This window comes from Oncorhynchus tshawytscha, linkage group LG21 (assembly GCF_018296145.1).
Source record: "Oncorhynchus tshawytscha isolate Ot180627B linkage group LG21, Otsh_v2.0, whole genome shotgun sequence".
Lineage (NCBI taxonomy): Eukaryota > Metazoa > Chordata > Actinopteri > Salmoniformes > Salmonidae > Oncorhynchus > Oncorhynchus tshawytscha.
The window spans coordinates 5,134,064-5,278,242 of record NC_056449.1 but is presented as its reverse complement, the minus strand read 5'-3'; the positions used below and the strand labels follow the sequence as shown (position 1 = coordinate 5,278,242).

The window sequence follows — 144,179 nt, the reverse complement described above, 5'->3', positions numbered from 1 at the left end:
AGTCAATACATGTTAGAAGCACCTTTGGCAGCGATTACAGCTGTGAGTCTTTTGGGGTACGTCTCAACGAGCTTTGCACACCTACTGTAGATTTAAAAAATAATTGGCAAATATTGTACAAACTCTTCCAGCTCTGTCAAGTTGGTTGTTAGTCATTGCTAGACAGCCTTTTTTATGTCTTGCCATAGATTTTCAAGACGATTTTAAGTCAAAACTGTAACTAGGCCTCTCGGGAACATTCAATGTCGCCTTGGTGAGACATTCCAGTGTATATTTGGGCTTGAGATTTAGGTCATTGTTATGCTGAAAGGAGAAATTGTCCTCCAGTGTATGTTGGAAAGCAGACAGAACCAGGTTTTCCTCTAGGATTTTACATGTGCTTAGCTCTATCCCATTTATTTTCATTCCCCCAAAAAACTCCCTTGCCAATGACGAACATTTTGCAGCCACCACCATTCTTAAAAATATGAAGAGTGGTTGTCCGTGATGTGTTGTGTTGGATTTGACCCAAACATAATGCTTTGTATTCAGGACAAAAACTGAATTTCTTTGCCCAATTTTTTTGTAGTATTACTTTAGTGCCATATTGCAAACAGGATGCATGTTTAGACATTTTTTCCCCTTCTTTTCACTCTGTCATTTAGGTTAGTATTGTGGAGTAACTACAATGTTGTAGATCCAACATCATCCTTGAGATGTTTTAATTGTTTTATTTATTTATTTATTTCACCTTTATTTAACCAGGTAGGCTAGTTGAGAACAAGTTCTCATTTGCAACTGCGACCTGGCCAAGATAAAGTATAGCAATTCGACACATACAACAACACAGAGTTGCACTTGGAATTAACAAAACATAGTCAATAATACAGTAGAACAAAAGAAAACAAAAAGTCTATATACAGTGTGTGCAAATGAGGTAAGATAAGGGAGGTAAATCAATAAATAGGCCATGGTGGCGAAGTAATTAAAATATAGCAATTAAACACTGGAATGGTAGATGTGCAGAATATGAATGTGCAAGAAGAGATACTGGGGTGCAAAGGAGCAAGATAAATAAATAAATACAGCATTGGGATGAGGTAGATGGGCTGTTTACAGATGGGCTATATACATGTGCAGTGATCTGTGAGCTGCTCTGACAGCTGGTGCTTAAAGGTAGTGAGGGAGATATGAGTCTCCAGCTTCAGAGATTTTTGCAGTTCATTCCAGTCATTGGCAGCAGAGAATTGGAAGGAAGGACGACCAAAGGAAGAATTGGCTTTGGGGGTGACCAGTGAGATATACCTGCTGGAGTGCGTACTACGAGTGTGTGCTGCTATGGTGACCAGTGAGCTGAGATAAGGCGGGGCTTTACCTAGCAGAGACTTGTAGATAACCTGTAGCCAGTGGGTTTGGCGACGAGTATGAAGCGAGGGCCAACCAACGAGAGCGTACAGGTCGCAATGGTGGGTAGAATATGGGGCTTTGGTGACCAAACGGATGGCACTGTGATAGACTGCATCCAGTTTGTTGAGTAGAGTGTTGGAGGCTATTTTATAGATGACATCACCAAAGTCGAGGATCGGTAGGATGGTCAGTTTTACGAGGGTATGTTTGGCAGCATGAGTGAAGGATGCTTTGTTGCGATATAGGAAGCCAATTCTAGATTTAACTTTGGATTGGAGATGCTTAATGAGAGTCTGGAAGGAGATTTTCCAGTCTAACCAGACACCTAGGTATTTGTAGTTGTCCACGTATTCTAAGTCAGAGCCGTCCAGAGTAGTCGTCTGCGTAGAAGTGGATCAGAGAATCACCAGCAGCAAGAGCAACATCATTGATGTATACAGAGAAGAGTCGGCCCAAGGATTGAACCCTGTAGCACCCCCATAGAGACTGCCAGAGGTCCGGACAACAGGCCCTCCGATTTGACACACTGAACTCTATCAGAGAAGTAGTTGGTAAACCAGGCGAGGCAATCATTTGAGAAACCAAGGCTGTCGAGTCTGCCAATAAGAATGTGGTGATTGACAGAGTCGAAAGCCTTGGCCATGTCGATGAATACGGCTGCACAGTAATGTCTCTTATCGATGGCGGTTATGATGTCGTTTAGGACCTTGAGCGTGGCTGAGGTGCACCCATGACCAGCTCTGAAACCAGATTGCATAGCGGAGAAGGTACGGTGGGATTCGAAGTGGTCGGCAATCTGTTTGATATCTTGGCTTTCGAAGACATTATAAAGACAGGGTAGGATAGATATAGGTCTGTAGCAGTTTGCGTCTAGAGTGTCACCCCCTTTGAAGAGGGTGATGACCGCGGCAGCTTTCCAATCTTTAGGAATCTCAGACGATATGAAAGAGAGGTTGAACAGGCTAGTATTAGGGGTTGCAACAATTTCTAAAACTTTCTCTAAAACATGTCATAAATTCAATTGATTGGACAATATTTGGAAAGGTACTCACCTGTCTATATATGGTCCCACAGTTGAGAGTGCATGTCAGAGCAAAAACCAAGCCATGAGGTCAAAGGAATTGGCTGTAGAGCCCCGAAAGAGGATTGTTTTGAGGAACAGACCTGGGGTAGGGTACCAAAACATTTCTGCAGCATTGAAGGTTGACGAGAACACAGTGGCCTCCATCATTCTTAAATGGAAGAAGTTTGGAACCATCAAGACTCTTTCAAGAGCTGGCAGCACGGCCAAACTAAGCACTCGGGGGAGAAGGTCATTGGTAAGTGAGGTGACAAAGAACCCGATGGTCACTATGACAGAGCTCCAGAGTTCCTATGTGGAAAAGGGACAACCTTCCAGAAGGACACGCATCTCTGCAGCACTCCACCAATCAGGCCTTTATGGTAGAGCGGCCAGACGGGAGCCACTCCTCAGTAAAAGGCACATGACAGCCCGCTTGGAGCTTGCCTAAAGGCACCTAAAAGGACTCCCAGACTATGAGAAACAAGATTCTCTGGTCTGATTGAAACTAAAATTTAACTTTTTGGCCTGAATGCCGAGGGTCACATCTGGAGGAAACCTGGCACCATCCCTACGGTGAAGCATGGTCTGGGCAGGATCATAATGTGGGGTTGTTTTTCAGTGGCAGGGACAGGGAGACTAGTCAGGATCGAGGGAAAGATGAACGGAGTAAAGTACAGAGAGATCCTTGATGAAAACCTGCTCCAGAGCGTTCAGGACCTCAGACTGGAGCAAAGGTTCAACTTCCAACAGGACAACAACCCTAAGCACACAGCCAAGACAACGCAGGAGTGGCTTGGGGCCAAGTCTCTTAATGACCTTGAGTGGCCCAGCCAAAGCCTGAGACTTGAACCCGATCGAACATCTCTAGAGAGACCTGAAAATAGCTGTGCAGCGACACTGCCCATCCAACCTGACAGAGAAACTCCCCAAATACAGGTGTGCCAAGCTTGTAGCGTCATACCCAAGAAGACTCAGGGCTGTAATCGCTGCCAAAGGTGCTTCAACAAAGTACTGAGTAAAGGTTCTGAATCCTTATGTAAATGTCATATTTTTTTTATTTTATACATTTGCAAAAATGTCTAAAAACAAGTTTTTGCTTTGTCATTATGGGGTATTGTGTGTAGCTTGATGAGATCAAACATTTTTTTTAACCTATTTGTAATGGTCTGGGTGTAGCTGGTGCAGAGGAGTCAGGCGCAGGAAAGCAAGGATGAGTACCACAAGTATCTTTACTCAAATATTCCAATAACATGTCGTAATACCGAGCCCACAATAATGGACCGAACATACATTGAAACTAGGTGTGTAAAACAAAGACAAAACAAATGGAAAATGAAAAGCGGATCGGCGATGGCTAGAAGGCTGGTGATGTCGACCGCCGAACGCCGGAGAACAAGGAGTGGGACCGATTTCGGCGAAGTCGTGACACCATTACTGAATATAGCTGTAAAGGAAGAAAATGTGGAAAAGGTTTAGGGGTCTGAATACTTTCTGAATGCACTGTATTGGGTATACAGATGGGGTAATCATTAAAAAAAATCGTGTTAACCACAATTATTTCTTAAATAGTGAGTCCATTCTACTGTTTACTCTTGAACTTATTTAAGGCTGCCATAACAAAGGAGTTGAATACTCATTGACTCAAGACATTTCAGCTTCAATTTCTTATTAAATTGAAAAAAAAAACATTCCACTTTGACATTGTGGGGTATTGTGTGTAGATCAATGGCACAAAATATGAATTTAATCCCCCAAAAAATTAAATCGAAAAAGTCAAGGGGTGTGAATAGTTTCTGAAGGCACTTTAATTAGTCCCAATGAAAGAATATGCAATAAAAAAAATGGTAAGCCCACCTAAAGTCTCTTTATCGCAATTACAACTGATCAAGTTTACACACGTGATGTGAGCCAGATTTATTAATTTGTATAACCTTTATTTAACAAAGAAAGTCAGTTAATTAAGAACAAATTCATATTTACAATGACGGCCTACACAGGCCAACGCTGGGCCAATTGTGCACTGCCCTATGGGACTCCCAATCACAGCCAGTTGTGATACAGCCTGGAATCGAATCAGGGTCTGTAGTGATGCCTCTAGCACTGAAATGCAGTGCCTTAGACCGCTGCACCACTCAGGAGCCCTAGAGACAAAACTCAGTTTGTCAATGACCACATAACTCAGCAAATGTACAGTTGGTGGAAAAATGTGTGACACGTGTTTTTTTTGATGGGGAACAGAAAGGTGAGAATTATATAAAGCTTCTTACACTGGAAATATTAGAGGAGGTTCATCTGCAGAGATACTACATGTGTTAATGATGTGTGATGAGAGCAGTTCGGCAAAGACTCACTTCGCAATGGAACGGTCTGAAACCCCTTAATACTTACCCTCCTCCGTCACATAAAGATGCAGGCACACAACAAACACAACACAGTTTAACCCCCACATCTCTGAAACAATTGTTTGATGTATGACATTAAAAATAGGGGATTAAATTATATTTCTATCCATTATTTCAGTTCCTGATTTATTCGATTCAGTTCCTACTAAACAGATTAAATTAACATAACATAGCAATAGGCCTACTGAGGTGAAAAATAATTTTCCACAGAGAATTTGAAATAATAATGAATAATATTATTTAAAGGCATATACATATTTTCCAGATACTCGGATTAGGGAGATTAACCACATCACATAAAGGGATTTTGATAATTCCTCTGACCTATAGAAATTGTATTTATGTCACCATTCCTCTGACTAAACAATTTATTTAACTAGAATTTTAAAACAGTGACTCAAAGCCAATTGAAAAACTATAAATATTGAAAAGCCAGATGTATTATAAGCCACACTAAAATGTAATAATTAAGTGAGGTTGCAGAGTAAAAGAGTGGGTAGATAAGAGCGGGGGGCATTTTCTTGTGGTTGCTAGTTAGTTTCAGTTTCCATCATAAAGGGACATTTCTTATGATCACTGGAAAGATAAAGGCTGTGTATATAAGGGGCCCCCTTCTCTCAACTACTCATAGTACCTCTCTCTCTCTCGTCTCATCTCATATATCTCTTTACACACTCAGATCTTATTTCCAGTCCTCCATCTCTTCACACCAGACAGACTCATCTCGACCAACAGCTGTACCCGCAGGGAACACCACACCTTGAAAACATGACCATGATCACCAGAATACTCCTGCTCCTTGCTGTCACCATCTGTATCACAGTCGCCCAGCGTGAGTCTACCTTTTTTTTACCATAATTATTATCACTATGGTATGGGACGTTTATTACATGCCAATATGATGTTTACATTTTTTGAGCCTGGTTAATTGTTTTTGTATTGCGATTTAGTCATTCCAAGTAGCTCGATTGTACTCAATTCATTGTCCACTGATTCTCTGTATAGGTTCTGTGAGCCAGCGATGTTTGTGTCGGAAGGTGCGGAACAGCTTTGGCGCTCCAAACACTGTTGAGGACATCCAGATCTATCCTCCAACTCCCTCCTGTGACAGGCTGGAGTTCATGTGAGTATATATCATCTCATCAGTTATGATGAGGATGATGATAATATGATGACATCAATTAAAATGAAAATCATTGCGAAGAAAATACCAATTTAATCATTTTATATCTTGATAGTGTTAGCCTTAAGAATGGAGTGCAGTACTGCCTGGACCCCAGTATGAAGAAAGTGCAGAGACTTCTCACTCGCCTGATGTGAGTCATGTAAACCCATTTATTTTCTGTTTAGGAGTGTCATAATTTACTGTACAAAAGATTAAATCATTCTTTAAAGAACTAACATTGTTGATTTCATTTGTTTATTATTTAGTACAACAGTTTGTTGAGGACATATGAGTGAAAGGTGCATGGGCTTGTCTCACCATTGTGTCCAATTGCTTAATTCACAGGAAGAAGTCCTCTCCCCCAACTGTCCCCACTCCAATTGAGGCCATCTCTAATGAGAGAAGCATTGACTCTGCTGATATCTGATTCCCTGTCTCAGACTCCCTCTATGACTCCATTTTGCAGGGTTTCCCAAACTCGGTACTGGGGCCCCCACTTGCTGCACGTTTTGATTTTTGCCTGAGCACTCACTACACAGCTGATTCAAATAACCATAAATAGTCAAGCTATGATGATTTGATTAATCTGTGTAGTGCTAGGGCAAAAACAAAAATGTGCACGGCGGGACAAATATGTTGTTATCCTATAAGGTCTGACATCCCATCACTCTGAATGTTTAAGACCAAGTCAATGTCAAAGCAGTTTAATGCAGAAGCTTCTTGTTCTAATTAACTTTATACTTCTATTTTGTACTTTTTTTATATTTCAATTTCATATGTCTGTGTTGGGATGTTATGCTTTTGTGTTCTGTTTTGCACAGTTGTTGTCTCAAGTGATTTAAAATACTTTAATAAATGTATTTTCTCATGATTTTTTATGCGTTTCACTGGATAATTTTCTTATAAAGCAAAATGTATCAAATGAGAAGGAACATTGTTAATGGTTCTGAACCTGGTATCTTGTAAATAGTGCCATCTTGTGGCTGCAAAAGAGCAGAGCACTCCACGTAAATAGAGATGCCTGAGACAGGTCTAGTTTACAGAAGGAAAGCTTGCACTCTCATGCCACATTGCAGGTACACTGTACCAAAAAATGGTAGCCTATACTACGGATGTCCTTTCCAGCTTCTAATAAATCTATGTGTTCTCTACGTCTTGCATAAACTCCTGTTGGATTTGTTTCATGTTATTAATTATGTGTTCCCGGTCCAAAATGACCGCCCCATTATATCTGAATATAAATAACAATAACAATACATATATTATCACCTAATGTTGTGTTAGATATTTTTATCAATTTAAGTTCTTGTGAACATTCCAAGTTGTGAACTTCAATTGGCTATTTATGGCCTGTAGGCCTCATTGACCTGAGCTCATACAACTCGTTTTTGAGTAAAAAAAAGCACAATGTATGGATTATTTTGTCTATAACCAATACTCAGATGAAACATATTGTGCTATTTATCACAGACTACTACTTCACAGTCAGTTTTTTGGCCTCTCTCCTCCTCACCAAGTGTCATGATCAAAGATTTGATCAAGAGCCTCATATACATATATACATATATCGATTGGTCATTGTGCTGCCACAGAATTGATTGTCGGCAGAATAAAAAAGCTTTATATACCAGAGCTGTGAGAAAAGTTCTATATATTATTGAAACAATGTTGAAACAATTAAAGAACTGCCTGTTCCACATTTGAGTGCTATTTGTGCTGTGCATGTTGCCAGGCAACACAGTTAAATGAGAGGAGCCCACGTTTTCATAAAACAGCCAATCAGAACACCTGTAACAAAGGGAGAATGAGGCCATTTTTAGGTTCGTAGCTGCAATACACATTGTACCTCCGTGCTGTATTTGTTTATTACACTTGAAAAACAACGAATAATGGATAAAATGAGAGAGTGGATTGGCCTGGAGAGTCAAAGAAATCTTCCCATGAAAAGGTATTTGATCAGAGCCATATCTTGCTATTTGTCAAGGCATAACAGTTGAATAGTTAACCGACCTTTACGTAACGTCAACGTAGCTAATTTAGCTAGCACAAAGTGTACCTCTTTACGTGTATTCTGCCGATATCGTATCAGGACAGCAAAGTAACGTTCGTTATTTTTGTAATCATTGTGTGTTAAATAACGCTAATATCGTTAGTTTAAGCTTTTTTAGTTAGCCGACGTTTACCGCTGCTCAGGCTCTAGCCAATTTGGTCCATGCAATATTCGCGTTTTCACTGGGCTAGCTAACGCGTTAGCTACTAGCTAGCTGTGTTTGTCGTCAAAGAAACATCACACTAACGTTATGGGTAACTTTAAAGAGTTTACTTGGTGGCAGGTTAGTTAGCTAGCTAGCTAAGTTGTTGTTTAGTTAGCCAACTCAAAAGATTTGTCAAGCCACATGGTTGGTTGTCATTTCGAGCTAAACAAATAAGCCTATGTATGCTATGTTTCAGAAATGGCCCATTGGCGCACCTCTTAGACCTGGTTTCCCAAACTCGGCCCTTGTTGCACGTTTTGTTTTTTGCCGTAGCACTACACAGCTGATTCAAATAGCCAACTCGTCAAGCTTTGATTATTTGAATCAGCTGTGTAGTAGTGCTAGGGCAAACACCAAGACGTGGCCTCCATGACCGAGTTTGGGAAACCCTGGCTGCTTTCCAAACACTTAAAAGACATCCTATCCCCTCAGCCCTCAAATTAAGTGGACACCTCTGATGATGTCTGACTTGCGGGACAAGGGAGGAAGGAAATATATATATTTCGTTGTGTGTGTGTGTGTGTGTGTGTGTGTGTGTATTAGAGGTCGACTGATTATGATTTTTCAACGCCAATACCGATTATTGGAGGACCAAAAAAGCAGATACAGATTAATCGGCCTATTTTATTTGTAATAATGACAATTACAACAATACTGAATGAACACTTATTTTAACTTAATCAATAAAATCAATTTAGCCTCAAGTAAATAATGAAACATTTTCAATTTGGTTTAAATAATGCAAAAACAAAGTGTTGAAGAAAGTAAAAGTGCAATATGTGCCATGTAAGAAAGCTAACATTTAAGTTCCTTGCTCAGAACATGAGAACATATGAAAGCTGGTGGTTCCTTTTAACATGAGTCTTCAATATTCCCAGGTAAGTTTTAGGTTGTAGTTATTATAGGACCATTTCCCTCTATACCATTTGCATTTCATTAACCTTTGACTATTGGATGTTCTTATAGGCACTTTAGTATTGCCAGTGTAACAGTATAGCTTCCGTCCCTCTCCTCGCTCCTCCCTGGGCTCGAACCAGCAACACAACGACAACGACAGCCACCCTCGAAGCATTGTTTCCCATCGCTCCACAAAATCCGCGGCCCTTGCAGAGCAACTACTCCAAGTCTCAGAGCGAGTGACGTTTGAAACGCTATTAGCGCGCACCCCGCTAACTAGTTAGCCATTTCACATCGTTTACACCAGCCTAATCTCGGGAGTTGATAGACTTGAAGTCATAAACAGCACAATGCTTGAAGCATTGCGAAGAGCTGCTGGCAAAAAGCACGAAAGTGCTGTTTGACTGAATGCTTACGAGCATGCTGGTGCCTACCATTTCTCAGTCAGACTGCTCTATCAAATCATAGACTTAATTATAACATAATAACACTCAGAAATACGAACCTTAGGTCAATGATATGGTCGAATCTGGAAACAATCATCTCGAAAACAAAATGTTTATTCTTTCAGTGAAATACGAAACTGTTCCGTATTTTATCTAACGGGTGGCATCCATAAGTCTAAATATTCCTGTTACATTGCACAACCTTCAATGTTATGTCATAATTACGTAAAATTCTGGCAAATTAGTTCTCAACAAGCCAAACGGCCAAAACTGTTGCATATACCCTGACTCAAAGTGACACAATTTCACCTGGTTAATATTGCCTGCAAACCTGGATTTCTTTTAGCTAAATATGCAGGTTTAAAAATATATACTTCTGTGTATTGATTTTTAAAAAGGCATTGATGTTTATGGTTAGGTACAGTCGTGCAACGATTGTGCTTTTTTCGCAAATGCGCTTTTGTTAAATCATCCCCCGTTTGGCGAAGTTGGCTGTCTTTGTTAGGAAGAAATAGTCTTCACACAGTTCGCAAGGAGCCAGGCGGCCCAAATTGCTGCATATACCCTGACTCTGTTGCAAGAGAAGTGACACATTTTCCCTAGTTAAAAGAAATTCAAGTTACCGGGCAATATTAACTAAATATGCAGGTTTAAAAAATATATACTTGTGTATTGATTTTAAGAAAGGCATTGATGTTTATGGTTAGGTACACGTTTGAGCAACGACAGTCCTTTTTCGCGACTGCGCACCACATCGATTATATGCAGGACACGCGAGATAACTACACATGGTTGATGATATTATTGGTTAACTAGTGATTATGATTGATTGATTTTTTTTATTTTTTATAAGATAAGTTTAATGCTAGCCAGCAACATACCTTGGCTTCTTACTGCATTCGCGTAACAGGCAGGCTCCTCGTGGAGTGTAATGTAAAGCAGGTGGTTAGAGCGTTGGACTAGTTAACCGTAAGGTTGCAAGATTGAATCCCCGAGCTGACAAGGTAAAAATCTGTCGTTCTGCCCCTGAACAAGGCAGTTAACCCACCGTTCCTAGGCAGTCATTGAAAATAAGAATGTGTTCTTAACCGACTTGCCTAGTTCCGATTGTTATGAAGACTTGAAATCGGCCCTAATTCATCGGCCATTCCGATTTAATCAGTCGACCTCTAGTGTTGACCCTTCTTTTTCAAGACCTCTGCAATCCACCCTGGCATGCTGTCAATTAACTTCTGGGCCACATCCTGACTGATGGCAGCCCATTCTTGCATAATCAATACTTGAAGTTTGTCAGAATTTGTGGCTTTTTGTATGTCCACACGCCTCTTGAGGATTGACCACAAGTTCTCAATGGGATTAAGGTCTGGGGAGTTTCCTGGCCATGGACCCAAAATATCGATGTTTTGTTCCCCGAGCCACTTAGTTGTCACTTTTGCCTTATGGCAAGGAGGCTCCATCATGCTGGAAAAGGCATTGTTCATCACCAAACTGTTCCTGGATGGTTGGGAGAAGTTGCTCTCGGAGGATGTGTTGCTACCATTCTTTATTCATGGCTGTGTTCTTAGGCAAAATTGTGAGTGAGCCCACACCCTTGGCTGAGAAGCAACCCCACACATGAATGGTCTCAGGATGCTTTACTGTTGGCATGACACAGGACTGATGGTAGCGCTCACCCTGTCTTCTCTGGACAAGCTTTTTACCGGATGCCCCAAACAATCGGAAAGGGGATTCATCAGAGAAAATGACTTTACCCCAGTCCTCAGCAGTTCAATCCCTGTACCTTTTTGCAGAATATCAGTCTGTCCCTGATGTTTTTCCTGGAGAGAAGTGGCTTCTTTGCTGCCCTTCTTGACACCAGGCCATCCTCCAAAAGTCTTCACCTCACTGTGCGTGTAGATGCACTCACACCTGCCTGCTGCCTTTCCTGAGCAAGCTCTGTACTGGTGGTGCCCCGATCCCGCAGCTGAATCAACTTTAGGAGATGGTCCTGGTGCTTGCTGGACTTTCTTGGGCGCAATTGGACCACTCTCCTTGAAGTTCTTGATGATCTGATAAATGGTTGATTTAGGTTCAATCTTACTGGCAGCAATATCCTTGCCTGTGAAGCCCTTTTTGTGCAAAGCAATGACGACGGCATGTGTTCCCTTGCAGGTAACCATGGCTGACAGAGGAAGAACAATGATTCCAAGCACCACCCTCCTTTTGAAGCTTCCAGTCTGTTATTCAAACTCAATCGGTATGACAGAGTGATCTCCAGCCTTGTCCTCATCAACACTCACACCTGTGTTAACGAGAGAATCACTGACATGTCAGCTGGTTCCTTTTGCGGCAGGGCTGAAATGCAGTGGAAATGTTTTTTGGGGATTCAGTACATTTGCAATGCAAAGAGGGACTCTGCAATGAATTGCAATTAATCTGATCACTTTTCATAACATTCTGGAGTATATGCAAATTGCCATCATACAAACTGAGACATTGTGAAAATTAATATTTGTGTCATTCTCAAAACTTTTGGCCACGACTGTAGTAATCAATAATTTAGCTACATTTCTTTCAAATGACATTTCTCTGAACTGTCTTGTGTAAGTTTTAAATTGACACAAAACCTGTTAGCAAAGGTGTCAGCTAGAGATGACCTGCAGGGATTTGTAGAATTGCACGTAATCTGAGAGTAAGTGGAGACATAAATGTATAAAAGTCACCTTGTCCGAGATAGATTTACATAGTTATTACAATTTCACGCCAGGGTAAGCCTACACAAAACACAGACGAAACACACACCTCATTTTAATTGTTTCTAAAATTCCCTATGGAAAATTAATGGTGGGATAACGATTGGAACCATTTACCTGTTTGACTGCTAGGTTTTATGGGTATTATGAAACCTCCACTGTGGGGCTCTATTACCATTACTCTTGAAGGTCCAAGGACCTTATGTTATTTTCAGAGGTAGACTGGCTCTGAGAGCCAAATACTCCATTGAAACGTGAATCGATTCTCAATTGCAAAACGGTTCTGGGAACATAAAGCCCTTTACTTTCATTTTACATCAAAATAATTTCATAAATGCTAAATGCACACTTACTGTCCACTGTTTTAACCAGCTTCATCACAGTTGCAGCAAAAGTATTTTTCAGTGACAACACGTTTTTGGCAGCCGTTTTTCGTTACACACAGGCAATGTTCCCTCATTTTTTGGCACTGAGCAAATTTCATCCAACTTGAATGTTGTGAAAATTCTGTGTAACTTCCGGCGCGTGTTTACTGGGAACGCTGAGGCTGTACCCGCTTTAAGTAAGTTTTAACAGTGGTCAAGTAGGCTACCGTGGCTTTTTGTTGCCTATAATGTAGGCCTACCAGAGTGGCCTTTCATCAAAAACAATGGAGAAAATTAATCCCATAACATTTTAACATGGAATTAGCTGTTCTATCGTTCAGCCTACATTAGCAGCCAATGTGTGGTGTTCAATATAGGCTTACATTTCATTAGACTTTTGAAAAAAACATACAGTTAATACACTTGTCCTTCAGATAAGGAGGTGAATGAAAATGTTGTTGTTTGATGCAAGATGCCACTTTATAAAATGTATTATTATTCCCATACCACTATTACAGAGAATCAGGCAAATTATGCTTCCTTCTGCCTATTGGCTACCTAGCTTATTCAAGCCTGTCTCAAAATACAACACTGCCCATTTAAGACAAACAAAGGTTATTTACCCGATTTGCTTTTCAAGTGTCTAGAAATGCCAATGTTTTGTGCTCATGTAGGAAGCAACTCGCCCCCAATGCTGACTACAAATTATTTATAACTAGGCTATTACCTCACTAACAAAGGATATGTACAAATGTGCACACGTTGCTATGTGTAGCTTTCCCTTTGATCTCAAAACAAGCATGACCGCTCATGCTGTAAAAAGTCCAGTTTAAGTGAATGGCACAGATCCATATAATGGCAATGGTCTATTTGTATATAGGCCTACTGCATCTCTGCTTGTTATGGCACACCGGTCTGTGTAGAGTACGGGCCTGAGTGGTGTCTGTCAATGCAATAGAATCCTACTGTGATGCGTTCTGCCCACAACAAAATGTACTGCATCTCTGTGGCAACGGTCTGTGTAGAGTACGGGCCTGAGTGGTGTCTGTCAATGCAATAGAATCCTACTGTGATGCGTTCTGCCCACAACAAAATCAAAGTTTTGTTTTGGTATGTTGCATTGAAAGTGGCTAATATTGCATTGATTCGATCACAATTACCACAGTGAAGGGAAACATTGAGAGTTTTAATTAATGGGGGAAACTTTAGAAAGTTGAGTGAAAGTTAAATCTCATGCTTCTCTGCGATATTTCTTCTGCACGGTAGTCACAGTGGAGCTGCGAGCCCGCATGCCGCTTAGAGGGAACATTGCACACAGGTGTTCGGAGCATGCTAGATAGCTAATTATCGGTCTTCTGGAAACAAGTGCTGTAACATGGATGTGTGGGAACTAACCCTAACCTTATAAAGTATGGATGCACCGATATGACATTTTTGTCGTTACTGATATCCAAACTTTTCCTTACCAAAAAACCTGATACAGATACCGATAACCAATATTTACAATTTTAGTGTTTTTTTTAAAGCATTCTAGTATAGTTGAAACAAAGTAACATATGTTCAGTTAGGAACAGATTTTTTAAATAACTTGTAAATCCATGAATGTATTTTATCGCACAACAGACATTCATGACACAAATATTTTAGCTGCACCGCATTACAAAGATGATCAACTTGTTGGTGGCTCTTCTTACTATCCAATCTTGAATGTATGGAGAAACGTAAAAATTATTTGAAAAAAATATTGGTTTTAACTAAAAATGCAGTTAATCATTTTAGCTTCAACTGCTTGAAAACATTTCTGTCTCTAGGCTGTCAAACTGCTATGAATGGCACAACTTAAAAATTTGAGAATTTACAACACCGCTCATCTTTCATTTAGAAAATAAACAAAAGAACAAAACTGCTTTGTTTAAAATTAAATTAAAATCTTGACCTATACCGGCCATGAATAAACAACAGAACAGCCATTGGGCTTAGTCATTTTTTCCCTAGTGACTCTAGATGGCTGGGTTACAATATGACTGCACATTTACAATTTTAACATTTGGGGGAGGTGTTTCTTCACAAAGAGGACCTGCTAGGATTTGTCACGAGAGTCTGTTTCTTTTTTTGTCTACAATGTGTGAAGCTGCACTGAAAAGCCGCTCACTGTCCACATTAGTACAGAGATCACCAAGATATTTGCGCGCAGCTTTAGCTAGGATGGGGAAACGGTGCTTGTTACTTCGCCAGTATCCAAGTGAATCTTCATTCCTGGGAATAGAAGGTTGTGTCAGGTATGCTAGTATCTGGAAATAAATGGAATGGGGGGGGGGTTAGTACGTGTAATACAACAGGTTGCATTATTCTTGCATTCCAAAGTATCATTAGGCACAGGTCTACATTTACAAATGTTGGCCGATGTAGTAACAGAAAATGAAAATACAACGCGTATCTCTCTCTGAGACACACAGACACTGGCATAAAAGTTTTGTTGGCATTTCCGTACAGTTGAAGTCGAAGTTTACATACATCTTTGTCAAATACATTTAAACTCAGTTTTTCACAATTCCTGATATTTGATCCTAGGAAAAATTCCCCGTCTTAGGTCAGTTAGGATCACCATTTTATTTTAAGAATGTGAAATGTCAGAATAATAGTAGAGAGAATGATTGATTCATTTCAGCTTTTATTTATTTCATCACATTCACAGTGGGTCAGACGTTTACATACACTCAATTAGTATTTGTTACCATTGCCTTTAAATTGTTTAACTTGGGTCAAACGTTACGGGTAGCCTTCCACAAGCTTCACACAATAAGTTGGGTGAATTTTGTCCCATTTGTCCTGACAGAGCTGGTGTAACTGTCAGGTTTGTAGGCCTCCTTGCTCGCACACGCTTTTTCAGTTCTGCCCACAAATTATCTATAGGATTGAGGTCAGGGCTTTGTGATGGTCACTCCAATACCTTGGCTTTGTTGTTCTTAAGCCATTTTGCCACAACTTTGGAAGTATGTTTGGGGTCATTGTCCATATGGATGACCCATTTGTGACCAAGCTTTAACTTCCTGACTGTCTTGAGATGTTGCTACAATATATCCACATAATTTTCCTGCCTCATGATGCCATCTATTTTGTGAAGTGCACCAGTCCCTCCTGCAGCAAAGCACCCCACAACATGATGCTGCCACCTCTGTGCTTCACGGTTGGGTCGGTGTTCTTCGGCTTGCAAGCCTCCCCCTTTTTCCTCCAAACATAATGATCAAATCAAATTTATTCATACAGCCCTTCGTACATCAGCTGATATCTCAAAGTGCTGTACAGAAACCCAGCCTAAAACCACAAACAGCAAGCAATGCAGGTGTAGAAGCACGGTGGCTAGGAAAAACTCCCTAGAAAGGCCAAAACCTAGGAAGAAACCTAGAGAGGAACCAGGCTATGAAGGGTGGCCAGTCCTCGTCTGAAAAGAACATGGCCAAGATGTTCAAATGTTCATAAATGACCAGCATGGTCAAATAATAATAATCACAGGCAGAACAGTTTAAACTGGAGCAGCAGCACGGCCAGGTGGACTGGGGACAGCAAGGAGTTATCATGCCAGGTAGTCCTGAGGCATGGTCCTAGGGCTCAGGTCCTCCGAGAAAGAGAGAATTAGAGAGAGCATACTTAAATTCACACAGGACACCGGAGAAGTACTCCAGATATAACAAACTGACCCTAGCCCCCCGACACAAACTACTGCAGCATAAATCCTGGAGGCTGAGACAGGAGGGGGTCAGGAGACACTGTGGCCCCTTCCGACGATACCCCCAGACCCCCAACCCACTTTGCCAAACACAGCCCCCACACCACTAGAGGGATACCTTCAACCACCAACTTACCATCCTGAGACCAGGCTGAGTTTAGCCCACAAAGATCTCCGCCACGGCACAACCAAAGGGGGGGCGCCAACCCAGACATGAAGATCACATCAGTGACTCAACCCACTCAAGTGACGCACCCCTCCTAGGGACGGCATGAAAGAGCACCAGTAAGCCAGTGACTCAGCCCCTGTAATAGGGTTAGAGGCAGAGAATCCCAGTGGAAACAGAACCGGCCAGGCAGAGACAGCAAGGGCGGTTCGTTGCTCCAGAGCCGTATTTTTCCTGAAGTTTAGTTTCACCTTCACACCCCTGGGCCAGACAAAGTTTCTGATTTACACTTGAAACAGTCTTGAATGTTCTTCATATGAACCACTGAAGAGTTAATGCCATCTTTGTAAATAATAATTTGTCCTTAACTGACTTGCCTAGTTAAATGAAGGTAAAATGTGTGTTCGTCAAAAGAGAGATCCGAGAGATCCGGGTCCAGAGTAACGCTGAGGTCCTTCAGTTTTATTTGAGACGACTGTACAACCATTAAGATTAATTGTCAGATTCAACAGAAAATCTCTGTTTCTTGGGACCTAGAACAAGCATCTCTGTTTTGTCCGAATTTAAAAGTAGAACGTTTGCAGCCATCCACTTCCTTATGTCTGAAACACAGGCTTCTAGCGTGGGCAATTTTTGGGCTTCACCATGTTTCATTGAAATGTACAGCTGTGTGTCATCGGCATTGCAGTGAAAGTTAACATTATGTTTTCGAATGACATCCCCAAGAGGTAAAATATATATAGTGAAAACAATAGTGGTCCTAAAATGGAACCTTGAGGAACACCGAAATTTACAGTTGATTTGTCAGAGGACAAAACATTCACAGAGGCAAACTGATATCTTTCCGACAGATGGTCATTATGGCCAAACAGTTCTATTTTTGTTTCATCAGACCAGAGGACATTTCTCCAAAAAGTAAGATCTTTGTCCCCACGTAGTCTGGCTTTTTTATGGCGGTTTTGGAGCAGTGGCTTCTTCCTTGCTGAGCGGTCTTTCAGGTTATGTCGATATAGGACTCGTTTTACTGTTTATATAGATACTTTTGTACCTGTTTCCTCCAGCATCTTCACAAGGTCCTTTGCTGTTGTTCTGGGATTGATTTGCACTTTTCGCACCAAAGTACGTTCATCTCTAGTAGACAGAACACGTCTCCTTCCTGAGCGGTAATGATGGCTGCGTGGTCCCATGGTGTTTATACTTGCGTACTATTGTTTGTACAGATGAACGTGGTACCTTCAGGTGTTTGGAAATTGCTCTGAAGGATGAAGCAGACTTGTGGAGGTCTACAATCTTTTTTCTGAGGTCTTGGCTGATTTCTTTTGATTTTCCCATGATGACAAGCAAAGAGATACTCAGTTTGAAGGTAGGCCTTGAAATACATCCACAGACAAGTTTTAATGACTCCAACCTGTGTATGTAAACTTCCGACTTCAACTGTATGTCCCCATTACCAGTGAAACATTATCAAAACCTATTTATTTCACTTACTTGCTGTGCTGTTTCATTAATTTGTTAAGTCATTTCATTCTCAACCAGGATTTCATCATACATGTCAAACAGTGAAGTTTCAGCTCTGTCTGTCCCTGGCCTCTTCTGTCATGGTTCCTCTTCCTCGGTGCGCACTGTCCGTTTCCATCTTGTCCAGCTGCGTCTAACATTTCACGTAAACCCTGTTTCTTGTCTGTATCGAAGTAGCAATCCTTGTACTTAGCGTCAAGCATGGTGGCAACACAGTAAAGAGGCTCAGAGAGAATGCCACCGAATTGCTTGTTCACAGCCTCTAGTAGAGTACTTTTGCAATATGTGTCGGCAGTTTTGTTGAGCAGGTGTTTCAATGCCATAAGAGGGTACCACGTCTGCTGCAGACGCAGTTTATGAGCTTATTTCTCGAGTCAGTTGTTTGAATGGAGCTAGGAGTGTGTTCATGTTTTCAATGAGAGTCCACAGGTTTGTACTGATTATTGCAGATCGTCGGCTGCATACCCGCCAAGCACTCATTTCTGTTCCAGCAGGTTCTCCATCATGTAAAAAGTACTGTTCCATTGGGAGGAAACGTCTTGCTTAAGCCTTTTTGTTTTCACTCCAAGCTGCTCCTGTATTGCTTGCAGGCGGCGGCTGTATGCGAGCTGTGAGTGTTTAAAATGACCCACTATCTTCCTACCTGTTGCCACTGTCAGATATGCTGCATTGGGCCAAAACACCTTTGTTCGCAGCCATTTGCAGCGTGTGTGCCATGCATGGCAAACTGGCGACTCCGCATTCTTCCGAAGCCTTTGTCATGTTACGTGCATTATCACGTAGCACAGCATGTACTTTGTTCTTGGGGATTTTCCAAGTTTCAAACATGTTCTCAAATGCTATTGAAATGGCAGCAGCGGTATGAGAACCAGCATATTCTTGAGCATGTATGAAATCCTTGTCTACCCATTGTGCTGTCAGACTCCGCATGCTCATGGGGCTGACATCGCTGGTCCAAATGTCAGTTGTGAAGCTAATAGCAGTGACGCCCATAGCAAGTAGCTCATGGATGTGCGTTTCAACAATACTTTGTTGAACGTCTGGGGGTGATGCACTTTCAAATGAGTAATTAGGTTTGTGGTATTAAAAGATTTCACTTTCTCCGGTCCTTGGGAAATAATAGCAGCACAAACGTTGCATATGGTCTTTTTGTTATCTTCCTTGGAAACTTCAAAATAGACCCACACAAGCAGACATTGTGGGCTAGGTTAGGAAGGCTGTATTTTTCGTGGCGTCATTACCTCATCTACCTACATTATACAGGTATGCACGTCAGCTTTGACATCGGTTTTGCACATTGGTGTAAAACTATACATAGAGCCGATGCGATATTGGCATTTTTGCTAATATCTGCCGATTCCGATATGCTTTCCGATATGCTTACCGACTCTATCGTGCATCCCTACTATAAAGGTGTGTGTGTCATTTCAACGTTCTGTTTATTTGTAAATTGTTTCTCACTGATATGAAAGATAAGGTCCTTTATGCTTCCCAAACCGTACCGCAAGCGATGCATGTTACTTTTCAGACGGAGTGTCTGGGCTCTGAAACTCCCCCATACAGAAGACGCCTTCTTCACCATGATTCTTCTGTAATGTAATGGAACTGAGAGTCATGAGGGCTAAGTGGTTGTATGACATCAAAATGTGGTCCCCAACCGGCTTGTGCTGTGCTGAACACCGGATTTGGTTTCGAAAGGGCAGGGTTCCAAAGATGTTTGGGTCTTGTGCTGACACCCTAGAAGAAACCTCTAGATAGTTTTCTCTGCTCCTAACAGTCTAAGAGGGAACGGTGTATACGCTGCATTCGAATGATGAGCACTACAGTGATCAGAACTCGAAAGGAAAGGATTGCAACAGTGAGGACAAACCGAGAATGCAGGAGCATAGTACACACAGAAGTATGGGATATTCCTCCCAACATTCCCAGAAGGAATGTAGAATGATGGAACATAGAGAATATCATTCTAGAGATTCTTGATTTTGGTTAATACTGACTCAAAAAGGTAAGATTGGAGCTTGGGTAGCATGCTTTTTCATTAGCCTATCATGGTTCTATGGATTTCATTAGCTGGGAAACTCTCTAGATAGGAGACTAGGCTGAGTCTTCTGGGAATATTGATACCTACCTGGGAAACCTTATTTGACTCTGGGTACCCTGCTATGGATTATATAGGGAATAGGGGTTGTTTGGTGACAGGTCTTGACTTGTGCTGGTGGGTGCAGGACAGTTGTGGTCTGCCTGTTTTATTATTTGGCCTGGGGAAAACACTCCCTGGCTTGATGCCTCTGAGTTATATGCGTGTGTATAATGAAAATATGTGGCATGCAGTGATCATATAATTTTGGACTGAGGAGCAGTGGTGGAAGAATTACAGAATTTTCATACTTGAGTTAAAGTAAAGATATCTTATTAGAAAAAGTAAAACTCACCCAGTAAAATACTACTTGAGTAAGTCTAAAAGTATTTGGGTTCAAATATACTTAAGTATCAAATGTAAATGTATTTGCTAAAATATACTAAAAGTATAAATCATTTCTAACTCCTTATAAAGAACATTTTGTTTATTTTATTTTTACGAATAGCCAGGGGCATGCTCCAACACTGACATCATTTACAAACAAAGCATGTGTTTAGTGAGTCCGTCAGATCAGAGGCAGTAGGGATGACCAGGGATGTACTCTTGATAAGTATGTGAATTAGACCATTTTCCTGTCCTGCTAAGCATTCAAAAGGGCAGTACTTTTGGGTGTCAGGGAAAATGTATAAAGTACATTATTTTCTTTATGAATGTAAGTGAAATAAAAGTAAAAGTTGTCAACAATATAAATAGTAAAGTACAGACACCCTAAAAAAGTACTTAAGTAGTACTTTCAAGTATTAATATTTTTTTACTTCAGTACTCTTTACCACTGCTGACAAGAATGTTATTCCTGCATAGAGAGGGGTCTTAGAAGATCATTAGTCTGGGCAACAGTCAAATGGACATTGTGTAGCCTGGTGGGCTGCTAGATAATCTTCTGTTTAGTGGCCCCCTTAGGGTAATCACTCATCTCTCGCACTGACTGCGGTCAACAGTTTCCAAATATCCTTAGTTTGATGCAAAAACAAATGTTGATGGGGGAAAACATGCCAAACTGGTCTTTGGTTTGTGTGTTTACGTGGCCCACCATCATTTGACCTGCCTCAATGTCACAATCTTGCTCTTGGGTCTCGTCATTTGGGTAGTTGTCTGTGTATGCGTGTCTTTACCATGCAAAACGCATGCCTCTTGCTCCTTCATGGGCTGCAGACAAGAGTGCTACTGAACAACATCTCTAAGCTGCATCTTTCTACCTCTTTGTCTCTGCAGAAGCTGAGAATGCCAAGCGGGGACTTCAAGGAGGACAGGCTTACGACATCAGCTCAATCCACCCCTTGTGGCACCCCTTCCAGCACCCCCTGTGTTACCCCCAGCATCAGCCCCCACTCCTCACCGATACTCAACCGCAGGTATGTATCAAATGGCTATTTTGGAAGAGTTCCTGTAGTAGAATAGACGTCCACTCCCCTCTGAATGAGCACTAGATTCAAATCTGAGTAATATTTTCCGATGGCACATTAGGTTCAATTGTTCTATGTCTCTAACAGCTTTGTTGTGTGTGGGCATACAGGAGCTGGTTCAACAGCCAGAGTCTTGCACCATTTCTTGCTGCCCCAGAGCTCAGTAGTCCTAACCTCAGCCCTGAAATGGGAGGCAACGAGGGAGGAGGTGGAGCGGGAGGGGAGAGGTGGAGCTTATTTGGAACTTCTCGCCCAGTAGTACAGAAGTCCACTACTGACCCCGGTTCAGAAACCAACACAGGTGAGAAATCAGTCCCTCAGGAGTTTCAATTATCAGGACTGTTGGCAGAGCTTTCTTTGTATAATTTTTTTTATTTTTTATAAGTGAGAAGGGTCTAAGAATAGACTTTGTGTTCCCAAGAGAGAATGTGTGAATTATAGTTTTCTATAGTCATGGTCAAGTCAGCATTTCGGTTTCTAAAAAATAACTTGAAATGTAATGGATGTTGCAGTTTTTTTGCTTTGATGATGCCATACCTTTTTGTCAGGTGCGTTAACAACCTTGTCTCCTCTGCTCTTCCTCAGGCTTCACACTAAAGTCATACTTTGGCGTGCAGAAGTCTAGCACCATGGAGGGCATCAAGACCCAGGTCAACCTCATGGTGGATGACCCTGCCAAGTTCAACCCCCCCAAGATTGAGATCAACAGCATCGAGGGCAACAGACCCCTCCAGACCCGCCCACACAAACTCAAACCCCGGGACATGAACGTCCTGACACCATCTGGATTCTGATACCCTTGCCTCCCTGTTGGCCAATAGCAGGTCTACTACCCTCCCCTGTCTCCTAAGCCTCCTCAGCTTCTGTGGAACACCAAGATGGAAACCATGGAGGACGAGCTACAGAACTATATCCCCATATTCCCTGAACCCTGATGTTTTATATGACCCTATTCTGCTCCCCCCACTTCTCCTCAATTAAAGCACCAAACGGAGCATTTCCATCCACCTCGCCTCAAGAGGGTCACTTTTTTGGAGGGGTGCTTTGTCATACAATGCCCTGTTGTCGTCTGCTTCTCAGTGATGTCATGAGATAGAAATTGTGGTTTTGATGTCTCATGAGTCCCCTGCTTTGGATGAAAACCCCCAAGCTCATTGTATTTAACTCACTTTCACTTAAAGCACTGTACAGTACCCAGCCAATGTCACTATACTCAATCGCCTCTGACGCTTTATTATTTTTTTTAAATCACAAATTTAACAGTGAGTGTGGTTTTACTGACGTTGTGCCTAAGCTTGCTTCTGGCATCTTGGTCACATCAGTTGACCTTTTTTTTCGTTTTTTGAAAGATGAGTGGCTACTGCTAACCAGGATTATTTGTATTTGTTTTTCTTCATAACATCCAGATATTGTTTGTTAGTATTTGTGTCATGAAATTTGTCATACCAGTCTGTAATGCTTTAAGAATATATTGAAATGGTCATTTTAAAAGCTTTTTTTTTATATGGACTATTATTTTAGAATGAATACTGTTCTTTGTTTTTGCAAGATGTTCCAAGATGAATTCCAATAACTATAGCTTGGTCCACCAATTTGAGCTGTAAATAATTTCAACACTAAACAAAAGTATTCCAACGTTTCTGGTTAATTATTTATCTTAATTGCTAACTTTAAAGGGCCGGCTCCCCCATATGAAAGCCACTTACATTTTTGACTGGTACTCTGTGTTTATGATCCAGCTTTCGTCTAAGAATTAAATGGTGTTTTGGGATAGGGTTACTAGCTAGTGTATTTTACGTTGCACACGAGTATAACATCCCACATTAGATTTTTTTATTGTCACATACACCAGAGAGGTGCAGGTAAATGTGTGGTTTTACAGGGTCAGCCATAGTACGTTACCCCAGGAGCAAGTTAGGTTTAAGTGCCTTGCTCAAGGGCACATTGGCAGATTTTTCACCTTGTCAGTTCGGCTATTCGAATCAGCGACCTTTCGGTTAATGGCCCAACCGCTAGGATACCTGCCCCCATTAGAAAATACTGTTGGTTTAAAAATAAAAGTTGTGAAAATGTTGCTGATTTGACCATTACATCTTATGGACACTAGATGGCACAAGAAGCTCTGAGGGTGAAATAAAGAGGACTCAAAAGATATTATTGTTGGTGAGTCTCATACATTTTTTACATTCAGTGTTTTTAACTGTTCGAGAGGATCAAAACTCTTATGTATCATGGGTAAATTGTGATCGATTGACGGATCTACAAATAATGAGTAGTGATTTCCCCATGATCCATCAAGGTTTTGATGCTGTCGAACACGGCCAGTGAATTCGTTACAATAGTTAAAACGGATTCTGTATTGCCAGCACATTCTAAAGGCAAAATCAACAATCGCACTCAACCAACGTTCCCTCTAAAAAAAAATTGTCTCTTTGCAAATGTCAGGTCTGCTGAGTGCAAACTTGAATATTGTAAAAATTCTGTGCAACTTACAGTGTGCGTTTACTGTGAACACTGGCTGTACCTGCTTTAAGTTACAGTTTTAACAGCGACTATGTAGGCTACTGTGTCTATTTGATCATAATGTAGGCCAGCCAAACTCAACTGGTGGTCTGAGTCTGGACCCAGAGAAGGACAACATCGCACTTTTTTATATAAAGGTCAAATTATTTTTAGACAGCTTTTAAAAAATCTACCGGGTGCAGCAGATACAAATGTCTTTCTCTCTCGATGCAACGCCCACCTGTACTAGTGCCCCTTCTAATCCAATCACGTGGATATATGCAAATACAAGAGGTGGTGTCTTACACAATCACAATCAATCCAAATATCCTATGCGGAACCTTGCAAATGTTTTTATTTTATTTTTTATACATATTTTTTTATAAAAACAAATCAATACAGGAAGTACATGTGGGAACACAAGCATATATAAATAATATACAAAGGACAATTGGGCTAGGGGGTACAGTATCACATTACACAAGGACCTTAAGGGACATACATACACTTGTTATTATACAGCTTTTTTGTTAGAATATTGTCTTAAAATACAGTTCAATACATTTTTGTAAGGTAAGAAAATGTGGTGTTTTGTTTGTAAATTTACATGTGTGAATATGAAATTTGGCCAAAAGAATAATTAAATTAAATACATAAAAATGTTTCATCTTATTTCTATCGTAGGTAAAGAATCCAAGCAGTACATCTCCACAATAGTGTAAGATCTTCATAAATGTGTTCGATTATAAATCTACTGATGTCTTGCCACAGTTTTCTTACATGAATACAATTCCAAAAAATATGCAACACTGTTTCTGGGTGGTCATTACAAAAGGAACAATTTGAGTTGATGTTTTCCTTAAACTTCTTCATATAGTGGTTGGCAGAATAATATTTATGAATAATTTTAATGGAAACTTCCTTAATTTTGTTAACAAGTAGGTATGTGTGTGGCAACATCCAAACTTTTTTCCAACAGATATCAATAAATCCATTCCAATAAGGCATGACATAAGTTATAGATACAACATCCTGCTGAAACAAGGTTCGTTTCGCTCTGTTGTTGAATGGACCAAAAGAGAAACAAATCTTTCCTACTGATGAGTCAACAGGGTCAATTGAAGGTAGGCTCTGAAGGTCAGGTCTTGACACGTTTCTGAATAATAAAGCAACTAATGGCATCTAAAACAATTACGAAATCTTTAGGTGTTACAGGGACCTTGTAAAGTGATAAGAATTCCTTATAACTGAGTAAACGACCCTCTGCATTTACCAGTTGGCTGACCAATAGGATATTATTTTGGAACCAATATTCTAAAAACAAAGAAGTATTTTTATACAATATATCCTGATTGTATAAAAATACTAATTTGTTTTTAGAATTTTGGTTCCGAAATAATATCCTATTGGTCAGGTGTCACCACAGACCCTGGTTTGATGCCAGGCTGTATCACAACTGGCCGTGATTGGGAGTCCCATAGGGCGGCGCACAATTGTCCCAGCATTGTCCGGGTTAGGGTTTCGATGGGGTATAAAATACGTCAATGGAAATAAAATAAAAGACCTATATCTATCCTGCCCTGCCTTTCTAAAGTCTTCGAAAGCCAAGTTAACAAACAGATCCCCCGACCATTTCGAATCCCACCGTACCTTCTCCGCTTAGCAATCTGGTTTGCTAGCTGGTCATGGGTGCTCCTCAGCCATGCTCAAGGTCCTAAACGATATCATAACCGCCATCAATAAAAGACAGTACTGTGCAGCCGTCTTCATCAACCTGGCCAATGCTTTCGACTCTGTCAATCATCACATTCTTATCAGCAGACTCACAGCCTTGGTTTCTCAAATGACTCGCCTGGTTCACCAACTACTTCTCAGATAGAGTTCAGTGTGTCAAATTGGAGGGCCTGTTGTCCGGACCTCTGGCAGTCTCTATGGGGGTGCCACAGGGTTCAATTCTCTGGCCGACTCTTTTCTCTGTATATATCAATGATGTTGCTGCTGGTGATTCTCTGATCCACCTCTACACAGATGACACCATTCTGTATACTTCTGGACCTTCTTTGGGCACTGTGTTAAACCTCCAGACGAGCTTCAATGCCATACAACACTCCTTCCGTGGCCTCCAACTGCTCTTAAATGCTAGTAAAACTAAATGCATTCTCTTCAACCGATCTTCAACCATCTAGCATCACTACTCTGGACGGTTCTGACTTAGAATATGTGGATAACTACAAATACCTAGGTGTCTGGGTAGACTGTAAACTCTCCTTCCAGACTCACATTAAGCATCTCCCTATCCGCTCCCTATTTCACAACAAAGCCTCCATCATTCTTGCTGCTTAACATACCCTTGTAAAACTGACTATCCTTCCGATCATTGGATGTAGTCTATCAAGGATGTAGTCTATCACAGTGCCATCTGTTTTGTCACCAAATCCCCATATACTACCCACCACTGCGACCTGTATGCTCTCGTTGGCTGGCCCTCGCTTCATATTCGTCACAAACCCACTGGCTCCAGGTCATCTATAAGTCTATGCTAGGTAAAGCCCTGCATTCTCAGCTCACTGGTCACCATAGCAACACCCACCCGTAGCATGCGTTCCAGCAGGTATATTTCACTGGTCATCCCCAAAGCCAACTCCTGCTTTGGCTGCCTTTCCTTGCAGTTCTCTGCTGCCAATGACTGGAACGAATTGCAAAAATCACTGAAGCTGGAGATTTACAGTTGAAGTCGGAAGTTTACATACACTTAGTTTGGAGTCATTAAAACACGTTTTTCAACCACTTCAAAATGTTCTTGTTAACAAACTATAGTTTTGACAAGTTGGTTAGGACATCTACCTTGTGCATGACACACATAATTTTTCCAACAATTGTTTACAGACTACAATTCCTGTGGATCAGACGTTTACATACACTAAGTTGACTGTGCCTTTAAACAGCTTGGAAAATTCCAGCAAATGATGTCATGGCTTCTGAAAGCTTCTGATAGGCTAATTGACATCATTTGAGTCAATTGGAGGTTTTCCTGTGGATGTATTTCAAGGCCTGCCTTCAAACTCAGTGCCTGAGTTCAAATCCACAGTAAAACGAGTCCTATATTGGCATAACTTGAAAGGCCACTCAGCAAGGAAGAAACCACTGCTCCAAAACCGCCATAAAAAAAGTGACTACGGTTTGCAACTGCACATGGGGACAAAGATTGTACTTTTTGGAGAAATGTCCTCTGGTCTGATGAAACAAAAATAGAAAAGGCCTGTAACAACATTTGAAAAGGTTTCAAAACAAATGTCCTTGTTAAACATTGACACAAAGTAGTCTGTGATAAATAGCACAATATGTTTCATTTGAGTATTTGTTATAGTCAAAATAATCCATACATTATGCTTTTTTCACTCAAAAACGAGTTGTATGAGCTCAGGTCAATGAGACCATAAATAGCAAATAGAAGTTCAAACCTTGTAATGTTCACAATAACTTATGTTGTTAAAAAGATCTAACCCAACATTAGGTGATAATATATGTATTATTATGATTTATAATAAGCTATAATGGGGCGGTGATTTTGGACCAGGAATACAGAATGAATTAACATGAAACGAACACAACAGGTGGGTTAAGTATTTATGTAAATTGTTATGGCTGTATTGTTTTAAAAACCCAAGAATGTTGTGGGTCCATCAGACCCGCGAACATTGAGTGAATAACAAAAACTTGAACACCACACAAGGGTTAAATGTATGCTCACTCAGCTGTGCCTCACAAGTAATACAATAAAGGCTCTATTACTGGTGTGATCATACAGCCTACCCCACATTTTGAAATATATATATTTTTAAACGTCCTGAACAACAATGCATTGGCAGGGCAATTCAAGCAAAGACAAAATGTGGTGATAATGTATTGGGCCTATAGCTTACTGCACAAACCTCATTTCTACAGTAATGTTTTTAATTGGTTCATGTTATATTGGCTATTGTTAAAGGTCATGTTAAAAAAGACATCTGAGCGGTAGATCTCAGCTAGCATTTTGACTGAGAAAATTATCTTAACTTAGAAAAGGTTGGTGACCACTGTTCTAGAGTTTTCCCTGTTAACACTATCAACTTTTCCCTGTGGCAATTGTGATCGAATCAACGCAATATTAGCCACTTCCAATGCAACATACTGAAACAAATGAACTATGCAAGACAGGTTTTGTTGTAGGCAGAACGCATTGGAGTAGGATTCTGTTGCATTGACAAGCTCTACTCAGTCTGTACTCTACACAGACCAGTGCGGCATAACCAATCAGAGCTGCAGTAGGCCTATATGCAAATAGATGGATATATGCATCTGTGCAATTTACTTTGAACTGGACTATGTTTAATAGCATGAGCGGTCATGAGTAGAAGCGCTTGTTCTGAATTTAAGGCAAGAGCTGCACGTTTTGTTAATATCCTTTGTAAGTTAGTGAGATAATAGCCCAGTTATAGATCATTTGAAGTCAGCAGTAGGGTAGTGATTGCTTCCTACAAGAGCACAAAACGTATACATTTCTAGACATCTTTGAAAAGCGAGTCAGGAAAATCACTTTTTTTTTGTCTTAAAGGGGCAGTGTTGTATTTTGAGACAGTGGATAAAGTGGATAAACAGGTATAAAGTGGATAAACAGGTTAATGTCAATCCCTGCATGTTTTTTTCAAAAGTCTCATGGAATATAGACCTACATTGAACACCACACATTGGCTGCTACTGTAGGTTGAATGATAGAACAGCTAATTCCATGATAAAATGTTATGGGATATACACTGCTCAAAAGAATAAAGGAAACACTAAAATAACACGTCCTAGATCTGAATGAATGAAATATTCTTATTAAATACTTTTTTCTTTACATAGTTGAATGTGCTGACAACAAAATCACACAAAAATTATCAATGGAAATCAAATTTATCAACCCATGGAAGTCTGACTTTGGAGTCACACTCAAAATTAAAGTGGAAAACCACACTACAGGCTGATCCAACTTTGATGTAATGTCCTTAAAACAAGTCAAAATGAGGTAGTGTGTGTGGCCTCCACGTGCCCGTATGACCTCCCTACAACGCCTGGGCATGCTCCTGATGAGGTGGCGGATGGTCTCCTGAGGGATCTCATCCCAGACCTGGACTAAAGCATCCGCCAACTCCTGGACAGTCTGTGGTGCAACGTGGCGTTGGTGGATGGAGTGAGACATGATGTCCCAGATGTGCTCAATTGGATTCAGGTCTGGGGAACAGGCGGGCCAGTCCATAGCATCAATGCCTTCCTCTTGCAGGAACTGCTGACACACTCCAGCCACTTGAGGTCTAGCATTGTCTTGCATTAGGAGGAACCCAGGGTCAACCGCACCAGCATATGGTCTCACAAGGGGTCTGAGGATCTCATCTCGGTACCTAATGGCAGTCAGGATACCTCTGGCGAGCACATGGAGGGCTGTGCGGCCCCCCCAAAGAAATACCACCCCACACCATGACTGACCCACTGCCAAACCGGTCATGCTGGAGGATGTTGCAGGCAGCAGAACGTTCTCCACGGCGTCTCCAGACTCTGTCACGTCTGTCACATGTGCTCAGTGTGAACCTGCTTTCATCTGTGAAGAGCACAGGGCACCAGTGGCGAATTTGCCAATCTTGGTGTTCTCTGGCAAATGCCAAATGTCCTGCACGGTTTGGGCTGTAAGCACAACCCCCACCTGTGGAAGTCGGGCCCGCATACCACCCTCATGGAGTCTGTTTCTGACCGTTTGAGCAGACACATGCACATTTGTGGCCTGCTGGAGGTCATTTTGCAGGGCTCTGGCAGTGCTCCTCCTGCTCCTCCTTGCACAAAGGCGGAGGTAGCGGTCCTGCTGCTGGGTTGTTGCCGTGCTAGCTTAGCTTGGCATAAATTGAGGACCAGGAGAGACGATAGAGTAACTGAGAGAGAGAGAGAGTGAAGTGAGCACAGGAGGAGACCTAACCTCGTACAACCATCCGGAAACTTTGCAAGCTTTCATTCTGTTTCGCTATGCGCATTCGCAGCGGTAATCAGTTCGGTAATATGTGGCTCGAGGAGAGCAGCAGGCGAGGGGGATATAATGTTGGTGTTATGTGGCCAAGTAGACGACTGCACGCACACATGCATACACACTTTCACACGCACATACACTGAGTATACCAAACATTAGGAACACCTTCCTTATATTAAGTTGCAACCCCTCTTTTGCCCTCAGAACAGCCTGAATCCGTCGGGGCATGGACTCTACAAGGTGTCGAAAGCGTTCCACAGGGATGCTGGCCCATGTTGGCTCCAATGCTTCCCACAGTTGTGTCAAGTTGGCTGGATGTCCTTTGGATGGTGGACCATTCTTGATACACACGGGACACTGTTGAGCGTGAAAAACCCAGCAGCATTGGCGTTCTTGACATACCCACTTAAATCTTTGGTCTTGCCCATTCAACTTCTGAATGGCACACATACACAATCCATGTCTCAATTGTCTCACGGCTTCAAAATCATTCTTTAATTAACTCTCCAACCTTCATCTACACGGATTGAAGTGGATTTAACAAGTGACATCAATAAGGGATCATAGCTTTCACCTGTATTCATCTGGTGAAATCCAGGGCATCTATGTCAAGGAAAGATCAGGTCTTCTTAATGTTTTGTATACTCAGTATACTTACAAGCACACACACATATTGTACGTCCCATACCATAGGGTATGTGATGGAGCTGAAAGTTGGAAGCTTTAGGCCTATCCTGTCACTCGTCAGGTTATTGTGGGGAACAGGCGGATGCCACAACACTGGAGGAAAACAAAATCCATCCAGCTGTGAATTAGCTGTGGCCTCAGCCCATAACCACAGCTGGATTCCCCTAGTTACGTCAGCCCAGTCAAGTGGGGTGCAAACTTGACTCTGTCTAACATTAAACACACACTTCCAGCACGCTAAGGCAAAGAAACAAGCAGAAAAGAGATGGAGGGAGACAAACAGAGACAGACAGAGAGACAGAGAGAGAAAAGGGTGGAGTCCCAGTCCAGGACAACCATTACATAATACCCTTTTTTCCCTCTAACATTACGTTCTGCCTATCACACACATCTGGGTCCACACGAGATGTTTAGATCATTCACAGATGTATGAAGGCCAGCACCACCCAGGCCAGCACCATAAGGCAGCCTAACTCAGACAACACTACATGGATGACACGTCTCAGCTATGCACCATTCAATAGATGGAATAACTTGTCTAACCAAATGTGTGTGCTCAAGGAGCTAAAGAGTAATGTCTCTATGGGTATCCATGCCGTATAGGAGAGGGCTGGAGGTGTTACCTGGTTACCCAGGCAGGTGGAGATGAGAGTAGGTTTAGGTCAATAACCAGTAGTCTTTGTCCTAGTCCAGTAGCCTGTGATTAGTGTCTTCACTCCAGGACTTGGTGATAAACAGATAGGACATAAACTACATAAACCAGGCATCAATACTAGGGTCGTTCCACAAAAAGAGTGCCTTTTGCGCAGTGTTGTAAAGTACTTGTGTAAAAATACAATTTGTGGGGTCTGTACTGTACTCTGCTGTACTCTACAATCTGTACTCTGCTTTACTATTCATATTTTTGGCAACTTTCACTGTTACTTCACTACATTCCTGAAGAAAATGATGTGCTTTTTACGCCATACACTTTCCCTGACACCCACAGGTACTGTCACGGCTTTTATTCTCTATTTTGGTTAGGCCAGGGTGTGACTAGCGTGGGCATTCTATGTTCATTTTCTATGTTTTGTTTTCTTTGTTGTTGTGTCTGCACCAGACAGAACTGTTTCGGTTGTTCTTTTGCATTTTAGTGTTCAGTTTCGAATAAATAATATGAACATGTACAACGCTGCACCTTGGTCCTCACCATCTTCCACCAATGGCCGTTACAGATACTCGTTACATTATGAATGCTGTTCCCCTGGCTATCCTTAAATATAAACATGTTTTAATAAATGGTGCCCTCTGGTTTGCTTAATATAAGGAATTTGAAATGATTTATACTTTTACTTTTGATACTTAAGTATATTTCAAACCAAATTTACTGAGTAACTTTCAATACCTCACCTTGCGAGGATAATGGCACTGAGCCTTTTTCTAAAATGTTTTATGAGTTGGAGAACACATTGGGAGGGATCTTAAACCATTCCTCCATACAGAATCCTTCCAGTTCCTTGATATCCTTCATCTGCACTTATGGACTGCCCTCTTCAATTCAAACCACAGGGTTTCAATGGGGTTTTAAGCCAATTATCCATTTCTTGTAGATTGTGCTTGGGGCTATTGTCTTGCTGGAAGATCCACTTGCGGTCAAGTTTCAGCCTCCTTGCAGAAGCAACCAGGTTTTTGGCTAAGATGCCCTGGTACTAGTTAAATAAAGGTTAAAAAAATATATATTAAAAAAATAAGCTGGGCAAAGTCCATGATGCTGTTAACAAAGGCCAGTGGAAGCAAAATAGCCCCATAACATCAAAGATCCACCACCATATTTTACTGTAAGTATGGGGTTCTTTTCTACTCATGCATTCTCATTTCGACGCAAAACCCACCACTGGTCTGTGTGGTCAAAGAACTCTATTTTCATGTCATCCAAGAAATGTAAATCCCTGGAATTTGCTAAACGGCATTGGCACTTGGATTGGAACCAATGCTTTGGTCAGATGACATGGAAATAAAGCTCTTTGATTAACTTCATAGATGCCAGGTGGCTCAGTCAGGATTGCTAGCTGACGTGAAAACAATGGAACAGTGATGTGGAACTGACTTGAAAACAGTATTTATTTAACTGCTCTGACTTTCAGGTACCTGATGGTATGTCAGCTACGATGAGACTAGAGATTGTGCCATAGGTAATGTCTGGGCCTCGTTTCCCAATTGCAATGTAACGTAAGCATTACGATGACAGTACTAGATCCATCGGTATTTACGAGCCAACTTTTTTAGTATTTCCCAAACAAGCACGTAGAGAGAACGTTCGCTAAGTGCATTGTTAGAACATGTGTCGATACTGATAGGATCAAAAGAAAAGCAGCCCTGCTCTCAGATCAGCTTTCTCCATTCAAATCTTACCTTAACATAATTATTCTACAATACTGAAAACGGATCAGCTCCTAGAGAGATAGTACCACCTATGGGTGCAAATAGGCTATTGAGGCGGCTTATTATGCTTACCCAATAATAATGCACTAAATCGGGCACATCATTGTACACATGTTGTCACACATCATGAAACACATTGATGCAAAAAATTACAGACAGTAGCCTAGTCTCAAATTAGAACAACATTTTTTTTAAACATTATGTCATGACTGTCCACGAGAATCCAAACAGGTCAGTTCAGGTTTGCAATGATTAACTTCAATCAGACCCCCTCTCACCCGTAGGTGGGGGAAGGAAAGAACTAGTGTGGATTAACAACTCACGTCCTGTTGAAAATCAAGGGAGAAGATCCAGGCCTGCACTCTCCAAATTCACTAAAGGAATGTGCTTTCTCTCAACAAACCTTTTTCCCGCTGAAACTAACATGTTCAAATGCGAATACTGGAACAATTTTTCCAACGTAGAAAGTGGGGAATGGTCAGAGGCGATCTGTAGGACACTAATGTAATTTTGTTTGTTATTTTGTGATGTCATTAAAAATGTTAGAAAGGAAATACTGCAACTTGGAAAATATACCCACTACATACAGTGCCTTGCGAAAGTATTCGGCCCCCTTGAACTTTGCGACCTTTTGCCACATTTCAGGCTTCAAACATAAAGATATAAAACTGTATTTTTTTGTGAAGAATCAACAACAAGTGGGACACAATCATGAAGTGGAATGACATTTATTGGATATTTCAAACCTTTTTAACAAATCAAAAACTGAAAAATTGGGTGTGCAAAATTTTACACTTTTCTTCAGGAGATGGTAACTCTTTAAAGACCTGCTCGTGGTGTCCCAGATCCTAATGAGTTAATTGTTACATAATTAATTTAAATCGGGAAACAATTAAACCTAGTTTGTTAATTAGATACATAAGTCTTCAAATTAATGTTAAAGTCAAGTCACAACAATTACATTTATTTCAATATTATTGAAATAGCTATACGAGGCAGTGTCAGAGAAAGGCCCAGAGGAATGCCTTAAAATTGTCAAAGACTCCAGCCATCCAAGTCATAGACTCTTGTAACTGCTACCTTATGGCAAGCGATAGCGGAGTGCCAAGTCTGGGTTCAAAAGGTTACTTAAAAGCTTCTACCCCCAAGCCATAAGACTGCTAAAAAGCCACTAAAATGGCTACCCGGACTATTTGCATTTACTCTGTTTTTTTACGCAGCTGCTACTCATTGTTAATTATCTACTGTGCATTCTGAAAATGTTCAAACCCCTTGACTTTTTTCACATTTTGATACGTTACAGCCTTGTTCTAAAATTGATTCAATTGTTTTTTTCCTCATCAATCTATACACAAACCTCATAATGACAAAGCATAAAAAAAATTTAAACTAATTTTAACAAATGTATTAAAAAAATGTAAAAGTAAATATCACATTTATATGAGCATTCAGACCCTTTACTCAGTACTTTGTTGAAGCACCTTTGAGTCTTCCTGGGTATAACGCTACAAGCTTGGCACACCTGTATTTGGGGAGTTTCTCCCATTCTTGTCTGCAGATCCTCTCAAGCTCTGTCAGGTTATTTTTAGTTCTCTCCAGAGATGTTTGATCAGGTTCAAGTCCAGGCTCAGGCTGGCCCACTCAAGGACATTCAGAGACTTGTCCCGAAGCCACCCCTGCATTGTCTTGGATGGTTGCTTAGGGTCATGTTCTGTTGGAAGGTGAACCTTTGCCCCAGTCTGAGGTTCTGAGCGCTCTGGAGCAGGTTTTCATCAAGGTTCTCTCTGTAGTTTCCTCTGTTAATCTATGTATAGATCCTAACTAGTCTTCCAGTCCTTGCCACTGAAAACCATCCCCACAGCATGATGCTGCCACCGCCATGCTTCACTGTAGGGATGGTGCCAGGTTTCCTCCAGACGTGACGCTTGGAATTAAGGCCAAAGAGTTCAATCTTGGTTTCATCAGACCAAAGCATCTTGTTTCTCATGGTCAGAGAGTCCTTTAGGTGCCTTTTGGCAAACTACAAGTGGGCTGTCATGTGCCTTTTACTGAGGAGTGTTTTCCATCTGCCCACTCTACCATAAAGGCCTGATTGGTGGAGTGCTGCAGAGATGGTTGTCTTTCTGGAAGGTTCTCCCATCTCCACAGAGGAACTCTGGAGCTCTGTCAGAGTGACCATTGGGTTCTTGGTCACCTCCCTGACCAAGACCCTTCTCCCCCAATTTCTCAGTTTGGCCAGCTCTAGGAAGAGTCTTGGTGGTTCCAAACATCTTCCATTTAAGAATAATGGAGGCCACTGTGTTCTTGGGGACCTTTACTGCTGCAGACATGTTTTGGTAACCTTCCCCAGATCTGTGCCTCATCACAATCCTGTCTCAGAGCTCTACAATTCCTTCGACCTAGTGGTTTGGTTTTTGCTCTGACATGCACTCTCATTTGTGGGACCTGCCTTTCCAAATCATGTCCAATCAATTGAATTTATCATAGGTGGATGCCAATCAAGTTGTATAAACATCTCAAGGATGATCGATGGAAACAGGATGCACGTTTGCTCAATTTTGGGGTCTCATAGCAAAGGGTCTGAATACTTATGTAAATAAGCTATGTCTGTTCTTTTAATACATTTGCAAAACTGTCTAAAAACCTGTTTTCGCTTTGTCATTATGGGGTACTGTGTGTAGATTGATGAGAAAAAGTCAAGGGGTCTGAATACTTTCCGATTGCACTGTATCAGTGGAGGCTGCAAAATGGAGAACGGCTCATAATAATGGCTGGAACAGAGCAAATGGAATGGCATCAAACCATGTGTTTCCAGCCATTACCACTAGCCTGTCCTCCACAATTAAGGTGCCACCAACCTCATGCGCACTGTATGAATAGTCACTTTACCCCTACCTACATGTACATATTACCTTGACTAACCTGTACCCCCACACATTGACTCAGTACTGGTACCCCCTGTATAGTGCCTCTTTATTGTTATTTTACTGTGTTACTTAAACAAAACAAAAAAAAGTTAATTATTACTATAAAAAAATATACAATAATATTTTTTTTACTAACATAGGCTAATGTGATTAGCATGAGTTTGTAAGTAACAAGAACATTTCCCAGGACATAGACATATCTGATATGGGCAGAAAGCTACAATTCTTGTTAATCTAACTGCACCCTCCAATTTACAGTAGATATTACAGTGAAAGAATACCATGCTAGGGTGTACAGTTCTGAACATGAAAAGTGTCACGGTGTGTATAAAGGCGAAGTCAGGTGCAGGAGAGAAGAGTATGATAAATAAAGCTCACTTTATTATGGTTCCAAACCGGGAGCACAACAAAACAAACGTGTTCAAAAAAACAGAACAATAAAGTAAAGCGCTAAGGAGAGGTAGCGGGTAACTGTACCCCACCGTGACTTGATTGAGACCTCGATAGTCAATGCACGGGCGTAACCCTCCATCCTTCTTCTAAACAAAAAAGAAACTCGAGGAGGCAGGTAAAGTAGAGGGCCGAATGTACCCCTGATGCAGGGATTCAGAGACATATGTATCCATAGCCACCGTCTCTGCTTGCGACGGGATACACGTGCCTCCTGGGAAGCCAGGAGATTTTTTGCACAATCCCCCAGTCAATGAGGTGGTAATTGAGTCCCGTCTTTTTACAGAAGGCGAGAGGCAAATTGGCATATTCTGGGGGGATGTGCAGAGCCAACCAGGGAAGGCCTAGTACCACAGGAAATGCAGGTGAGTCAATGAGAAAGAGACTGATTCTCTCCTCATGATTCCCCTGCATAACCATGGCCAAGGAGATGGTGGCCTCCCTGATTAGCCCCGACCCTAATCGTCGACTATCTAGAGCGTGTACCGGGAAAGGTCTAACTATAGGAAAAATGGGGATCCCTAACCGAATGGCTAATGCTCTGTCGATAAAATTCCCAGCTGCGCCTGAATCGACAAGCTCCTTATGCTGGGAATGTGAGGAAAACTTAGAGAAACAAACAAGCACACACAGTTGATCAACAGAGGACTCTGGATGAGGGGGGGGTGGAAAGGGTGGAGACATCTCCGGTTGTGGTGGTCGAGGCACTGGAGACCTCCTGTCTCTCCCAGCGGTCCATGGTCTGGACAACGCGATCCATCATGGCACCAAGATGATGTAGCATGGCCGAATGTTCCTGGACGCGTTCCTCGACTCCTCTAACCGGGATACCTGTTCCTGCTGACTCCATATTCTCGATGTGTAATTCTGTCAAGGTGCGTATGAAGTCGAATTCAGGCAGGAGAGAAGAGTATGATAAATAAAGCACACTTTATTATAGTTCCAAACCGGGAGCACAACAAAACAAACGCGGTCAAAAACAACGGAACAATAAAGTAAAGCGCTAAAGAACATCGCTTGACATGAAAACAATTACACACAAAACATGATGGGAAACAGGGTTAAATACAATTAGATTGATTGGGGAAATGAAAACCAGGTGTGTATGAAAACAAGACAAGACAAGTGGATATATAAAAATGGAGCCGCGATGACGTCGATCGCCGAACGAAGCCCGATCAAGGAGAAGAGCCGACTTCGGTGGAAGTCGTGACAAAAAAGGTTATGGTACATTGAGGGGAGCGCTGAGTAAGTTGTCCTCTTTAACTGTGAAATTAAAACCTTTTTGACACCAGATCCTCCAGTCCTTAAATCTGTTAAATCTGTCAAGCGTGCATGTTTGTGAATGTAGGTTTACACATCTTACCTATCCATAAGTGTCTGGCTCAGGGCTCTAAATTAATATTTTTCATTGGTTGCACTGGTGCTCCCAATTTAAAAAAGTTAGCAGCACAACCTAAAATCTAGAAGCACCAGAAGATGTACACTACCAGTCAAATGTTTGGACACACCTACTCATTCAAGGGATTTTCTTTATATTTGACTATTTTCTACATTGTAGAATAATAGTGAAGACATCAAAATTATGAAATAACACACATGGAATCATGTATTAACCAAAAACGTTTTAAACAAATGAAAATATATTTTATATTTGAGATTCTTCAAAGTAGAAACCCTTTGCCTTGATGACAGCTTTTCACACTCTTTAGCATTCTCTCAACCACCTTCAACTGGAATGCTTTCCCAACAGTCTTGAAGGAGTTCCCACATATGCTGAGCACTTGTTGGCTGCTTTCCTTTACTCTGCGGTCCAACTCATCCCAAACCATCTCAATTGGGTTAAGGTCAGGTAATTGTGGAGGCCAGGTCATCTGATGCAGCACTCCATCACTCTCCTTCTTGGTCAAATAGCCCTTACACATAGTCCCACTAAGCGCAAACCAGATGGGATGCTGACTTACTGCAGAATAAGAACTACTCCAAGACTGTTGGAAAAGCATTCCAGGTGAAGGTGGTGGAGAGAATGCCAAGAGTGTGCAAAGCTGTCATCAAGGCAAAGGGCTGCTACTTTGAAGAATCTCAAATATAAATAAAAATAATTCACAGTGGCCTATGTGTTTTTCCAACTTGAGACCCAAGGGAGGATGAATAATCTGTCAAACTACAGCAATCTTATACTTGTTTGAGACTAAAACGCACAGACACAGAGACAACAACTCAATAAGAAAGTGGTCAGACTGTTTTTCTAGCACAGACTGGAATATGTTCAGGGATTCTTCTGATGGCATTGAGGAGTACATCACATCAGTCACTGGCTTCATCAATAAGTGCATTGATGATGTCGTCCCCACAGTGACTGTACGTACATACCCCAGCCAGAAGCCATGGATTACAGGCAACATCCACACTGAGCTAAAGGTTAGAGCTTCCACTTTCAAGGACGGCACTCTAACCCGGAAGCTAAAAAGAAATCCTGCTATGCCCTCCGACAAACCATCAAACAGGCAAAGTGTCAATGCAGGACTAAGATCGAGTCGTGCTACACCAGCTCCAACGCTCGTCGGACGTGCAGGGCTTGCAAACTATTATAGACTACAAAGTGAAGCACAGCCGCGAGCTGCCCAGTGACACGAGCCTACAAGACAAGCTAAATTACATCTATGCTCGCTTCAAGGCAAGTAACACTGAAACATGCATGAAAGCATCAGCTGTTCCGGACGACTGTGTGATCATGCTCTTCGTAGACGATGAAGACCTTTAAACAGGTCAACATTCACAAGGCAGCAGGGCCAGACGGATTATCATGACGTGTACTCCGAGCATGCGCTGACCAACTGGCAAGTGTCTTCACTGAGATGTTCAACCTCTCCCTGTCTGAGTCTGTAATACCAACATGTTTCAAGCAGACCACCATAGTCCCTGTGCCCAAGAACACTAAGGTAACCTGCCAAAATGACTACCGACCCATAGCACTCACCTCTGTAGCCATGAAATGCTTTGAAAGGCTGGTCATGGCTCACATCACCACCATTATCCCAGAAACCCTAGGACCTACTCCAATTTGCATTCCGACCCAACAGATCCACAGATGATGCAATCTCTATTGCACTCCATACTGCCCTTTCACACCTGGACAAAGGGAACACCTATGTGAGAATGCTATTCATTGATTACACCTCCCTCTGTAACTGGATCCTGGACTACCTGACGGGCCGCCTCCAGGTGGTAAGGGTAGTTTACAACACATCCGCCAGGCTGATCCTCAACACGGGGGCCCCTCAGTGGTGCATGCTCAGTCCCCTCCTGGACTCCCTGTTCACTCATCACTGCATGGCCAGACATACCATCATTAAGTTTACTGATGACACAACAGTGGTAGGCATGACGAGACAGCCTATAGGGAGGGGATCAGAAACCTAGCCGTGTGGTGCCAACCTCTCCCTCAAAGTGATCAAGACAAAGGACATGATTGTGGACTACAGGAAAAGGAGGACCGAGCACGCCCCCATTCTCATAGATGGGGCTGTAGTTGAGCAGGTTGAGAGTTTCAAGTTCCTTGGTGTCCACATCATCAACACACTAACATGGTCCAAACACACCAAGACAGTCATGTGGAGGGCACGACAAAACCTATTCCCCCGCAGGAGACTGAAAAGATTTCGCATGGGTCCTCAGATCCTCAAAAGATTATACAGCCGCACCATCGAGAGCATCCTGACTGGTTGCATCACTGCCTGGAATGGCAACTGCTCGACCTCCGATCGCAAGCCATCCAGGACCTCTATACCAGCCGGTGTCAGGAAGGCCATATAAATTGTCAAAGACTCCAGCCACCCTAGTCATAGACTTTTCTCTCTGCTACCGCATGGCAAGCGGTACCAGAGCGCTAAGTCTAGGTCCAAGAGGCTTCTAAACAGCTTCTACCCCCAAGCCATAAGACTCCTGACCATCTAATCAAATGGCTACCCAGACTATTTGCATGGCCCCCCCTTTCACGCTGCTGCAACTCTGTTTATTATCTATGCATAGACACTTTAATAACTCTACCTACATGTACATATTACCTCAATTACCTCGACTAACCGGTGCCCCCGCACACTGACTCTGTACCAGTACCCCCTGTATATAGCCTCGCTATTGTTATTTTACTGCTGCTCTTTAATTATTTGTTACATTTGTTTCTTTTTTTTGTAGGTATTTTTCTTAAAACTGCATTGTTGCTTAAGGGCTTGTAAGTATGCATTCGGGGCCTGTGACAAACACAATTTGATTTGAACAACTGCAATTGGACAATAGAATAAATAGGGCTGAGCTTGCTCTATGCAGGGTGCATTGTCTCGCAAACACCAGTAATTAAAACGTTATTCACACAGTGTATGTCATCAATATGTTGATCGGTTCATTTCAGTCAATAATTCAGAATGAAAATGTCTAGGTAGCCTAGCCAGGCAGGTTATTTGAGGCACACCTCGTATGTCAGTGGCGGACCGCTGGCTTGGTTCTCTGAGCTTTTCCTTTGTCTGTTTTCATCCACAACACCCTCTTGCAGGTACTACCTTCTTCATCTTATTTTTGTCTCTCTCTCTCTCTCTCTCTCTCTCTCTGGCACTAAGAAGTTATCCTTTATCAACAGTATAATTTGTTAGCATTGAGAAATTATACAAAATGGCGATGGTCCCTGGTAAAGTATGCAGTCGACATAGGCTATATAATCTATAGTATAGTGTAAGTGATGCCTTCCGGGTATGGCTCCCCGTGTTTAACTCTAACTGTCACTCAAATAATGTTGCCTGATACTACTTTTGAACATCATATGCTCATATATAGTTATCTAATCTTCTTTCACCAAAGAATTCAGTTCTCCAAGCTTGCTGAAACTCTCCCGAAAGGCAGGTTTTCATTTTGAGCCCTGACCCCTACAGATACAGTGAGGGAAAAAAGTATTTGATCCTCTGCTGATTTTGTACGTTTGCCCACTGACAAAGACATGATCAGTCTATAATTTTAATGGTAGGTTTATTTGAACAGTGAGAGACAGAATAACAACAAAAATCCAGAAAAACGCATTTCAAAAATGTTATAAATTGATTTGCATTTTAATGAGGGAAATAAGTATTTGACCCCCTCTCAATCAGAAAGATTTCTGGCTCCCAGGTGTCTTTTATACAGGTAACGAGCTGAGATTAGGAGCACACTCTTAAAGGGAGTGCTCCTAATCTCAGTTTGTTACCTGTATAAAAGATACCTGTCTACAGAAGCAATCAATCAATCAGATTCCAAACTCTCCACCATGGCCAAGACCAAAGAGCTCTCCAAGGATGTCAGGGACAAGATTGTAGACCTACACAAGGCTGGAATGGGCTACAAGACAGTTGACAGTTGGTGCGATTATTCGCAAATGGAAGAAACACAAAAGAACTGTCAATCTCCCTCGGCCTGGGGCTCCATGCAAGATCTCACCTTAGAACTAGCTAGATAACAGGTCTATTAGGTTTTTCTCCAAAGTCCATTGGCAAGACCGCCAACACCGCCTTCCCTCACACAAAGGCTTGAAAAGCTTCAAGTTGCTACTATTTTAATTTGATCCCTAAATTGGTCGTTTCTATGTGGCAGTGTTGTTGCTTTATCTCCTTTTCAGAAAGCTCCATCACTGAGTTTTCTCCCCACAGTTTTAGGCAGCTAGCCTAACTTTAGCTTGGTTTGATGAGGAAGTGTGGGGGGCGTTGAGCATGCAAATAGCATGCATATAACAACGAATCAAAAAGTTGTTCAAAGTTGCTCAGAATTTACAAGCCGAAGTTTCCAGACCAGTGAGTCACAGCTTGCTGTGTCGTCATGTGGGTTGCGCATCATCCACTGATTATACCCTTCCACCTATCTGCTTCATGTTTCAGGTAGCCCACAAAAGCCAGCATGGATAGAATGAAAGAATTGACCAATTTTGCCACATTCTAATCATTCTCATGTGCCAACATATGGCCACGGTCCATGCCATGGTGAGACTTGCACTCCTGTAGATCTGAAATAGTCGGATGGTGAAATTTGCATCCAGCCAACCAGAAAAGCGAGGCGAAGCAATTCAGGCCTTCTTGAAATTCAAGACAATCCCAGTACTGCAAATAAACATTGTTTGTATTTTTATAATTTTTTACCCCTTTTTCTCCCCAATCGGTGGTATCCAATTGGTAGTTACAGTCTTGTCCGATCGTTGCAACTCCCGTACAGACTTGGGAGAGGCGAAGGTCGAGAGCCGTGCGTCCTCCGAAACACAACCCAGCCAAGCCGCACTGCTTCTCTTGACACACTGCTCGCCTAATCTGGAAGCCAGCCGCACCAATGTGTTGGAGGAAGCACCGTACACCTGGCGACCATGTCAGCATGCATTGTGCCCGGCCCGCCACAGGAGTCGCTAGTGCGCGATGGGACAAGAACATCCCTGCCAGCCAAACTCTCCCCTAATCCGAACGACGCTGGGCCAATTGAACGCCGCCCTAAGGGTCGCCCCAAGGACCTCTATGAAACATTATTTTTATAGTTAAAAAATATATTTAGTAAGCAGAAGAAATGTAGAATTAAATGTGGAGTGGTGCTTTATAGTTATGTGATGACATCTGTTGCCCCGCGTAAATTATTCAGCAATCATCATTTACTGTAAAAAAAAAAAAAAAACTGTGTTTCCATTATCATTTGTCACAATAAAGTTCGACAAAAGAAGTATTCACCAATGTCGAACGGATAAAAACACTGTCAATCTTTAGAAAATGTATCCTATACAGTGGCTTGCGAAAGTATTCACCCCCCTTGGCATTTTTCCTATTTTGTTGCCTTACAACCTGGAATTAAAATGGATTTTGGGGGGTTTGTATCATTTAATTTACACAACATGCCTACCACTTTGAAGATGCAAAATAGTTTTTATTGTGAAACAAACAAGAAATAAGACCAAAAAACAGAAAACTTGAGCATGCATAACCATTCACCCCCCAAAGTCAAAGCTTTGTAGAGCCACCTTTTGCAGCAATTACAGCTGCAAGTCTCTTGGCGTATGTCTCTATAAGCTTGGCACATCTAGCCACTGGGATTTTTGCCCATTCTTCAAGGCAAAACTTATCCAGCTCCTTCAAGTTGGATGGGTTCAGCAATCTTTAAGTCATACCACAGATTCTCAATTGGATTGAGGTCTGGGTTTTGACTAGGCCATTCCAAGACATTTCAATGTTTCCCCTTAAACCACTCAAGTGTTGCTTTAGCAGTATGCTTAGGGTCATTGTCCTGCTGGAAGGTGGACCTTCATCCCAGTCTGAAATCTTTGGAAGACTGAAACAGGTTTCTTTCAAGAATTTCCCTGTATTTGGCACCATCCGTCATTCCTTCAATTCTGACCAGTTTCCCAGTAACTGCCGATTAAAAACATCCCCACAGCATGATGCTGCCACCACCATGCTTCACTGTAGGGATGGAGTTCTCGGGGTGATGAGGTGTTGGGTTTGCGCCAGACATAGGGTTTTCCTTGATGGCCAAAAAGCTCAGTTTTAGTCTCATCTGACCAGAGTACCTTCTTCCATATGTTTGGAGAGTCTCCGACATGTATTTTGGCAAACACCAAACATGTTTGCTTAATTTTTCTGGACACTCTTCCATAAAGTCCAGCTCTGGAGTGTACGGCTTAAAGTGATCCTATGGACAGATACTCCAATCTCCGCTGTGGAGCTTTGCATTTCCTTCAGGGTTGTCTTTGGTCTCTTTGTTGCCTCTCTGATTAATGCCCTCCTTGCCTCGTCTGTGAGTTTTGGTGGGCGGTCCACTCTTGGCAGGTTTGTTGTGGTGCCATATTCTTTCCATTTTTCAATAATGGATTTAATGGTGCTCCGTGGTATGTTCAAAGTTTCTAATATTTTTTTTGTAACCCAACCCGGATCTGTACTGTACAACTTTGTCCCTGACCTGTTTGGAGTGATCCTTCGTCTTCATGGTGCCGCTTGCTTGGTGGTGCCCATTGCTTAGTGGTGTTGCAGACTCTGGGGCCTTTCAGAACAGGTGTATATATACTGAGATCATGTGACAGATCATGTGACACTTAGATTGCACACAGGTAGACTTTTTAAAAACGAATTATGTAACTTCTGAAGGTAATTGGTTGCACCAGATCTTATTTAGGGGCTTCATAGCAAAGGGGTGAATACAATATGCACGTACCACTTTTTCGATTCTTATTCTTTTGAATTTTTTGAAACAAGTACTTTTTTTCATTTCACTTTACCAATTTGGGTTATTTTGTGTATGTACATTACATGAAATCCAAATTATGGGTTGTATGCAACAAAATAGGAAAAATGCCAAAGTGGGTGAATACTTTTACAAGGCACTGTAGCTGCCGTTTCCATTACACATGACGCAATGTTTTTTGTTGTTGTGTATTCTACTATTCTAAGTCTCAACAATAAGTTGAGAACCCAACTGAGTTCCTGGGGGGGTCGGGGGCCCTCTAGTGGCCGGGGGCCCTAAGCTACTGATTTTGTCACTTATGCCTGGAGCTGGCCCTGGTTTTATGGAAAGTCTTTAAAAATGACTGTTTCGCATCGCTAACTGGCTACACAAAGTGGTAGACACCTGAATTACCATGCAGTTACGTCTTCAGAAAGTTGAAAGAAATACAAATCGCTGATGCGTTTACTAATATTCTTTACATGTAGGCTTTGGATGGAACGAATCTGCGCTCACGTTTTTCACTAGGTCATTCGGAAACAACTGCACAGTGAAGCCTATCAATACAATTATTTTTTGGGTGATTTTTTCCCTGGTCGCACTGGTTCTCCCAAAATAAAATATCAGGTCGCACAGCAAAATATCTAGGAGCATATGACCAAAATTGTCACACTTTAGAGCCTTGGTCAGACTGCCCTGCCTGGATCTCTGATTATGTGGTCTGTCTTTAGGGGAGGAGTGCAGTTGAGAAGCTCTCCCACTGAGAAGCTGAGTCCATCAGGTCCGGTCCTCCTGCCCCCAACCTCCAGGCCTAACACGAAGCAGATGGTGAGAGGAGATCCCCAGCAGTAAAGGACAGGCTGAGGCCTCTGCTGGAGGTACAACAAGAACTAGAACCTCATTTGGAAGTGGAATCTAACATAGGCACAATGGACCTGGAGCTATTGAAGTGTAGAGCTGTAGAGGTGGAGTTATGATATGTCACTATCTATGGGACCTTTGAGATAAGAGAGAGAGAGTTAGAAGAGGATGAGAGGAAAAGAAAGATGGAAGAGTGAGGAACAAATTATGGTCAGATTATGGTCAGAAAGACAAACCTACTTTGTTGAGGTGAGTTGAGTTTTGATTATAACTGACAACCTCATCCTGATTAATAATTTGTTCATCCATATTTACAATGCTAACATAGAGTTATCAATGTTTGAGGAACTACAAAATAGGTTCAGAGTTCAAGTTAATGGCTCCATACACACAGAAACAAACAAACACACAGACACACACACACACCATCCCTAATATAAAAGCTAAATATGTTCTTGACAAAAGGCTTAAAAATTAAGATGAAGAAGAATGTTTAAGCAAACCCTCCCTGTCTCATTGATATGGGTGAGTGCACAACGGACACCCATCATTTCACATCACCATAGCGATGAGGAAACCTTTGATCTTTGGGGTGGATGTGACAGGATGATGAGGCAACAAGCTCTCACAGTCTCAATGCAGAATTAGACATTCATCCACGTTCTCCAAACGTAACATTTCAAAATTGCTCCAAACATCACATTTCTAAGTTAAGGGTTAAGTTTAGGCACTCATTCCGAATGGTTAAAGTTTGGGATAGTGTTAAAATAATAAATAAATAAAAAAACAGTGTCCACGAATGGAATTGAACACACAACCTCCAGAGTCATAGGATTACTTTAGAGCCCTGCCTGGACCTCTGATTCTGTGGTGTGTCTTTAGAGGAGGGTTGCAGTTGAAAGGCTCTCCCATGGAGAAGAGAGTCCACCAGGCCAGGTCCTCCAGCCCCCAGCCTCCAGGCCTAACACGAAGCAGATGGTGAGGGGAGATCCCCAGCAGTAAAGGACGGGCTGAGGCCTCTGCTGGAGGTACAACAAGAACTAGAACCTCATTTGGAAGTGGAATCCTAACATAGGAACAATGGACCTGCACACTGATATACATAAAATGTTTGTGTGAATTTCCAGGCAGACTAGATGCTGTGCTGCGTATTACTGCATTTCACAAGGTCTATTGCAAATTTGTCACAAAAAAAGTGAAAATGAGAAGGTAATTTTTTTAGATTGCACAACCATCTAACCCTGCACCTTATACACTATCCCCAAAATCCATCACCCTATCCCACAACTTTGTCCCTAAACAATCCTACACCAGGCCGTCTGCCAACTTGCGTCTTCATCTTCCAACAACGATAACCCCTCTAAACAGGAGTGGGAGGGACCAGAGTCAAAATGTCCTTTTGGGCACACTTATTGGCTGACAGGAAGGACCTTTTGTTACAGTCTCTCTCATTCTTACACTCTCTGCCCACTCTCTCTTTCTTTGTCTCTCTAAATCAGTGGTCCTCAAACTTTTCTGAGTCGAGATCACTTTCTGAGTCAAAATGAAGGCAGAGATCTACCACTCAGAGTTTTTTATAAACAGGACTTAAAAGACGTAAGCCTATGCAACATGAACCTATTAAAAACAATTATGTAGCAATGATGTTTGTAGTCGGCTATATGCCCAAAACATTATCACTGCATATTGGCTAAGCTTGAATTGCCCTGCCAATGTTATTCTTCTCAGACCATTTTAAAATTATATTTCAAAACTGAAGGTATATGATCACACTGGTAATAAATCATCATTTGTTGTATTACTTGTGAGGCACAGCTGAGAGAGCATAAATTCAAATAATATGCTTTCTTTATTTTACTGGACTGATTATGCTTGCAATCTGATGATCAGTCTCAGTGGAGGGAGAGCATTAGAGGGTCTGCCTCTCAACATAGTACCATCTCTCAGTACCATCTCTCAGTATCATCTCTCAGTATCATCTCTCAGCTATCCCCCCTCTGCCAAGACTGACCAAAATACATATTACAACCTATGTGTTGTGATAATTGTGTTGTTTGCTCTATAACCTTTTAGTTCATATCCCTTGAAACCGTGATACAGTGCCTTGCGAAAGTATTCGGCCCCCTTGAACTTTGCGACCTTTTGCCACATTTCAGCCTTCAAACATAAAGATATAAAACTGTATTTTTTGGTGAAGAATCAACAACAAGTGGGACACAATCATGAAGTGGAACGACATTTATTGGATATTTCAAACTTTTTTAACAAATCAAAAACTGAAAAATTGGGCGTGCAAAATTTTTCAGCCCCTTAAGTTAATACTTTGTAGCGCCACCTTTTGCTGCGATTACAGCTGTAAGTTGCTTGGGGTATGTCTCTATCAGTTTTGCACATCGAGAGACTGCAATTTTTTCCCATTCCTCCTTGCAAAACAGCTCGAGCTCAGTGAGGTTGGATGGAGAGCATTTGTGAACAGCAGTTTTCAGTTCTTTCCACAGATTCTCGACTGGATTCAGGTCTGGACTTTGACCTGGCCATTCTAACACCTGGATATGTTTATTTTTGAACCATTCCATTGTAGATTTTGCTTTATGTTTTGGATCATTGTCTTGTTGGAAGACAAATCTCCGTCCCAGTCTCAGGTCTTTTGCAGACTCCATCAGGTTTTCTTCCAGAATGGTCCTGTATTTGGCTCCATCCATCTTCCCATCAATTTTAACCATCTTCCCTGTCCCTGCTGAAGAAAAGCAGGCCCAAACCATGATGCTGCCACCACCATGTTTGACAGTGGGGATGATGTGTTCAGGGTGATGAGCTGTGTTGCTTTTACGCCAAACATAACGTTTTGCATTGTTGCCAAAAAGTTCAATTTTGGTTTCATCTGACCAGAGCACCTTCTTCCACATGTTTGGTGTGTCTCCCCGGTGGCTTGTGGCAAACTTTAAACTACACTTTTTATGGATATCTTTAAGAAATGGCTTTCTTCTTGCCACTCTTCCATAAAGGCCAGATTTGTGCAATATACGACTGATTGTTGTCCTATGGACAGAGTCTCCCACCTCAGCTGTAGATCTCTGCAGTTCATCCAGTTTGATCATGGGCCTCTTGGCTGCATCTCTGATCAGTCTTCTCCTTGTATGAGCTGAAAGTTTAGAGGGACGGCCAGGTCTTGGTAGATTTGCAGTGGTCTGACACTCCTTCCATTTCAATATTATCGCTTGCACAGTGCTCCTTAGGATGTTTAAAGCTTGGGAAATCTTTTTGTATCCAAATCCGGCTTTAAACTTCTTCACAACAGTATCTCGGACCTGCCTGGTGTGTTCCTTGTTCTTCATGATGCTCTCTGCGCTTTTAACGGACCTCTGAGACTATCACAGTGCAGGTGCATTTATACGGAGACTTGATAACACAGGTGGATTGTATTTATCATCATTAGTCATTTAGGTCAACATTGGATCATTCAGAGATCCTCACTGAACTTCTGGAGAGAGTTTGCTGCACTGAAAGTAAAGGGGCTGAATAATTTTGCACGCCCAATTTTTTAGTTTTTGATTTGTTAAAAAAGTTTGAAATATCCAATAAATGTCGTTCCACTTCATGATTGTGTCCCACTTGTTGTTGATTCTCCAAAAAATACAGTTTTATATCTTTATGTTTGAAGCCTGAAATGTGGCAAAAGGTTGCAAAGTTCAAGGGGGCCGAATACTTTCGCACAAGGCACTGTATATAGACCGAAGGCAAAGACAATAAGAAGACAGAGTAGCAAAATACATTTAACCACACCTTTGTATCATCACAGAACCGGAGAGCAACATCTGTCTGGTGAAGTCAACAAAACATATTGCATGTAGCAAACAGTTACATGACCTACAGCATGGTCAAGCAAGGTAATGTTTCTGACATTTTCGGACTCCTAAACAGCTATTGATTAAGAACCACGGAGAGTCGATAGACAGAACAGGAGCTGCCTCCACTAATCCAGCAACATTTGTGTGTGTGTGTGTGTGTGTGTGTGTGTGTGTGTGTGCAAGTAGAAAAAAACATGTTGACTCACACCCATGCTATCCTCCTCTTCATGTTGCCTAAATGGTCTATGGCTGTCATTTATTTTTTTATTTTATTTCACCTTTATTTAACCAGGTAGGCTAGTTGAGAACAAGTTCTCATTTACAACTGCGACCTGGCCAAGATAAAGCATAGCAGTGTGAGCAGACAACACAGAGTTACACATGGAATAAACAAATTAACAAGTCAATAACACAGTAGAAAACAAAGGGGGAGTCTATATACAATGTACAATGTGTGCAAAAGGCATGAGGAGGTAGACGAATAGTTACAATTTTGCAGATTAACACTGGAGTGATATATGATCAGATGGTCATGTACAGGTAGAGATATTGGTGTGCAAAAGAGCAGAAAAGTAAATAAATAAAAACAGTATGGGGATGAGGTAGGTGAAAATGGGTGGGCTATTTACCAATAGACTATGTACAGCTGCAGCGATCGGTTAGCTGCTCAGATAGCTGATGTTTGAAGTTGGTGAGGAGATAAAAGTCTCCAACTTCAGCGATTTTTGCAATTCGTTCCAGTCACAGGCAGCAGAGTACTGGAACGAAAGGCGGCCAAATGAGGTGTTGGCTTTAGGGATGATCAGTGAGATACACCTGCTGGAGCGCGTGCTACGGATGGGTGTTGCCATCGTGACCAGTGAACTGAGATAAGGCGGAGCTTTACCTAGCATGGACTTGTAGATGACCTGGAGCCAGTGGGTCTGGCGACGAATATGTAGCGAGGGCCAGCCGACTAGAGCATACAAGTCGCAGTGGTGGGTGGTATAAGGTGCTTTAGTGACAAAACGGATGGCACTGTGATATACTGCATCCAGTTTGCTGAGTAGAGTGTTGGAAGCCATTTTGTAGATGACATCGCCGAAGTCGAGGATTGGTAGGATAGTCAGTTTTACTAGGGTAAGCTTGGCGGCGTGAGTGAAGGAGGCTTTGTTGCGGAATAGAAAGCCGACTCTTGATTTGATTTTTGATTGGAGGTGTTTGATATGAGTCTGGAAGGAGAGTTTGCAGTCTAGCCAGACACCTAGGTACTTATAGATGTCCACATATTCAAGGTCGGAACCATCCAGGGTGGTGATGCTAGTCGGGCATGCGGGTGCAGGCAGCGATCGGTTGAAAAGCATGCATTTGGTTTTACTAGCGTTTAAGAGGAGTTGGAGGCCACGGAAGGAGTGTTGTATGGCATTGAAGCTTGTTTGGAGGTTAGATAGCACAGTGTCCAATGACAGGCCGAAAGTATATAGAATGGTGTCGTCTGCGTAGAGGTGGATCAGGGAATCGCCCGCAGCAAGAGCAACATCATTGATATACACAGAGAAAAGAGTCGGCCCGAGAATTGAACCCTGTGGTACCCCCATAGAGACTGCCAGAGGACCGGACAGCATGCCCTCCGATTTGACACACTGAACTCTGTCTGCAAAGTAATTGGTGAACCAGGCAAGGCAGTCATCCGAAAAACCGAGGCTACTGAGTCTGCCGATGAGAATATGGTGATTGACAGAGTCGAAAGCCTTGGCAAGGTCGATGAAGACGGCTGCACAGTACTGTCTTTTATCGATGGCGGTTATGATATCGTTTAGTACCTTGAGTGTGGCTGAGGTGCACCCGTGACCGGCTCGGAAGCCAGATTGCACAGCGGAGAAGGTACGGTGGGATTCGAGATGGTCAGTGACCTGTTTGTTGACTTGGCTTTCGAAGACCTTAGATAGGCAGGGCAGGATGGATATAGGTCTGTAACAGTTTGGGTCCAGGGTGTCTCCCCCTTTGAAGAGGGGGATGACTGCGGCAGCTTTCCAATCCTTGGGGATCTCAGACGATATGAAAGAGAGGTTGAACAGGCTGGTAATAGGGGTTGCGACAATGGCGGCGGATAGTTTCAGAAATAGGGGGTCCAGATTGTCAAGCCCAGCTGATTTGTACGGGTCCAGGTTTTGCAGCTCTTTCAGAACATCTGCTATCTGGATTTGGGTAAAGGAGAACTTGGAGAGGCTTGGGCGAGGAGCTGCCGGGGGAGGAGCTGTTGGCCGAGGTTGGAGTAGCCAGGCGGAAGGCATGGCCAGCCGTTGAGAAATGCTTATTGAAGTTTTCGATAATCATGGATTTATCGGTGGTGACCGTGTTACCTAGCCTCAGTGCAGTGGGCAGCTGGGAGGAGGTGCTCTTGTTCTCCATGGACTTCACAGTGTCCCAGAACTTTTTGGAGTTGGAGCTACAGGATGCAAACTTCTGCCTGAAGAAGCTGGCCTTAGCTTTCCTGACTGACTGCGTGTATTGGTTCCGGACTTCCCTGAACAGTTGCATATCACGGGGACTATTCGATGCTATTGCAGTCCGCCACAGGATGTTTTTGTGCTGGTCGAGGGCAGTCAGGTCTGGGGTGAACCAAGGACTGTATCTGTTCTTAGTTCTGCATTTTTGAACGGAGCATGCTTATCTAAAATGGTGAGGAAGTTACTTTTAAAGAATGACCAGGCATCCTCAACTGACGGGATGAGGTCGATGTCCTTCCAGGATACACGGGCCAGGTCGATTAGAAAGGCCTGCTCACAGAAGTGCAGTACACACTTTAAGTTTTTGTTATCCTATGCTACCTGGTAAAATGCTTTTTTCGCTAGCCTAACTACCTTTCATGGGCAACTTAACATTAGCATACTACTTCTAGCTACATGTTCAACTTCCATCCTCTCAGGACAGGGGCACAATGTATGAATTTATGGTTGGATCCGTTATAATCATTGGCCAGTACTGAGAATTAAGTAAAACTACAAGTCCAAATCCCTATCTCCATCCATGGCTAATTTAGGACAGGGCTGATTTTAGCTAGCTATCTAGCCACCGGAGGACAACAACAACGAGATGCAACAATGCAAGTTGTTTTGTTGTCAATAATGACGTTTGTGATGTGATTGTTCGGAAGCAAAATCCAAATCCAAATCCAAACTATGCTTGCATGGTGAGTGATCTGACCTGAGACCTGAAGACCCGAGCCTTTAGCTCCATGGACTAACATGGTCTTGAGGTGTATTGACAACCCAGGTTTGACTCCCAGGTGGTCATCCAGACTGCTAGGGTTGCCAAGTAAAACAGGCAGTTGAGCTAAACTATATCTATATGCAAGGACATTGAATAATAATGATGATGCTGCTGATGATGAGGGTGATAAGGATGTTTAAAGACTTTCCATATGAAATTAAATTTCACAGTTCTTCACAAGTTGCATTTCCTGATTCTTCATAACCATCACTGATGATGTAAAATATGCTTCCAGGAAACAGGCCTTTGGCTCTTTTTGATAATTATTATTAGTTCCATACAATGCACATTATTATGGTGATGGAAGTCCCTGAAATATGTAAGGACAGGTTAACAGTAAAACGAGAGTTCAAGGAAGTAGTTTCATATCAACAATAGGCTATAAAGTTGGTGTAGGTTAAAGACAGTGAAGGGGTGGTTTCTTTAGTTGCCTTGGAGACGGGGGTGGGGCCGCCGCTCGCGGAAACTGCATTTAAATATGTCGTTGGAGTGAGAGGTTTTACAGTCTCATTTGGATTTTACACTGAACTAGGCTACATAGTATAGTACCAGGGAAAACAACCAGGTACCGACCGTCGCCCTGAACACTATCCAGTTAGGACAAGATAATCAGAACTATGTGTGGTAAGAACGGATAGCCTACATCTAATCTAGATAATCGTGAGACAAATTACGCATTACGCATAACAAGCAATAGCCTACAGTAGGCTCGTCTAGTAGAGACTATTGGAATAGTACAATAGTATTATCTATGTTGTTATTGTAATTTAAAACCAGTCCGTTGGGAGCCGTACCAAGGCAAACAGTTTTTGTGTGTGTGTGTCTCTGACACTGTGTCAATGTGGTGCCATCCTTGTAGGCAATTTACATGTCACCGTTGGCCAATTACTTAAATATAAACCTAGATTATATATGAATATAACTTGTATTATTTATAGTAATAACAAAATAGGTTATCAGTGTTCAGCAGGAGTCCATATATTGGTTGGACGACAATCCTTCCGCTTTAGACAATTAACATGCCAGTCTCATGGCATGTTCTGAGCTGCTACGTGTCAATGTAGCTCCTTGGGGTATTAATGACAGGTCTGGCAACGTTGTAGGCTATGACAGGTCGGGCAACATTGTAGGCTATGACAGGTCGGGCAACTTTGTATTATGTTCAGATTATGATGATGATGGGCTACATCAATAGGATACCATCAGCCCATCAGAGCGTCATTCTCAAATATTACATTTAAGAAATGTAGGCTATGCTTAAAGATATGTACTCTCATCCGAGTCGTTGGACTCTAGGCCTATGCACTATGCACATTTATGTTGCTTAAATATGATTTTGCATTATCAAAAAATATATGATTGTATGCTATTTAAATGCTTTAGGGTTCTAATAGTAACTATTTGCCCCGAAGTGAAGCAATCCAAGCAAAGCTTTGCAGCCAACTGTAAATGTAAGTCGGCCAGTTTCTCCCTGGCATCTCCCACTGTAAGTAAATCTAGGTCTGTTAGTTTCCTCCCAGGAACTCCCCCGGATTTGGCCTAAAGTTTGCCTACCTGGTTGAGGCGAACACTGCGCTCAATGTGCTCCTCTCAATGGCCACCTGTGTTGCTCTGAATCCAAACCCCCTCCAGCGTGCTGCACATACTGGGACCTTTAATTGCAGACGTCACGACCATTTGAGGCGCTCTCCAGAGCATTATGTGTCATTCGCGTTTGATCAGAAACCTATGTAGGCTACACTGTATTGGATATTTAATTAAATCCTCGGTAAGGTTGCTCATTGAGACAGGCCCTTTATATCCCAATCAGACAGCCCCAAATGTTCTGTAAACAACAGCGGGAGATGCTGGTAGGAAATCAAAACAAAAAGGCAGTGGCTTTGTCAGCTGCTACAGAGACAGTGTTCACAGAATGTCCTTCATACAATACAACAGTGAATAATCAGTGTGTCCTTTGGCATCAATCACTATCATTTGATATGAGAATAACTAATTACAAGTTTATTGACCATCAACCCACACCTTGAGTGCCACAAAAACTTAAATATGCTAAACATTGTGTCGAAAAACACTAAACCTATTTTCAGCATCACACTCATGCATCATCAAGAGGGATGATTCATTTGCACCACTATGAGTCTCCCATGAAGTGGCTTTTTTTATTTCCAAAGCTGCGATTATATGATTCCATTACTTCTCCAGTTGGACAGGGATTAGCTTGTTGATATACACTTTTAATTATATATTTTGATTTCCATTCATGTCTTAGCTGTCTCAGTTGGCCATGTCAGTAACTTATATGTGTATGCCACTGTCTCCATGTTCACCACACATTATAGAGGATCATATTCCCAAACACAGGAATAGAGAATTATGAACAACAGAAAAATGTTGGGATACTGACTGTGTTGTTACGTTCTGACCTTAGTTCCTTTGTTTTGTCTTTGTTTATATGGTCAGGGCGTGAGTTGGGGTGGGCAGTCTGTTTGTTTTTCTATGTTTGGTTTCTGTGTTCGGCCTAGTATGGTTCTCAATCAGAGGCAGGTGTCGTTAGTTGTCTCTGATTGAGAATCATACTTAGGTAGCCTGGGTTTCAGTTTTGGGTTGTGGGTGTTTGTCTTCCGTGTCAGTGTTTGTCGCCACACGGGACTGTTTCGTTCATTTCACGTTTATTGTTTTGTATTTCGTAGTGTTCAGTTTATGTTTTAAAATAAACATTATGGACACTTACCACGCTGTGTTTTGGTCCTCCGATCCTTCTCGCTTCTCCTCCTCAGAAGAGGAGGACGAGATCCCTTACAGAAACACCCACCACAAGAGGACCAAGCAGCGTGGTAACGGGCAGCAGCAGCGGCCGAAAACACAAGACTCCTGGACTTGGGAGGAGATTTTGGACGGCAAGGGACCCTGGGCACAAGCAGGGGAATATCGCCACCCTAAAGCAGAGCTGGAGGCAGCGAAAGCGGAGAGGCGCCGGTATGAGGAGGCAGCAGGCAGCGCGGCTGGAAGCCCGAGAGGCAGCCCCAAAAATGTCTCGGGAGGGGGCCACACGGGAGTGTGGCTAAGTCAGGTAGGAGACCTGAGCCAACTCCCCGTGCTTACCGGAGAGCGAGAGGGACCGGGCAGGCACCGTGTTATGCGGTGGAGCGCACGGTGTCCCCGGTGTGTGTGCAAAGCCCAGTGCGGAACATTCCAGCTCCTCGTATCGGCTGGGCTAGAGTGGGCATCGAGCCAGGTGCCATGAAGCCGGCTCTACGCATCTGGTCTCCAGTGCGTCTCCTCGGGCCGGCGTTCATGGCACCAGCCTTACGCATGGTGTCCCCGGTTCGCCAGCACAGCCCAGTGCGGGCTATTCCACCTCACCGCACTGGCCTGGCTACGGGGAGCATTCAACCAGGTAAGGTTGGGCAGGCTCGGTGCTCAAGAGCTCCAGTGCGCCTGCACGGTCCGGTTTATCCGGTGCCACCTCCACGCAACAGCCCTCCGGTGGCAGCCCCCCACACCAGGCTCTCTCTCCGTCTTCTCCCTACAGGTGCTCCCACCTGTCCAGCACTGCCAGAACCTTCCTTCTGCCCAGCACCGCCAGAGTCTCCCGTCTGTCCTGAGCCGCCAGAGTCTCCCGTCTGTCCTGAGCCGCCAGAGTCTCCCGTCTGTCCTGAGCCGCCAGAGTCTGTCCTCAGAGTCTCCCGTCTGTCCTGAGCCGCCAGAGTCTCCCCAGAGTCTGTCCTGAGCCGCCAGAGTCTCCCGTCTGTCCTGAGCCGCCAGAGTCTCCCGTCTGTCCTGAGCCGCCAGAGTCTCCCGTCTGTCCCTGTCCTGAGCCGCCAGAGTCCAGAGTCTCCCGTCGCCAGAGTCTCCCGTCTGTCCTCAGAGTCTCCCGTCCAGAGCCTCCCGTCTGTCCTGAGCCGCCAGAGCCTCCCGTCTGTCCTGAGCCGCCAGAGCCTCCCGTCTGTCCTGAGTCTCCCGTCTGTCCTGAGCCGCCAGAGTCTCCCGTCTGTCCTGAGCCGCCAGAGTCTCCCGTCTGTCCTGAGTCTCCCGTCTGTCCTGAGCCCCGTCTGTCCAGAGTCTCCCGTCTGTCCTGAGCCGCCAGTCCTGAGCCGCCAGAGTCTCCGTCTGTCCCCCGTCTGTCCTGAGCCGCCAGAGTCTCCCGTCTGTCCTGAGCCGCCAGAGTCTCCCGTCTGTCCTGAGCCGCCAGAGTCTCCCGTCTGTCCTGAGCCGCCAGAGTCTCCCCTGTCCCCAGAGTCTCCCGTCTGTCCTGAGCCGCCAGAGCCGCCAGTCTGTCCTGAGCCGCCAGAGCCACCAGTCTGTCCTGAGCCGCCAGTCAGCCAGGAGCTGCCAGAGCCGTCAGTCAGCCAGGAGCTGCCAGAGCCGTCAGTCAGCCAGGAGCTGCCAGAGCCGTCAGTCAGCCAGGACCTGCCAGAGCCGTCAGTCAGCCAGGAGCTGCCAGAGCCGTCAGTCAGCTAGGAGCTTCCGGAATTGCCCTTCACTCCGGAGCTGCCGGAGTCTCCCGCCTGTCCGGCGCTGCCGGAATCTCCCGTCCATACGGGACTCATGGCTAGGATTCTCAGTCGGAGGCGAGGGTCGCCGCTCGTAAGAGGCCATGGGGCGGTTGAGGAGGCGGACAAAAACTGTGGTGAAGTGGGGTCACGTCCAGCGCCAGAGCCACCACCGCAGACAGACGCCCACCCAGACTCACCCCTATAGGTTCAGGTTTTATGGCCGGAGTCCGCACCTTTGGGGGTGGGGGGGGTACTGTCACGTTCTAATCTTAGTTCCTTTGTTTTGTCTTTGTTTATATGGTCAGGGTGTGAGTTGGGGTGGGCAGTCTATGTTTGTTTTTCTATGTTTGGTTTCTGTGATCGGCCTAGTATGGTTCTCAACCAGAGGCAGGTGTCTAGGCAGGTGTCTCTGATTGAGAATCATACTTAGGTAGCCTGGGTTTCAGTTTTGGGTTGTGGGTGTTTGTCTTCCGTGTCAGTGTTTGTCGCCACACGGAACTGTTTCGTTCATTTCACGTTTATTGTTTTGTATTTCGTAGTGTTCAGTTTATGTTTTAAAATAAACATTATGGACACTTACCACGCTGCGTTTTGGTCCTCCGATCCTTCTCGCTTCTCCTCCTCAGAAGAGGAGGACGATATCCCTTACAGCAGTACAGTACTTGCCGCCTCAAACTGTTTTCTAAACCATAGTCTAGTACTGGATGGATAGTCTACATTAAAACTACACACTGCTCAAGTCTTTCAGTGAAAGTGCTCATAAAACAGCTTGAGTTGACTGTAACGATAGACCGAAAGAGAGGGTGAAATAAGTAAATAGTCTCTCACGTTCTCTCTCCCCTCCCTCACCCCTTTATCCCCTCTTTTTTGACCTCATTGCAGGGATCTTTGCCTACCTGAATTACTGTGTGTCTCGCACCAGAAAGGAAATATTTGAGACATTGGTGAAGGGACTGCAGAGGTTGGAGTACAGAGGCTACGATTCAGCAGGTAAGGCCCTGAGTATCACCCTGAACACACACAACAGCTCCTTCACACTAAAGCCCACAGAGCACTACTCCCACAACTGCATCTCACTATGTTTTATCCAGTCTTACTTTGGAACTGCACAGCGGGTATATGGCTTCAAGCACAGTTATGACAAACATTAGTAAAACCACTGTCATTGCACTGTAAAACCCCAAAAATGAGTTATTCCTTCACTATGTGCTTCAGGGCGGTTAAGCAGTGAGAATATTGATACAGAGACTCTGTGGTGGTACTGAAGGTATGATATCTAATCACTTACAGTTGAGTGCGGCCGGTTACTGTCAGTTATCATGCCGATGAGTGCATTGTCCTCCTATGTTGACATGCAGGGTACTGTTGAAGCAGGTTGGTACGTGCCTCCTAAAGGAGGCAGGTCCAGGAATCAGGAGCAGGAGAGCAAGGAAGTCCCAGTGGCACAATAGTTTATTGAGCAGTCCCAACTCAACTACAACATGGGACTGAAACACGCCCAAACGAGGTTGACACTCACACAGGGAAATAAACGCTACACACGGAGGAGAAACCTCTACTCCTAAACTCATACCAAACGGCACAACTGCCATGAGAAAAGAAAACCCTGTGGTGCAGACACGCACCCCTAACAACGTAACCACAGAAAACAATCCCACACAAAGACTAGCAGGCAGTGGAGGTACATATACCCACCGAAAACAACTAATAAGACACAGGTGTAAACACCAAGACAGACACAAACGAAAAGGAAAATTGATCGGTGGCAGCAAGTAGGCCGGCGACGCCGAGCAACGCCCGAACAGGGAGAGGAGCCACCTTCGGTGGAATCCGTGACACAGGTGTACACATGTGATCACATGGTCCATTTGAAACTGGGTGTGGACATGCCTTCTAGGTGGTGTACCAGTGGGCAAAAGGTAGCTCTAATATCTTATTACTTCCACCCATCTGATCCATTGGGTAGTAGGATCTCGGCTATAGCTCCAGTGGTTCCTCCTTTAAAAGTTGCTAGCTTACACCGCGGGTTTCAGAGGTACCCAACGTCACGGCTTCATTGTTCCGGACCACTGCAAGGGGGAGTTAGAGCACTCGTTATGCATTTGGGTCCCAAGGTTTTTATATGACCAATCATATTGCGTGGTTCCAATGACGAATTTGACACGAGCCACCTGACTCTGGTGACTTTCTCCAGCAAAGATGGCTGACAAAACACTACGGTGGAAGCTAATTTAAGTAATTATAACGTCATAACGAGTTATGGAAAAAATTGACAATTGAGAGAAATATGTTAGTGAATGTAGAGGTCTACAAAAAAATTCTGAGGTCTTGGCTGATTTATTTTGATTTTCCCATGATGTCAAGCAAAGATGTACTGAGTTTGAAGGTAGGCCTTGAAATACATCCACAGGTGCACCTCCAATTGACCCAAATGATGTCAATTAGCCTATAAGAAGCTTCTAAAGCCAAGACATAATTTTCTGGAATATTCCAAGCTGTTTAAAGACACAGTAAACATAGTGTATGTAAACTTCTGACCCAACGGAATTGTGATACAGTGAATTGTAAGTGAAATAATCTGACTGTAAACAAATGTCCTAACTGACTTGCCAAAACTATAGTTTGTGAAAAATAAATTTGTGGGGTGGTTGAAAAACAAGTTTTAATGACTCCAACCTAAGTCTGTGTATATATACAGTTGTGATATTTCAGGTTTTTATTTTTAATAATTTCCAAAAATGTTTAAACCTGTTTTTGCTTTTTCATTCTGGGGTATTGTGTGTCGATTGATGAGAGGGGAAAAAAAAGCAATTTAATCAATTTTAGAATAAGGCCACAAAATGTGGAAAAACTAAAGAGGTCTGAATACTTTCAGAATGAACTGTACACAGTTGAAGTCGGAAGTTTACATACACTTAGGTTGAAGTCATTAAAACACGCACGTTTCTTCAACTGTCTTCTGACTGTAATTAGAGCGATGTTGATGTCGTGTAGTGATGCCAGCCGATTACAGATTGCCTATGCTGATTGCTCATCATCTTCATGAATATAAGCAAGTTTCACCAGAAATAAATAATTTGAAATAACACACTGGCCAAAATATTGTTACTTTTTAAACAAAGCGATTTATTATTATTATTATTATTAAAAATGAATTTAGAATGATTTAAAAGCCCCATAGATATTCTCAGATATTCTCACAGATCCTAACGGAAAAGTCCTCCAATCCTCTAAATGTAATTATTGGTGGAGATTCACGTCATTGCAAAAAAATATATTTTGATTTACTGTAGGCCTACCAAAGGCGAAATGAGTCTCACTAGTGTTGAGTAATGTGTTGTTAAAAATGGTGTAGGTCTTATTTATTTCAAGAGCATATTGAAGTTAGAAGCAAAAGCCTACAACTATTTTAGCACTGTTTCTCGCTGCTCTGAGGCAAGCATGGGGACTAGTCTTGATAAATCACTGATATTATTATTTTCACTTCATCTCCGTATTTGTTAGACAAGATGTAGAAAATTAAGGTGCAGAAATGTTATGATCTTAGTGTAACCTTTTTTTAACTAGGCAAGTCTGTTAAGAACAAATTCTTATTTCCAATGACAGCCTACTCCTTCCTCCCGTTGTACAGCTCCATATTTTCCAATCCATCCCAATGGAAACCCTGAGGGTTTAGTTTTTCTCTGAATAGAAACACCTTAATATTAATCAAATTAATTAAGTGAAATTTCTTAAACTCAATCCATATACTATGTTATTACAAAAAGGTTTTAAATTATCTGTTAATGCCAATACGGAAGACTATCAAACGCTTCTCAAAGATGCCCTCTGGTGGTCAAACTAGCAATAACTTGCACTAACAGAAAAAATGGCTGACAAATAAACTCAGCAAAAAAAGAAACGTCCTCTCACTTTCAACTGCGTTTATTTTCAGGAAACTTAACATGTGTAAATATTTGTATGAACATAACATGATTCAACAACTGAGACATAAACTGAACAAGTTCCACAGACATGTGACTAACAAAAATTTAATAATGTGTCCCTGAACAAAGTGGGTGGTGAAAATTAAAAGTAACACTCAGTATCTGCTGTGGCCACCAGCTGCATTAAGTACTGCAGTGCATCTGCTGCTCATGGACTGCACCAGATTTGCCAGTTCTTGCTGTGAGATGTTACCCCACTCTTCCACCAAGGCACCTGCAAGTTCCCGGACATTTCTGGGGGGAATGACCCTAGCCCTCACCCTCCTATCCAACAGGTCCCAGGTGTGGTTAATGGGATTGAGATCTGGGTTCTTCACTGGCCATGGCAGAACACTGACATTCTTGTCTTGCGGGAAATCACACACAGAACGAGCAGTATGGCTGGTGGCATTGTCATGCAGGAGGGTCATGTCAGGATGAGCCTGCAGGAAGGGTACCACATGAGGGAGAAGGAGGTCTTCCCTGTAACGCACAGCGTTGAGATTGCCTGCAATGACAACAAATTCAGTCCGATGATGCTGTGACACACTGCCTCAGACCATGATGGACCCTCCACCTCCAAATTGATCCCACTCCAGAGTACAGGCCTCGGTGTAACACTTTCCTTCGATGATAAACGTGAATCCGACCATCACCCCTGGTCAGACAAAACCGTGACTCGTCAGTGAAGAGCACTTTTTGCCAGTCCTGTCTGTCGCTGGACGGTGGGCTTGTGCCAATAGGTGACATTGCTGCCGGTGAAGTCTGATGAGGACCTGCCTTACAACAGGCCTACAAGCTGTCAGTCCAGCCTCTCTCAGCCTATTGCGGACAGTCGGAGCACTGATGGAGGGATTGTATGTTCCTGGTGTGACTCGGGCAGTTGCTGTTGCCATTCTGTAGCTGTCCCACAGGTGTGATGTTCGGATGTACCGATCCTGTACAGGTGTTGTTTCACGTGGTATGCCACTGCGAGGATGATCAGCTGTCCATAGCGCTACAGGGAGACAGTATCTTAGGCATCTCCTAGTGGTAGCCTAATGGTTAGAGCATTGGACTAGTAACCGAAAGGTAGCAAGTTCAAATCCCTGAGCTGACAAGGTACAAATCTGTCGTTCTGCCCCTGAACAGGCAGTTAACCCACTATTCCTAGGCCATCATTGAAAATAAGAATTTGTTCTTAACTGACTTGCCTAGTAAAATAAAGGTTAAAAAAAATAATAATAAAAAAACAGTACGGACATTGCAATTTATTGCCCTGGCCACATCTGCAGTCCTCATGCCTCCTTGCAGCATGACTAAGGCATGTTCACGCAGATGAGCAGGGACCCTGGGCATATTTCTTTTGTTGTTTTTCAGAGTCAGTAGAAAGGCCTCTTTAGTGTCCTAAGTTTTAAGAACTGTGACCTTAATCGCCTACCGTCTATAAGCTGTTAGTGTCTTAACGACTGTTCCACAGGTGTATGTTCATTAATTATTTATGGTTCATTGAACGAGCATGGGAAACAGTGTTTAAACCCTTTACAATGAAGATCTGTGAGGTTTTTTGGATTTTTCGAATTATCTTTGAACGACAGGGTCCTGAAAAAGGGACTTTTTTGTTGTTGCTGAGTTTAGATAACGTGCCACAGAATGCTGCAGCAGCCCACAAGGCGTGCCGCAGTATGACGCAACTTTTAAAGGAGGAACCACTGTAGGGGTTGATTTTGGGACAGGGCATCGGTCAACAGTGTTCAGATAAATGAGATGAGGTGAACCCACAAAGCAAAGAATGCAGTGGTAGAGAGTCCTGAACATGTGAGGAGAGAATCTGTTGCCCCTATTCCTGTTCTGAGCCTCACCATACACGAATGATATCTGCCTCACTGGTATCTAGTATTGCTTTGGCACATGTTTAACATGATTTTTAAATGACTACCACATCTCTGTACCCCACACAAATAATTTTCTGTAAGGTCCCTAAGTCAATTGAATTTCAAGCACAGATCCAACCACAATGATGTTTGTTAATGGCACCTATTGGTAGAAGGGTAACAAACAAAAAAGCTGACATTTAATATCCTTTGAGCATTGTGCAGTTATACATTTTACACTGTGGATGGTGTATCAATACACCCAGTCATGACAAAGGTACAGGTGCCCTTCCTGAATCAGTTGCCGGCTTAGCAATACCACATTGAATGTTCCTCGTTACAGTTGTCCTAGTTACAGTTTTGACTTAAATCGGCTTGGAAAATGTATAGCAAAACCTGTAAATGGCTGTCTAGCAATGATCAACAACCAACTTGACAGAGCTTGACCTTTTTTTAAAGAATGGGCAAACATTGTACAGTCCAGGTGTGCAAAGCTGTTAGAGACTTACCGAGAAAGACTCACAGCTGAAATCGCTGCCAAAGGTGATTCTAACATGTGTTCGTTGACACACACACACACACACACACACACACACACACACACACGTGACCTACGTGAGCTGGTTGATATTCACAAGAGATTCCACAATAATCAGCTCTTTCCTCAGATAGGTCCGTTATAAAGGTTTTGTATTATTTCAGGCAGTAGTTTTGAAAGTAGTGCTAACGAGCCACAACAGGTCCCCGGAAATGGTGTACTATGACATCCATTTTGTATGATATGTGACGTCCTGCAAAAAAAATGTTTATATATATTTAGCAATTCGTATGATATTGTTGCAAATCCAATTTGTACAAAATGTTATGAATTTGTTGTTCTTCAGATCTCGTTCAATCTCTTTAATTGAGTCTTTCAAACAAGTTTTCAAATCGGACAGGAACACTGCCTCAGTTGAAGTTGAACTGATTCATTGACAAGCCTTGCAGCCAACTAGCCAGCAGGTTTAGCCTTCATTGACCATGATTGGCTTAGGGTTGGTATTGCTCTACATTTGCCTCAGTAGTTTTTCTCTCATGTCTCAGGCATCGCTGTGGATGGTGACAAAAACACGACGACAGATGGCATCAACAACAACATCATCGTTCTCATTAAGAAGAATGGCAAAGTCAAGGCCCTGGATGAAGAGCTCTACAGTAGGTCTTATGGATACATTTCTCTCATTCCCTCATCACATTCCTCTCCTCTGGCGTCACATATATGATTCCAAAGACTCCTATGGCCTGTACCTCTTTCTTCAGGGTAACTTATTTTCTGCCTCACGACCCTTCTAGTGCATTTCTCTCCCTCTTCTATCTCTCCTCACGCTTTCCCTTCTGCTCTGTCCTAACCAAATACCTCTTTAATGAAAGAGGGTACAGTGTAGGGTTATGGTAAGACATTGAGCTCGGCTGAATTACCAGACAAACATAGTCAGTCCTCTGTCAGCTTCACCCTATCAATGTACCCATTATTGACTGACGTTAAGTCGTATCATGTTACTGGTCAATAATTGATAGAATACCTTTGTTCGTATTGTTGATCAGTGCTTGATGTGTTTTGTGATCAGAGAAAGACTGCATGGATCTGGAGGTGGAGTTGGACACACACTTTGGCATGGCTCACACACGCTGGGCCACACACGGAGAACCCAGCGCCCTCAACAGCCACCCCCACCGCTCCGACAAGAACAATGGTAACACACACTCACCTGTGTACACATACACACACACACACACAGTTCATATCTACACACAACATACAGTGCAGACATACACACCAACCCACTGCTCTGTCATGGCTTTGACAAAGTTCTCTGGAACGGCGGTGTCAGTCAGTCAGGCGAGCTAGTTTTTTTCTGGTTACTGATTGGCCAGAGATATCAATATGTAAAACACACCTTACATACTGTGATCAGGCCTGGCCTCCCCGCAGCTCTCTCTTATTGGGAGAGTTCTAGGGGAGTGTGGGAGGCCTCAGTGAAAGGAGTATTTACACACTTCCAAATGTAGAACATGAGATGGACAGAGAGAATCAGCCTTTCATAGAGGACAGCCAGACAGACAGGGTCTTGTTCAGTTGACTTTAAACACAGCCATATCCTTCCTCAGGCACACCTTTCATATGTGTTCTTTGTGCTAAAAATAACTATGTTCCGTGTCATTTTAGTTCTAGTTCTGACCGCCACATGCAAAGGTGTGTGTGCATATGTCAGCACTCAGGATACACTCCTTAACTATGCAGTCAGGCAGGAATTACAGGAATTGCTGTTAAGATACCTTTGGTCGTGTAGTGTATGTGGACACCTGCTTGTCGAACATCTCATTCCAAAATCATGGGCATTAATATGGAGTTGGTCCCCCATTTGCTTCAAAAACAGCTTCCACTCTTCTGGGAAGGCTTTCCACTAGATGTTGGAACATTGCTGCGCGGACTTGCTTCCATTCAGCCACGAGCATTAGTGATGTCAGGCGCTGATGTTGGGCGATTTGGCCTGGCTCGCAGTGTTCCAATTCATCCCAAAGGTGTCCGATTAGGTTGAGGTCAGGGCTCTGTGCAGGCCAGTCAAGTCCTTCCTCACCGATCTCGTCAAACCATTTGTGTACGGACCTCTTTTTGTGCACAGGAGCATTGTCATGCTGAAACAGGAAAGGGCCTTCCCCAAACTGTTGTCATAAAGTTGGAACCACAGACCATCTAGAATGTCATTGTATGCTGTAGTGTTAAGATTTTCCTTTACTGGAACTAAGGAGCCCGAACCATGAAAAACATGCCCAGACCATTATTCCTCCTTCACCAAACTTTACAGTTGACACTATGCATTTGGGCAGGTAGGGTACTCCTAGGATCCGCCAAACCCGGATTCATCTGTTGGGCTGCCACATGGTGAGGCATGATTCATCACTCCAGAGAAGGCATTTCCACTGCTCCAGATCCAATGGCGGCGAGCTTTACACCACTCCAGCCGACGCCTGGCATTGTGCATGGTGATTTTAGGCTTGTGTGCGGCTGCTCGGCCATGAAAACCCATTTCATGAAGCTCCCGACTAACAGTTCTTGTGCTGACGTTGCTTCCAGAGGCAGTTTGAAACTCGGTAGTGAGTGTTTCAACCAAGGACAGACGATTTTTACACGCAAAGTGCTTCAGCTGAGCCGTTGTTGCTCTTAAACATTTTGCTCTTAAACATTTCCACTTCACAATATCAGCGCTTACAGTTGACCGGGGCAGCTCTAGCAGGGCAGAAATTTGACTAACTGACTTGTTGTAAAGGTGGCATCCTATGACGGTGCCACATTGAAAGTCACTGAGCGCTTCAGTAAAGGCCATTCCACTGCCAATGTTTCTATGGAGATTGCATGGCTGTGTGCTCGGTTTTATACACCTATCAGCAATGGGTGTGGCTGAAATCGCTGATTCCACTCATTTGAAGGGGTGTCCACATGCTTTTGCCCATGTAGTGTATGATAAGAGGAGTTCCTAACGGATTTCTCACTGTCTCAATTTCTTGACTGATTTCTTGCTGTCTCTATTTTCCCTCAGAGTTTGTTGTCATCCACAATGGCATCATCACCAACTACAAAGAGTTAAAGAAGTACCTGGTAAGAACAAGTCCTACTCTACCCCTCCACTCCGCTGTCTGTATTTCTATTGTTCTACTCTATTTAAGTATAAATTACTCCACTGTAAAGTTCAGCTTGTTTTGGGTCACACCCTTGGTAATGGACCGAGATATGATCAGAAGGGTTATAGGATTTCAAGTCCTCTGTCATCTATTGTCTTTGACGATCTTCGTTCTGGGTCCTTTGTTTTGGACTTTTTGACCGATGACTCTTGCACTGTTCTACACAAATGCAAGTGAATTGAAATGGCATTAACAAAGTAGCAATGATCAATGTTGGCTTAAGCTAACATGGAAACCATACAGTGTATCTTTTATCTTCTGAGTCAGCTTGCCTTTTGTCTGTCTTGTTTTGTCAGTCCAGTTTTGCTGGTTCTGCCCAGCCAGCACATAATGAATAATATTCTGAGAACCATATGTTTCTTAGAGCTTGGTGAGAGTGTGGTTGTCCTATGGTTATTTTGCATACAACCTTCCCACAACCTTCTGGGAATGGTGCATGATAGTTGCTTGGCTTTGGAACATTCTATTTTCTTGGTATTTCATTATTTTAATAGAATATTTTCTAAAAGTTCAAATTTCAATTTTGGTAATGTTTTAGGAATGTTCTCCAACTGGTTTGACATTAGGAATGATCTAAAATATTTCAGAGACTGTTAAGAAACAACATTATTCTGTGGGAATTTCAGTACTTCAGCATAATGTTTCCTACACATTTCCTCATGTGCTATTTCAAATTTTGTTCTCAAATTGTCCGAGAACATTAAGAAACAACGTTTACAGCAAAATGGCACCGACAGACATGGCAGCTCTGATTCTAGCTCCTAAGCAACTTTGCAGTATTTGTTTTTTTGTGTGTTATTTCTAACACTATTATTTAGCCCAGAACATTTTTTAGTGTTATTACATTCAGCCGGAAATAACTTTTGGATATCAGAGCAACGTTAACTAACCAGCACTACGACCAGGAATACGACTTTCCCGAATTGGATCCTTTGTTCGCACCCCCCAAGGCAATTGAACTTATCCCAGAGGCTGCTTCAAGATGCCGCCAGCGGAGAAAAGGTATTCGGAGTGGACTTCTAGTCCGACTCAGGAGGCGGGCACACCATCCACCGCTTCCGAGTATATTACTCGCTAATGTTCAGTCTCTGGACAATAAATGATAACGTACAGAAACCTTTTGCAAGGAAAAATACATATCTCAGACTGGCTAATTAAAATAAAAGATTAAGATGGGCAAAAGAACACAGACAATAGGCAGAGGAACTCTGCCTAGAAGGCCAGCATCCCGGAGTCGCCTCTTCACTGTTGACGTTGAGACTGGGATTTTGCGGGGACTATTTAATGAAGTTGCCAGTTGAAGACTTGTCTGTTTCTCAAACTAGACACTCTAATGTACTTGTCCTCTTGTTCAGTTGTGCACCAGGGCCTTCCACTACTCTCTATTCTGGCTAGAGCCAGTTTGTGCTGTTCTGTGAAGGGAGTAGTACCCAGCATTGAACAAGATCTTCAGTTTCTTGGCAATTTCTCGCATGGAATAGCTTTCATTTCTCAGAACAATAATAGACTGATGAGTTTCAGAAGAAAGTTCTTTGTTTCTGGCCATTTTGAGCCTGTAATCAAACCCACAAATGCTGATGCTCCAGATACTCAACTAGTCTAAAGAAGGCCAGTGTTATTGCTTCTTTAATCAGGACAATAGTTTTCAGCTGTGCTAACATAATTGCAAAATGGTTTTCTAATAATCAATTCGCCTTTTAAAATGATAAACTAGGATAAGCTAACACAACGTGCCATTGGAACACAGGAGTGATGGTTGATGATAATGGGCCTCTGTATGCCTATGTAGATATTCCATAAAGAATCAGCCGTTTCCAGCTACAATAATCATTTACAACATTAACAATGTCTTCACTGTATTTCAGATCAATTTTTATGTTATTTTAATGGACAATAAAATAGCTTTTCTTTCAAAAACAAGGACATTTCTAAGTGACCCCAAACTTTTGAATGGAAGTGTATATACTGTACTCCCTATTCTACTGTATTTTAGTCAATGCTATTCTGACATTGCTCGTCCTAATATTTATATATTTCTTAATTCCATTATTTAACTTTTAGATTTGTGTGTATTGTGAATTGTTAGATATTACTGCACTGTTGGAGCTAGGAACACAAGCTTTTAACTACACCCGCAATAACATCTGCTAAATGTGTGTATGTGACCAATACAATTTGATTTGATTTCTGTGTGAATTTCAGTACTTCCACAGAACATTTCACACAAGTTCCCGTGTGGTTCTATTTCATGTCCTATTTTACTATATTCTGGGAAAGTTATAAAAATGGTGTGACTTTAGCGATGTCCTTAGAACGTTCAGATAACGTATGGTTCTCTTTTGGCAATATTCTGGGAATGTAAAAAAAAAAGGAAATTGTACACATTAACATCAATAAACTCTACATTATTTTCTCAGAACATTAAGAAGACTTTCCATTAAAAAAACACAAGAAAAATGTTGTAACATTCAGAGAACGTTCTAAAAATGTTATTTAAAAACATACATTTGGTTCTCAGCATCAAACAAAATCTCTCTATCCTCAATCATCTTAAGTGTGTTTAGGTTTGTCGGCGCACCAACTATTTGGTCACACCTGATCTTAATGAGTTCTTGTTTCCTTTGAAAGGGGGTGTGTTTGAGTAGACAAAAATAAACAGCTTCGTATGCGTAAAATAACATGGCATGCTATCTCCATCCTGGTGGTGCAGTGGACTTCCATGGGTAGAGAACAGAAGATCATAGGTTTGAATCTTACTGATGCCGTGTCACATTAAAAAATAAATGTGTTCACATGATTATTGCCAAAGGAAATGAATGTATCCTATCTGTGCGTGTTACAAAAAGTTTACCCCAAATAAGCTAGCAGTGTTAGTAAAAGACTTAAGTTTTTCAAAACCTACCAAATAACCTATAATTTCCATTCTCAAAGCATTAATCAATCCTCCCAGGAAAACTTTGAAAGGAACCAGAGTAAAATGTTCTCTGAACCTCCCTGCTACTTAAAAATGAACTTTCCCAGAACCGGCAAGATGTTCACTTTTGTTCTAAGAACGTTTAAAAAATGTTCTGTTTTACTGGTCAGGAAACGTATGGCTTTGATCCCACAACCAAAGTGAAACCAAAAACATTAGTTCCCACAACTTCCAAGGAACCAAATGTGCTAGCTGGGTACCTTCTCCTCAGCTATAATGGGTATAAATTCATGCAAGCAGGAGACACTGAATAGTAACTGATAGCTACCTCTACTGGTTTTGCTAGTTATCACTCATAATTCTTAGGGTATAAAATGTTGTTCTTACCCATCCTAGCAGATATCCATCCCAAGGCAATTATATCCTAGCAGACAGTAAAAAAAAGTTACAATAAATCATGTTTTGTGAACCATGCTGACTGTACTTACCTCCCCTTAGATCTGTTTGTGCTGAAGCCAACTCCTCTGACTATTGGTGTTATGCTAGCGGAGTTATTACTATGCTAGCTAATGCACATTTAACCTTTATTTTGGCAGGGAGTCCAATTGAGACCAAGGGAGCCTTGCATTAAAAACCCAGCAATTACACGATAAAAGTTAGAGGCATATCCGGGAGTGCTGCTTTCAGTAAGCTTGTAACATTCATTCTGATCCCCACCCTCTTTCAGAACTCCAAGGGCTATGAGTTTGAGTCAGAGACGGACACAGAGGTCATCCCTAAACTGATCAAATACGTTTACGACAACCGAGAAAGAGAAGACCTGTCCTTCTCTACCCTAGTGGAGAGGGTCATTCAACAGCTGGTGAGTACTGGGACACCTCAATCAGTCAATACAATTTATTAAGCCCTTTTTACATCAGCAGATGTCACAAAGTGCTTATTCAGAAATCAAGCCTTAAACCCCAAACAGCAAGCAATGCAAGTTAGGGTTCCATTGCCACAGGCAAAACAGCAGAAACTGGTTCAGCAGCACGACTAGGTGGACTAGGGACGGGGATAGCCAGGAGTCATCAGGCCAGGTAGTCCTGAGGCATTGTCCTAGGGCTCAGGTTCTCCGGGAGTAGAGAGATAGAGAGAGAGATACGAGAATTAGAGGGAGCATACTTAAGTTCGCACAGGAAACCAGATAAGACACGAGAAATACACCAAATAGGACAGTCTGACCCTAGCCCCCCGGCACATAGACTATTGCAGCATAGATACTGGAAGCTGAGACGGGGGAGTAGGGGCTCACTGCGGCCCCGCCCAATGATACCCCTGGACAGGGCCAACCACGCAGGATATAACCCCATCCACTTTGCCAATACAGCGGATGTGAAACAACTGGCTTAGTTAGCGGTGGTGTGCGCTAAATAGCGTTTCAATCGGTGACGTCACTTGCTCTGAGACCTTGAAGTAGTTGTTCCCCTTGCTCTGCAAGGGCCGCGGCTTTTGTGGAGCGATGGGTAACGATGCTTCGTTGTTGATGTGTGCAGAGCATCCCTGGTTCGCGCCCAGGTCGGGGCGAGGGGACGGACGTAAAGTCTATACTGTTACATTGATGCTGTTGACCCGGATCACTGGTTGCTGCGGAAATGGAGGAGGTCAAAAGGGGGGAGTGTAGCGGATGTGAAACGGCTGGCTTAGTTAGCGGTGGTGCGCGCTAAATAGCGTTTCAATCGGTGACGTCACTTGCTCTGAGACCTTGAAGTAGTTGTTCCCCTTGTTGATGTGTGCAGAGGGTCCCTGGTTCGTGCCCGGGTATGGGCGAGGGGACGGTCTAAAGTTATACTGTTACACCAACACCTACTCTACTACTATGTTATTACTATAGTACTCCTGCTGCTACTACTACTACTACATTTTTTAATTTGAGTAATTTAACAGAAACTCTTATCCAGAGCGACTGAGAGTTAGTGCATACATATTAAGATAGCTGGGCGGGACAACACATCACAATCGTTTCAAGTACATTTTCCCTCAACAAAGTATTTATCAAAAAAGTCAGTGCTAGTGGGAAAATAAGTGTTTTATTTTCTGTTTGGGGGAGGGGTGTCGGAGGCGACGTGAGATTTATTTAAAGTATTCTTAAAAAACTACTATGATGACGACGACTACTACTGCGGCTGCTTCTCCTACTACTACGAAACAAAAATGAACTGCTTAACAAAAATGACAAAACATCCCCTCAGATCTCATCGGGCCCTTTGATGAATTCCATCTCTGAAACAGCATGGTAAGGGAGTGTTTTCAACAACAGAGCAACAATCTCCCCCAGTTCCCCTTGATGATGTCATCATCACACTGTCCAGTCTGGCCTCAAATTTGGCCGTCCCATTAATAGTGTTACGTCATCACCAAAACTGTCACCATGGCAAGCACCCCAACAACATCTTTAGTGACATCGCAATCTGTATCTGGTGAACAGGAGCGAGACACTTTTTCAATCCCTTTTGCACCAACTAGATTGCTCAGTCATTTTCTCTCTTTTTCTCTCTGTCTCGCTCAGTTCTTCACACACTCTTGTTGTTGAGTTTGGTCTTATTGGAGCCAGTCCTATCTCAGCCACATCTTCCCTCTCCTTGGCTCACTGTAAAAGGTCTGAGAAGAACACAGAGGATAAAATGTACAGCTTCAGTGGGTTTGGGCTAATAGGAACCAGACCAGAACAGACCCCTTGCATCCTAATGACCACTGCTCCTCCCCCTCCTCTCCTCCATCTCTCTCCCACCCTTGGTGAGAGTGCTGGCAGTGTGTTGGAAACAGAGCTGGTTTTATACAATAGAGGTCTTATTCCTCCTAACTTTCCTGAACATCGACCCCCCCCCATCCCTTCCACACATCCCCACTACTACCCCCACGAGGGGAAACAGATGGAAAGACTGTCTCCAAAAATAAATAGGAAATTTGAATGTTGTTTTGTAATGTCACTGTTGGTCTGTTCGACTGAAACTGTCCTCTACATTTTCCTTCGCTGTATTTTTTCTTTTTACAATTCCTTCTCATTTTTAACCTTCTCCTCTTCCTCGTCATCATCATCATCTTGGAACCTAACAGACATGTTTGTATTCTCTCCTCTTTGTCATCCTGTCTTAGGAGGGGGCCTTCGCTCTGATGTTTAAAAGCAGTCATTTCCCCAGAGAGGCGGTTGCCACCAGGTCAGTATCCATGTCCACTCACATGTCTCTGTCTGTCTGGCCTATGCCATGACCTCACATAAGTCTGTCTATATATACATACAGTATATATTTATATTGCTCATTCTAATATTTCTATATTTCTTAATTCATTTATTTGTATTGGTTTTACGTCTATCGTTTTGTATTGTTAGGTATCAATGCACGGTTGGGAACATAAGCATTTGCTACACCCCGCGATAACATCTGCGAAGTTTGTGTGCAAAATTTGATTTGAAAGGATCAACACCCATTGGCATTGACTAGTCGTCTCAGCTATCGCCACAATAAAGCAATAACAGCTTGTCTCTATATAGCCCTATATTGATCTTCAGACTGTGTCTCTACCAAGCTTCTATTCCATCTAATTAATGTGTCATGTATGATGACATCACTCTTCCAAACGCTACAGCTCCCTGCCCAGCGTAAAGAACTGTCAGAGAAGAGAAGGATACAGTAAACAGAGGGAGAGAAAAGAGCGTAATTGAGAAACGTGCCTGTTTTCTTTAAGCCTCAGGTGGGAATTACCCCAGCCAGGTGTAAGCTGTCAAACACAATGACTTAGAGATTTACGATTGTCATTTTTTTGATGGGAGTGTTATGTATGTCTGAGTACTTTTATCAGGTGCTTTGTGTACACACTGTCATAGGTCCTATTTGACACTATAGGAATAAAGGCTTGAGCTATATTCATGTTATTTTTGACACACCCTCTCCCCCCACCTGCAGTGGACACTAGTTCCCTACTTTCAAGGCCCATAATGCAATTCTTCAGAAAGTGTGCGTGGCTTCACAACGTTTTCAGAGTTTAAGAAAATGGCCGAAATATGCGGCCGAAGTCCAACGAGAGCGGATACAAATTAATTTCTTAAACTAATTTTGACAAATGTTAAGAAAATGTCACACCCATCTGCACCTGCATCAGCCAATCAGAGAAGCACACATAGAGTAATGGAGATGAGAAGGCTAGAAACATGAGCAGGAACTGAACTCATCCAACTGTAGGGGAGAGGGTGGAAAAGGAGCAAGAAAGTGCTAGAGAAGAAGAGAGACAGCAAAGCTGTGTTCGAATACCCATACTAACATACTATTAGGTCATTTTAGTATACTGTAAACTAACTGTATAATTTCAGTTGAGCATCCTAGAGCTACGCTTGTCTATTGGAAATTGATGCTCTTGCTAGCTTGTTAGCGTAACAAATGACTAGCTAGACATTTTATGACAAGTGTGTTATTAAATTTAATCTGGAGGGCCAGAGGACGATCTGGGTTTACCGGTAAACCCAGATCGTTGTCAGATTGCCAGTTCATAAATTCAGAGCGTTTTGCTCTCTCTCAGCACACTGGACGCTAGTGATGGGCATTCTGGCTCTTTTCAGTGAGCTGGCTCCTTCGGCTCAGCTCACCAAAAAGAGCCGGCTCTTTTGGCTCCCAAACGGCTCTTTAAAAAAAGATGTTTTGTATAAGTCAAACAGTTTGCAATAGTTTGACTATGAATGGTGTTAAAACAAATCTAATTAAATAATTTTATAAAATCATACTCTACCTTAACCACAATGTATTTCAAATGCATTGGTTTGTTATGAAAAAGAATGCTATTAAACATTTGCATTTAAAGCATAACTTTTTAATGTATATAAACAAAGTGCTTAGAATTAGTTAAATATATTCATTGAAATCTTTTGATTATTCATATCTTATTTTCTAAATATTTGTATAGATTCGGCTCTTCTGACATGCGAGCTGGGTCTTAAGCCGACTCGGTAAGGAATGGCGCTGGAGAATATTAGCTGGTATTGGGAGTTGACATTTAATTAGGAATGGACATGCAACAGGACAGGAACAGCGTCAGAACTGGGAAACACAAAGACAGACGACAAACAATGCAACAGGGGGGAACAGAGCTGGGGAAACGATAAATATAGGGGAGGTAATAAACAGGTGATTGAGTGAGTCCAGGTGAGTCCAATATCGCTGAAACGCGTGACGAGGGAAGGCAAGTGCGTAAATGATGGATGCAGGAGTGCGTAATGCAGGGCAGCCCGGGGAAGTGCGGGAGCAGGCGTGACACGACCCATCACTACTTAATTAGCCAAAATACGAAGTGTACATGCAGGGGACACTATTTCCCTACTTTCAAAGTCCATAATGCAATTCTTCAGAAAGTGTGCCTGGCTTCACAAAGTTTTTCAGAGTTTAAGAAAATGGTGGAAATATGCGGCCGAAGTCCGACGAGAGCGGATACCTCTACTCCTCCGCCAGAGCGTCCAGTAGTGATGGGTCGTTCGCGAACGAGTCGGCTCTAAGGCTCTTGTAGGTGAACGTTGGGACCCGGCTTGCACATCAGAGGAGCCGAATCTATTTCTAAAAATATTTAAAAATTAATATATGAATAATCAAAAGATAGCTAGTATTTGTTGCCCAAAGCTAAGGTCATAAGGCTCCCGAGTGGCGCATCGGTCTAAGGCACTGCATTTAAGTGTTAGAGGTGTCACTACCGACCCTGGTTCGATTCCAGGCTGTATCACAAACGGCCGTAATTGGGAGTCCCATAGGGCGGTGCACAATTGGCCCAGCGTCGTCCGGGTTATGGTTTGGCCGGGGTAGGCCGTCATTGTAAATAAGAATTTGTTATTGATTGACTTGCCTAGTTAAATTAAATAAGCAGTGAGGTTTGACCCGACTGGGTTATGTGTTGTGAAGCTAGCCACAATAGTGGAAATGGCGACTGGCCTTCAAAATAAAAGTCCCTATTTGAAAGACGAAATATTTAGACAACATAATGTTAAAACAAGGTTGGAGTGTTGTAATTTGGAGCAATGAAATTGGGTATCAGTCTACTCAGTGACACCCACAGAACACAACTGTGAAGAGTTTATGTAAATATTAGCATCGTAGCTCTTATCAGGGACTTTGAGGGAAATCACCTCCCAAGTCTATTGTGCGCACTGACAATCATATTCCACTGTATACTATTATATTCATCAAGAAATCTATCTATTCATCTACCGCTCCTGCTGTCTCTAGAGAGTTGAAAACAGCAGGTCTGGGACAGGTAGCACGTCCGGTGAACAGGTCAGGGTTCCACAGCCGCAGCCAGAACAGTTCGATATTCATCAAAATTCTCACTGGAAGTCATCTTCCAGGTTCCAACGAATGCCTCGACCATGTTGTAAATTTGAGCTAATCAACACCACAAACCACAGCCTTATTTAATGATTGGGGATTAATTAAATGTCTATCAGTCTACTCAGTACTCAGTACTACTCAGTACCCTAGTGCTTTTTTCCCAACGTCCTCAGAGTTCTCAGACTCCAAAACATCCACGTTGTATTGTTTTTCCTCTGGAGTAGTGTTCAATACACATAGTAGGTTGACTGGTACCATAAATGTGGCTCAATTCAGTGGTTTCATAGTCCCGCAATAAGAGCTATGATGCTAATGTTCTCTGGGTGTCACTGAGTGGACTGATACCCCATGTCATTGATCCACAATCCATATGCAATTCTAAAGTCTAATACAGCCATTGTGATTACAACAGATTCTTGTCAAATTATTGTCTTTTGTTGAATTTCTATAACATTCCAACCTAGTTTGGCATGTCCTATTCAATTATGGCATAATTCCACTATGCGTATTAATTTGCATCACTGTCAATGACAGACCTTTATTTTGATGGCGAACCGCACGTTCCACTATTGTGGCTGATCTTCACATAGGTGGGTCCGACCATTAATCAAATAAAATCTGTCTTATAAATGAGGGGTATTTTAGATGATGACACCTAGCTAGAATAGTTAGCTAGCATACTGTAGCTACTGAAAGAGATTATGTCGTTTTGGTATATTTTTTGGGGAAGAACATTGTTTGCATCCATCAGCTAGCTAGCTTTCTTTTATGACCAGCACTGTCTAGAGCATGGGGAAGTGTCTGCGCTCGTACGCAGCGGCAAGTGCGCGAGACAAAACTTTACCAGCATCATAGCATACCAATCGGTGAATCGTGTCAAATGAAATACGAGTGATAGTGTAATCAATGTGTAATAACTACGTAAAAATGTATGAACGTGTTAAATTATTATGTGACGTGCAGTTACATTCAGGTCCTGCTTGGTCAACAAGCTTATTTCACGAGTCAAATGGTGTTATTTTTTGATTGATTTAACAAGGCAAGTCAGTTAAGAACAAATTCTTATTTACAATGGTGGCCTACTCAATCACAGCCGGATGTGATACAGTTTGGATTCGAATCAGGTACTGTAGTGACGTCTCTTGCACTGAGATGCAGTGCCTTAGACCACTGCTCCACTTGGGAGCATGTATTTAACATGTATCTTTTTTGACACATAAAGACCTAAAGGCGTTCCACAGTGTGTGTGTTGGTGTGTGCATGTGCTCGTGCATTTGTGTTTGTTCTCTCACACAAATCTAACAATTTATCTCCTGACCCCTCTGTCTTTCTCATGCTCGCCCTCTCTTTTCCCCTTTCTCCCTATCCCTCTATCCATCCCCTTTCTCTGTCTATATCCTTCAGGAGAGGAAGTCCTCTGCTCATTGGTGTGCGGAGCAAGTATGAGCTGTCTGCAGAGCACATTCCAATCCAGTACAACACTGGTGAGCTCTGTTCCCCTCTATCAGACAGTATCACTTTACAGTGTTCTTAAACCTCTCAGTCAGTGTTCCCACAGAGACTTGACTGTGTTATCAACCTAAAACACATCGTATTTCAATCAAACCACATCTCAACACATTCGGTTACATTATCTTCACGCACCGATCTCTTAATTTGAGATACGAGGGCGTAACTCGAACTGACGCATAAATATTGCACATGAGATTTGCATGAAACGTTTGGTTATATGTCTGTAGTTCAAGTCCCGATTCAGGTCGATATGAAACACCCACAAATGAACTAATTAACTAACCAACTCATTAGCTAACCAACCAACCAGTCAGCTAACGTAATGCAGTTGTTCAAAGCTATCTGTGTTTGTGAGCAGTATCTGTATCTGTGTCCTAACACTAACAGTTGCAGTACTTACCATCTGATCCAGACTAACGGTTATGAAAGCCTGTTCTCCTGTGTGTGATAACATGTCATAATCTAAGCCTAATCCCGTTTTGTCCGTAGCTCCGTACTACTCTGTCCTGAGGGACTGTGCAGTTAATCCAGTGGTCCCAGAGGGTCAGAGGGCCGCTGAGCCCATATGTGAGCCTACTACCCAATAAACACTTGGGTGTTGTGGCTTGATCTCTGATTTGGTGTTCAGATTACTGCACTGTTGGAGCTAAAAACATAAGCATTTCGCTGCACCTGATAACATCTGCAAAATATGAGTACTTTACTAATAACATTTGATTGAACCACCTATTAAGAATTGCATGACTCACAACAATCAGATACCCTTAAATCAGACTGTCTCCAATGAATCAACTGTTGTATGATTGCATGAATCTACTCTCCAAAGAGTCAAGTGCAAAAATGACAAGATTCATATTTAAAAAAAAATATATACAGTACCAGTCAAAGGTTTGGACACGTACTCATTCAGGGGTTTTTCTTTGTTTTTACTATTTTCTAAATCAAATCAAATGTATTTATATAGCCCTTCTTACATCAGCTGATATCTCAAAGTGCTTTACAGAAACCCAGCCTAAAATCCCAAACAGCAAGCAATGCAGGTGTAGAAGCACGGTGGCTAGGAAAAACTCCCTAGAAAGGCCAAAACCTAGGAAGAAACCTAGAGAGGAACCAGGCTTATGAGGGGTGGCCAGTCCTCTTCTGGCTGTGCCGGGTGGAGATTATAACAGAACATGACCAAGATGTTCAAATGTTCATAAATGACCAGCATGGTCAAATAATAATAATCACAGTAGTTGTCAAGGGTGCAACAAGTCAGCACCTCAGGAGTAAATGTCAGTTGGCTTTTCATAGCCGATCATTGATAGTATCTCTACCGCTCCTGCTGTCTCTAGAGAGTTGAAAACAGCAGGTCTGGGACAGGTAGCACGTCCAGTGAACAGGTCAGGGTTCCACAGCCGCAGCCAGAACAGTTCAAACTGGAGCAGCAGCACGGACAGGTGGACTGGGGACAGCAAGGGGACATCATGCCGGGTAGTCCTGAGGCATGGTCCTAGGGCTCAGGTCCTCCGAGAGAGAGAAAGAAAGAAAGAGAGAATTAGAGAGAGCATACTTAAATTCACACAGGACACCGGATAAGACAGGAGAAGTACTCCAGATATAACAGACTGACCCTAGCCCCCCAACACATAAACTACTACAGCATAAATACTGGAGGCTGAGACAGGAGAGGTCAGGAGACACTGTGGCCCCATCCGATGATACCCCCGGACAGGACCAAACAAGCAGGATATAACCCCACCCACTTTTCCAAAGCACCCACACCACTAGAAGGATATCTTCAACCACCAACTTACCATCCCGAGACAAGGCAGAGTATGGCCCATATAAAGATCTCCGCCAGGGCACAACCCAAAGGGGGGGCGCCAACCCAGACAGGAAGATCACGTCACTGACTCAACCCACTCAAGTGACGCACCCCTCCTAGGGATGGCATGGAAGAGCACCAGTAAGCCAGTGACTGAGCCCCTGTGATAGGGTTAGAGGCAGAGAATCCCAGTGGAGAGAGGGGAACCGGCCAGGCAGAGACAGCAAGGGCGGTTCGTTGCTCCAGAGCCTTTCCGTTCACCTTCACACTCCTGGACCAGTCTACACTCAATCATATGACCCACTGAAGAGATAAGTCTTCAGTAAAGACTTAAAGGTTGAGACCGAGTCTGCGTCTCTCACATGGGAAGGCAGACCATTCCATAAAAATGGAGCTCTATAGGAGAAAGCCCTGCCCCCAGCTGTTTGCTTAGAAATTCTAGGGACAATTAGGAGGCCTGCGTCTTGTGACCGTAGCATACGTGTAGGTATGTACGGCAGGACCAAATCGGAAAGATAGGTAGGAGCAATGCTTTGTAGGTTAGCAGTAAAACCTTGAAATCAGCCCTTGCCTTCACAGGAAGCCAGTATAGGGAGGCTAGCACTGGAGTAATATGATCAATTTTTTTGGTTCTAGTCAGGATTCTAGCAGCCATATTTAGCGCTAACTGAAGTTTATTTAGTGCTTTATCCAGGTAGCCGGAAAGTAGAGCATTGCAGTAGTCAAACCTAGAAGTAACAAAAGCATGGATACATTTTTCTGCATAATTTTTGGACAGAAAATTTCTGATTTATGCAATGTTACGTAGATGGAAAAAAGCTGTCCTTGAAACAGTCTTGATGTGTTCGTCAAAAGAAAGATCAGGGTCCAGAGTAACGCTGAGGTCCTTCAGTTTTATTTCAGACGACTATACAACCATCAAGATTCATTTTCATATTCAACAGAAGATCTCTTTGTTTCTTGGGACCTAGAACAAGCATCTCTGTTTTGTCAGAGTTTAAAAGTAGAAAGTTTGCAGCCATCCACTTCCTTATGTCTGAAACACAGGCTTCTAGCGATGGCCATTTTGGGGCTTCACCACGATTCATTGAAATGTACAGCTGTGTGTCATCCGCATTGCAGTGAAAGTTAACATTATGTTTTCGAATGACATCCCCAGAGGTAAAATATATAGTGAAAACAATAGTGGTCCTAAAACGGAACCTTGATGAACACCGAAATGTACATTTGATTTGTCAAAGGACAAACCATTCACAGACAAACTGATATCTTTCCAACAGATAAGATCGAAACCAGGCCAGAACTTATCCGTGTAGATCAATTTGGGTTTCCAATCTCTCCAAAAGAATGTGGTGATCGATAGTATCAAAAGCAGCACTAAGGTCTAGGAGCACGAGGACAGATGCAGAGCCTCGGTCTGATGCCATTAAAAGGTAGAATAATTTTAAAGACATCAAAACTATTACATAACACATATGGAATCATGTAGTAACCAAAAAAAGTGTTAAACATATATTTTTGATTATTCAAAGTAGCCACCCTTTGCCTTGATGATATAAAATATATTTAGCATTGTTTAACACTTTTTTGGTTACTACATGATTCCATATGTGTTATGTAATAGTTTTGATGTCTTCACTATTATTCTACAATGTATAAAATAGTAAAAATACACGAAAAACCCAAGAATGAGTAGGTGTGTCCAAACCTTTGACTGGCACTGTATGTGTTTGAGAAATCACTCTTGCTTCTTGTGGAAATGCCAATACGATGTTGAACCTCTATGAGATATCATAGCCCTCTCCAAATTATACATTTAAAATATGCTTCTTGAAAAGTGTGTCACAATAAATCTGCCCCTTACCTACTCATTCAGTTAATAACAGTCATGGGTTTGGTGTGTTCTCTTTGTGTGTGTCAACAATTTGGAGACAGAACACCCTGTAGGTATGTTGACTGTGTCTTCATCTGTTTACTTAACTACGCTCAGATTTATTATTGCAGTTTCTAGATGGAGACTGGGGTCCGGTCTAAAGTCCAATGAGAAAGGAATGAGGAAGGGAAGTAGATAATGGGGTTGCTTCTCTCAGTACCATAAAGTGGCTTCCTTCTCTCTGCTCCTTTCCTTCGTCTCTTTTAAAACACAGGATTAGGTGAAAGCAACATAGTGGATGCCTACTGTAAATTCACCTGTTGAGTACAGATGAAGGGAAAGAGACGAGGAGAGAACAAGGTCATTTGTCGCTATTGGGGACTAATACTCCTTGCCCTATCATGACTGCAGTGCTCTACTGTAACTGTGCTTAAGGGCAAACGTCCCTCAACTGCGTTCAGTCACCTTATAAATAATATGTGACAAATCAATACGGATGGCAGTTTGAACCTCCACCTGATTATTAATTCCAGAATCTTCTGAAGCAATGTAACCAGGTGATTAGCATGTTTAGTTATGGTCAAAGGAGCCTTGGCTCAGATGGCTCCTCTCTCTCCTCTGTTGTTTGTCAATCACAATCATTAACTTGTTTTGGTTTGCAATCATCGGGTTAAAACAGCTGTTACCAGTTTATGAAAAATTACAAAATGTTTTAGGTGGAGAGTTCAAGTAAAGCAGAAGTGTTGATTTCAGTGATCCATCTCTGGTTGTTCCAGTGCTCAGTTTGAACCATGAACCATAACCCATGCCCTATACCCCCTGCCCTCTGTCGAGTAGCTATGTTCAAAGAGGGGGTCCAGGAAAAGAACAGCCATAACCGGCCAGATATCGCCAATGCTGTGAATTCTGCTGAAGACGGCAAGGCTGTGGAGTACTACTTTGCTTCTGATGCTAGGTGAGCTGAAAGCCCTAGGTGTGTGTGTGTGTGTGAACACGTGCACGGTGTGTGTGTGGCGCATGCATTTGTGCTTGTCTCGTGATCCTTTTTTTCTTTCTCCTCCTCGCTCTCCCTGCCCAGTGCCATCATAGAGCACACCAACAAGGTGATCTACCTGGAGGATGATGACATAGCAGCGGTTGTAGGGGGGAAGCTGTCCCTCCATAGGCTGAACCGCCTGGCAGGGGAGGTTCCTGTCCGGGCCATCCAGACCCTCCAGATGGAATTGCAGGAGATCATGAAAGGTCAGAGGTTAGAGGTCATAGGGCTCGTCGCCATGGAAACCAAATGGGTTAATTAGGCGAAAAATAGAGTGTCCCAGGCCCTACACACTGACCTAGGGTCAGTTCTGTGCAAGGTTAAGGTGCAATATTTAGGATTTGAGGAGGGAAAGCTGATTCTCGATATGTACCTAAAGGGACCTTAAACCTAGAGCCGGTCAGTATCGATACCTTCCCATTCACAAAGACATGTCAAAGATAAGGTCTAATGTCATACTAGTGAAATGTAGTCTGATATTACACAGAGAACACATACCCATTTGGCCACACATATTGTATTGAAGCTGCTATAGCTCTAAGAACACTAGAATAAGATCTCCCCCTGCTGACGTTAGTGAGTAACTACACCTGTGACTTAACCACTGTCCCTATTGTGTCCTTATCTTATCTGTGCAGGTAACTTTGAGGCATTCATGCAAAAGGAGATCTTTGAACAGCCAGAGTCTGTGTTCAACACCATGAGGGGGCGGATCTGCTTCGACACCAACAAAGGTAGCATGACGATGTCATATCCTGATCCTGTCCCTCCCTATTGTTCTAGGATGCTGATGGCACAGTGCCCTAGGCTCAATCAATATTAGCACAGCAATTCACAGAGGCATACGTTATTAAAAACAAAAACTGTGTTTTATGTGAGAAGTAGGCATTGGTCTGAAGCCGAAAAAGACTGGAAATTCACATGAGCACCACAATGCCTACTTCAACGTCTACCAAGGTTTTCCAGCCCACAGCTTTGACCTACTACTATAGCTATGTTGGTCTATTGTACTTCAAACAATCTGTAGGCAGGTGGTTTAGGATTCAAACCTTCTCAAACAGCCTAATTCACAGTCTTAAGATGAGGTGCACCCACAATAATGTGATTTGTACTGCATACAAGGTAAGTTATTGGATTCTTCACACACCACACTAAGACGTTATCCCATTCCACTACCTTTTCAAGGTTTATTTGTTTATATGACAGCAAGCTTTTATACTTACAAGATCATCAGGCTTTATTGAGTGAGCTGTTTTGTCTTGTAGTAATGTGGTGCCTACTGGGATTTCATAAAATATTCTTTTAGCAAAATATTTAATATTATTTTGGTCAGAAGGTGTCCTACATAATATGTCACTCATATACTGTAGATATAGAGGTCTATAGAGCCTGTTTGCATTCTTGATTTCTGTAACTGCTTACCTGTGTAATATTGTCATATGCTCACAACCACTTGTTTTGCATACATGGTCCTGTTATACCAATTGCTGTGCTGATCAATGGGCAGTGAATATGTAGTCCAAAGTTATGTTTGTATTTATTTTTGCAATAATGGTGATGCTACAATAATAGACATTTACAATAGGCCTATATCAAAAAATACATTCAGCCTAATGATAAATATATATATACACAGTACATGCAGTACTAGTCAACAGTTTGGACACACCTACTCATTCCAGGGTTTCTTTATTTCTACTATTTTCTACATTGTAGAATTAAGAAAACCCCTTGAATGAGTAGCCTTATTTTAAAATGTACAGTGCCTTGCGAAAGTATTCGGCCCCCTTGAACTTTGCGACCTTTTGCCACATTTCACGCTTCAAACATAAAGATATAAAACTGTATTTTTTTGTGAATCAACAACAAGTGGGACACAATCATGAAGTGGAACGACATTTATTGGATATTTCAAACTTTTTTAACAAATCAAAAACGGAAAAATTGGACGTGCAAAATTATTCAGCCCCTTTACTTTCAGTGCAGCAAACTCTCTCCAGAAGTTCAGTGAGGATCTCTGAATGATCCAATGTTGACCTAAATGACTAATGATGATAAATACAATCCACCTGTGTGTAATCAAGTCTCCGTATAAATGCACCTGCACTGTGATAGTCTCAGAGGTCCGTTAAAAGCGCAGAGAGCATCATGAAGAACAAGGAACACACCAGGCAGGTCCGAGATACTGTTGTGAAGAAGTTTAAAGCCGGATTTGGATACAAAAAGATTTCCCAAGCTTTAAACATCCCAAGGAGCACTGTGCAAGCGATAATATTGAAATGGAAGGAGTATCAGACCACTGCAAATCTACCAAGACCTGGCCGTCCCTCTAAACTTTCAGCTCATACAAGGAGAAGACTGATCAGAGATGCAGCCGAGAGGCCCATGATCACTCTGGATGAACTGCAGAGATCTACAGCTGAGGTGGGAGACTGTCCATAGGACAACAATCAGTTGTATATTGCACAAATCTGGCCTTTATGGAAGAGTGGCAAGAAGAAAGCCATTTCTTAAAGATATCCATAAAAAGTGTCGTTTAAAGTTTGCCACAAGCCACCTGGGAGACACACCAAACATGTGGAAGAAGGTGCTCTGGTCAGATGAAACCAAAATTGAACTTTTTGGCAACAATGCAAAACGTTATGTTTGGCGTAAAAGCAACACAGCTCATCACCTGAACACACCATCCCCACTGTCAAACATGGTGGTGGCAGCATCATGGTTTGGGCCTGCTTTTCTTCAGCAGGGACAGGGAAGATGGTTAAAATTGATGGGAAGATGGATGGAGCCAAATACAGGACCATTCTGGAAGAAAACCTGATGGAGTCTGCAAAAGACATGAGACTGGGACGGAGATTTGTCTTCCAACAAGACAATGATCCAAAACATAAAGCAAAATCTACAATGGAATGGTTCAAAAATAAACATATCCAGGTGTTAGAATGGCCAAGTCAAAGTCCAGACCTGAATCCAATCGAGAATCTGTGGAAAGAACTGAAAACTGCTGTTCACAAATGCTCTCCATCCAACCTCACTGAGCTCGAGCTGTTTTGCAAGGAGGAATGGGAAAAAATTGATGTGCAAAACTGATAGAGACATACCCCAAGCGACTTACAGCTGTAATCGCAGCAAAAGGTGGCGCTACAAAGTATTAACTTAAGGGGGCTGAATAATTTTGCACGCCCAATTTTTCAGTTTTTGATTTGTTAAAAAAGTTTGAAATATCCAATAAATGTCGTTCCACTTCATGATTGTGTCTCACTTGTTGTTGATTCTTCACAAAAAAATACAGTTTTATATCTTTATGTTTGAAGCCTGAAATGTGGCAAAAGGTCGCAAAGTTCAAGGGGGCCGAATACTTTCGCAAGGCACTGTATATACACATACACTGTACATACACACAGTGTATTTATATACGTATACGCACATTATTTTAATAGCAGGTCACTGTAAAGTCTATAATCCCACTGAAGAGTATAAATTAGGCTCTTTGAGAAGGTTTGAATCCCAAGCAACATGCCTATACATTGTTTTAAGTACAATAAACCAAAATAGTTACTCTAGTAGGTCAAAGCTTTATGCTGGAAAACCTTAGTAGAGCATGGTTGAACTAGGCATTGTGGTGCTCACAAATTTCCTCTATTTTTCAGCTTCAGGCCAATGCCAACTTCTCACTTCAAACATTATTTTTTACACCGGAAGGTTATTTTATGTTAATGGTGAATTATACAACATTTCCAGAGACAAAGGCAGATTTTTTTAGCAACCAAAAGGCTGTCATTGGCAATGCTGTTCTAACCTGTAATGCGGCCTCTGGCAAAATGTCTGGACCTTAGTGGCATAGGTGGTGTGCTTGCATAACTGCAAGGGTTGCTGGTTTAAACCCTGGTCTGCTGACTGTTGCCCTCTAAAATCAGTTTTGAACTAACTAGATTGGGACAGTCTTACATTTTAAAAGGACTTCCCATTCAAATCAACGTTTTAACTCCGGTTGACTTTTGAAGGTCTTAGCACAGCCAAAAAGGTAGCACCTCGTTTGTTCTCTTTTGGCATGTGAGAGCGATAACTTCTAAATGTCATCCAAACGGTTGCCCTTACAAACTTATTCAGTCAGAAATGTAACAAGTGGAATGGTCACGTTATGGACCTGTGGTCTTGTTCTTATCCGACGCCTAGACATTGAGCTAGGTCGGGGCAGCAAATCATATTGTTTCCTAATGCTATCGACCCTGTTCAAAATCCGGTATGCGGTTCTCGGTAACGGCCTGACGGTTCATGACGAGAGGCAGGGAATGTGTTGTGTGCCGCCAATCAAGGTGATTTGCACTCTCCCCTTCACCATTTTCATCGACTTTGGTATCATGTTGGATTAGATATGATGATAGGGACATTTGAATTTAACATTGAGCTTCAACCGAAGCCTACGCGACAATAATTAACAGTTACTATGTGGACGTATAGGCCTACTGTGCTGTAAGACTGGAGACGTGCCACAACTGCAAAACATATATTTATAAACCAATACAAACACCCACTTACTATGTGACCCCCTATTCCCGAGCCTCAGATATCAAAACCCCTATTTTATTTTTTATCATATTTTAAAAATTATGATTATTATATGTTAAAGAAAAAAGGCAGAATAAACAGCTTTGGACAAATAAAAACATTGTCAACGCAATCCCAACATATTCACATAAAACCCCTAAACATCTGAACAATATCCCTCTCACCTCTTGGCTCTATATGCTAATGCTGATGGTCTCCTCTCTTCTGTCCTGTCTTGTCCTCAGTGATCCTGGGGGGATTGAAGGACCACCTGAAGGAGATCAAACGCTGCAGACGCCTCATCATGATTGGCTGTGGAACCAGCTTCCATGCTGCCGTGGCTGTAAGTGAACCAACCAGAAGTGCGATTGAGAAGGAGAAAGGAAAGATGATGATGGTGATGACCTCTCTTCCCCTCTCCCCTTCACCTCTCAGACCAGACAAGCTCTGGAGGAGCTGACTGAGCTTCCTGTCATGGTGGAGCTGGCTAGCGACTTCCTAGACCGCAACACGCCCGTCTTCAGAGACGATGTCTGCTTCTACATCAGCCAATCAGGTAATGCCATACTGTGTTGGTGGGTAGACTGCTGTTTATATTTTATTGCTAGTGTTTCATAAAACGCTAGTGTTTTTGTTATTTCACTGTCTATGGTGGAGACTGTGGAGACTCCGATACAAGAGAATGCTAGTACAGAGACTATAATCTGTTGGATAGGGGAGAATTCTAGTGTTTGTATGAATGCTAAGTTGCCTCTGTCCTCTGCACCTTCCTCCCCTCAGGTGAGACAGCAGACACCCTGATGGCTCTGAGGTACTGTAAGGATAGAGGTGCTCTGACGGTGGGGGTCACCAACACAGTGGGCTCCTCCATCTCCAGAGACACAGACTGCGGGGTGCACATCAATGCTGGTCCAGAGATCGGTGTGGCCAGCACCAAGGCCTACACCAGCCAGTTTGTGGCTCTCATCATGTTTGGTCTGATGATGAGTGAGGACAGGATCTCCCTGCAGACAAGGAGGCTGGAGATTATCAATGGACTCAGGATACTCCCAGGTGAGTCGATAAACCACAACACCCACTATGATAATGTTTAAACCATTATCACCTTCTCACTGTAACCAACATGATATCACTATGACTAACACCCTTTAACCAATATACTGCCTGATCTCACCAGCAAAAACACCACTTTGTTGTTTTTACTAAACCTTACTAAACTTTTTCACCCCCTATTCCTCTTCTCCCCTCCCTCTCTCAGAGTTGATCAAGAAGGTGTTGACTCTGGATAAGAACATCAAGTCAATAGCAGATGAGCTATATGAGCAGAGGTCTTTGCTGGTCATGGGCCGAGGCTTCAACTACGCTACCTGTCTAGAGGGGGCACTGGTGAGAACAGATCTAGCATTAGCTCACCCACTCCAAATACTAACCCTCAACCGTTATAGGAACCATGAAAAACTGACCTCAGGTCAGCGTCCATCTAGGGGCAATGTTTGGCATTTTCTCCTCTTTTCCGCTTCTTTATATACCATTACACCTCTATATATACACACACAATATATGCACCTTTGACATGATAATACTGATTATTATGTCATTTAACTGATTGATTCTTCCCAAACAGAAAATCAAGGAAATCCCCTACATGCATTCAGAGGGCATCCTGGCTGGGGAGCTGAAGCACGGTCCTCTGGCTCTGATTGACAAGCACATGCCGGTCATCATGATCATCATGAGAGACGCCTGCTACACCAAGTGTCAGAACGCACTGCAGCAAGTCACAGCCAGATCGGTACGTTACATGACTCACTCACACAGGCTGCATTTAGAAAGACAGCCAAATGAATTGATCTTTTGACCAATCACATCAGATCTTTTTACATCAGATTTTTTTCAGAGCTGGAGACCAATTATCCGAATTTGGCTGCCTGTCTATCAACGCAACCTTATTCACATATTCAGATACACACAACTAAATACACACACCCACAACTAGAACTTGCTCAGTAGGGGCATTTTGATGTAAAAAGTCCCATGAGTACTAACATGTAAAGTTCATAGGAGCACATCACATTTGGAGTCAAATTTAAGCTAAGGATCTATTTTTTTAAATTCCTGATTTTTTTTATTGAACCTTTATTTAACTAGGCAAGTCAGTTAAGAACAAATTCTTATTTTCAATGACGGCCTAGAAACAGTGGGGTTAACTGCCTTGTTCAGGGGCAGAACAACATATTTTTACCCTTGTCAACTCGGGGATTTGATCTAGCAACCTTTCAGTTACTGGCCCAACTGTCTAACCACTAGGCTACCTGCCACCCCCAATAATTAAGGCATACAGTGGGGAGAACAAGTATTTGATACCCTGCTGATTTTGCAGGTTTTCCTACTTACAAAGCATGTAGATGTCTGTAATTTTTATCATAGGTACACTTCAACTGTGAGAGACGGAATCTAAAACAAAAATCCAGAAAATCACATTGTATGATTTTTAAGTAATTAATTTGCATTTTATTGCATGACATAAGTATTTGATCACCTACCGACCAGTAAGAATTCCTGCTCTCACAGACCTGTTAGTTTTTCTTTAAGAAGCCCTACTGTTCTCCACTCATTACCTGTATTAACTGCACCTGTTTGAACTCATTACCTGTATAAAAGACACCTGTCCACACACTCAATCAAACAGACTCCAACCTCTCCACAATGACCTAGACCAGAGAGCTGTGTAAGGACATCACGGATACAATTGTAGACCTGCACAAGGCTGGGATGGGCTACAGGAGAATAGGCAAGCAGCTTGGTGAGAAGGTAACAACTGTTGGCGCAATTATTAGAAAATTGAAGAAGTTCAAGATGACAATCAATCACCCTCGGTCTGGGGCTCCATGCAAGATCTCACCTCGTGGGGCATCAATGATCATGAGGAAGGTGAGGAATCAGCCCAGAACTACACGGCAGGACCTGGTCAATGACCTGAAGAGAAAACCATTAGTAACACACTATGCCGTCATGGATTAAAATCCTGCAGTGCACGCAAGGTCCCCCTGCTCAAGACAGCGCATGGCCAGTCCCGTCTGAAGTTTGCCAATGACCATCTGGATGATCCAGAGGAGGAATGGGAGAAGGTCATGTGGTCTGATGAGACAAAAATGTAGCTTTTTGGTCTAAACTCCATTTGCCGTGTTTGGAGGAAGAAGAAGGATGAGTACAACCCCAAGAACACCATCCCAACCGTGAAGCATAGAGGTGAAAACATCATTCTTTGGAGATGCTTTTCTGCAAAGGGGACAGGACGACTGCACCGTATTGAGGGGAGGATGGATGGGGCCCATGTATCACGAGATCTTGGCCAACAACCTCCTTCCCTCAGTAAGAGCATTGAAGATAGGTTGTGGCTGGGTCTTCCAGCTTGACAACGACCCGAAACACACAGCCAGGGCAACTAAGGAGTGGCTCCGTAAGAAGCATCTCAAGGTCCTGGAGTGGCCTAGCCAGTCTCCAGACCTGAAGCCAATAGAAAATCTTTGGGAGGTAGCTGAAAGTCCGTATTGCCCAGCGACAGCCCCAAAACCTGAAGGATCTGGAGAAGGTCTGTATGGAGGAGTGGGACAAAATCCCTGCTGCAGTGTGTGCAAACCTGGTCAAGAACTACAGGAAACGTATGATCTCTGTAATTGCAAACAAAGGTTTCTGTACCAAATATTAAGTTCTGCTTTTCTGATGTATCAAATACTTATGTCACTCAATAAAATGCAAAGTAATTATTTAAAATTCATACAATGTGATTTTCTGGATTTTTGTTTTAGATTCCGTCTCTTACAGTTGAAGTGTACCTATGATACAAATTACAGACCTCTACATGCTTTGTAAGTAGGAAAACCTGCAAAATTGGCAGTGTATCGAATACTTGTTCTCCCCACTGTATGTACATTGTTTTCAACCTTTTTCCATCATAAAAATGTGGGAAAGGCAAAGGCTTTGATTTCTGGTCAAACAGATGGAAAAGGGGCCTTAGAAAACGTCTTAAAGGTATTAGAAATACATCAAAACACAATAATGCTGAAGTAAAGACCCCAGCCAACTAATATCAGCATTTATATTTTGTTGAAATGATTTGCCTTCTCTAAGTTTAAGAAATATTGCCTAGTGTCATATAATTATTTTACAAAAACCCACATATCTTGAAGATATTTTCCAATTTCTCTCATGACGGAGGATAATGAAAGTTCACAGAAGTAACAAGTGAAGGTTAACTTGCCAATTAGTTATAGTGTTTTTACTGCTAACAATTTGTTTATGATTTATTAAGTGATTAAAACGCTTCATTCTGTTACCAAATCGGTAAAGAAAAGTAGATTAGATTGTAGGTCAGTACAATACAGTACTCTACTGTAGATTATAATAAAGTTTAGTACAGTACAGCACACTGGCGTAGACGACAATAATTGACTATTCCACTGTACTTTACTGTATTGAAATATATTCTACTGTTACTCTACTGTATTGAACTATACTGTATAGTAAGTACAGTACTCTACTTTGTTGTGCTTTGCTGTACTGTGATGTCCAAACTTGTGAAACATAGACGTCTATGATTGGTACAGATTTGTTCCGGTCTGGACCAACCAAATGTGGTCTTGTTTGAGGATGGAGCTCATTCGAATAATAGCCAGTGTGTAGAAAATACCCAAACATGCAAAAGAGGATAGGAAATGTTCTACCTTTCTAGAAAAACATTGGGACATTCATTATTATGCATTTCTGTATAGAACAGATCAGGGACCCAAGATGTCATTCTGTTACCGTCATTATGTTACCGTGTGTTAATATTCTTCACTTACTGTAGTTCAACCACCAAAATATATTTTTTCACAACACAAGGTTTTTGGAAAATGTGGTCACATAAAGAACTGAGGGAGATTTGACCTTCATTCTGTTACCAAACGTTACATCTGCACTGTTCTTCGAGTAAATGTGTTTTTGTCAAATTGTCTGTGGAAATTGTTAAAAGTAGTCATTGTCCATAGAGTTGTATGGTTTGTTTAACTTTGCAATCAATGTTTTTTTTGTTTATCATACTTTTAAAGTGAAACATCGGAGTCTCAGCATCATTCTGTTACCATGGAATTACACCAAGACAAACATACATACAGGCGCACACACAGCCTGACTATCAAAAGCCTTGAATAATCTCTTTCGCCCTCAGGGGCGGCCGATTATCCTGTGTTGCCAGGATGACCCAGAGATGTCTAGGAATGCATATAAGACCATTGAGCTGCCTCAGACAGTGGACTGTCTCCAGGGCATCCTCAGTGTCATCCCTCTGCAACTCTTGTCCTTTCACCTGGCCGTGCTGCGAGGATACGACGTGAGTCTACCACTGCAACCTACCTTGTCTTAATGCAATCTTTTTCTTTGCTCGCAGACCTCCACTACTGTACCTTTTCATTCCCAGTATTTACTCTTGATTTTATTTCGATTTCATTGTAACAAGCATTCAAATCTACAGTTACTCACAAAATCAACTATGCTGTATGTTTATCTAGTCTTGTGTTGTTTCCTTTACTCCTCAGTTTTGAGCTGGTTTAATGGCTGTCTCTCTCTTTCCTCTGGTTGTAGGTGGACTGTCCCAGGAGCCTGGCCAAGTCTGTCACAGTGGAGTAGAACCAGACAGACAGGCAGAAGGCTGTAGAGGCCACATCACTGCTCTGCTGAGGAGAGAGACAGAGGAGGCAAAGCCATCAAAGTGCGATTATGTGTGTAGCTGGTGTTTGTGTGTGTTTTTGATTTGACCATCCTTGTGGAGACAAGAAGTTAAACAAGGATAGTAAAACAAGGCAAATTGGGATAAGGGGGGACATTTCGCCAATCAACACAAGGAAAAAGGCTATTTTAGGCTTAGGGGTTGGGTTTAGGGTTAGAGTTAGAATTAGGGTTAGAATTAAGGTTAGGGGTTAGGGTTAAGAGTTAGGGTTAGGTTTAAGGGTTAGGGAAAATATAATTTTGAATGGAAATCAATTTTATGGTACCCACAAGGATATTAAAACAAACGTGTGTGTGTGTGTGTGTTTGTGTGCGTGTGTGTGAAGAGGGATGTGACATTTTTAAAGCAGAGAAATGTGAAGTCCTATTGACACACTGTTGAGGCGGTGCCATTGAACTTTTGGGCCTTGTAGAGAGAGAGATCAAAACTTTGACCATCTGTCAAATCAGCATTATCTCCAATAATGCCTCCAAAGCAAGATCCTTTCACTATACAGTCCTGTGCACACTGTGCCTTGTACCAAATGTGTGCCTTGTCCACAAACAGTTGAGCCAAAAATACATATTGTAGGAGTAATGCATTTAGTTGGTGTATTGAAGCGCTTACAATTGTGCAATATGGGAGGCATTGTGAATGTTTCCAATAATATTATCGTTGTTAAATGGGTTCTCTGTCCCGTGGAAGTTTATTAGCTTTGCATCTTGGGGAGTGTAGGCTATTCCATAGCATTCTGTTATTCAGCAGAGCCAATAGCTAGCATATTGTAGGGAACTATTCTGAAAAGCTCTATGTAGGCTATTGGGACATAACACTTGTGATGTAGGGCCTACACACATTGCTTTGGTGTACTGTACACAAAAATGCATTCCTTATAGTCCCATAATCAAGGGGCACTTCTTTTTTTTTATCACTCCTTTGTCAGAGTGAATCTAATATGGTTTTAATCATGAGAGGATTACTGTTCATAATCTACACTCCAATCTGTTGAAAAGGGCCCGGGTGATACTGCTACAGTCTTGTAAGATACTATAAGAATTATACTTCCTTTCATTCACTACCCTTTCATGAATCATAATTCTCTGTTTAGTCATTGTATGGCGTTCACCATTGCAATCATATTATGTTGTCTGTCATGCAGCATTGTGAGCGACATCTCTGCCCTATTCTACGAAGACTGTTTGGGTTCCATTGGCTTATTTATGGATGAAGACCAATTGGTTGCACTTACTTTTATAGTGGATTTAATCTCCCAGAGTGTAATCCACAACGGCGATATTGACATGCCCTAACTCTTGTTCTCGAAAATGTGAGGCATTTCCCTTCACATCTCAATATAAGACTGATATGCATAAAGTGATATGGATTGTAGTTTTGTACTGTAAAGGGTAAAACATGTTACATTGAGATGTACTGTAGTTAATGTATTTATCTTTTTTTTATGGGGGTTAAAGAAAGTTGGGCTGGTTTATGACAAACTATGATTGTATTTTATAATATACACTACCGTTCAAAAGTTTGGGGTCACTTAGAAATGTCCTTGTTTTTGAAAGAAAAGCAAAAGAAAATGTCCATTAAAATAACATCAAATTGATCGGAAATACAGTGTAGACATTGTTAATGTTGTAAATGACTATTGTAGCTGGAAAAGGCCGATTTTTAATGGAATATTTACGTAGGCGTACAGAGGCCCATTATCATCAACCATCACTCCTGTGTTCCAATGGCACATTGTGTTAGCTAATCCAACTTTATCATTTTAAAAGGCTAATTGATCATTAGAAAACCCTTTTGCAATTATGTTAGCACAGCTGAAAACTGTTGTCCTGATTAAAGAAGCAATAAAACCGGCCTAGTTGAGTATCTGGAGCATCAGCATTTGTGAGTTTGATTACAGGCTCAAAATGGCCAGAAACAAAGCAATTTCTTCTGAAACTCGTAAGACTATTCTTGTTCTGAGAAATGAAGGCTATTCCATGCAAGAAATTGCCAAGAAACTGAAGATCTCGTACAACGCTGTGTACTACTCCCTTCACAGAACAGCGCAAGTTGACTCTAACCAGAATAGAAAGAGCAGTGGGAGGCCCCGGTGCACAACTGAGCAAGAGGACAAGTACATTAGAGTGTCTAGTTTGAGAAACAGATGCCTCACAAGTCCTCAAATGGCAGCTCCATTAACTAGTGCCCGCAAAATCCCAGTCTCAATGTCAACAGTGAAGAGGCAACACAGGGATGCTGGCCTTCTAGGCAGACTTGCAAAGAAAAAGTCATCTCTCAGACTGGCCAATAAAAATAAAAGATTAAGATGGGCAAAAGAACACAGACACTGGACAGAGGAACTCTGCCTAGAAGGCCACCATCCCTGAGTTGCCTCTATACTGTTGGTGTTGAGACTGGTGTTTTGCGGGTCCAAAATAGCATAACTAGTGTATTTTAACACCAATAAACCCAAACATTTAAAAATTGATTTAGTATATGTCAATCTAGTAAACCAGGCAACTAAAAGCAACTTTCTAAACAATATTTTGATTTGTTTCTATTTAGTTATCTAGCTAGCTAATGTTAAGTTGGCTGGCTAGCCAGTTCAAATAATGACCAAATCATATAGGTTACAACTTCTTCAATTTAGCTCATTTGTCTTCATTATTACAGGAAAATAAACTCACAACAATAATATTATTTACAAGTTAATGGCAAGCCAATTACAGAAAATAACTTACGGTTGTGAGTGTGACGAAATAAAAGCAGGGCATTCTACTGGAGGATTTTAGAACTTGGACACTGTCTCGTTGGCCTAACTTTATATCCTAATTTGACTTTGGTGCAGGTCATGTTCTTCACATTACCGTCTCTGGTAAACACATATTATATCAAATAAAATCTACATTTATGTGTCACATGCACAGAACACAGGTGTAGTGAAGTGATTACTTGCATAGTATAGTATTTTGTTTAGACATGTAGCTAGCTAGCTTGCTAAACTATTGACCACAATTCCAACTTATAATGTTACTACCCTGCATGAGTCTGCAGGTAGCTAACCAACCAGGTTAATTGTTAGCTAGATAGCTAACATTAGGCTATAACTAGCAATGCAAATGGCTCTGAGATATCAATAATAATACAACACAGATCATACACGTAACGTTAGCTAGCGAGCCAGCCAGCTAACGCTAGCTAGCTAGCTAACAGTAAGCTTTAATTGATATAAACGACTTTCTGGCTAAATTAGAAATGTATAATATCTGAAAATGTAGCTAGCTAGACTATCTTACCCATATACATGGATGGACACTTCTCCCTCTTTGTCACGGATGCCATGGTTGTCCTTCATTTGAAGATGTAATCCGGAGACGGGTGTTTTATACAACAGCCTTCTTCTGTGTGTTCTCTTTTCGAAACGTTCTGCATATTTGCATCAAACGCCTGAATTTTCTCCATCTCCTTAGTTATCATACTCGAATTCCACCATGCATGATTTCAAAACTCAGTCCTCCAGAAAGTGGAGAGCAACACTTACGCAGTTCTACTCCGTGATATATATATTTTTTAAAAATGCTTTAGTAAGGATTACCTACAATACTGACCTGCTCATGTCATAGACATAAGCGTGTTACATGACAGACTAATCCGAACTCATCTCTCCACACGTCCAGCCCATCCATTGTCTCCGGCCAATCATGGCTAGCGGGAAGGTTCCTGTCTTTTTCCGTGGCTAAACCAACTAGGATTGTAATTTAACAATTGTATTCGTATTTACAGATGCCATACAAGTTTTTTATTAAGACACATGAAAGTTCACATGTTCCAGAAGGCATTTCTGCCCAAAAAACCAACTAAGATTGTAATTTAACAATTGTATTCGTATTTACAGATGCCATACAAGTTTTTTATTAAGGCACATGACAGTTCACATGTTCCAGAAGGCATTTCTGCCCAAAAAAAGGCATTTAGATTTTTTTTTTTAAAGAAGAAGTTTACATTCACATAGCTCCCCTGTGAAGTAGTGACACGTGACATACAGCCAGTTTCCTGAATCAGGCCAGAAATGTCTTTAATGTGAGACTCATAAAATGTATTTAATCAGGTTCAGAATTTTTAATCAAAGCTCTAATCAAATTCAGACAAGGAGATGTATTCTCGTGATGGAACATTTGTAAAATACCGGGAATAAACTGTATTCAACTCTATAGGAAACACACCACTAGCTATGTTTCCATTCAATTGGAGACAGATTTTCATTTAAATATTAAAAGATCTGCATAAAGAAAATATGCAAATTTCCCCACTAGTGGTGGGTTTCCACCAAACTGACTTGTTGCAGATACAAATCAGTGCGTGATGACTTAGTGCACACAAAATGTACTTTTCTGCTTACGGGGCTGTAGTGGAGCCGGTCGAGAGCTTAAAGTTTCTTGGTGTCCAAATCACTAAGGACCTATCATGGTCCAAACACACCAAGACAGTCGTGAAGAGGGCATGACAATGCCTATTCCCCCTCAGGAGGCTGAAAAGATTTGGCATGGGACCTGAGATCCTCAAAAGGTTATATTGCTGCACCATCGAAAGCATCCGGACTGGTTGCATCACCGCTTGGTATGGAAACTGTCACGACCATCGTATGAATAATTGGACCAAGGCGCAGTGTGAGTAGAGTTCCACATTTTAATGATAGTGAAACTTCCAAAACAATAAAGATATAACGATCGTGAAATACATCGGCACTCACACAAAACAATATTCCCACATAGCAGGTGGGAAAAAGGACACACTAAGTATGATCCCCAATTAGAGGCAACGATTATCAGCTGCCTCCAATTGGGAACCATACACACACACCAATATAGAAATACAATACCCAGAAACTCCCCCCTAGTCATGCCCTGACCCACTACACCACAGAGAACCCAGAGGGCTCTCCATGGTCAGGGCGTGACAAACTGCTTGGCATCCGACCTCAATGTGCTACAGAGGGTAGTGCGTATAGCCTAGTACATCACTGGGGCCGAGCTTCCTGCCATCCAGGACCTACATACCAGGCGGTGTCAGAGGAAGGCCCTAAAAATTGTCAAGGACTACTGCCACCCAAGTCATAGACTGTTCTCTCTGCTACCGCACGGCAAGCAGTACCGGAGCGTCTATCTGTGAACAAAAGGCACCTGAACAGCTTCTATCCCCAAACCATAAGACTGCTGAACGGTTAATCAAATGGCTACTCAGACTATTTGCATTGACGCCCTTATTTTATTATTATTTATATTTTTTGCTCCGACTCTATTGCACAGGTCGATGTATACTCACTGGACTCTAACCACACACTCACACATACTACACTGACTCTCCAACACACACACAAACGGATACACACACAAAACACACGCACACATGCATATTGATGCCACAGACACACACACACATGCATATTGATGCCACAGACACACACACACATGCATACGTTCACATTCCTTTACACTCTTCAAAGTTCCATGCTGCAGCTACTCTGTTTATTAACTATGCATAGTCACTTTACCCATACCTTCATATACATATTACCTCAATTACCTTGACTAACCCGTACCCCTGCACATTGACTGACTACCGGTACCCCATTGTATGTATCATTGTTATTGTTATTTTATTTTGTTACTATTCTTCCTTTAGCTTATTTAGCTAAATGTTCTTACTTACTTTTTTAATACTCAGCATTGTTGGCTAAGGACTCTTAAGTAAGGTAAGATCTACCTACACCTGTTGCCTTCGGCACATGTGACAAATACTATTTTATTTTATTCTTATGCCATTTGATGAATGAAAATAGACATCTGTTACAAAACACCAAAAAGTGTGCCTAATGACATACAGCAATTACCATTGATTAGGCCTACATTAATTGATGCGTCTTGCTGAAGAATGTGCCTTTTTTGTAGCCTGAAAAATATGGACACCTGAAATGGGGCTGAAACTGTCCCGGGAAAAAGGTGGTCACCCTAACACACTGTCAATTTACTAGACTAGGCTACAATGTGTATTACCATGAACTTCCAATAGGCCTACCGGTAGCCAGTGATGTAGTTGTAAAAAAAAAAAAAGGTGGGTAAATTCTGATCACCATTACGCTCCCTATACTTTCAATGTATTTTTCTGAAAAAGGTGGGAAAACTGTTTACCCTCCACTAGGTCTACACCACTGCCGAGATAACCTACCCTCTCAGCCAACACGAACACACGCAGAACAGGTAGCCTACTTTGAATATATTACATGAGTTTAATTAAAAAACATGTTCATCACCCTAGTTCATGAGTTGTCACAGATCATGTGACATAAAAAGCTACATTTCATCCATTACATTAATGACATTCATTTGAGTTATTTGTCATTATTAAGCATTTATAAAATGCAATGTAAGTGTACCGTAAGTGTAACTATGTGTGTGTAACATTTAATTATGCTTCGCCATATAACAGTTCTCATGGGCACACAAATCCCAAATAATGTAGGCCTATGCCATTGCCAAATCAAATGTCAAATCACCTTATAGGTCTGCTGTCATTAAAGTATACTTGTTGGATGGATTGGATGAGAATTGGTGTCTAGCTGTAGGCTAGGGGTCTAGTGATATTGTCGACCTCATCAGCTGATCCAGGTAAGAAAACAAATATTGATAGAAAACAATAAAGTTAAATAAATGGCGTACTACTTTTGGCCAAGGATGTCAGGGAGAACCAGCTGTGCACTTGAAAAACAAAGCAATGAGAGCTCTAAACAGCTGACTGACAAAAGCAAACAATGACAAATCAATGGATAAATCTAATGCATTAGAATAAAGGCATAGGTACATGTTTTTAATCAAGAATGTATGGCAAATAAATGGCGTAAATGAGGAAGTACAAAGTAAAATCGTATGCATAAAGGAGCTTTGGCTGATGCCGAAATTCAGCACTACTGAGTGGACAGCACTGCCACGTAGAAATAAATGGATTAAACCATAACAGAGAGATGGGGTGTTATTTTCATTTGGAAGCTTTTATTTTCATATTTACCACTGTAAAACATATTTACCATTACATTTTAAAGAAAGACGAGAATGGTTAAATTAGCATTATTTACACACTTTTGTTGCATTTATGGGAGCTAAGGTCTCATTCCTCCGTAATTCGCACCGAATCTACCGATAGTTTTGTCACAACTGTTAAATAAATAATGTGCCTACTCTGGTCTTGGCACATTTACTCTAGCCAACAGTTTGCAGATACAGTGTGGGTAGGCAAGTTTACATGATGAGACTATGTATAAGAGCGAGAAGGTTTGTATTTGTCAAAACGTCACTCAAGCATCGATGATCATGTCACCAGAATAAGATCCTCGATATATATTGGAAAGGAGCAGCAAACTCATACCATGCACTTTCACCACCCTGTGAAGTTCATCTTAATTTATTTCCTGTAGCCTAATTTAAACTGCATGCTTTCCCGAGACATAGCATCACGTGACTCCAAGTTTACTTCGACATGATGGTTGTTATATCAATACTTGCGCATAAAGGCGTTTCCATCGCCATTTCTCGCATAATACATTTTACCGATACAAAAAGATGCCATCATGTAGACATGTAGAACGAGCAAATGATCTTGTCTGCATTTCTTAAATTGTACCAAAACTTCCTGTTTCCATTTTTTTAATACGGTATGACTTTACTCTCATAAAAACTGTTGATGGAAACGTGGTTACTGGTGGGAAAATATTTTCTTTATGCGGATTTAGAATATTCGCTTAAAATATGTCGCCAGTTTAATGGAAACATATGTAATGTTTCTTTCGAAAATAAAAAAAAGTTTGCCGCAAACTTTCAGGAGTCCAACGTGAAACAACGTGATTACGTCATTCACTTGTTGTGTCGAGACTACTGCCGCGTTCACGTTCTAGTCGGAACTAGGATACACAGACATTTCCGACTTGCGGCACGTGTTTAACTACAACCAATTAGCAAGTCGGACATTTCTGAGTTTCGACAAGCACTTGAACCCCGACATACCCTCCTCCGCCTCTGATAGTGCAGGAGTTTGTCATTTTGGTTTCAAACTCGGGAAGCATTTTCACATTTCTATTGGCAATTAGGAAAACTGGTCTTCACAACTTTACTTAATTCCCGATATTCCCAACGAGGGAGAGGAGCTGGTATCTTGTCATTTCCATGCATGGGAGTGACATAGGAGAAGCGAAGGGAGAAGGTAGGTGTCGTATGATTCTGCCCGCTGTCCGTCCTTTTTCCATTCCTGCTACTGCATTGTCTGCTCGGAGTGATAGAAACGGAAGAGCCAGGGCCTTGGCGAATAATAAGTGGCACACCAGAAAACGTGAGTTTTATCAAACCTCTGACGATTGACATTAGGGTAGGGTATAGTGGATTGCCGATGGTATGCGGTGTCATAAACCGGGGGTTGAGAAGATGGGCGATGACTTCATCTTTCAATCAACCGGGTTGTGCCAGTTAACCAGCTAGGAATTGAATGGGAACGAAATAGCGGGGTTAACGCTTGGGGGAAGTAGGCTATGCTATAGGGCGTTTCAGTGTTTCCGGACGATCTCCTATTCTATCGCTTATTTTTTTGTCTGAAGTCAATTTAGTAACCTACATGGAATGAGATTACATTATTCACGCTTTCTTGAGCCAAATCAATGACTGCATTTGAGGTTCATTCATTTGTACTTTTTAAAAGATTGTCGTTTTCCACTTGCTTTAGGTTCTGAATGATGCAATATCGTGTGTGTGTGTGTGTGTGTGTGTGTTGTGTTTTTTAATGTATTTATTATTGAGAGAAGCCATAGCTTTAATTTCTTCTCTCAGGAGAGTATCATAGACTGAACAAAAATATAAAAGTAACATGTGAAGTGTTGGTCCCATGTTTCATTAGCTGAAATAAAAGAGGAAAAGCTTATTTCTCTCAACAACAAAAAATGTACTAATTGTTTACATCACTCTTAGTGAGCATTTCACCTTTGCCAAATTAAACCTTTTACAACCTAAAACAACTTACCTGGGAATATTGAAGACTCATGTTAAAAGGAACCACCAGCTTTTATATGTTCTCATGTTCAGAGCAAGGATCTTAAACGTTAGCTTTCTTACATAGCACATATTGCACTTTTACTTTCTTCTCCAACACTTTGTTTTTGCATTATTTAACCCATATTGAACATTTCATTATTTATTTGAGGCTAAATTGATTTTATTGATGTATTATATTAAGTTAGAATAAGTGTTCATTCAGTATTGTTGTAATTGTCATTATTACAAATATATGGGGAAAATCGGCCGGTTAATCGGCATCGGCGGTTTTTGTCCTCCAATAATCGGTATCGGCGTTGAAAAATCATAATCGGTCGACCTCTACTCCTTTTTATAAGACTCTCTCTCCATACAGATAAGCACTGCCTTTGTGTGTGTTGCTGTATTATAATCTGATATTCCAGTCAGTTGGCTCCAGGGAGCCGCATCACATCCTGCCCCAGGGGTCCCTGTGTGTCACACAGGGCTAGCTGTGAAGATACTCATGCTCTCACAGGATATGTGTTTATACTCTGTCTAAAACTAACTCTGTTCACATAATAGTTTAGTGCGTGGTCTAGTCTATAGTAAATCAGTGCCAACCCTGTAATTTAAGTATGATTTTAATGCGACTGATACCTTCTTAGTAGTCTTTGTTGCTTTCAAATTACTTTCCCTTTTAAGATACATTAGAAGACAAATTAATATAGCCAATTTACCAACATCTATTGCAGGATAAAACTATGTTAGAGTTTACATAGCAGGCCAGAAATTGATGTTGCATTTCCTTTATGGGTTGGTTATGTTAGGCTTCTTCCAACCCATTGCTTTCTATAGATAATATGATAACCTAATCTTTACATTAACCCATAAAAGTAAGCCGGGGATGGGGGGCACAGACCTACTCGTTCCAGGTATTTTTTTCTATATTTTTCAAATTGACTACATCGTAGACATCAACTATGAAATGACACATGGAATTTTAATTTTTATTTCACCTTTATTTAACCAGGTAGGCTAGTTGAGAACAAGTTCTCATTTGCAACTGTGACCTGACCAAGATAAAGCATAGCAGTGTGAACAGACAACAACACAGAGTTACACATGGAGTAAACAATAAATAAGTCAATAACATAGTAGGGGGAAAAATAATCTATATACATTGTGTGCAAAAGGCATGAGGAGGTAGGCAATAAATAGGCCATAGGAGTGAATAATTACAAATTAGCAAATTAACACTGGAGTGATAAATGATCAGATGAACATGTGCAGGTAGAGATACTGGTGTGCAAAAGAGCAGAAAAGTAAGTAAAATAAAAACAGTGTGGGGATGAGGTAGGTAAATTGGGTGGGCTATATACCGATGGACTATGTACAGCTGCAGCGATCGGTTAGCTGCTCAGATAGCAGATGTTTAAAGTTGGTGAGGGAGATAAAAGTCTCCAACTTCAGAGATTTTTGCAATTCGTTCCAGTCGCAGGCAGCAGAGAACTGGAAAGAAAGGCGGCCAAATGAGGTTTTGGCTTTAGGGATGATCAGTGAGATACACCTGCTGGAGCGCGTGCTATGGGTGGGTGTTGCCATCGTGACCAGTGAACTGAGATGAGGCGGAGCTTTACCTAGCATAGACTTGTAGATGACCTGGAGCCAGTGGGTCTGGCGACGAACATGTAGCGAAGGCCAGCTGACTAGAGCATACAGGTCGCAGTGGTGGGTGGTATAAGGTGCTTTAGTAACAAAACGGATGGCACTGTGATAAACTGCATCCAGTTTTCTGAGTAGAGTATTGGAAGCTATTTTGTAGATGGCATCACCGAAGTCGAGGATCGGTACGATAGTCAGTTTTACAAGGGTAATTTTTCCAGCGTGAGTGAAGGAGGCTTTGTTGCGAAATAGAAAGCCGACTCTAGATTTGATTTTGGATTGGAGATGTTTGATATGAGTCTTGAAGGTGAGTTTGCAGTCTAGCCAGACACCTAGGTACTTATAGATGTCCACATATTCTAGGTCGGAACCATCCAGAGTGGTGATGCTAGTCGGGTGTGCGGGTGCAGGCAGCGAACGGTTGAAAAGCATGCATTTGGTTTTACTAGCGTTTAAGAGCAGTTGGAGGCCATGGAAGGAGTGTTGTATGGCATTTTAAGCTCTTTTGGAGGTTAGATAGCACAGTAGTAATCATGTAGTAATGAAAATATATTTGATATTCTTCAAAGTAGCCATCCTTTGCCTTGATGACAGCTTTGCACACTCTTGGCATTCTCTCAACCAGCTTCATGAAGTAGTCAACTGGAATCCATTTCAATTAACAGGTGTGCCTTGTTAGTTTGAAATGTCTTCATTTCCTTAATGCGTTTGAGACAATCAGTTGTGTTTTGACAAGGTCGGGAGGTATAAAGAAGATAGGCCACGTCCATATTATGTCAAGAACGGCTCAAATAAATGATTGAATTGCAGCAAAGACACGGCTACTTAAGGACACCAATAAGAAGAGACTTGCTTGGGCCAAGGAACACGAGCACTATCCTTTGGTCTGATGAGTCCAAATTTGAGATGTTTGGTTCCAACCGCCATGTTTTGTGAGACGCAGAGTACTGACAGTGTCACGTATGATCTACGCATGTGTGGTTCCCACTGTGAAGCATGGTGGCGTGAGGGTGCTTTGCTGGTGACACTGTCAGTGAGTTATTTAGAATTCAAGGCACACTTAACCAGCATGGCTACCACAGCGTTCTGCAGCGATACGCCATACCATCTGGTTTGCACTTAGTGGGACTATAATTTGTTTGTCAACAGGACAATGACCCAACACACCTCCAGGTTGAGAGATTTCCAAGAGTGTGCAAAGCTGTCAAGGCAAAGGGTAGCTACTTAGAAGAATCTAAAATACGTTTTGATTTGTTTAATTAGCCACCCTTTGCCTTGACAGCTTTGCACACTCTTGGCATTCTCTCAACCAGCTTCCCCTGGGATGCTTTTCCAACAGTCTTGAAGGAGTTCCCACATACTGTATGCTGAACACTTGTTGGCTGCTTTTCCTTCGCTCTGCGGTCCAACTCATCCCAAACCATCTAAATTGGGTTGAGGTCGGGTGATATGATGCAGCACTCCATCACTCTCCTTCTTGGTAAAATAGTCCTTACACAGCCTGGAGGTGTGTGTTGGGTCATTATTTTTGGGATGTTGTCCTCAGATAATCGCATGGGATGCTTTCACCGTAAAGCCTTTTTTAAATCTGACAAAGCGGCTGGATTAACAAGAAGTTAAGATGTATGACATTTGTATTTTTATGAACATTTATTATGACTATTTCTGTATTTTGAATTTGGCGCTCTGCAATTTCACCAGAAGTTGTCGAGGTGGGTCGCTAGTGGAACGCCTGCGCCAGAGAGGTTAACAAACCTCCAAACGAGCTTCAATGCCATAGAACACTCCTTCCGTGGCCTCCAACTGCTTTTAAATGCTAGTAAAACTAAATGCATGCTCTTTAACCAATCGCTGCCCGCACCTGCCTGCCCGACTAGCATCACTACTCTGGACGGTTCTGACTTAGAATATGTGGACAACTACAAATACCTAGTTGTCTGGCTAGACTGGAAACTCTCCATCCAGATTCATATTAAGCATCTCCAATCCCAAATTAAATCTAGAATCGGCTTTTTATTTCGCAACAAAGCCTCCTTCACTCACGCTGCCAAACAACCTCGTAAAACTGACTAATGACTTCAGTGACGTCATTTACAAAATAGCCTCCAACACTCTACTCAGACTGCATCCAGTTTGCTATCACAGTGTCATTCGTTTTGTCACCAAAGCCCCATACACCACCCACCACTGCGACCTGTATGCTCTCGTCAGCTGGCCGTCGCTACATATTCGTCGCCAGACCCACTGGGTCCAGGCCATCTTTGCTAGGTAAAGCTCAACCTTACCTCAACTCACTGGTCACCATAACAACACCCACCCGTAGCACGCACTCCACTGGTCGTCCCCAAAGCCAACACCTCCTTTGGCCGCCTTTCCTTCCAGTTCTCTGCTGCCAATGACTGGAACAAATTGCAAAAATCACTAAGGTTGCAGAGAACTGAGTTGCAGCGATGAGACAAGATCGTAATTGGATATCGGGGAGAAAGAGGGAGTGTAAAACAAAAGATTGCATTTTTTTACTGGCTGTCCACTGGTAGCAAAATGATGATTCAAGTTTGGACACCTACTCATTCAAGGGCTTATTTATTTTTACTATTTTATACATTGTAGCATAATAGTGAAGACATCAAAACTATGAAATAAAACATGGAATAACGTAGTAACCAAAATGGTGTTAAACAAGATTCTTCCCACCCTTTGCCTTGATGACAGCTTTTCACACGCTTGGCATTCTCTCAACCAGTTTCATGAGGTAGTCACCTGGAATGCATTTCAATTAACAGGTGTGCCTTGTTAAAAGATAAATCGTGGAATTTCTTTCCTCAATGCATTTGAGCCAATCAGTTTTGGTATACAGAAGGTAGCGCTATTTGGTATAACACCAAGTCCATATTACGTCAAGAACAGCTCAAATAATTAAAGCGAAACGGCAGTCCATCATTACTTTAAAACATGAAGGTCTGTCAATCCGGAAAGTGGCAAAAACCATCATGATGAAACTGTGTCTCATGAGGACCACCACAGGAAAGGAATACGCACAGTTACCTCTGCTGCAGAGGATAAGTTCCATTAGTTAACTGCACCTCAGATTGCAGCCCCAATAAATGCTTCACAGGGTTCAAGTAACAGACACATCTCAACATTAACTGTTCGTGAAGGCCTGATTCACACAGTCTCCTCTGATCCAATTGTTGCAAAGAAACATCCACTAAAGGACACCGATAAAAAGAAAAGGCTTGGGCGAAGAAACTAGAGTAATGGACATTAGACCGGTGGGAGTCTGTCCTTTTTTATCTGATGAGTCCAAATGTGACATTTTTGGTTTCAACTGCCATGCCTTTGTGACGCAGAGTAGGTGAATGGATGTGTGGTTCCCACCGTGAAGCATGGAAGAGATGGTTTGGGGGTGCTTTGCTGGTGACAGTCAGTGAGTTATTTAGATGGTTTGGGATGAGTTGGACCGCAGAGCGAAGGAAAAGCAGCCAACAAGTACTCAGCATACATTATGTGGGAACTCCTTCAAGACTGTTGGAAAAGCATCCCAGGTGAAGCTGGTTGAGAGAATGCCAAGAGTGTGCAAAGCTGTCAAGGCAAAGGGTGGCTAATTTGAAGAGTTTCAAATATATAAAATATTTTAATTTGTTTAACACTTTTTTTTTGGTTACTACTTTATTCTGTATGTTATTTCATAGTTCTGATGTTTTCGCTATTATTCTCCAGTGTAGAAAATTGTACAAATAAAGAAAAACCCATGAATGAGTAGGTGTGTCCAAACATTAGACTGGTACTGTATATACAGTGGGGCAAAAAAGTATTTAGTCAGCCACCAATTGTGCAAGTTCTCCCACTTAAAAAGATGAGGCCTGTAATTTATCATAGGTACACTTCAACTATGACAGACAAAATGAGAAAAAAAATCCAGAAAATCACATTGTAGGATTTTTAATGAATTTATTTGCAAATTATGGTGGAAAATAAGTAAACAGTCATCCACAACAACCACAAACCGTAAGGCGCAAATAGCTAAATGAGAGCGCAACAGTGCATGTCAATGTGCCATGTAGATATCAATAATACGTGATAACAGCATTTCCCCTAGGCAACACCACTGCTGTCGCCCTTCCCTCCAACTGCGCGTTAATTCAAGTTGGATAATCTTTGGATGCTGACATCAGTCACACCATTGGAAGACATAGCTTGGACTGTAGCCCACAAAAGCCTTTTCCTGCTCTTTCTTGCGATCCATCAAACACATTTAGTGTCATCATAGTGGTCTCTGACTTGTGGTCAGACTCGCTCAGGCGGAACAAAATTAAACATGCACGTTTTTTCCATGCTGCTTTTGAAAGTTATTGAGAAATTACATCCAATAATTTTTAAAAGATTTTACTGAGTTTATATAAGGAAATCAGTCTATTGAAATGAATTCATTAGGCCCTAATCTATGGATTTCACAGGACTGGGAATATGGAACCTTTTTTTATTTTTTATATAGAGACTGATCAGAAAACCAGTCAGTATCTGGTGTGAACACCATTTGCCTCATGCTTTGCGACACATCTCCTTTGCATAGATAGTGTTCATTGTCCTTAGCTTATGCTTGCCCATGCCATAACCCCACCATCACCATAGGGAATTCTGTTCTCATCGTTGACATCAGCATACTGCTCGCCCACACGCCGCTGTCCGCCATATGTCCGGTAGAGTTCAAACCGGGATTCATCCGTGAAGAGCATGTTTTTCCAGCGTGCCAGTGGCCATCGACGGTGAGCATTTTTCCCACTGAAGTCAGTTATGATAATTTTTTTTAACCTTTTATTTAACTAGGCAAGTCCGTTAAGAACAAATTCTTATTTTCAATGACTGCCTAGGAAGAGCCTTGTCAGGGGCAGAATTGCAGATTTTTACCTAGTCAGCACAGGGATTCGATCTTGCAAACTTTTGGTTACTGGTCCATTGCCCTAACCACTAGGCTACCTGCCGAACTACAGTCTGCTCAAGACCTTTGTGAGGATGCTGAGCACACAGATGAGCTTCCCTGAGACAGTTTGTGCAGAAATTCTTTGGTTGTACAGATCCATCAGCTGTCTGGGTGGCTGGTCTCAGACGATACCGCAGGTGAAGAAGCCGGATGTGGAGGTCCTGGGCTGGCATTGTTATACGTGGTCTACGGTTGTGAGGCCGATTGGACATACGGCCAAATTCTCTAAAACGACATTGGTAGTGAAAATAACATTCAATTCTCTGGCAACAGCTCTTGTTGACATTCCTCCATTCAGCATGCCAATTTAAACGCTCCCTCAACTTTAGACTGTGGCATTGTGTTGTGTGAGAACTGCACAGTTTAGTGGCTTTTTGGTGTCCCCCATCACAAGGTGCACTTATGTAATGATCATGCTGTTTAATCAGCTTCTTGACATGCCATACCTGTCAGGTGGATGGATTATCTTGGCAAAGGAGAAATGCTCACTAATGGGGATGTAAACAAATTTGTGCACACAATTTGAGAGAAATAAGCTTCTTGTGCATATGGACATTTTCTGTGATCTTTAATTTTAATTCCTGAAACATGGGACCGACACTTCACATGTTGCGTTTTTATATTTTTGTTCTGTGTAGAACGGTGTCAAAGATTTTTATTTGATTTTTAATTCAAAAGTAATCTGTTTTTTTCAAAAGTATCTCATCTGATTACAATATTTTAGCTGGTAACATAACTAGTTAAAACATTTTTTAAATAAATATATATATATATATATATATATATATATAAAATCTGTTACATGTAATGGATTACACGTAAATCCGTTTCTCCCTAACCTTTTATGTGCGCACACACAACGAGTGTGTGCGTGCGCCAACAACTCCTGTGGTTTCACATGCGATTGTAGGTGCATGTCTTTTCCATGTGTACCTCTGTGTTTAGTGTCATTGTCTGTGAGTGTTTTTATTGTGTTTAAAAAATTATAAAGGGATACGATTTCCCCTGTACCTTGCCTTCTTTGCTTTTGGCAATTTGCCTGACTGAAAGCCTGTAATGTAGCCGAGTCCAATTCACCTGTGGGGATTTGTCATGGTGCCCACACACTGCTACAACAGTGTGGGCATCTGCAATCACACACACACACACTGACACAAACACGCCTCCCCCCACATACACAGCCAATAATAACATTCCTCTTTCTTCCTGCCAGAAGCATCAGCTACAGCATGCCCACACATTATCTCTGAGGTCCTAAATCAAATCAAATCAAATTTTATTTGTCACATACACATGGTTAGCAGATGTTAATGCGAGTGTAGCGAAATGCTTGTCCTGAAACACACACCACGCTTAAACAGGCAGACATGGATCTTCATCAGCATAGATGAACTGTTTTGTCAGTTTGTGTATACGTGTTTTAAAAAAATTAAAAATAAAATGCATCTTTAAAGATGCACTATGCAGAAATTGATCCGCCATTTCCTGGTTGCTAAAATTTCAGTTTGACAAAACAAGCAAGTATAATAGAGAGAATGATTGTACCATCTAAACCATTGTGAAATATATTTCCCATAACCAAAAATATTGTTTTTTCAGCTGCTTGATACCGGTGTTCAAAAGTAAAAGACGCAAAAACGAAGCATAGAAATAGCGCACATGCTTTCAATGCGAATTACTCTCATTTCTATGTGAATTTGGTCAGGTCGCCCCGAAAATGTATGTGTCAAGCTGCATGTGTTTTGCCAGAGGTTGTTGTAAGGGAGTAATGTTGTGTAACTGGGTTAGAGCAGGCACAGCAGTGTTGTTTAGACTATGGCCCTAGGCGCTCTCAATCTGTCAGCTAGCCTCTCACTGCTTCTGTCCTCTTATACTGCATTTAAACACACACACACACACACACACAGACCACTCACACACTCTGCTTAGATTAACAGGACTTGGATGGCTGGAAGGATGCTTTGCAAATTTCAGACATGTCTTAATATAATTCATAATATAAGTCCTACTATATCGATCTCTGTGTCTCCTAGACTGGTTCCGGCCCCCGAGGCAGCACAGAGGCCCCTGACTGAGACGGCAGCAGTATGAGTGTGGATGAGGGCCAGTTCTACAGTGTGCAGGTGGGAGACTCCACCTTCACTGTTCTGAAGCGCTACCAGGAGCTCAGGGCCATCGGCTCCGGGGCACAGGGCATTGTCTGGTAAGACAACCGTTATGTAGACGAACAATATGCCCTCTAATAAGTGAAAGTTTCACTTACTTGTTTATACCAGTCAAATCCTCTCATATCTCCAAGTGCATTCCATTTGGGATTGGGCCATAGGTTGGGTAGTCCTAGAACTAGGCTAGCTACTGTTTTACTGTTCTCTATTCTACAAGAATGAAAGGTTCCATGAGTATGTCTCTTAGCCTTGCTCTATCATGAGTCATGGCACACATTTTTCTCTCCATTCTCTCTTTACCCCCACCACTCTTTCTTCCTTTTTCACCCCCCCCAACCCTCTCTCCAGCTCTGCTCTAGACTCAGTGTTAGGTTTTCCCGTGGCAGTAAAGAAGCTGTGTCGGCCATTCCAGAACCAGACTCATGCCAAGCGGGCCTACAGGGAACTGGTGCTGCTCAAATGTGTCAACCACAAAAACGTATGGCACCCGATTTTTAACAAGCTACTGTTTGAAAGCCCTCTGCCCTGTCTATTGAGCTGATTGTCTATTTTAAGCTGACACATACCGTATGATGCAAAAAATAATGACCTAATAGATACAATATAGTAACCATCAGTAATACCTTGATATTACCTTTCATTACCTGTTAATAACCTATATTCCTTTAATAATCTATTCAGCTGATGAGTGGCGTTTGTCTGTCCTCAGATTATCAGGTTGATCAATGTGTTCACGCCTCAGAAGTCACTGGAGGAGTTTCAGGACCTGTAAGTCTTCTTGTACCTGTGGTCTTTCTTTTACTGTTGAGTAGTTCTGCGCTACATTCCAATGCATGGCGTAATTCTACGCGTACTATACGAGTGTGGACATTGAAACAGAGCCCTAGTCTTCAACTCAAATCCAGTTTGATACAGTAATACCCATAGGTTTGCTGATAGACGTTCTCGCCAATCTTCTACTATTCAATCTCTGCTTGTTCTTGTCCTCTTCTCCTTCCCTCTCCTCTCCCGGTCCCTGTGCCAGCTACCTAGTGATGGAGCTAATGGATGCCAGTCTGTGCCAGGTGATCCACATGGACCTGGACCATGAGAGGATGTCCTACCTGCTCTACCAGATCCTCTGTGGCATCAGACACCTGCACTCCGCTGGCATCATCCACAGGGTGAGGAACACACACCTGCGCACGCTCACACACTTGCATGAATGCAGCATGCGTGCACACACACACACCAGCATACACACTTTGACTACATACAGTGCCTTCAGATATTATTCAGGCCCCTTGACATTTTCCACATTTTGTTACGTTATAGCCCATTTCTAAAATTGATTAAATATCTATTTTTTTCTCAGCAAACTAAACACAATACCCCATAATGACAAAGCGAAAACAGGTTTTTTGAAATGCTTGCTAATTTATAACAAATAGAAAAACGAAATACCTTATTTACATTTTCAGACCCTTTGCTATGAGACTCGAAATTGATATCCGGTGCATCCTGTTTCCATTGATCATCCTTGAGATGTTTCTGCAACTTGATCGGAGTCCACTTGTGGTAAATTCAATTGATTGAACATGATTTGGAAAGGGACACACCTGTCTATATAAGGTTCTACAGTTGACAGTGCCATGTCAGAGAAAAAACCAAGCCATGAGGTCGAAGGAGTTGTCCGTAGAGCTCCGAGGCACAGATCTGGGGAAGGGTACCAAAACATTTCTGCAGCATTGAAGATCCCCAAAAGTACAGAAATCTCCATTCTTAAATGGAAGAAATTTGGAACCACCAAGACTCTTCCTAGAGCGGGCCACCCGGCCAAACTGAGCAATCGGGGGAGAAGGTTCTTGGTTAGGGAGGTGACCAAGAACCTGATGGTCACTCTGACAAAGCTCTAGAGTTCCTCTGTGGAGATGGAAGAACCTTCCAGAAGGACAACCATCTCTGCAGCACTCCACCAATCAGGCCTTTATGTTAGTGGCCTGACGGAAGCCACTCCTCAGTAAAAGGCACATGATAGCCCACCTGGAGTTTGCCAAAAGGCACCTAAAGGATTCTCAGACCTTAAGAAACAAGATTATCTGGTCTGATGAAACCAGGATGGAACTCTTTGGCCTGAATGCCAAGCGTCATGTCTGGAGGAAACCTGGCACCATCCCTACGGTGAAGCATGGTCTGGGCAGCATCGTGCTGTGGGGATGTTTTTCAGCGGCAGGGACTGGGAGACTAGTCAGGATTGAGAAAAAGGTGTACAGAGATCCTTGATGAAAACCTGCTCAGGAACTCAGACTGGGGTGAGGGTTCACCTTCCAACAGGACAATGGCCCTAAGCACACAGCCAAGACAACACAGGAGTGCCTTCGGGACAAGTCTCTGAATGTCCTTGAGTGGCCCAGCCACATAGCCTGGACTTGAACCCGATCGAACATCTCTGGAGAGACCTGAAAATAGCTGTGCAGCTATTTTCCCCATCCAACGTGACAGAGCTTGAGAGGATCTGCAGAGAAGAATGAAGAGAAACTCCCCAAATACAGGTGTGCCAAGCTTGTAGCGTCATACCCAAGAAGACGTGAGGGTGTAATCACTGCCAATGGTGCTTCACCAAAGTACTGAGTAAAGGTTCTGAATACTTAAGTAAATGTGATATTTCAGTATTTTATTTTGAATACATTCGCAAAAAATGTCAAACTTGTTTTTACTTTGTCATTATGGGGTATTGTTTGGGGGGGCAATTGAATCAATTTTAGAATAAGGCTGTAACGTAACCATGTGGAATAAATCACATTCTGCTACACTCGCATTAACATCTGCTAACCATGTGTATTTGACCATTTAAAATGTGATTTGATACTTTCCGGATGCGCTGTATGCTCTATCCCTCTCTCCCTATAGGATCTGAAGCCCAGTAACATAGTGGTCAAGTCGGACTGTACTCTGAAGATCCTGGACTTTGGATTGGCCAGAACGGCCTGCACTAACTTCATGATGACCCCTTATGTGGTGACTAGGTACTACAGGGCCCCAGAGGTCATCCTGGGCATGAAGTACAAGGAGAACGGTAAGTGGGAAGAACGCTATGGCTGTGTCTCAAACCACACCCTATTTCCCCTGTAGTGCACTACCCTTGACCCTCTGGCTTTGGTTAAAAGTATTGAACTTGGGAAATAGTGTCAATCAGGACACAGCCTAATTGCTACTAATCTGACTAACCCACTAACAAGTCCTGGGTCCTGTGTGTATTGTGTACCACTGAACAGAGTTGTTCCATTCCAAAAGGTGCTGATGTGTTAGTGATTGGAATTCCTCATAGTGCCTGGTTACAACCTGCAAAAACAAATTGCAGAAGAATTATGAAAGGAGTCTTGTGGAAATTCTTACACAGGGACACTTGAATTCCATCTTAAATGAATAATGGTTTATAATCAGCGCGCTGGAGCGGTTCCAACAAACTTAATGCACCAAGTACACATGTCGATTAGGAGCTCTAACTGGGCAGTCCCGTTAGTTCCCTTATATACTGACAAGTTATATTTGCATGATTTAGCTTATTCATCGTTCATAATGTTTGCTTCATTCACGTTACGACCAATACTGAGTCATGCATGTGACAGACCAATACATCACAAGGCTTCTTTTCTCTAAGCTGAGACCTTGAAACTGAGATATCCCTTTCTCTAAACAAGGTTCTGGTCGTCCTGCCAAATTGCAGATACTGATAGTGAGGATTCGTTCACTCAGTCACTTGCATGAACACAGAAATTGGTTTTGAGAAAAGCAGCAACAGAACACACAGAAATTGGTTATTAGAAAATAACAAAGGTAATCATGTCCATCATATTTAACTTATCACGTGTGTGATGATAATCATTGCATTTTAATGTAAGCATTTTTCTTTTTTCTTCATCATATTTCTTTTAAAGTAAGGGGAAAGCTCTGATGGAGGCCGATACGTTAAGCTTATTAAAGATCTGTGACACTATCAAGAGCAGTGTGCGGTTTCCTTTTTCATTCGTCTTATTCAACTGTTGCAATGCACCTGCAAAAAGTTTGCTCAGATGTGCAAATGCCTTTTTTGAATTTTCAAGTAAGGGAAATCAACACATGAAACCAGACACTTCAAACCCTTCGTTCTGTATTATACAATCTAATTAGTATGGTAACACTATCATCATGGTAAAGGTTATACTTCTATTAACGGCAATTAATTTATCAAACATACACAGCATGTTCAATAACACAATTTGGACAAACTAAGAAAAAGGGAAAACAACTTGCTGTAGCCCATTTTGGCAATTTGGGATCCCCAACTTCCAAACAGGGATTCCAACCAAGTTGCAGGCGTCCCTTCTGGTTGTGGGGAATTATTCTTCGCAACAGTGGCAATGTGTTCGGTGAGATCAGTCATATGAGAGGAGTGATCTGGGGCAAAAGTACAACATTCATCGCCGATATACGCGCGCGCACCCACACACACACACACACACGTATATATATATATATATCTGCATGGATTTAGTACGGTAGGGGCCTGAGGGCACACAGTGTGTTGCGAATGTATGGTGATGTTTCTATAATTGTTTAAACTGCCTTAATTTTGCTGTACTCCAGGAAGAGTAACAGCAACTAATAGGGATCCATAATAAATGATTGCACAAGTGCCCCTTTGAACTGCCAAAAGATAGTCAAGAGCCTCTCTGTTTGTAGAGCCAATTTACGCAATTCTTTAGGCATTGCCAATTTTCTCTAGAGATCTCCCGAATTTGGTCTAGGGTACATGCATATTGACTTTCACAGGGAAGAGAGAACACATGTTAAACAGTTTCACACCAACCTTGATAAGAATGAGATTGCAGCTTGGGCTAACCTTGCCCCAATCTAGTGGCTCTCCTCACATTTTAGTTGTATATCTCTGTCTCTAGAAGCCTCGCCTTTCCAAACCATAATTATAACTATTGATAAATTGTCGAACCCAAGTTTAGAATGGTAGTCCTTAGAACCAACTTGAAGCACTATCACTTTAATTTAATACCCTCAACTTAGCACACACCGATACTGGCAGAATGTACATTGACATACAGTATATTCTTATATTTCCAGTCGCAACTATTCTCATCCCTTGTGGTAATGACAGATGGGGTATCTCAATTCATTCTTAGTCAAAATTACTATACATTTCTCAGTGTGCAGACCTCCACAATCAACCTGATACTTCAAATATACCATTTTGGATAAGCCTAAATCAATTACGGTCACAGATTACCCACCCTCCCTCCCGACACTCATCCTTCTGGCGTTTTCTTCATGTGTTTCAGTTTGTCCTCCCAATGGCACATGTTCAAAGTGGATGGCCCTTGATAATGTCTCTCACCTGAGCCGCCACTGTCCTTTACAGTCCATTATGTCTTGTCCATTTTCCTACAAGTACACCAGCAAGTTTGGATGGGATCTTTCTCCATGCTCACTCCAAGTGGACCCATGTCTCACTCCTGAGAGTAAAAGGCAGTTGATAGCTTCGACTGGATGCTGTGTACATGCTGGCTCGGACTCCGGTCTCACGGTAGAAGTGGTGAAGGACCATACTGAACGCCATTGCTTCAGCTGATTAGTGGGGATGAGGTTCACACTGTTCTTGGTTAAATTATCCCTTCCATGCATCTAGACACCATCTGTAGTCACTTTCGCCATAAAGGAGAGACCAGAACAACAGTTTTTCTTTTAGTTTAGGGCATTTCTGATTCAAGAAAATCCAGACAAATTATTTATTGTATGACAAACTACTGCTACCAATATTCTTAATACAGATTTCTAAAACAAATGTCAGAGAATAACAACACAGTTTAAACCATTTTTTATATATATATACTCAGCAAAAAAAGAAACGACCCTGTCTTTCAAAGATAATTCGTAAAAATCCAAACAACTTTACAGATCTTCATTGTAAAGGGTTTAGAGACGGTAGGCAATTAAGGTCACGGCTATGAACTTAGGACACTAAAGAGACCTTTCTACTGACTCTGAAAAACACCAAAAGAAAGATGCCCAGGGTCCCTGCTCATCTGCGTGAACATGCCTTTAGGCATGCTGCAAGGAGGCATGAGGACTGTCAATAAATTGCAATGTCCGTACTATGAGACGCCTAAGACAGTGCTACAGGGCGGACAGCTGATCGTCCTCACAGTGGCAGAACACGGTTAACAACACCTGCACAGGATCGGTACATCCGAACATCACACCTGTGGGACAGGTACAGGATGGCAACAACAACTGCCCGAGTTACACTAGGAATGCACAATCGCTCCATCAGTGCTCAGACTGTCCGCAATAGGCTGAGAGAGGCTGGACTGAGGGCTTGTAGGCCTGTTGTAAGGCAGGTCCTCACCCGACATCACCGGCAACAACATCGTCTATGGGCACAAACCCACCGTTGCTGGACCAGACAGGACTGGCAAAAGGTGCTCTTCACTGACTAGTTGCGGTTTTGTCTCACCAGGGGTGATGGTCGGATTTGTGTTTATCGTCGACGGAATGAGCGTTACACCAAAGCCTGTACTCTGGAGCGGGATCGATTTGGAGGTGGTGGGTCCGTCATGGTCTGGGGCGGTGTGTCACAGCATCATCTGACTGAGCTTGTTGCCATTGCCTGCAATCTCAATGCTATGTGTTACAGGGAAGACGACCTCCCTCATGTGTTACCCTTCCTGCAGGCTCATCCCGACATGACCCTCCATCATGACAATGTCACCACGCACAGAACGAGCCGTATGGCTTATTTCCTGCAAGACACTGAATGTGTCAGTGTTCTGCCATGGCCAGCGACGAGCCCGGATCTCAATCCCATTGAGCACGTCTGGGACCTGTTGGATCAGGCCATTCCCCCCCAGAAATGTCCGGGACCTTGCAGGTGCCTTGGTGGAAGAGAGGTAACATCTCACAGCAAATCTGGTGCAGTCCATGAGGAGGAGGTGCACTTAATGCCGCTGGTGGCCACACCAGATACTAACTGTTACTTTTGACCCCCCCCCCTTTGTTCAGGGACACATTATTCCAATTCTGTTAGTCACATATCTGTGGAACTTGTACAGTTTGTCTCAGTTCTTGAATGTTATGTTAATACAAATATTTACACATGTTTGCTGAAAATAAACGCAGTTGACAGTGAGAGAACATTTTTCTTTTTTTGCATAGTTAGATATATACAGTGCCTTGCGAAAGTATTCGGCCCCCTTGAACTTTGCGACCTTTTGCCACATTTCAGGCTTCAAACATAAAGATATAAAACTGTATTTTTTTGTGAAGAATCAACAACAAGTGAGACACAATCATGAAGTGGAACGACATTTATTGGATATTTCAAACTTTTTTAACAAATCAAAAACTGAAAAATTGGGCGCGCAAAATTTTTCAGCCCCCTTAAGTTAATACTTTGTAGCGCCACCTTTTGCTGCGATTACAGCTGTAAGTCGCTTGGGGTATGTCTCTATCAGTTTTGCACATCGAGAGACAGACATTTTTTCCCATTCCTCCTTGCAAAAACAGCTCAGTGAGGTTGGATGGAGAGCATTTGTGAACAGCAGTTTTCAGTTCTTTCCACAGATTCTCGATTGGATTCAGGTCTGGACTTTGACTTGGCCATTCTAACACCTGGATATGTTTATTTTTGAACCATTCCATTGTAGAGTTTGCTTTATGTTTTGGATCATTGTCTTGTTGGAAGACAAATCTCCGTCCCAGTCTCAGGTCTTTTGCAGACTCCATCAGGTTTTCTACCAGAATGGTCCTATATTTGGCTCCATCCATCTTCCCATCAATTTTAACCATCTTCCCTGTCCCTGCTGAAGAAAAGCAGGCCCAAACCATGATGCTGCCACCACCATGTTTGACAGTGGGGATGGTGTGGTCAGGGTGATGAGCTGTGTTGCTTTTACGCCAAACATAACGTTTTGCATTGTTGCCAAAAAGTTCAATTTTGGTTTCATCTGACCAGAGCACCTTCTTCCACATGTTTGGTGTGTCTCCCAGGTGGCTTGTGGCAAACTTTAAATGACACTTTTGATGGACATCTTTAAGAAATGGCTTTCTTCTTGCCACTCTTCCATAAAGGCCAGATTTGTGCAATATACGACTGATTGTTGTCCTATGGACAGAGTCTCCCACCTCAGCTGTAGATCTCTGCAGTTCATCCAGAGTGATCATGGGCCTCTTGGCTGCATCTCTGATCAGTCTTCTCCTTGTATGAGCTGAAAGTTTAGAGGGACGTCCAGGTCTTGGTAGATTTGCAGTGGTCTGATACTCCTTCCATTTCAATATTATCGCTTGCACAGTGCTCCTTGGGATGTTTAAAGCTTGGGAAATCTTTTTGTATCCAAATCCGGCTTTAAACTTCTTCACAACAGTATCTCGGACCTGCCTGGTGTGTTCCTTGTTCTTCATGATGCTCTCTGTGCTTTTAACGGACCTCTGAGACTATCACAGTGCAGGTGCATTTATACGGAGACTTGATTACACACAGGTGGATTGTATTTATCATCATTAGTCATTTAGGTCAACATTGGATCATTCAGAGATCCTCACTGAACTTCTGGAGAGAGTTTGCTCCACTGAAAGTAAAGGGGCTGAATAATTTTGCACGCCCAATTTTTCAGTTTTTGATTTGTTAAAGTTTGAAATATCCAATAAATGTCGTTCCACTTCATGATTGTGTCCCACTTGTTGAATGATTCTTCACAAAAATACAGTTTTATATCTTTGTTTGAAGCCTGAAATGTGGCAAAAGGTCGCTAAGTTCAAGGGGGCCGAATACTTTCGCAAGGCACTGTATATATTTCAAATTGGCTTATACTCCCCTATCATCTTGGCGAACTCACTGCAGAGTTACAGGTCAGGGAGTCAGAGGTCTTGTTCTGCCCTTATTTTGCGTTCCCATGCAAAACTAGACAGATAGCTAACAACTAAATCTTCAATAAAACTCCCACGGTGTGACTTTTCTTAAATGAAATTATTGAAAACATTTATGTTGTGAAACTGCAGAATACAGAAAATAATATTTAGTATTCAATTCAAATTGACATATTGTAGCTGTACATTATACCTTTCAAGTTGAAGTTGCATGAAAATACAAAGCACGTGCCAAGGTACCATGCATCTGGCATGACGGCAAACCATATAGCTAATTGTTACTCATATGGTAATTGACTAACTCCTTTCATTACCCTAATAACAAAGCATATTACGCTAGAAACAGTAACAAAACTACAGTATTGTATATTTTACAATTAGTTTGCATGACGCACGAGCAAAGTAATACAGCTGACGGCGTACATGAAAGGCAAGGCAATTTGTGTGAGTAAATGCAACCAACCAACATTGATATGTCAGCAACTCTATCAATAACAAGATTATCACCACTAGCTAAATGCTTGAATCGAACTTACAAACAAATATTTTCAGAGGCTGAAGCGTGACAAGAAATAACTAGACTGAAAGACCTGCACCTTAGCGTTGTTTTTAGCTGCTTCTATGCGTGCAGAACGAATTCTCTACTTCGTTTGCGTACAGTCTTTCTAAGTACCAGAAAGCTCCACTAGGGGTGAATAACACCATGGAACACAATGAAAATCCATCTTAACCATTAATAAAATTATTTGTTACCTTTTTTTTCGTAAAAAAAAATGTTTTGCCCCCTTTTCTCCCCAATTTTGTGGTATCCAATTGTTAGTAATTACTATCTTGTCTCATCGCTACAACTCCCATACGGGCACGGGAGGACGAAGGTCGAAAGCCATGCGTCCTCCGAAACACAACCCAACCAAGCCGCACTGCTTCTTAATACAGCGCGCCTCCAACCCAGAAGCCAGCCGCACCAATGTGTCGGAGAAAACACTGTGTACCTGGCTACTGCGCCTGGTCCGCCACAGGAGTCGCTGGTGCGTGAGGAGACAAGGATATCCCTACCGGCCAAACCCTCCCTAACCCGGACGACGCTAGGCCAATTGTGCGTCGCACCACGGACCTCCCGGTCGCGGCCGGCGCGACAGAGCCTGGCCGCGAACCCAGAGTCTCTGGAGGCACAGCTAGCGCTGCGATGCAGTGCCCTAGACCACTGCGCCACCCGGGAGGCCCCATCTGTTACCTTCTAACACGATGGCAGCACAGGGCTAATCCTAAGGGAGAAATCCCAACCATCCAACAGACCCAGTCTGGTGATATGTGTTATTGAAGCAAGCCAAGAACAATGAGAAGACAACAGCAATACACATCACTTGATGTGGGGAAACCTCAATCCATTTGGATTTAACTGTCAACCATTACCAACATCTTTTTTTTCCCTTTTTACATGCAGGGATGTGAAGAAAATCAATTTGCGTATTTAGTCTTGTGCATCTTCAACGATTCTCTTTTTACTTGCTTTGCACCATATGTAACTTCCGTACATATTTAGTATCAGTGGCTGCAGACCACGTAGACATTTCTTACAAATGCTTAGACAGCTGTCAGTGGGGCTTTCCATGGTACCGTTATGCCCTTGTGCTAGTTTTCTCATAAAACTTGTGAATAGCCTTCTCTCTTTAAGACTATGGGTACCCTTTTTATGTGTTACTCACCTTGATTTTATTTGTCATCATATATTTTTATTCAGATTCCTTAACCTCTTGATGCTACCCATCCCGGATCCGGGATCGTGACTACGGCTCAAGCTCATTAGCATAACGCAAAATGTGAAAAATATTCTTAGACATATTTAACCTCCACACCTACACAAGTCCAATAGCTCAAATGAAAGATAAACACCTTGTTCATCTACCCAGCAAGTCAGATTTCTAAAATGTTTTACGGCGAAAACATAGCACACATTTATATTAGACCACCACCGAAACAAAATGCAAGCGGCGGCCATTTTGTCCCAGAAAATATAAAATTTAAAAGTAGGATTAAAAATAAATAATTCACTAACCTTTTGAAAATCTTCATCAGATGACAGTAATATTACATGTTACACAGTACATTTTTTTTTCAATAATATGCCATTAATATCCATAAATCTCTGTTTACAATGACGACATTTCAAAAAATGCTACTCAAAATGTCCGGAGAAATTATGATAGCTCGGACAGATAACGTCAGATAACAAGCAATAAACATGACTAAATATACATGTTCTACATATAGTTACAAAGATACACTTCTTCTTAATACAACCGCTGTGTTACATTTATTTTTAACGTTACAGAATTCGTTCACTAGTCTATGCTATGAGTCGGCGCTCAGATATTAGCAGTGTCTCCTCTACGTTTGGAGTCCACAGAAACCCAAAATAACCACATAAATATTCCCTTACCTTTGATGTTCTTCGATCAGAAGACGTAGAAGGAGTCATACTTACCCAATACATCGTTTGGTTTCAAGTTGTGCGTCTTTGTATTAGCATATGCTAACAGCTTCAGCTGAAATGCACCCAAAATAACTTCTGCTCCTTCTGGTCCCGCACTCTTGCGCAATCAAACTTCAAAATTACATATTATATGTTGACTAAACTGGTCAAACTAAGTGCAGAATCGAGCAAAATGATGTTTTTATCATGTAAAACAATGATCATCGCGAACAAACGAACCGGCTTCAACTGGTGTCTATTGGAAAAGAACGTTCCCCAAATCGGCCGCGCGCAATAGAGTGCATGTATGTGAGAGTGAACGCCAAAGGATGAGGGAGCGCGAAATTCAAACAATGAACGTGCCAATTGAAAGCAGACATCGCGCTGAACAAATACATACTGTTCCCAGATCGGTAGCTGCCTGGGAAGGGTGGGGGCGATGACGTCAAAGTTGACCCAACTTTTCTCTTGACAAAGAGAGTTTGGGAGAAAGGCTGCCCTGAGAGTTCTGCTTTACATACAGACATAATTTAAACGGTTTTAGAAACTTTAGAGTGTTTTCTATTCAATAATTATTATTATATGCATATATTAGCAATTTTGGAAAAAAATATTTTCAGTTTACTATGGGCACGCACTTCCTCCAACGGGGGCAGTATTGAGCCATAAGCTCAAGAGGTTAAAATGGACTTGAATGGACTTCCTTAAATGGACTTCCTTTAAATGGACTGAAATCAGTTGCTGTCCCTCATTTGTTCGCGGATGATGTCTCCTGGGCAGCTCACAGTAAGGGTCTGGGCGGGTCTCATCTTTTGGTCAAAAGGGAAATTTACCCTCAGGCTTCATAAAATGTGCCACCGGTTTTCTTCGCAGACCCCCAATGGAAATTCTTACACAGGGACACTAAGTCAATCTTTAAATGAATCATTGTTTATTATCAGTGCGCTGGAGTGGTTCCAACAAACTTAATGCACCAAGTACACATGTCGATTAGGAGCTCTAACTGGGCAGTCCCGTTATATACTGACAAGTTATATTTGCATGATTTAGCTTATTCATAATTCATGTTTGCTTCATTCATGTGACGACCAATACTGGATCATGCATGTGACAGACCAATACCTTACAAGGCTTCTTCTCTCTAAGCTGAGACCTTGAAACTGAGATATCCCTTTCTCTAAACAAGGTTCTGGGCGTACTGCCAAATTGCAGATACTGATAGTGAGGATTTGTTCAATCAGTCACTTGCATGAACACAGAAATTGGTTATTAGTAAAAAAAAATGTCCATCACAGTGGGTTGGTTTTAAAATGGAGTGCTGTTGGTCATGTTTGGTGTGTCCAAGGACCTTTGATGGGTTGGATAAATCTTTTTATTGATCATAGTTAGTGATTCTACTAAACTATTGTGGTGGCTGATCAAGGTTAGAGAACAAACAGTGACTGATCATGCTGTTCTGATCATACCGCTTGATCATGTTTCCATTGATGATGGTTCTGTGCTGCTCTGCAGTTGACCTGTGGTCTGTTGGCTGCATCATGGCTGAGATGATTGCACACAAAATCCTCTTCCCTGGAAAAGACTGTATCCTTTATGCGTGTGAGAGCGTGCGTGTTCGTTCCACTTATGACACATTACTCTGATTATGAGAATTTGTATGTAGCAGTGTTGCATAGTGAATGGTATTCCATTTATGTTTTTGTTTTATCGGTGTACAGTAGTCAAACCTACTTCCTGTGTAGGAAGTTAAGGCACATTTTTCCAGTGCATTAGATTCCAATTGACCTTTTATCAAAGGAGAATACCTCTAAGTCTTCATCAGGGCAGAAATACAGGGGAGGGGTTTATGAACATTTGTTAAAGGCACACAGTCCAAAGCAAATACTATCCACGCCCTGATCACATCCTATTGTACCAGCTACACACACACACACACTCAGGGTTTGCTTTAGCCAGAACTCAGGGTTTGCTTTAGCCAGAAATATCCAGCTTTTGGCCTTCATTTTATAAAAATAAAAAAGTTAGTAAACACAGTTGGCGCCAGGCTGGGAGAAAAAAATCCATTTGTGAAATAATGCTTTTTTTGTTGCCTATTCGCAGTGGTGGACAAAGTACACAATTGTCATACTTGAGTAAAAGTAAAGATGCCTTAATATAAAATTTACTTGAGTAAAAGTATTTGGTTTTAAATATACTTAAGTATCAAAAGTATAAATCATTTTCCATTCCTTATATTAAGCAAACCAAAAATATTCATTTACAGATAACCAGGGGCACAATCCAACATTTAGACATAATTTACAAACGAAGCATTTGTGAATAGTGAGTCCACCAGATAAGATGCAGTAGGGATGACCAGGGATGTTCTCTTGATGTGTGTGAATTGCACCATTTTCCTGTATTCATAATGTAAAGAGTACTTTTGGGTGCCAGGGAAAATGTAGAGTGAAAAGTACATTACGAAAGAAAATAATGTAAGTTGTCAAAAATATAAATAGTAAAGTACAGATACCCCCCTCCCCCAAAAACGACTTAAGTAGTACTTTAAAGTATTTTTAGTGAAGTACTTTACGCCACTGCCTATTTGTTGATGTAAATACATTTGACCAGCCATGCTTATCGGTCTATGGGGCAATTTGCATAATTCTATTGGAATTTAATTGGTACGTGTGTATATTCGTTATGCAACTTATTTATCACACGTGATACAGGGCCTTTTGAGTGGAAAATCTGTCAGACAGTGCTTTTATAAGTCCAATTATTGCCAACAATTCTAAATGCAATCACGTGTTAAATAGTTCTGTGGCCACGATTTTTAAAAATAACTTTTTATTTCTCAACTGGTAATTTGAAGCACGCTTCCCATTCACTATTTAAATGCATTGGCAACGGAAGTCAGGCTTCATCAGCGCGTCACACACCACTTAGCAATGAGCTGGAAGCAGTATGCCTTTTGAAAACGTATACCTACTTAAAACCTTTCTGGGATATGTGGGACGGTAGCGTCCCACTTGGCCAAAAGCCAGAGAAAATGCCAAATTCAAATCAATTCCTATAAAAAATCAAACTTTCGTGAAATCACACATGTAAGATACCAAATTAAAGCTACACGAGTTGTGAATCCAGCCAACATGTCAGATTTCAAAAAGGATTTTCGGCGAAAGCAAACAATGCTATTATCTGAGGATAGCACCTCTGTAAACAATGAGAGCGCATATTTCAACCCTGCAGGCGTGACACAAAACGCAGAAATAAAATCATGCCAAATAAATCATGCCTTTGACGAGCTTCTACTTATGTCCCATAAACATCACAAATGGTCCTTTTGTTCGATTAATTCCGTCCATGTATATCCAAAATGTCCATTTATTTGTCGCGTTTGATCCAGAATAACACTGGTTCCAACTTGCGCAACGTGACTACAAAATATCTCAAACGTTACCTGTAAACATTGCCAATACATTTCAAACTACTTTTGTAATACAACTTTTAGTATTTTTTTAAAGTAAATAATAGATAAAATTTGAAGATGGGATGATCTGTGTTCAATACAGGAAGAAAACAGGTGCTAGCTTTCTGGTCACGTGCCTCTATCAAACAGTACACATGAAGTGACCCTCGTTTTGAACAGGGCTACTTCATTACACAAAGGAAAAACCTCAACCAATTTCTAAAGACTGGTGACATCCAGTGGAAGTGGTAGGAACTGCACCAAATCCCTTAGATCTGGATTCCCAATGAAAACCCATTGAAAAGAGTGACCTCAAACAAAACAAAAAATCTGAATGGTTTGTCCTCGGGGTTTCGCCTGCTACATAAGTTCTGTTATACTCACAGACATGATTCAAACAGTTTTAGAAACTTCAGTGTTTACTAATAATATGCATATCTTGTCTTCTGGGGATGAGTAGCAGGCAATTGAATTTGGGCATGCTTTTCATCCAAAATTCCAAATGCTGCTCCCTATCCTAGAGAAGTTAATTATTTAAAACCTGAACATTTTGCTACATATTATGAGGCATGTTTTACCTTGCTTCAAAGTAGCCTGGGCATATGCCATTGAAACCAAAAGCCTATTTATCTCATATTCTATTGGTTTTAAATTTCCTTCCATTGTCCGGTAGCCAAATGCCTTGTGCACATTACTGCGCTAATTATGTTAAGAAATAAGACTTTACATTATAAATTAATGTTATGATCTGTTCCATCTATTCATTGCTTTTCAATATTATTTTTGTTGCCTAGGCCTAGTGGTTGTATGAATTTGGGATCTATCTTCCCACAACTGTCCCAGAGACTGTTTGGGCTATTTATTTCTCGACAAGCTGGCCAATAGAATAGTAAACTTTTTTACTATGGGGAATAGTAGATTGCCATAGGCTCATAGGTGACGCATCCATAAGGCTAGGGGAATCTAAGCTTTCCCTAAGTAACTTAAATTAAATTGCCAAAATTATATAGCCTAATTAGCCTACTCCTGTCTATACAGAAATAAAACATTAGTTTTGCTCTTGCTGTAAAGAGAAGACAATGAAAATCTGTCTTTTAGTAACCAAATTCTCAACCTAATTGAACAGTAGGCCTATAGCTTATCTTATTAGCCCCAGCGGAGAGTGCGCCCTGCGCATGTTCACTCTTTATCGTTGTTCAGTCAGTGCCACTTAAGTTTGTTTTTGGACAATTTCCTCCAGTTTAGATGGACGTCATATTCTATTTGTGTCTCCCCTTCTCATAGGCCTATTAAATGGACAACGTTGTTTTGATTTATCTGTTTCGATGTCAGCAGAGTAGGCTACCCTGTAATTAGTCGTATTAAAAAAAAGATTCTGCTCATGTCTCCAGTCATATAAAGTGTAGTAGAATTGCATGAAATGTGTTTCTCCCGTGCAAAGAAAGAATAAACGTATCTGATCTAGCCTGTAACCCAGGACTCGCCGATATACACGTGGTCTTTTTTATATATTATTAGCCTAAATTATGATTTTCCAATCTACTCCTCACATTATGCATAGCCTACTATCTTACATAAGTCTGGAAATGCGATGATGCATTCAATGCTTTATTATAAAGGTGCATTTTTATGGTAAAAAATGTGCTGAGACTCAAACTCCGCCTTTGCATAGGCTGGTGATTTTTCTGTTCTTTACTCGTCTTGTTGGCTGAGGAAAAGTACATGTGGACAGTTATTCTGACATCTTCAAAGTGTCCAGTAAGGACACGCGTTATTTCATCCCCGACTTTCAAATCCAGAAAGCGAAACGGCTGTGTAAACTGATGAGCAGTGCTTCTAAGCATGCGAGAGGAGCCTGAAAGGCTGTGTGTTAAGTTAGTTAGTCTGTCCTTCCCATCCTGATGAGAGTGCTCTCTGAATGGAAATAGCCTGGAGTATGTCCCTAATCCTGCATTTTGAACCATTTCGTAACTAAAGCATTATTCTTCCATTTAACATATAATAATTTAACCACTGCCGTAAGTCTTCCTATGATTTTGGTGATTTGTGTTATAAAGACAACCAACCATATGTTTGAACATTGTGTGTTTTCATTTTCTTCCTGTTCCCAGTGGACATCTGGTCAGTGGGGTGCATCATGGGTGAAATGGTGAAGGGCAACGTTATCTTCCAGGGCACCGACCGTATCCTTCATCCACCTCTCTCCCACTCCCTCTTTTTTTTTCAATATCTCACTCCTCTTCATCCCTTTCCTCATCCCTCTGTCTCCACTCCTCTCTGGCACTTGATTCTTCCATTGTCTCCATAAGTATTTATACTTGGTTTGATCCACATGGACGATTGAGACCACCTCCATTGTGTTTTTCCTCAACCAGTAGACGTCACCTCCATTGATAATGAAAAAAAGAATGCCTCCGATTAGCATTTTATACTGGCTGCCTGTTTCACCTTTTCTAATGGGATTTTTTTTAGTTGATGTAATACACGCACATACACCCATGTTCTCCTTAACTGTGGTGCCTGTCCAGACATAGACCAGTGGAACAAGGTGATTGAGGTGCTGGGTACTCCCTCCATGGAGTTTATGAACCGGCTGATGGAGACTGTGAGGAACTATGTGATGAACAAGCCTCAATACCCAGGGGTGAACTTCGCTGAACTATTTCCTGACTGGGCCTTCCCCTCTGATTCCGAACACGACAGACTCAAGAGTAAGCTATCTCCCCTCTGACTTTTTTTATCTTACATTTTTTTAACTTTTCTTTTAGTTTTTGGTCCTAGAAGGCTCTAGTATCGCAGGCTTTTGCTCTAGCCCATCACTGCGTTACCAGATTCAGCTGACCAAAGCCTTAGTGATGAATAGATAAGCTGAAACTGGTGTGTTATTGATGGGCTGGAACAAAATCTCGCTCACATTGTAGCCCTCCAAGAGCAGGAGTGAAGAACACTATCCAGCAATATGTATGTTGCTGTATCAAAGTGATCTAGTTGAAAGCTGGATCCGTATTCTTATCTAACACCTTGTGTGGCCTTAAGCGGTCGCATAGACACCACGGGGTCTATCTTAATGAAATGATGTCAAGATGGCCTTGGTTGCTGTAGAAACAGTGCAGTGAATGTGCCATTCTCTCATTTCCATGACAGCGGGTCAAGCTCGGGACCTGCTGTCCAAAATGCTAGTGATCGATCCCGAGAGCCGCATCTCAGTAGAAGAGGCCCTGAATCACCCGTATATCCACGTGTGGTACGATCCAGGAGAGGCAGATGCGGTGAGTGGACTGTTCCACATTTTTGAGAGAGGGGATGTATATAGTCGAAGTCGGAAATTTACATACACTTAGGTTGGAGTCATTTACTTGTTTTTCAACCACTCCACAAATTTCTTGTTAACAGACAATAGTTTTGGCAAGTCGGTTAGGACATCTACTTTGTGCATGACGCAATAAATTTTTCCAACAATTGTTTACAGACAGATTTAATTCACTGTATCACAATTCCAGTGGGTCAGAAGTTTACATACACTACGTTGACTGTGCCTTTAAACAGTTCGGAAAATTCCCGAAAACAATGCCATGGCTTTAGAAGCTTCTGATAGGCTAATTGATATAATTTGAGTCAATTGGGGGTGTACCTGTGGCTGAATTTCAAGGTCTACCTTCAAACTCAGTGCCTTTTTGCTTGACGTCATGGGAAAATCAAAAGAAATCAGCCAAGACCTCAGGAAAAAAAAAATGTGTAGACCTCCAAGTCTGGTTCGTCCTGGGGAGCAATTCCCAAATGCCTGAAGGTACCACGTTCATCTGTACAAACAATAGTACGTAAGTATAAACACCATGGGACCACGCAGCCGTCTTACCGCTCTGTCTCCTAGAGATGAACATACTTTGGTGTGAAAAGTGCAAATCTATCCCAGAACAACAGCAAAGGACAAGGTGAAGATGCTGGAGGAAACAGGTACAAAAGTATCTATATCCACAGTAAAACGAGTCCTATATCGACATAACCTGAAAGGCCGCTCAGCAAGGAAGAAGCTGCTGCTCCAAAACCGCCATAAAAAAAGCAAGGCTATGGTTTGCAACTGCACATGGGGACGAAGATCGTAATTTTGGGAGAAATTTCCTCTGGTCTGACGAAACAAAAATAGAACTGTTTGGCCATAATGACCATTATATTTGGAGGAAAAAGGGGGAGGCTTGCAAGCCGAAGAACACCATCCCAACCGTGCAGCACGGGGGTGGCAGTATCATGTTGTTTGTGGTGCTTTGCTGCAGGAGGGACTGGTGCACTTCACAAAATAGATGGCATCATAAGGCAGGAAAATTATTTGGATATATTGAAGCAACATCTCAAGACATCAGTCAGGAAGTTAAAGCTTGGTCGCAAATGGGTCTTCCAAATGGACAATGACCCCAAGCATACTACCAAATACTAATTGAGTGTGTGTAAACTTCTGACCCACTGGGAATGTGATGAAAGAAACAAAAGCTGAAATAAATAATTCTCTCTATTATTCTGGCATTTCACATTCTTAAAATAAAGTGGTGATCCTCAGACAGGAAATGTTTACAAGGATTAAATGTCAGGAGTTGTGATCAACTGATTTTCAATGTATTTGGCTATGATGTATGTAAACTTCTGACTTCAACTGTGTGTGTATATATATATATGTATGTATGTGTGTGTGTGTGTGTGTGTGTGTGTGTGTGTGTGTATATATATGGGGAATACATTTGTTTGTGTCTGATATGTGTGTATATGGGGAATACATTTGTTTGGTCTGATATGTGTGTCACTGTGTTGTCTATGTTGTATCTAATAGCCTCCCCCACAGATCTGTGACAAGCAGCTAGAGGAGAGAGAACACAGCATCGAACAGTGGAAAGGTAGGTGGTGGCTCCCTCTAGGGACAGCACTCTCTCTCACCTGTTCTGATATGTTACGTTCACGCACAGTGTAGATGACTGTACAGGGATGAAACTAATCACTCTTTCTCCTCAGAGCTCATTTATGAAGAATTGATAGACTGGGAGGAGAGGAACAAGAACGGCGTGACGAAAGACGAGTCAGGTAATTCTTTACACAATACACAGATACAAGATCACATCTTTAATGTACAGGTTGTACTATATAACAAGTCCTGTAGGTCTGTTGTGTCTGTGACACAGTGGTGAATGTTAGTGGACCCGGCCCCAGGGTTGGGGTTAATTGCACAAATTCAATTGTAATTCAATTAAAATTCCAGTTTGGTCTTTGAATTCAGTTCCTCTCAATTCTAATGTTAAGTAAATTCCAAGATTGACATTCCCAATTCAATATTATCCCCAATAATTCCAAATTAGAATTCAAATCCCTCAGGCTTTCAGGCTGATCATGTCACTGTTCAGACAGCCTAGCTATAATGGAAATAAAAGTTTAAATGTTTTTAAACCAATTCTGCTGTCCATTTTTTATACTAAGTGGGAAATGTACAAATATTGAATTCCAAGATCAAAAAATTCTAACCGTCCAATTCAATTCCGTAACTTGAAGGTTGTTGAAATTCAAATTGAATTCAACGTAACTTCTCCATTTCAAGAAATGAATTGAAATTTCTAATTAAAATGGAATTGACCCCTGGTGGACCCTGCCAGGTATTAGGGATGGGCACGGTTATTCTCATATTCTAATATCCAAAAGGATGTAAGTATTCAAAACAACAAAAGAATTGGGCCTATTTTAACAATGAAAAAGGATATACAATGACATTTGAAATTCTTCATTAAATATAAACACAAATTTTAAAATGTAGTATTTATGTACGTACATGCATTGAGCTACTGCTGCTTCAGATGGTTTTGAAAGTAAATTGTTTACAGTTGCGAACCGTAAATGTAGCCTACAGTTCTGAGGATGCATAAAATTATTTTGTTTGAGTTATCTTATTTTTTCTCTCCCCAATTTCGTGGTATCCAATTGTCTCACCGCTGCAAATTCCATACGGACTCGGGAGAGGAGAAGGTCGAGAGCCATTCGTCCTCCGAAACGCATGCCGCACTGCTTCTTGACACAACGCACATCCAACCCGGAAGCCAGCCACACCAATGTGTTGGAGGAAACACCGTACACCTGGCGACCTGGTCAGCGTGCACTGCACCCAGCCCGCCACAGGAGTCGCTGGTGCACGATAAGACAAGGATATCCCTGCTGGCCAAATCCTCTGTAACCCGGACGACGCTGGGCCAATTGCGCGTCGCTCCTGGACCTCCCGGTCGCGGCCGGCTGCGACAGAGCCTGGGCTTGAACCCAGAATCTCTGGTGGCAGAGCTAGCAGTGCCTTAGACTACTGCTCCACCTGGGAGGCCCCCTATTTTGTTTGAATTGAATTTACATTTTCTCTCACATGGGCTACGGGTTGGCATTTACATGAAAAAGCGTTTTACTATCATAGGGCATTTAGCCCACTGGTTGGCTCTGACAATGGTATGCTATTTTCCTCACTTCAAATAGCAGTTAGCCTATAGTCGCGCACCAACAGACGGTGCACAAGACCTGACACAGATCAATGCAAAACACCTTCTTTTGAAACAGAATCAGTTCTATTATGGTGAACATCAGACTTGTCTTTCACCAAAAACACTGGAGTAGCACCCTGAAAATAACTGCTTTTGTGGCATTGTGTCATTCTGTTTGGTCAAGAGCCTAAACATTGGCTCATGGTATTATTTGAATAGTAATATTTAAAAAAATGTCCATCCCTGCCTGGTATATAGTAGACCAGTGGTCACTAACCGGTGGATCGCGATCGACTCGTTGCTCTTCAAGGCATTCCTCATTGATCACCAAACATTTCTGTATAAAAGGCAGCGACAAAAGGTTGCATTCTTTTTATTTATTTTATGTTGTGCTGTTGGCGGTAGGTGTATTTGATTCAGAAGCCCTGCACACTGGGTAGGCAAAGTTTACCCATTTGGAACCATTTCATTTGTTTGAAAAGACCAACTCCACCTTCCCGGTGGACCGGCTAAAGCGAGTGCGCCTCCTGCTCTGGCCAATCGGATAGCTTAAATCACCGTGCCAACAGCTTCCCCGACCACAGCGAAGTTTGATACTAGCCTACATGAGATTTCATGACTTAAAACCATGACCAGAGAGAGACTGTCAATTAGTTTTTTTGTGAGTTCACGTCTTTTAACCTGTTGCGACGAGCAATCCCGTATCCGGGAGCGTAATTATAGCCTCAAGCTCATTACCATAACGCAACGTTAACTATTCATGAAAATCGCAAATTAAATGAAATAAATATATTGGCTCACAAGCTTAGCCTTTTGTTAACAACACTGTCATCACAGATTTTCAAAAAATGCTTTTCAACCATAGCTACACAAGCATTTGTGTAAGAGTATTGATAGCTAGCATAGCATTAAGCCTAGCATTCAGCAGGCAACATTTTCACAAAAACAAGAAAAGCATTCAAATAAAATCATTTACCTTTGAAGAACTTCGGATGTTTTCAATGAGGAAACTCAGTTAGATAGCAAATGTTCAGTTTTTCCAAAAATATTATTTGTGTAGGAGAAATCGCTCCGTTTTGTTCATCACGTTTGGCTAAGAAAAAAAAACGAAAATTCAGTCATTACAACGGCGAACTTTTTTTCCAAATTAACTCCATAATATCAACAGAAACATGGCAAACGTTGTTTAGAATCAATCCTCAAGGTGTTTTTCACATCTATTTGATGATAAATCACTCGTGGCAGTTTGGTTTCTCCTCTGAACAAAATGGAAAAATGCACACACCTGGAGATTACGCAATAGTTTCGACGGAGGACACCGAGCGGACACCTGGTAAATGTAGTCTGTTATGGTCAATTTTCCAATGATATGCCTACAAATACGTCACAATGCTGCAGACACCTTGGGGAAACGACAGAAAGTGTAGGCTCATTCCTTGCGCATTCACAGCCATATAAGGAGACATTGGAACACAGCGCATTCAAAATCTGGCTCACTTCCTGTATGAAATTTCATCTTGGTTTCGCCTGTAGCATTAGTTCTGTGGCACTCACAGACAATATCGCAGTATTGCAGTTTTGGAAACGTCAGAGTGTTTTCTTTCCAAAGCTGTCAATTATATGCATAGTCGAGCATCTTTTCGTGACAAAATATCTTGTTTAAGCTTTTATTCAACACTAATTACAAAACATAAAATGCGCTTCTCCCTATGTCCACTCGTGCTGCAGCTGCAATGAATTAGTAGCCAAGTCTATCAATAGCCCTGCTTATTTAAATATTATTATTAGCAGCTCGTTGTGTCTATTTTAATATCGATGAATATTTTACTTTCTCTGGTCAACATGAATTTGTGCATGAGGCAGATCAAATAAAATGTTTGTCACATGAGGTGCGACTCGAGTTTCGCCATCAGGTGGAAGACTGTGTCCCCTCTCTCTGGTCAGTCTCACCGGAGGAAAGGAAAGAGGGAGTAGGGACCGTGAGAGGCATACCCTCTGCTGCTCTCTCCCTCCCTCCGCTGGGACAAATGCCGTGTTCAAAACAACTGGGAACTCGGAAATCTCCTACTTCCAACTTCAGTGCGTTCAAGACAATTGGGAAGTCGGGGAAAAATGTTTTGAATGGTCATCCAACTCTGAATTTCAATTCGGAAACTCGGGCATCTTTTATAGAGCTCCGACCTGAAGATCACTGACGTCGTGATTTTACCCCCAGTTCCCAGATGTCTTGAAAGCACCATGACAGATGCAGGAACCAAGTCCAGTCAAATAAGACTTCAAATGATTTCAATTAATGCTCAGCTGTGCAGCTCGCAAGTGCTATACCAACTGATCTATTTTATTATCAAAGCTTGAGTGTTGAAATACACTGCTCAAAAAAATAAAGGGAACACTAAAATAACACATCCTAGATCTGAATGAATGAAATATTCTTATTAAATACTTTTTTCTTTACATAGTTGAATGTGCTGACAACAAAATCACACAAGAATTATCAATGGAAATCAAATATATCAACCCATGGAGGTCTGGATTTGGAGTCACACTCAAAATTAAAGTGGGAAACCACACTACAGGCTGATCCAACTTTGATGTAATGTCCTTAAAACAAGTCAAAATGAGGCTCAGTAGTGTGTGTGGCCTCCACGTGCCTGTATGACCTCCCTACAACGCCTGGGCATGCTCCTGATGAGGTGGCGGATGGTCTCCTGAGGGATCTCCTCCTAGACCTGGACTAAAGCATCCACCAACTCCTGGACAGTCTGTGGCGTTGGTGGATGGAGCGAGACATGATGTCCCAGATATGCTCAATTTGATTCAGGTCTGGGGAACGGGCGGGCCAGTCCATAGCATCAATGCCTTCCTCTTGCAGGAACTGCTGACACACTCCAGCCACATGAGGTCTAGCATTGTCTTTCATTAGGAGGAACCCAGGGCCAACCGCACCAGCATATGGTCTCACAAGGGGTCTGAGGATCTCATCTCGGTACCTAATGGCAGTCAGGCTACCTCTGGCGAGCACATGGAGGGCTGTGCGGCCCCCCAAAGAAATGCCACCCCACACCATGACTGACCCACCACCAAACCGGTCATGCTGGAGGATGTTGCAGGCAGCAGAACGTTCTCCACGGCGTCTCCAGACTCTGTCACGTCTGTCACATGCTCAGTGTGAACCTGCTTTCATCTGTGAAGAGCACAGGGCGCCAGTGGCGAATTTGACAATCTTTGTGTTCTCTGGCAAATGCCAAACGTCCTGCACGGTGTTGGGCTGTAAGCTGTGGACGTCAGGCCCTCATACCACCACCTGTGGACGTCAGGCCCTCATACCACCCTCATGGAGTCTGTTTCTGACCGTTTGAGCAGACACATGCACATTTGTTGACTGCTGGAGGTCATTTTGCAGGGCTCTGGCAGTGCTCCTCCTTGCACAAAGGCGGAGGTAGCGGTCCTGCTGCTGGGTTGTTGCCCTCCTACGGCCTCCTCCACGTCTCCTGATGTACTGGCCTGTCTCCTGGTAGCGCCTCCATGCTCTGGACACTATGCTGACAGACACAGCAAACCTTGCCACAGCTCGCATTGATGTGCCATCCTGGATGAGCTACACTACCTGAGCCACTTGTGTGGGTTGTAGACTCCGTCTCATGCTACCACTAGAGTAAAAGCACCGCCAGCATTCAAAAGTGACCAAAACATCAGACAGGAAGCATAGGAACTGAGAAGTGGTCTGTGGTTATCACCTGCAGAACCACTCCTTTATTGGGGGTGTCTTGCTAATTGCCTATAATTTCCACCTGTTGTCTATTCCATTTGCACAACCGCATGTGAAATGTATTGTCAATCAGTGTTGCTTCCTAAGTGGACAGTTTGATTTCACAGAACTGTGATTGACTTGGAGTTACATTGTGGTGTTTAAGTGTTCACTTATTTTTTTAAGCAGTGTATAATATGGTCTGAGAAGAACAATATTGCTAAGCATTTAGCCTATATGTTGTTATTAGGCCTACTCTTCCTACAGAATTGTTTTTATTAGGTATTTTTTTTTTTTAGCTGAACACTAGATCTCGGCTTCCTTTTTGACTGCGAAAGTGATCTTGACTCAAAGGTTGGTGACCACTGCATTAGACATACAGTATAAACCCTATTATATTTTCTTTCTCGCTGTCTGTCTGTCTTTGTGATAGATGCAGTGAGGGGGTTGGCTTCCCAGTCGTCCTCGGCCAATGACATCTCGTCCATGTCAACAGAGCAAACCCTGGCCTCCGACACTGACAGCAGCAGCATTGACACACTCACTGGACACCTGGGCGAGAGCCAATGAGATCGCACCAGGAAGTGTATATTTTTCTCTCTATTCTAGCTTGCTTTGTCTCGCTTACTTCATATTTCTTTCCGTATACTTTTTTTTCTCTCTCTAACTTCCATGCATAGGTCTATTTTTCTAAAGGAAAAATTGTGTGATCTTGGACAGGTATAGTTTAGCTGTAACCCCAGAGCAGTGTTTCACTTCTATTCTAAGCCTTATTTTTCTGACTGTGTGTAAGAGGCGCAAGTTAAACTATCTATATTGGCTTAATAGCCTTTTTATTAATATTTGAAGTTTTCTGTAATATATTCTTCCATTTTGAATATCTGTCTTTAGAATTCTTGGCAAGGGACTTGATATTTACTTTGCCTACCTTCTAAAAAAAATGTTTTATTGTTTTTGTTTTCAATTAAGGTTATAAAGATTTTAACCTAAAGACAGGAGTATCATTACATTTGAACAGCTGCTTTCTGCATGCTACAGCTACACAAACAAAGCATTGATCACATTATCAAACCATCAAATGTTCATCTGCCGATCAACCACTAATCACGTTTTTAGATTTGTTTTAGTTTGGTAGCAGTGTTGAGAACAAGTGAGAGTGGTGCCTGCGTTGAGTATAGTGTTTTAATTGTCAATGAGTGATGTGGTTTGGAGCTGTTACTCCTCCTGACCTCCAGGGGTGGCTGTGGTTGCAATGTTAAGGTTTTATTTCCTTGTAATGTATGTCATCGTATCCAGCTAAAGCTCTGATAATGCACGTAGATATATATAGCTAGGCATATTTGTTTGTTAGACATTCAATGTACCCATAGAAACATCTTCATATAGTACAATCAACCCATATGCCGTAAGGTACAATGTGTATATTGAAATATCATTATCCTGTACATTTTGAGAGTACAAAAAAAGGTTAATGTGTTTTGTATTTAGTTTGAGTTCTTTGCTAAATGTTGCACACCACTGATGATGTTTGACCCATACACAACAAGACCCTTGTGAAACGTCTTATTGATGATCAAATGCATGGGGTCAAATGCATGGGGCCTCTTATTCTAAACCATTCCATCAGTACTGGAAATCCTTTGGGAGAAATCATGACATAAAACATACATTGAAATTCAGTATCTAGAGATGTAGCAACTTAACAATTGTTGTTCAACTTGCATGGTGTCACATTCACTGTACTTTTCTTGTGTGTATGCTATATCGGTACCTTGCTGTCCCCTCATCGTTCCTCAAATGGATTTTGCTTCTTCAAGACAAGGACAACCACCATCAGTAGATGAATGCCTATGGACGGAAGGACAGTCACACAGTGGTGGAGCACAGCTGTTGGTTTGGAATGTGAACATGTCACATAACTGTACAATACCTAGTTGTGATTCTGGACCTTGAAGTTCTGGAGCAGAACTCGGCATAGATAGAACTAAACAGATTTTGGCGAAAAGTAACTCTGTTGGATGATGGATATGCACAAACAGACATAATGTAGTCAGATGAGGACTGTGCCCCATATTTGTTTTCCTTTCAGACCATGACAGCCTTATTCATTCATCATGCCTTAAATGACCAGAGGAGTGTCCGGCTCACTCTTTACATCCTATTTGTTAAGGACTGAGGTGTGTGTACCATGTTTAAAATATTCACTGTGTACAAACTGTACATCTCATGTTTTGTCTTGTTCATTTTCTTTTATTTAGTTCATTTTCATAATGTACTGTCTGCAATGACATGCTGTTTCACAATACCACTTTGCCTTCATGTTGTCCTTCCCCATCAATTAAAAGTGGACAACTCAAAGAATGTGCTGTTAATTGCTGAAAATGCAGAGGTACTGTACATCGATACCAGTTCAGAACTTTCTAGATGTGTGTGAGCGCCTCTTGCGCTTCCCCCACCGAACTGGCAAATCAGCTCTTCCAGATCCCGACCCAGCACTAGAAAGTGCTAATAGAGGTGTGATATAATCATCAAAGATGAGCCAAACATGACGCAAGATAAAGGTGTATGAGCCCGTGGTCTGAATCCATGGACAATATACTGTAGCTTATGAATATGCACATTTCTGATAATTAACCATTCCATAATCCATTAGAATTCCTGAAGGCAGCGCTTCATACTCAAATGTTTCCTCTCCAGCTGGCCTTAATGATTGTGTAAATAGTCTTCGTTTAAAGACAGTTGTCTTGTCACTTCCAATCTCATCATACATACGTCACTTCCTCAGCACATACAGTACACACCCCTCAGCCAAAGGTCAGTCTCAGAAACTCCTGACAATCTTCTCCGTCTTCTTGGCCTCGTTGTTGAGCTCTCCGAAGGTGTCAAAGAACTGTTCCATCTCCCTCTGCAGGGCTGCGTTTCGGAGGTCTGCTGCAGCCCGGCCCCTCTCTGACTCCAAGATCTTAGCCTGGACCACAGTGTACCACCGCCTCTGCTGAGCCAGGTTGGCCCTGAGGTCAAACACCTCTACCTGGAGAGACTTGTTCCTCTCTTCCAGACTGGGAAGGGGGGGACAAAGGGTGGGGGGTGGAGAGAGAAGATTAGGAAAATGGGGGCGGCACAATAACTTTGCTGAGCCAGGTTAGCCATCAGGTCAAACACCTCTCCCTGTAGCACCTCGCTCCTCTCTTCCAGACTTTTGGTGAGAACTCAATTGCATTTCCTTGGTTCATTGCGTCCTCTCGCCTCTTAAAATGGCGAGGTGAGGAATCATGGGAGAATCTCAATTGCATTTCCTTAAGTGTTCGAAGGAGAGAGTGGGTAAGGGGGGCAGAGTGAGAAGGAGGAGAGCGAAAAGGGTACGGAAGAGAGAGGGGTCCTGAGCCAACACCTCGACCGAGTACCCTTTGGGGGCATCCATCGTGGGGTTAGGGCTAAGGATGGTGAATTAGCCTATGTGACAGTCGGACGTCATCGTCCCTGTGTGCTGTATGCTCCTCATTTTAGTTGTATGGCCAGTTTAGTTTACTCAATCTGACCAGGCATCCACTGTCTTGTCTATATCAGCAGTAGTGAGGTATGTGTTGGTGTCTAGGTTAGCACATACCCTTTTATATAGCTCCTTTTTTCCCATCCACCCCACAAACAGCCTCTATTTCAAAAAGACAGTCATGGCAGCATTGTGTGTAATTGTCGGTTTTGAATTCCGGTGTTTTTTAATATGCCATTCTTGGCATTCATTCCTTGTGTGCGTACTAATGACATGTCAAATAAATATTGAAGAAAAGGGAGGAAAAGTGTTTGTGGAATATTCCATGACTGATATCTGTCAGTAAACAGGATGTGGGGGTAGGGGGGAGGGGCGGTCATGGGAAACAGCAGAGTGGACACACACATCTAGATAGAAAACCTTTGCAACTCCTTATCACTGAAAGTACACAGAGAAACCATGTCACCATGTTATTCATTACATGTGTGTGCACATTAGATCATGATATGAAGTTGTTACCTGTGTATGCGTTCCTCATACTCCTCTCTCTGCCTGGCTATCTGCTGCTGGAGGCTGGTGAGGAGGCTGCGGAGGGCGCTGGCTGAGGGGTCTGCCACGGGCAGGGGAGGGGGAACCCGGGCCCCAGGGACAGGTACAGGGATCGGACCAGAAGGCTGGAGAGGCTCGACTGGATGGGTGGCAGAAGCCTGTAGAGGTGGGACAAGGGGCTGGAGATGGGAGAAGTTATCTGGTCGTTGTGGTTGGATCAATGGCTGGAGTTGGAACATGGGCTCGTCCTGGTTAAAGTCCGGTTCTGGGTCCAGGTCTTGGTACTGGTCTGGTCCATTGCTGGCGCTGCTCCCTGCAAGGAGGATTTCACAGGAAGACCAGGAGCTACTCTCCCCGCTGACCCCTCCATCCTCCATCAACACCGAGACCGGCACTGGGATCCTCAGGAAACGCTGGGGCATGGGGAAGGTCACAGTGGTTTCCATGGCAGCGTCCTCGGTGGGGGTCACGGCGTGGAGGTTGTCGTAGACGGAAAGAGCGCTCTCGTGTGTGTCTCCGTCGCTCGGGCTGGGGCTCTGCTGATGCCGAACGCTCTCCACCTCCTGCACTCCCGTATTCCCTCCTCCTCTCTCTCGTCCTCTCTCTCCTCTGTTTGTCCCCATGTCCCAGCCCTGCCTTCCCAGGCCTCCCCAGCTGCAGTGACTGTGAGCTGGCTGCACGCCAGCCCCTCTCTCCCCTCCTCTTCCATCTCTCCCCCTTCCCAGTGTGGGAACCACAGCTGCAGCTGGGGCCAGGCCAGGGGGGGAGGAGGGGTAAAGGATTCCAGTTACAGCAGGGTTGCAAAGTCCCCCACTTTCCCTTTTTCTCTCCTTCTCCATCTCTCTAAACCCTCTATCCCTCCCTCTCCCGGCATGGGGTAGACAGTTGTCGTACAGGGGGTCGGTGGAGCAGGAGCTGGCTGTGGTGGGGGTTTCGGGGGGAAGGCAGGGCAGCTCCATGTCACTACCTCACCCTAGGGGGTCCGGCACGGTGAGGGGGGTGCTGAGGGTTCGAGGGGTGCAGTAGTGACACCTTCCTCTGCTGTCAGTTTAGTCAAGGAGAGGTCGGAAGTCTGGTTGTAAGTCTGTCTGGAGGTGCAAGGGAGGGTCCCTGCTGGCTGTCCCCTGGAAGGAGTGCCGAGTCCTTGGGAGGGAAGTGTGTGTAGGACCCCCTGCCTGGTTCTCCTCTGTGTCCTTGACGCGGCTGGTGGGCGGCAGGTAGCAGGAGTACTGCCGTCTGAGGAAAGGACTGCAGCTCTCACTCAGCAGCTGTGTGTGGTGTGTGTGTGCGTGTGCGTGTGTGAGAGAGCGTGTGTGTGTGAGAGAGTGTGTGTGTGAGAGAGCGTGTGTGTGTGTGAGCGTGCATGTTTGTGTCTTTTAAGCAGCCCTGATTTCAGCTGTTGCACCATAACAGCTCCTGAGGGACTGACCAGAGTGTAACTCAGCCTGGCTCATTCCTGAAGATACACACATTCAGAACTAGCTACAACCACAAAAATAGATACTGTATGCGGGCACACACACTGCAATAAACCCCCCGACACCGGAGAGGAATGAAAGTGGTTGCCAGGCAATGCTTCCTGATTGGAGCATACAGGGTTAGACACTCCCCTTTACCGGGGTACAAAGGCACAAATGCTGGCACACTTCTGGCCTGACTTAGACGTCACCGTGTCAATTGACACTAAGTTCCCCTTTTCATGTGGCAACAGGTCAAAAATCTTGCTGCTGTGGTTGCACGCTGTGGTTGCACACTGTGGTATTTCACCCAATAGATATGGTAGTTTCTCTATCTCAGTCAATCTGTTTCTACTTCTGTTTGTTTATCTCTCTTTCCCCTCCCCCTTTCTCTCTCCCACACTCTCTTGGTTTATGGCACCTGTCCATGCTAATGCTGTGGGATGCAGTGAACCAAGTGTCAGTCGCATTTAACAGTGTGAGAAGAGTGATGGTGGTCAGTCACCCCACAGTTTAGCCCAGGCCATTCAGCTGATCTATGGAGAGTACTCACAAGCACGCACGCTCACACAGAGCACACTCAGAACCAGTGGGCAGCTACCAACCTACCTTACAGGAAATTAATCATAGTCTCACAACTCCAAGACTATAGCTTTTACCCTGAGTACACAGTGGGAGAAGGGGGATTTAGACTGAGAGGTTGGCTTACTGTATAGTGAAAATGTGATAACCTCTTCTTATTTTACAGTTTGTTTAACCACAGAGAGAGAGAAACAGCTTCCCTATTATGAGTCACTTAAACATTGGCGAAGAGAAACATTTCATTAGAACTGAAAGCTTTTAGTACAGTTTGTGTTAATGCACCTTACTCACTGCAGGCTAGAGAGCTGAGTTCTGGAGGTAAGCCATAGCCACACACACACACACACACACACACAGATGTTGCTATGGAACATTTGACCACCAGATGGGGCTATTAGCTATTTTATATGGTAAGTGTGTTTTCAATGGGTGGTGTACGTTGTCGTCAGCAAAAATGTAACCAGCAGGAATTGCTTCCATCATCTTCCAAACCTTATCTGAATCATAGTATCCTTTTTCTAGCACTGTACATGAAATGTAGGTGCTCGGTTTGTTTCTCTTTTTAAAATCCATGAATGGTTGATAGGACCCTACTTGTCTAATGAAGGACAAAGAGCTATCAGGACACATTCTCTCTTTAACCACCAGCTTCTCCCTTCCCTCCGATTTAGGGTTAAAACACGGTTTTCCAGCATCAGATCACAGCTATCGATCCAGTATTGATCAGTGATCCAGTGTTAGATCCTCCTCTGCTTCAGCTGCAGGGCAGGAACAACCCAGTCTTTATCAGGGACACTGATCCTAGATCACAGGAAACAGCCATATAATGGATCTATATTTTCCCTTAACTCACCTCAGCTCAACTCAGGTCAGGTCAGCTGTAATGATCAGATAATTTGCAGTGCAGTGCAGTAGTGAGAGGAATCATGGGTTGACTAGAATGCTTTATAGAATTAGGACTTTGGAATAGATCTGCAAGATTCTATCGATGTGGCTATGGGATAGATGGGATCTACTTTGGAGTCTCCTCAGTAATTTAGTCAACTTGTGTTGTTCCTTGGTAGAACTGTAGACTTATCTATCCTATGTAAATGACCCTTTGGCCTGCACATCGAAGCATAGTCTTCAGTCACTTCAATTACTGTAGAAAAACAGAGGGGATACATTCTGGTCTTGGTGGCTCAGCTGAGTCCAGCAAAGCACATAGCCCTGTCCAAGGTTCTGAACTGGCCTGTCTCTTACAGACCAGCGACTTCGGAAGGAAACGTGCAGCTAGAATGACAGAAATGTTCATCTTAACCCTTATCACTGCTTCTGACATTACAGTTTGACCTTCCAGTGTCTTTTAAACAATATTTAAAGCTGACCTCTTTAACCTCTTATTCAGAGGCCAGTGACTTCTTTATGAAGATGGAAAGTTCAGCCCTGCAGAGGTTAACCTCTCTCCGAGGCCCTCGAGCACCTCCTCAACCCGTCCTCCTGCTCCTTACATCTACGCAGTTGTTTGTAGCCATGACGACTAAGGGGCCTCTATGGCAACTCGGATCCTCGTGTTTTAAATAATAAAGCGTCAGGGTGGTGGTGAGGGGAGAGCTCAGTGGTTAGTGCAGACTGTTGCTTGATGGAGTGTGATTGAGGAGGGCTCTTGTTAGCATGGGAGCAGGCCCTGTTAACGCAAGAGGCCTTGGAGGGAGAGAGGAGATGTATTCTGTAAGAGCTGTCTGGGCATCTTTCTACTGAATAGCATATAGAGAAGAACCATACTGTAGCTAGGAAAACCATATATGAGGTGATTTACCGCAGCTGCAGCTCCTTCCACAGGATAGAGCGAGAGAAAGGCAGAAAGAGAGAGTGAGTGAGAAGAGAAGGCGATCAAACGCAGTGAGAGAGACTTGTGTGTGATTATGATATGTATGTCTATGCACGGTTACATTTCTGCGAGATTACACCCCCCCCCACCTCTTCTGCTGTTTCCTCTTTAGCCTGTGTACCCCGATGTGCTGTTCTGTATTGTAGCAGCAGATTCCATTCAAATTCCCCCCCAGTTCTGTTTACTCATGTTTTATTAAGCCTTTCTGTCCATTTGAAGATTCCTCTGAATACTTCTCATCCTGGAAATGAAAGCTCAACGGGGTTTTCAGGCTGCATCCTTTGACGTCAGAAATGTGGCTTTCTATTCACAAGGCTTTTAGAGTTCTAGGTAGAGAGGCCTATCACCAATGTCAGTCAGCCATAAAGCGTCAACCGATAATACCATCCACAGTATAGGAATTTGTCACTGTTGTGCCATATGCCGCTGTGCCAAACCTTATCCGCTGGGTTTCTGTTGACTTGTCATCCAAACCTTATCTAGAGTGTTTATTGTCGGAAAACAAAAAAATATCATCCTTCACTCTTCACACAGGATTATCCCTCAGAACAAGACATCCCCTGTCAGAGCGTTGGCATGAATACATACACAATAACACGCACGCACACACACACGGGATGTGGTATATACATTGTAGAAGATATGAGTTATG

General features: G+C 42.3%; 5 protein-coding genes across 10 annotated transcripts; 4 read left to right on the top strand and 1 right to left on the bottom strand.

Moving 5' to 3' along the window:
• The first annotated feature begins 5,460 nt into the window (after nucleotides 1-5,460).
• Nucleotides 5,461-6,887, top strand: LOC112220612 (C-X-C motif chemokine 11-1). Its single transcript, XM_024382456.2, has 4 exons — nucleotides 5,461-5,683; nucleotides 5,857-5,974; nucleotides 6,090-6,167; nucleotides 6,362-6,887. The coding sequence occupies exons 1-4, from the start codon at nucleotides 5,620-5,622 to the stop codon at nucleotides 6,441-6,443; spliced, it is 342 nt and encodes a 113-aa protein (XP_024238224.1). The 5' UTR covers nucleotides 5,461-5,619; the 3' UTR covers nucleotides 6,444-6,887.
• Nucleotides 6,888-11,830: 4,943 nt separating this feature from the next.
• On the top strand, nucleotides 11,831-23,819 carry LOC112220754 (putative monooxygenase p33MONOX). Its single transcript, XM_024382629.2, has 4 exons — nucleotides 11,831-11,850; nucleotides 21,475-21,614; nucleotides 21,776-21,966; nucleotides 22,251-23,819. The coding sequence occupies exons 2-4, from the start codon at nucleotides 21,484-21,486 to the stop codon at nucleotides 22,457-22,459; spliced, it is 531 nt and encodes a 176-aa protein (XP_024238397.1). The 5' UTR covers nucleotides 11,831-11,850; nucleotides 21,475-21,483; the 3' UTR covers nucleotides 22,460-23,819.
• A 29,496-nt stretch (nucleotides 23,820-53,315) lies between these two features.
• LOC112220753 (glutamine--fructose-6-phosphate aminotransferase [isomerizing] 2) lies at nucleotides 53,316-94,281 on the top strand. Of its 2 annotated transcripts, XM_024382627.2 has the most exons (19): nucleotides 53,316-53,479; nucleotides 58,234-58,341; nucleotides 64,253-64,363; nucleotides 64,777-64,902; nucleotides 66,748-66,806; nucleotides 70,531-70,665; nucleotides 72,939-73,000; nucleotides 77,552-77,631; nucleotides 78,149-78,226; nucleotides 82,177-82,294; nucleotides 82,418-82,581; nucleotides 83,014-83,109; nucleotides 87,169-87,266; nucleotides 87,359-87,479; nucleotides 87,704-87,976; nucleotides 88,182-88,309; nucleotides 88,548-88,715; nucleotides 92,133-92,294; nucleotides 92,546-94,281. In XM_024382627.2, exons 1-19 carry the CDS (start codon nucleotides 53,473-53,475, stop codon nucleotides 92,588-92,590), a joined length of 2,139 nt encoding a protein of 712 aa, XP_024238395.1. In that variant the 5' UTR covers nucleotides 53,316-53,472; the 3' UTR covers nucleotides 92,591-94,281. The 2 variants fall into 2 exon arrangements, with proteins under 2 accessions (XP_024238395.1, XP_024238396.1); XM_024382628.2 differs by lacking the exon at nucleotides 78,149-78,226 and having other exon boundaries at nucleotides 53,317-53,479.
• A 6,413-nt stretch (nucleotides 94,282-100,694) lies between these two features.
• On the top strand, nucleotides 100,695-136,570 carry LOC112220751 (mitogen-activated protein kinase 9). 5 transcript variants are annotated; one of them, XM_024382624.2, is made up of 12 exons: nucleotides 100,695-100,916; nucleotides 110,393-110,562; nucleotides 110,873-111,002; nucleotides 111,234-111,292; nucleotides 111,549-111,687; nucleotides 113,414-113,579; nucleotides 127,452-127,523; nucleotides 127,869-128,051; nucleotides 128,485-128,609; nucleotides 130,172-130,223; nucleotides 130,339-130,407; nucleotides 136,013-136,570. In XM_024382624.2, the coding sequence occupies exons 2-12, from the start codon at nucleotides 110,447-110,449 to the stop codon at nucleotides 136,147-136,149; spliced, it is 1,248 nt and encodes a 415-aa protein (XP_024238392.1). In that variant the 5' UTR covers nucleotides 100,695-100,916; nucleotides 110,393-110,446; the 3' UTR covers nucleotides 136,150-136,570. The 5 variants fall into 5 exon arrangements, with proteins under 5 accessions (XP_024238392.1, XP_024238391.1, XP_024238393.1 ...); XM_024382623.2 differs by lacking the exon at nucleotides 127,452-127,523 and adding an exon at nucleotides 123,402-123,473 and having other exon boundaries at nucleotides 130,160-130,223; XM_024382621.2 differs by having other exon boundaries at nucleotides 100,696-100,916; nucleotides 130,160-130,223.
• A 1,233-nt stretch (nucleotides 136,571-137,803) lies between these two features.
• Nucleotides 137,804-140,939, bottom strand: LOC112220752 (rho GTPase-activating protein 24). Its single transcript, XM_024382626.2, has 2 exons — nucleotides 139,589-140,939; nucleotides 137,804-138,638 (listed from the first exon to the last, which is right to left on the bottom strand). The coding sequence occupies exons 1-2, from the start codon at nucleotides 140,575-140,577 to the stop codon at nucleotides 138,401-138,403; spliced, it is 1,227 nt and encodes a 408-aa protein (XP_024238394.1). The 5' UTR covers nucleotides 140,578-140,939; the 3' UTR covers nucleotides 137,804-138,400.
• Between the last annotated feature and the right edge of the window lie 3,240 nt (nucleotides 140,940-144,179).

Excerpts from the sequence above, each read along its gene's own strand:
- LOC112220753 (XM_024382627.2), top strand. Across the intron at positions 78,227-82,176 it reads GAGGGCCGCTGAGCCCATAT|CTATGTTCAAAGAGGGGGTC; the intron begins GTGAGCCTACTA and ends TCTGTCGAGTAG. Across the intron at positions 87,480-87,703 it reads CTTCTACATCAGCCAATCAG|GTGAGACAGCAGACACCCTG; the intron begins GTAATGCCATAC and ends TCCTCCCCTCAG.
- LOC112220612 (XM_024382456.2), top strand. The coding sequence starts at position 5,620 with ATGACCATGATCACCAGAATACTCCTGCTCCTTGCTGTCACCATCTGT. Across the intron at positions 5,684-5,856 it reads CTGTATCACAGTCGCCCAGC|GTTCTGTGAGCCAGCGATGT; the intron begins GTGAGTCTACCT and ends TTCTCTGTATAG. Across the intron at positions 6,168-6,361 it reads AGACTTCTCACTCGCCTGAT|GAAGAAGTCCTCTCCCCCAA; the intron begins GTGAGTCATGTA and ends CTTAATTCACAG.
- LOC112220754 (XM_024382629.2), top strand. The coding sequence starts at position 21,484 with ATGCCAAGCGGGGACTTCAAGGAGGACAGGCTTACGACATCAGCTCAA. Across the intron at positions 21,615-21,775 it reads TCACCGATACTCAACCGCAG|GAGCTGGTTCAACAGCCAGA; the intron begins GTATGTATCAAA and ends GTGGGCATACAG. Across the intron at positions 21,967-22,250 it reads CGGTTCAGAAACCAACACAG|GCTTCACACTAAAGTCATAC; the intron begins GTGAGAAATCAG and ends GCTCTTCCTCAG.
- LOC112220752 (XM_024382626.2), bottom strand. The coding sequence starts at position 140,577 with ATGGAGCTGCCCTGCCTTCCCCCCGAAACCCCCACCACAGCCAGCTCC. Across the intron at positions 138,639-139,588 it reads TATGAGGAACGCATACACAG|TCTGGAAGAGAGGAACAAGT; the intron begins GTAACAACTTCA and ends CCCCCTTCCCAG.
- LOC112220751 (XM_024382623.2), top strand. The coding sequence starts at position 110,447 with ATGAGTGTGGATGAGGGCCAGTTCTACAGTGTGCAGGTGGGAGACTCC. Across the intron at positions 113,580-123,401 it reads CATGAAGTACAAGGAGAACG|TTGACCTGTGGTCTGTTGGC; the intron begins GTAAGTGGGAAG and ends GCTGCTCTGCAG. Across the intron at positions 128,610-130,159 it reads ATCCAGGAGAGGCAGATGCG|CCTCCCCCACAGATCTGTGA; the intron begins GTGAGTGGACTG and ends TGTATCTAATAG.